The 144,179-nt window shown below is 48.4% G+C and overlaps 1 protein-coding gene across 1 annotated transcript; it reads right to left on the bottom strand.

The window, feature by feature from the left end:
* Positions 1–30,176: 30,176 nt before the first annotated feature.
* hace1 (HECT domain and ankyrin repeat containing E3 ubiquitin protein ligase 1) lies at positions 30,177–137,019 on the bottom strand. Its single transcript, XM_075464650.1, has 24 exons — positions 136,361–137,019; positions 131,362–131,416; positions 131,154–131,243; positions 113,783–113,887; positions 112,678–112,753; positions 112,393–112,524; positions 111,938–112,020; positions 111,582–111,678; positions 111,374–111,475; positions 111,182–111,288; positions 110,175–110,325; positions 102,293–102,597; positions 95,140–95,208; positions 94,922–95,009; positions 89,506–89,617; positions 87,451–87,548; positions 86,259–86,346; positions 86,024–86,173; positions 70,606–70,802; positions 67,509–67,640; positions 66,393–66,491; positions 64,819–64,889; positions 64,611–64,724; positions 30,177–33,766 (listed from the first exon to the last, which is right to left on the bottom strand). The coding sequence occupies exons 1-24, from the start codon at positions 136,470–136,472 to the stop codon at positions 33,664–33,666; spliced, it is 2,736 nt and encodes a 911-aa protein (XP_075320765.1). The 5' UTR covers positions 136,473–137,019; the 3' UTR covers positions 30,177–33,663.
* Positions 137,020–144,179: the final 7,160 nt, after the last annotated feature.

Below are 144,179 nucleotides of genomic sequence, written 5' to 3'. Positions count from 1 at the left end.
TAAGCGACTTAATTTTTCATGGCGATTCATAAATTTGAGGCGTGGCCACGGCCACGCCCTTTGAGCTTTGAAAAAGTTTCTCCATGAATTTTTCCCCCCATGTCTTAAGAGTGACCTGGCCAAGTTTGAAGTGTGTAGCATTAAATCTGTAGGACAAGTTCGATCAAATGCGAGGTGTGGGAAAAAAAAGACGTTTCCGACCACCAGCAGGTAGCGCTGTAGGTTGATGTCACTATGTTATATGTGCGCGTTCAGGCTGGGTCCAGCATTCACCGTATGAAGTTTGGGACAGATTGGATAATGTATGTGGAAGTTATAAGCAAATTCATTTTTTGTGGCGAGTGATGGCGAATCATCGAACTTTGAGAAGTCGCCACGGCCACGCCCTTTAAGTTTTGAAAAAGTTTCTCCATGAATTTTCCCCCCCATGTCTGAAGAGTAACCTGGCCAAGTTTGAAGTCTGTAGCATTAAATCTGTAGGACAAGTTCGATCATAAGCAAGGCTTGGAATCGGTCAAAAATGGCACGAAAACGCACATTCCATCCAAAATGGCCGCCTTCCTGTGTACATGGGACCATGACGGCATGAGACTTTTTTGTGCGTCTGGGCATGATGAATGAGTGTACCGACTTTCGTCGTCCCAAGCGAAACTAATCCTATTAAGGGGATCATTTTTATGCATCGTAGGGGGCGCTACAGAGCCAATGAGCAACTCCCAAAGATATAATGTTTAGATTCTTTCATGTCGTCGACTGGCACGTGGCGCTTGCAAAATTTCCTGAGTTTTCGCATACCTTTTGCAAAGAATAAGAAGAATAATAATAATAATGATAACTAGAAAGCTGCAAGCAGCTGTGAGCGGGACCGAGTGTGCGTACGTTGGGATGTGCGCACGTTGGGCATGCGCTGGACGCCGTAGTCGCGCAGCTCTGCCCACACGCACGATTCCCATTGCGTACGTACGAGCACATAATAACCCCAATGCGGAGGGGTTTTTGGAAGGTTCTAGGGGGCGCCACTGAGCCATTTTGCTCCGCCCACACACGATACCCTTTACATACGTACGAGGTCGTAAGGTTGGACGTGTGTGCCAAGTTTCATGATCTTGCAATGATGATAAGGCTTTCAAATCAGAAACGGCATCACACGATTTTCACCGCCTGGCCACGCCAACACCGTTCAGAATTTTAAAAAGTTTCTCCATGATTCATTTCCTCCATGTCTTAAGAGTAACCTGGCCAAGTTTGAAGCTTGTAGCATTCAATATGTAGGAGGAGTTTGATAAAATACGAGTTTTGGAAAAAAAGAGACGTTTCCAACGACCAGCAGGTGGCGCTATAGGTGGTTGTCACTATTTTATACGAGCGCGTTTAGGCTGGGTCCAGCATTCACCGTATGAAGTTTGGGACAGATTGGATAATGTTTGTGGGAGTTATAAGCGACTTTATTTTTTATGGCGAGTCATAAATTTGAGGCGTCGCCATGGCCACGCCCTTTGAGGTTTGAAAAAGTTGGCCAATGATTTTTTCCCCCCATGTCTTAAGAGTAGCCTGGACAAGTTTGAATCGTTTAGCATTAAATATTTAGGAGGAGTTCGATCAAATGCGAGGTGTGGAAAAAAAAAAAGACATTTCCAACCACCAGCAGGTGGCGCTATAGGTGGATGTCACTATTTTATAGGTGCACGTTCAGTCTTTGTCCAGCAATCACAGTTTGAACTTTGGGAAAGATTGGATTATGTATGTGGAAGTTATAAGCGACTTAAGTTTTTGTGGCGAGTGATGGCGAGTCATCAAACTTTGAGGCGTCGCCACGGCCACGCCCTTTAAGTTTTGAAAAAGTTGGCCAATGAATTTTTCCCCCCATGTCTTAAGACTAACCTGGCCAAGTTTCAAGTCTGTAGCATTAAATCTGTAGGACAAGTTCGATCTTATGCAAGGCGTGGAATCGGTCAAAAATGACACGAAAACGCACTTTCCATCCAAAATGGCCGCCTTCCTATGTACATGGCACATTGGCGGACTGAGACTTTTTTGTGCGTCTTGGCATGATGAATGAGTGTACCGAATTTCGTCGTCCTCCGCGAAACTAACCCCATTGCGGGCACCATTTTTAACCATCGTAGGGGGCGCTACAGAGTCAATGAGCGACTCCCAAAAATATAAAGTTTAGATTCTTTCATGTCGTCGACTGGCAGGTGGCGCTCGCAAAATTTCCTGAGTTTTCGCATACCTTTTGCAAAGAATAAGAAAGAATAATAATAACTAGAAAGCTGCAAGCAGCTGTGAGCGGGACCGAGTGTGCGTACGTTGGGATGTGCGCACGTTGGGCATGCGCTGGACGCCGTAGTCGCGCAGCTCTGCCCACACGCACGATTCCCATTGCGTACGTACGAGCACATAATAACCCCAATGCGGAGGGGTTTTTGGAAGGTTCTAGGGGGCGCCACTGAGCCATTTTGCTCCGCCCACACACGATACCCTTTACATACGTACGAGGTCGTAAGGTTGGACGTGTGTGCCAAGTTTCATGATCTTGCAATGATGATAAGGCTTTCAAATCAGAAACGGCATCACACGATTTTCACCGCCTGGCCACGCCAACACCGTTCAGAATTTTAAAAAGTTTCTCCATGATTCATTTCCTCCATGTCTTAAGAGTAACCTGGCCAAGTTTGAAGCTTGTAGCATTCAATATGTAGGAGGAGTTTGATAAAATACGAGTTTTGGAAAAAAAGAGACGTTTCCAACGACCAGCAGGTGGCGCTATAGGTGGTTGTCACTATTTTATACGAGCGCGTTTAGGCTGGGTCCAGCATTCACCGTATGAAGTTTGGGACAGATTGGATAATGTTTGTGGGAGTTATAAGCGACTTTATTTTTTATGGCGAGTCATAAATTTGAGGCGTCGCCATGGCCACGCCCTTTGAGGTTTGAAAAAGTTGGCCAATGATTTTTTCCCCCCATGTCTTAAGAGTAGCCTGGACAAGTTTGAATCGTTTAGCATTAAATATTTAGGAGGAGTTCGATCAAATGCGAGGTGTGGAAAAAAAAAAAGACATTTCCAACCACCAGCAGGTGGCGCTATAGGTGGATGTCACTATTTTATAGGTGCACGTTCAGTCTTTGTCCAGCAATCACAGTTTGAACTTTGGGAAAGATTGGATTATGTATGTGGAAGTTATAAGCGACTTAAGTTTTTGTGGCGAGTGATGGCGAGTCATCAAACTTTGAGGCGTCGCCACGGCCACGCCCTTTAAGTTTTGAAAAAGTTGGCCAATGAATTTTTCCCCCCATGTCTTAAGACTAACCTGGCCAAGTTTCAAGTCTGTAGCATTAAATCTGTAGGACAAGTTCGATCTTATGCAAGGCGTGGAATCGGTCAAAAATGACACGAAAACGCACTTTCCATCCAAAATGGCCGCCTTCCTATGTACATGGCACATTGGCTGACTGAGACTTTTTTGTGCGTCTTGGCATGATGAATGAGTGTACCGAATTTCGTCGTCCTCCGCGAAACTAACCCCATTGCGGGCACCATTTTTAACCATCGTAGGGGGCGCTACAGAGTCAATGAGCGACTCCCAAAAATATAAAGTTTAGATTCTTTCATGTCGTCGACTGGCAGGTGGCGCTCGCAAAATTTCCTGAGTTTTCGCATACCTTTTGCAAAGAATAAGAAAGAAAGAAAGAATAATAATAAACCTTACAGATACAATAGGGTCCTTGCAGTTTCACTGCTCGGTCCCTAATAAACCTTACAGATACAATAGGGTCCTTGCAGTTTCACTGCTCGGTCCCTAATAATAATAACTAGAAAGCTGCAAGCAGCTGTGAGCGGGACCGAGGTGTGCGTACGTTGGGATGTGCGCACGTGGGGCATGCGCTGGACGCTGGAGCCGCAGCTCTGCCCACACACGCGATACCCTCTGCGTACGTACGAGCACATAATAACTCCAATGCGGAGGGGTTTTTGAAAATTTCTAGGGGGCGCCACTGAGCCATTTTGCTCCGCCCACACACGATACCCTTTACATACGTACGAGGTCATCAGGGTGGACGTGTGTGCCAAGTTTCATTAAGTTGCGATGATGATAAGGCTTTCAAATCACAAACGCCATCACACGATTGTCACCGCCTGGCCACGCCCACACCGTTCAGAGTTTGGAAAAGCTTCTCAAGAGTTTTCTTCCCCCCTAGCTTATGAGTAACCTGGCCAAGTTTGAAGATTTTAGCATGAAATATGTAGGAGGAGTTTGATCAAATGCGAGGTGTGAAAAAAAAAGATGTTTCCAACCACCAGCAGGTGGCGCTATGGGTGGATGTCACTATGATAATATGTACGCGTTCAGGCTGGGTCCAGCATTCACCGTATGAAGTTTGGGACAGATTGGATAATGTGTGTGGGAGTTATAAGCAACTTAATTTATTGTGGCGAGTGATGGCGAGTCATCAAACTTTGAGGCGTCGCCACGCCCACGCCCTTTGAGGTTTGAAAAAGTTTCTCCATGAATTTTTCCCCCCATGTCTTAAGATTAACCTGGCCAAGTTTGAAGTCTGTAGCATTAAATCTGTAGGACAAGTTCGATCTTATACAAGGTGTAGAATCGGTCAAAAATGGCACGAAAACGCACTTTCCATCCAAAATGGCCGACTTCCTGTGGAAGTGGGACCATGGCGGCATGAGACTTTTTTGTGCGTCTGGGCATGATGAAGGAGTGTACCGATTTTCGTTGTCCCACGTGAAAGTAAGCCCAATGCGGGGACCATTTTTATGCATTATAGGGGGCGCTACAGAGTCAATGAGCGACTCCCAAAAATATAACGTTTAGATTCTTTCATGTCGTCGACTGGCAGGTGACGCTCGCAAAATTTCATGAGTTTTCGAGCACCTTTTGCAAAGAATAAGAAAGAATAACGGAGGAGGAGAAAAATAATAATCCTTACAGATACAATAGGGTCCTTGCAGTTTCACTGCTCGGTCCCTAATAAACCTTACAGATACAATAGGGTCCTTGCAGTTTCACTGCTCGGTCCCTAATAAACCTTACAGATACAATAGGGTCCTTGCAGTTTCACTGCTCGGTCCCTAATAATAATAACTAGAAAGCTGCAAGCAGCTGTGAGCGGGACCGAGGTGTGCGTACGTTGGATGTGCGCACGTTGGGCATGCGCTGGACGCCGTAGACGCGCAGCTCTGGCCACACGCACGATACCCTCTGAGTACGGACGAGTACATAATAACCCCAATGCGGAGGGGTTTTTGAAAATTTCTAGGGGGCGCCACTGAGCCATTTTGCTCCACCCACACATGATACCCTTTACATACGTACAAGTTTGTCAGGGTGGACGTGTGTGCCAAGTTTCATGACCTTGCGATGATGATAAGGCTTTCAAATCACAAACGCCATCACACTATATTCACCGCCTGGCCACGCCCACATTGTTCAGAGTTTGGAAAAGTTTCTCCATGAATTTTTGCCCCCATGTCTTAAGAGTAACATGGCCAGTTTTGAAGCTTGTAGCATTAAATCTGTAGGAGGAGTTTGATAAAATGTGAGGTGTGGAAAAAAAAGACGTTTCCGATCACCAGCAGGTGGCGCTGTAGGTGGATATCACTATTTTATATGTGCGCGTTCAGGCTGGATCCAGCAATCACCGTATGAAGTTTGGAACAGATTGGATAATGTATGTGGAAGTTATAAGCGACTTAATTTTTCATGGCGAGTCATAAATTTGAGGTGTCGCCACGGCCACGCCCTTTGAGGTTTGAAAAAGTTTCTCCATGAATTTTTGCCCGCATGTCTTATGAGTAACCTGGCCAGGTTTGAAGCTGGTAGCATTAAATCTGTAGGAGGAGTTCGATCAAATGCGAGGTGTGAAAAAAAAAAGACATTTCCGACCACCAACAGGTGGCGCTATAGGTGGATGTCACTATTTTATATGTGCGCGTTCAGGCTGGGTCCAGCATTCACTGTATGAAGTTTGGGACAGATTGGATAATGTATGTGGGAGTTATAAGCGACTTCATTTTTTGTGGCGAGTGATGGCGAGTCATCAAATTTTGAGGCGTCACCACGCCCACGCCCTTTAAGTTTTGAAAAAGTTTCCCCATGAATTCCCCCCCCCCATGTCTTAAGAGTAACCTGGCCAAGTTTGAAGTCTGTAGCATTAAATCTGTAGGACAAGTTCAATCTTGTGCAAGGCGTGGAATCGGTCAAAAATGGCACGAAAACTCACTTTCCATCCAAAATGGCCGTCTTCCTGTGGACGTGGCACCGTGACGGCATGAGACTTTTTTGTGCGTCTGGGCATGATGAATGAGTGTACCGAATTTCGTCGTACTATGCGAAACTAATCCTATTGCGGGGACTATTTTTAAGCATTATAGGGGGCGCTACAGAGTCAATGAGCGACTCACAAAAATATAAAGTTTAGATTCTTTCATGTCGTCGACTGGCACGTGGCGCTCGCAAAATTTCCTGAGTTTTCGCATACCTTTTGCAAAGAATAAGAAAGAAAGAAAGAACGGAATAATAATAAACCTTACAGATACAATAGGGTCCTTGCAGTTTCACTGCTCGGTCCGTAATAATCCTTACAGATACAATAGGGTCCTTGCAGTTTCACTGCTCGGTCCCTAACTAGAAAGCTGCAAGCAGCTGTGAGCGGGACCGAGGTGTGCGTACGTTGGGATGTGCGTACGTTGGGGCATGCGCTGGACGCTGGAGCCGCAGCTCTGCCCACACGCACGATACCCTCTGCGTACGTACGAGCACATAATAACCCCAATGCGGAGGGGTTTTTGAAAATTTCTAGGGGGCGCCACTGAGCCATTTTGCTCCACCCACACATGATACCCTTTACATACGTACGAGGTTGAGAGACTAGACGTGTGTTTTAAGTTTCATGACTTTGCGATGATGATAAGGCTTTCAAATCACAACCGCCATCACACGATTTTAATCGCCTGACCACGCCCACACCGTTCAGAGTTCGGAAAAGTTTCTCAAGATTATTATTCCCCCATGTCTTAAAAGTAACCTGGCCAAGTTTGAAGCTTGTAGCATTAAATCTGTAGGAGGAGTTCAATCAAATGCGAGGTGTAGAAAAAAAAAGACATTGCTGACCACCATTAGGTGGCGCTGTAGGTGGATGTCACTATTTTATATATGCACGTTCAGTCTGGGTCCAGCAATCACCTTATGAAGTTTTGGACAGATTAGATAATGTATGTGGGAGTTATAAACGACTTCATTTTTTATGGCGAGTCGTAAAATTGAGGCGTCGCCACGGCCACGCCCTTTGAGGTTTGAAAAAGTTTCTCCATGATTTATTCCTCCCATGTCTTAAGAGTAACCTGGCCAAGTTTGCAGATTTTAGCATTAAATAAGTAGGAGGAGTTCGATAAAATGCGAGGTGTGGAAAATAAAAAGACTTTTCCAACCAACAGCAGGTGGCGCTAAAGGTGGATATCACTATTTTATATGTGCGCGTTCAGGCTGGGTCCAGCAATCAACGTATGACGTTTGGGACAAATTGGATAATGTGTGTGGAAGTTATAAGCGACTTAATTCTTCATGTCGAGTCATAACTTTGAGGCGTCGCCACGGCCACGCCCTTTGAGATTTGAAAAAGTTTCTCCATGATTCTTTCCCCCCATGTCTCAAGAGTAACCTGGGCAAGTTTGAAGTCTGTAGCATTAAATCTGTAGGACGAGTTCGATCAAATGCGAGATGTGGAAAAAAAGAGATGTTTCCAACCCCCAGCAGGTGGCGCTATAGGTGGATGTCGTTATGATAATATGTATGCGTTCAAGCTGGGTCCAGCATTCACCGTATGAAGTTTGGGACAGATTGGATAATGCATGTGGGAGTTATAAGCGACTTAATTTTTCATGGCGAGTCATAAATTTGAGGCGTCGCCACGGCCACGCCCTTTGAGGTTTGAAAAAGTTTCTCCATGAATTTTCCCCCCCATGTCTTAAGAGTAACCTGGTCAAGTTGGAAGTCTGTAGCATCAAATCTGTAGGACAAGTTCGATCAAATGCGAGGTGTGGGGAAAAAAAGACGTTTCCGACCACCAGCAGGTGGCGCTGTAGGTTGATGTCACTATGTTATAGGTGAGCGTTCAGGCTGGGTCCAGCATTCACCGTATGAAGTTTGGGACAGATTGGATAATGTATGTGGGAGTTATAAGCGACTTAATTTTTTATGGCGAGTGATGGCGAGTCATCGAACTTTGAGGAGTTGCCACGCCCACGCCCTTTAAGTTTTGAAAAAGTTTCTCCATGAATTTCCCCCCCCCCCATGTCTTAAGAGTAACCTGGCCAAGTTTGAAGTCTGTAGCATTAAATCTGTAGGACATGTTCGATCTTAAGCAAGGCGTGGAATCGGTCAAAAATGGCACGAAAACGCACCTTCCATCCAAAATGGCCACCTTCCTGTGTACGTGGGACCATGGCAGCAAGAGACTTTTTTTTGCGTCTGGGCATGATGAATGAGTGTACCGAATTTCGTCGTCCCACACGAAACTAATCCTATTAAGGGGACCATTTTTATGCATCGTAGGGGGCGCTACAGAGCCAATGAGCGACTCCCAAAAATATAATGTTTAGATTCTTTCATGTCGTCGACTAGCACGTGGCGCTCGCAAAATTTCCTGAGTTTTCGCATACCTTTTGCAAAGAATAAGAAGAAAGAAAGAAAGAAAGAAAGAAAGAAAGAAAGAAAGAAAGAAAGAAAGAAAGAAAGAATAATAATAATAACTAGAAAGCTGCAAGCAGCTGTGAGCGGGACCGAGTGTGCGTACGTTGGGGCATGCGCTGGACGCTGGGGCTGTAGCTCTGCCCACACGCACGATATCCTCTGCGTACCTACGAGCACATAAAAACCCCAATGCGGAGGGGTTTTATGAAAATTTCTAGGGGGCGCCACTGAGCCATTTAGCACCGCCCACACACAATACTCTTTACATACGTACGAGGTCGACAAGGCGGACGTGTGTACCAAGTTTCATGACTTTGCGATGATGATAAGGCTTTCAAATCAATAACGCCATCACACGATTTTCACCACCTGAACACGCCCACACCGTTCAGAGTTTGGAAAAGTTTCTCAAGATTTTTATTCCCCCCTTGCTTAAGAGTAACCTGGCCAAGTTTGAAGATTTTAGCATGAAATATGTAGGAGGAGTTTGATCAAGAGCGAGGTGTGAAAAAAAGAAGATGTTTCCGACCACCTGCAGCTGGCGCTTTAGGTGGATGTCACTATTTTATATGTGCGCGTTCAGGCTGGGTCCAGCATTCACCGTATGACGTTTGGGACAGATTGGATAATGTATGTAGAAGTTATAAGAGACTTAATTCTTCATGACGAGTCATAACTTTGAGGCGTCGCCACGGCCACGCCCTTTGAGGTTTGAAAAGGTTTCTCCATGATTGTTTCCCCCCATGTCTTAAGAGTAAGCTGGCCAAGTTTGAAGTCTATAGCATTAAATCTGTAGGACGAGTTCGATCAAATGCGAGGTGTGGATAGAAAAAGACATTTCCAACCACCAGCAGGTGGCGCTATAGGTGGATGTCACTATGATAATATGTGTGCTTTCAGGCTGGGTCCAGCAATCACCGTATGAAGTTTGGGACAGATTAAATAATGTATCTGGGAGTTATAAGCGACTTAATTTTTTGAGGCCAGTGATGGCGAGTCATCAAACTTTGAAGCGTCGCCACGGCCACGCCCTTTATGTTTTGAAAAAGTTTCCCCATGAATTTTTCCCCTCATGTCTTAAGAGTAACCTGGCCAAGTTTGAAGTCTGTAGCATTAAATCTGTAGGACAAGTTCGATCTTATGCAAGGCATGCAATCGGCTAAAAACTGCACGAAAACTCACTTTCCATCAAAAATGGTCGCCTTCCTGTGGACGTAGGACCATGGCGGCATGAGACTTTTTTGTGCGTCTGGGCATGATGAATGAGTGTACCGAATTTCGTCGTCCCACGCAAAACTAACCAAATGTGTGGACCATTTTTAAGTACCCTAGGGGGCGCCACTGAGCCACTTTGCTCCGCCCACACACGATACCCTTCACATACGTAAGAGGTATTCAGGATGGACGTGTGTGCCAAGTTTCATGACGTTGTGATGATGAAAAGGCTTTAAAATCGCAAACACCATCACACGATTTTCACCGCCTGGCCACGCCCGAATTGTTCAGAGTTTGGAAAAGTTTCTCCATGAATTTTTGCCCCCATGTCTTAAGAGTAACCTGGCTAAGTTTGAAGCTTGTAGCATTAAATCTGTAGGAGGAGTTCAATCAAATGCGAGGTGTGGAAAAAAAAAGAATTTTCCAACCACCAGCAGGTGGCGCTATAGGTGGATGTCACAATGATAATATGTGCGCGTTCAGGCTGGGTCCAGCATTCACCGTATGAAGTTTGGGACAGTATGGATAATGTATGTGGAAGTTATAAGCGACTTCATTTTTTATGGCGAGTCAGAAATTTGAGGCGTCGCCAGACCATGGCCTTTAAGGTTTGAAAAAGTTTCTCCATGAATTTTTCCCCCCATGTCTTAAGAGCTACCTGGCCAAGTTTGAAGGTTTTTGCAGTTAATATGAAGGAGGAGTTTGATCAAATGCGAGTTGTGGAAAAAAAAAGATGTTTCCAACCACCAGCAGGTGGCGCTATAGGTGGATGATACTATGTTAATATGTACGCATTCAGGCTGGGTCCAGCATTCACCGTATGGAGTTTAGGACAGATTGGATAATGTATGTGGAAGTTATAAGCAACTTAATTTTTTGTGGCGAGTGATGGCAAGTCATCAAACTTTGAGGTGTCAACACGCCCACGCCCTTTAAGTTTTGAAAAAGTTACTCCATGAATTTTCCCCCCCATGTCTTAAGAGTAACCTGGCCAAGTTTGAAGTGTGTAGCATTAAATCTGTAGGACAAGTTCGATCTTGTGCAAGGTGTGGAATCGGTCAAAAATGGCACGAAAACGTACTTTCCATCCAAAATGGTCGCCTTCCTGTGGACGTGGCACCGTGATGGCATGAGACTTTTTTGTGTGTCTAGGCATGATGAATGAGTGTACCAAATTTCGTCGTCCCACGCGAAACTAATCCTATTAAGGGGAGAATTTTTAAGCATTATAGGGGGCGCTACAGAGCCAATGAGCGACTCCCAAAAATATAAAGTTTAGATTCTTTCATGTCGTCGACTGGCACGTGGCGCTCGCAAAATTTCCTGAGTTTTCGCATACCTTTTGCAAAGAATAAGAATAACGGAGAAAAATAATAATAATAACTAGAAAGCTGCAAGCAGCTGTGAGCGGAACCGAGGTGTGCGTACGTTGGATGTGCGCACGTTTGGCATCCGCTGGACGCCGTAGACGCACAGCTCTGCCCACACGCACGATGCCCTCTGCGTACTTACAAGCCCAGAGTAACCCCAATGCGGAGGGGTTTTTGGAAAAATTCTAGGGGACGCCACTGAGCCATTGTGCTCCTCCCAAACACGATACCCTTTACATACGTACGAAGTCGTCAGGGTGGACGTGTGTGCCAAGTTTCATGACCTTGAGATGATGATAAGTCTTTCAAATCACAAACACTATCACAAGATTTTCACCGCCTGGCCACGCCCCCACCGTTAAGAGCTTGTAAAAGTTTCTCAAGAGTTTTCTTGCCCCCTAGCTTAAGAGTAATCTGGCCAAGTTTGGAGCTGTTACCATAAAATCTGTAGGAGGAGTTCAATCAAATGCGAGGTGTGGAAAAAAAAAAGACATTGCCGACCACCATTAGGTGGCGCTGTAGGTGGATGTCACTATTTTATATGTAAACGTTCAGTCTGGGTCCAGCAATCACCGTATGAAGTTTGGGACAGATTAGATAATGTATGTGGGAGTTATAAGCGACTTAATTTTTTATGGCGAGTCATAAATTTGAGGTGTCGCCATGGCCACGCCCTTTGAGGTTTGAAAAAGTTTCTCCATGATTTATTCCCCCCCATGTCTTAAGAGTAACCTGGCCAAGTTTGAACTCTGTAGCATTAAATCTGTAGGTCGAGTTCGATCAAATGCGAGATGTGGAAAAAAAGAGATGTTTCCAACCCCCAGCAGGTGGCGATATAGTTGGATGTCGTTATGATAATATGTACGCGTTCAGGCTGGGTCCAGCATTCACCGTATGAAGTTTGGGACAGATTGGATAATGTATGTGGGAGTTATAAGCGACTTAATTTTTTGTGGCGAGTGATGGCGAGTCATCAAACTTTGAGGCGTCGCCACGGCCCCGCCCTTTAAGTTTTGAAAACGTTTCCCCATGAATTTTTCCCCCCATGTCTTAAGAGTAACCTGGCCAAGTTTGAAGTCTGTAGCATTAAATCTGTAGGACGAGTTCGATCTTATGCAAGGCGTGGAATCGGTCAAAGATGGCACGAAAACTCACTTTCCATCCAATATGGCCGCCTTCCTGTGGACATGGGACCATGGAGGCATGAGACTTTTTTGTGCGTGTGGGCATGATGAATGAGTGTACCGAATTTCGTCGTCCCACGCAAAACTAACCCCAATGTGTGGACCATTTTTAAGTACCCTAGGGGGCGCCACTGAGCCACTTTGCTCCGCCCACACACGATACCCTTCACATACGTACGAGGTTGTCAGGATGAATGTGTGTGCCAAGTTTCATGACGTTGTGATGATGATAAGGCTTTCAAATCACAAACACCATCACACGATTTTCACCGCCTGGCCACGCCCACATTGTTCAGAGTTTGGAAAAGTTTCTCCATGAACTTTTGCCCCCATGTCTTAAGAGTAACCTGGCCAAGTTTAAGTCTGTAGCATCAAATCTGTAGGACGAGTTCGATCAAATGGGAGGTGTGGAAAAAAAAAGACGTTTCCGACCACCAGCAGGTGGCGCTATAGGTGGATGATACTATGATAATATGTACGCGTTCAAGCTGGGTCCAGCATTCACCGTATGAAGTTTGAGACAGATTGGATAATGTATGTGGGAGTTATAAGCGACTTAATTTTTTGTGGAGAGTGATGGCGAGTCATCAAACTTTGAAGCGTCGTCACGGCCACGCCCTTTAAGTTTTGAAAAAGTTTCTCCATGAATCTTTCCCCCCATGTCTTAAGAGTAACCTGGCCAAGTTTGAAGTCTGTAGCATTAAATCTGTAGGACAAGTTCGATCTTATGCAAGGAGTGGAATCGGGCAAAAATGGCACGAAAACGCACTTTCCATCCAAAATAGCCGCCTTCCTGTGGACGTGGCACATTGGCGGCAAGAGACTTTTTTGTGCGTCTGGGCATGATGAATGAGTGTACTGAATTTCATTGTCCTACGCGAAACTAACCCCATTGCGGGCACCATTTTTAAGAATCGCAGGGGGCGCTACAGAGCCAATGAGCAACTCCCAAAGATATAATGTTTAGATTCTTTCATGTCGTCGACTAGCACGTGGCGCTCGCAAAATTTCCTGAGTTTTCGCATACCTTTTGCAAAGAATAAGAAGAATAATAATAACTAGAAAGCTGCAAGCAGCTGTGAGCGGGACCGAGGTGTGCGTACGTTGGGATATGCGCACGTTGGGGCATGCGCTGGACGCTGGAGCCGCAGCTCTGCCCACACACACGATACCCTCTGCGTACGTACGAGGACATAATAACTCCAATGCGGAGGGGTTTTTGAAAATTTCTAGGGGGCGCCACTGAGCCATTTTGCTCAGCCCACACACGATACCCTTCACATACGAACGAGGTCATCAGGGTGGACGTGTGTGCCAAGTTTCATTAAGTTGCGATGATGATAAGGCTTTCAAATCACAATCGCCATCACACGATTGTCACCGCCTGGCCACGCCCACACCGTTCAGAGTTTGGAAAAGCTTCTCAAGAGTTTTCTTCCCCCCTAGCTTAAGAGTAACCTGGCCAAGTTTGAAGATTTTACCATTAAATATGTAGGAGGAGTTTGATCAAATGCGAGGTGTGAAAAAAAAAGATGTTTCCAACCACCAGCAGGTGGCGCTATGGGTGGATGTCACTATGATAATATGTACGCGTTCAGGCTGGGTCCAGCATTCACCGTATGAAGTTTGGGACAGATTGGATAATGTATGTGGGAGTTATAAGCAACTTAATTTGTTGTGGCGAGTGATGGCGAGTCATAGAACTTTGAGGCGTCGCCACGCCCACGCCCTTTGAGGTTTGAAAAAGTTTCTCCATGAATTTTTCCCCCCATGTCTCAAGAGTAGCCTGGCCAAGTTTGAAGTCTGTAGCATTAAATCTGTAGGACAAGTTCGATCTTATACAAGGTGTAGAATCGGTCAAAAATGGCACGAAAACGCACTTTCCATCCAATATGGCCGACTTCCTGTGGACGTGGGACCATGGCGGCATGAGACTTTTTTGTGCGTGTGGGCATGATGAATGAGTGTACCGAATTTCGTCGTCCCACGCAAAACTAACCCCAATGTGTGGACCATTTTTAAGTACCCTAGGGGGCGCCACTGAGCCACTTTGCTCCGCCCACACACGATACCCTTCACCTACGTACGAGGTCGTCAGGGTGGACGTGTGTGCCAAGTTTCATGACCTTGCAATGATGATAAGGCTTTCAAATCACAAACGCCATCACATGATTTTCACCGCCTCGTCACGCCCACACCGTTCAGAGTTTGACAAAGTTTCTCCATGATTCTTTCCCCCCATGTCTTAAGAGTAATCTGGCCAAGTTTGGAGCTGTTACCATTAAATCTGTAGGAGAAGTTCAATAAAATGCAAGTTTCGAAAAAAAAAGACGTTTTCGACCACCAGCAGGTGGCGCTGTAGGTGGATATCACTATTTTATATGTGCGCGTTCAGACTGGGTCCAGCAATCACCGTATGAAATTTGGGACAGATTGGATAATGTATGTGGAAGTTATAAGCGATTTAAGTTTTTATGGCGAGTCATAAATTTGAGGCGTCGCCACGGCCAAGCCGTTTGAGGTTTGAAAGAGTTTCTCCATGATGTTATCCCCCCATGTCTTACGAGTAAGCTGGCCATGTTTGAAGTTTGTAGCATTAAATCTGTAGGAGGGGTTTGATCAAATGCGAGTTGTTGAAAAAAAATTACGTTTCCAACCACCAGCAGGTGGCGCTATAGATGGATGTCACTATGATAATATGTACGCGTTCAGACTAGGTCCAGCATTCACCGTATGAAGTTTGGGACAGATTGGATAATGTATGTGGGAGTTATAAGCGACTTAATTTTTCATGGCGAGTGATGGCAAGTCATCAAATTTTGAGGCGTCGCCACGGCCACGCCCTTTAAGTTTTGAAAAAGTTTCTCCATGAATTTTACCCCCCATGTCTTAAGATTAACCTGGCCAAGTTTGAAGCTTGTAGCATTAAATCTGTAGGACAAGTTCGATCTTATGCAAGGCGTGGAATCGGTCAAAAATAGGCACGAAAACGCACTTTCCATCCAAAATGGCCGCTTTCCTGTGGATGTGGGACCATAGCGGCATGAGACTTTTTTGTGCGTGTGGGCATGATGAATAAGTGTACTGAATTTCGTTGTCCTACACGAAACTAATCCTATTAAGGGGACTATTTTTAAGCAATGTAGGGGCGCTACAGAGTCAATGAGCGACTCCCAAAAATATAAAGTTTAGATTCTTTCATGTCGTCGACTGGCAGGTGGCGCTCGCAAAATTTCCTGAGTTTTCGCATACCTTTTGCAAAGAATAAGAAGAAGACGGAAGACGGAAGACGGAATAATAATCCTTACAGATACAATAGGGTCCTTGCAGTTTCATTGCTCGGTCCCTAACTAGAAAGCTGCAAGCAGCTGTAGGTGGGACTGAGATGGCGTACGTTGGGATGTGCGTACGTTGGGGCATGCGCTGAACGCTGGGGCTGTAGCTCTGCCCACACGCACGATTCCCATTGCATACGTACGAGCACATAATAACCCCAATGCTGAGGGTTTTTTGAAAATTTCTAGGGGGCGCCACTGAGCCATTTTGCTCCGCCCACACACGATACCCTTTACATACGTACGAGGTCATCAGGGTGGACGTGTGTGCCAAGTTTCATGACCTTGCAATGATGATAAGGCTTTCAAATCACAAACGCCATCACATGATTTTCACCGCCTGGTCACGCCCACACCGTTCAGAGTTTGACAAAGTTTCTCCATGATTCTTTCCCCCCATGTCTTAAGAGTAATCTGGCCAAGTTTGGAGCTGTTACCATTAAATCTGTAGGAGAAGTTCAATAAAATGCAAGTTTCGAAAAAAAAAGACGTTTTCGACCACCAGCAGGTGGCGCTGTAGGTGGATATCACTATTTTATATGTGCGCGTTCAGACTGGGTCCAGCAATGACCGTATGAAGTTTGGGACAGATTGGATTGTATGTGGAAGTTATAAGCGATTAAATTTTTTATGGCGAGTCATAAATTTGAGGCGTCGCCACGGCCACGCCCTTTGAGGTTTGAAAAAGTTTCTCCATGATTTTTCCCCCCCATGTCTTAAGAGTAACTTGGCAAAGTCTGAAGATTTTAGCATGAATATGTAGGAGGAGTTCGATGAAATGCGAGATGTGGAAAAAAAAAGACGTTTCCAACCACCAGCAGGTGTGCGCCTGGGCATGATGAATGAGTGTACCGAAATTCGTCGTCCCACGCAAAACTAATCCTATTAAGGGGACCGTTTTTATGCTTCATAGGGGGCGCTACAGAGTCAATGAGCGACTCCCAAAAATATAAAGTTTAGATTCTTTCATGTCGTCGACTAGCATGTGGCGCTCGCAAAATTTCATGAGTTTTCGAGCACCTTTTGCAAAGAATAATAATAATAATCCTTACAGATACAATAGCCTTGCAGTTTCACTGCTCGGTCCCTAATAATCAGGGCTGGACTGGCTATCTGGCCGTTCGGGCATATCCCAAACGGCCCTCCCGCGATTTGGGCCCTCTGGGCCCTCCGAGGGCCGTAAATAAAATATACATATATATTATATTTTTTATTGACTGCGACGGTAAAAAAAATGACACGTCGGGGCCCATTGGATGTTTCTCCTGACGCACAGAGCGCTAGTCCAATGAGAATGCCTAACGTTGTCAAAGGCCCGCCCCTCCCTACAGGCCCACTTGACCCAAGTCATCATCATCATTATAACCCCAAGTTTAGCTGACTTCACTTGGCTATATTCGGCTAAAGCTCTGGTGGAAAGGGGACGCGAAATGGAGAAACAAAAGAGTGACCATGACAAACGTAAAGAAAAGAGAAAACAAAAACCAAGAGACGACGCAGTAAAATGCGCTAAAATCACCAATATGTTTTTTATAAGCACAAGCTCGAGCTCAGGTTCGGTTAGTGGGGCCGTGGGAGATGCGGAACCTGGCTGCTCGACCTCAGGTTGGGGCAGCAGTGGGGCCGCCGCCGGTACATCATCAACGAGCGCACAGGTGGTGGAGAATGAACAGGAGGAGGCGGAGGAGATGGTTCCAGCTGGGGAACCAGAGGAGGAGGAGACGGAGATAGGAGACGTGACCCAGCAGGGAGAGATTGAGGTTAGAATTCATCTCAACACACCCGCTAGCCAATGCAGTGTAGCTATTGGGCGCTTCAGCGTTTCGTTTCCATTGCCTGAAAGTTTGAAACCGAGACCAAGTTGTCATCCTGACTTCATCAAATCAGTCACAAAAATACCAATTTGGTATAATTTTTTGGTTTTGCTGTAGTGAAAAAAATGACGTGTCCGAGAAAAAACACACAGACATAAGCACTATCTTAGGCTCTTTTGATCAGTCTCAAGCTGCATTACAGTTTATGCCTGGGGGGCGGGGGTTAACATTCCATTCAGTAAGCTCACTGACAGTATCTGTGGACTGGAGCAATTTTGAGCAATAAATAAAATAATTGAACCCAGGAAATTATTACTACATGTTTAATTTGATTCAGTAAGACTTAGAACATACAACAGTGTGTGTGTGGTGCTGGTGCTCCTTTTCTATACAGTGTTGTGTGTGTTGGTGAAATATTGCTTTGCTTATCCCTGGCTTGGGTCTGTGGGACCCATTTTCAGGTTTTGCTGAAGGAAAATGGTATGAATACTTTTTTCACAATGAGATTCACTGGCCAGGGCTCATCATCTGGAAAATAAAGTTAGTTATCCTCCTCTCTCTATCTCTTATCCTCAAAAACAAAGATACTCAGAACTTCACAAGCAGGATGAAGGGAACATGAGGGTGCACAGCAGCTTTTTTCCCCTCCTTTAGTCCCAGGTTCACTGGGCCAGAATATCTTCTATGTAACAAAAACATGAACACCTTACAAGGATTAAATGGAGGATTAATGATAATTAGACAGAAGTGTGTGTATATATAAATATACATATATGCGCGCTGGGCCCTCAGTGATCAAAAAGTGCCCGGGCCCTTTTCAGATGCCAGTCCAGCCCTGCTAATAATGATAATAATAAATGACTAAATACATAAATGAATAAATTTGAGAAAAACATCAAACTCAGCAGTCCCTGTTAAAAAGCCTTCTGGCTGTGGGAACAAAGGACCTCCTGAAGCTCTCAGTCCTGCAGCCTCTCACTGCATCTGCTCCTCTGTCCTGTCAGGATGCTGTGGAGAGGATGTTTATTGTTCTCCAAAACAGAATCTAACTTCCTCCTCATCCGTTTCTCCACCACAGCACTGAGAGGGTCCAGCCTTCTGCCTACAACAGAACCAGCCTTTTTCACCAGTTTGTCCAGGCACCTACAGTTTGTGTCTGTAGTGCAACTCCCCCAGTAGACAGCAGCGTAGAACAGTGCACTCTCAATGATAGTGTGATAAAACATGCACATCATATCACCGCAGACACTGAAGGACCTGAGCCGTCTCAGGAAGAAGAGACGGCTCTGGCCCCTCCTCTACACTGATTCTATGTTGGCAGACCACTCCAGTTTATTATCCAGCACCACCCCCAGGTATTTGCAGGTCTGAACAGTCTCTATCTCCCCTCCATCAATGCAGACTGACTGGTATGGAGTTTTAGATCTCCTGAAGTCCACCACCAGCTCTTTGGTTTTGGTGGTGTTCAGGAGCAAACAGTTCTTTTTGCTCCAGTCAGTAAAGGCTTCCACAAGGTCCCTGTACTCCTTCTCCTGTCCACCATGCACACATGCCACAACAGCCGTATCATCAGAATACTTCTGTATGTGGCAGGACTATGAGTTGTACCTGAAGTCTGATGTGTACAGGGTGAAAAGAAAAGGAGCCAAAACAGTACCCTGCGGAGCCCCAGTACTGCATTCCAGTGTTCCAGAAACACATTTCCCCATCCTGACATACTGTGGTCTGGCAGACAAATAGTCTATAATCCATGATGTCAGGGAGGGGGCCACACCCATACCGAGCAGCTTGTCTTTCAGTATGGGAGGCCGTATGGTGTTGAAGGCACTGGAGAAGTCAAAGAACATGACTCTCACATATGAACCAGGCACATCCAGATAAGCATGTGCCTGATGCAACATGTACAGAATCGCGTCTTCCACTCCTATGTGTTTCTGGTAGGCAAACTGGAGGGGATCAAGAGCCTCAGCAACCTGCAATCTCATGCGACGAACAAGAAGTCTCTCCAAGGTCTTCATAATATGAGATGTCAGAGCCACCGGTCTGTAGTCATTCAGCTCCACCGGTTGCCCTAATTTGGGCACTGGTATCAGCGCCACATGATGAGAAGTTCTCCTTGAAGTGATTGACTTTAGCTGACCTAATTGCCTGTGTGATTTTATTTCTACATTGCCTGAAGACAAGTCAGTCAACAGGAGACTGAGAGGACCTGGCTCTCCGCCATAATGCGTTTTTATGACGGATCAAATCAGCCAGGTCAGGGGAGAACCAGGGGCTATAGTGATTCTTAGTCCGGAATATTTTCAGTGGGGCATGTTTATCAATAGTAGTGCCGAATGAATAAGACCAGGCATCATCCATCGAGGGGATGAGCTCATTCTCTCCCAGTTCACGGCTGCCACATCATGTACAAAGGCCTGGATATCAAACTTCTTCAGAGAGCGTTTGAATACAATCGTAGGTGGGCGTTTGACTGAGAGGCCAGAGCGAATGCATGCGCAGTGATCGCTCAGGTCTTGACTGAAGTCTCCGGATTGATAATTAGATGGAGTATTAGTTAGAATAAGGTCGATCAGTGTGGCAGCTGTGGGAGACAGGAGGGTTAAACATGTCCCAATTCAAATCACCAAAAAGGGACAAACTCTGAGGAGATATGAGGAGCCAGAAGTGCACTGAGCGATGAAAGTGCACAAGCAGGGGCAGAGGGTGGTCTATAACCACCGGCAACAGAAAGAGAGAAGTTTGTTGATAATTCAGTTTTAAAACTAACTATTCAAATTGTTTCAGGACAGCTTTAGACTAAGATACAGAACATTACAAATGTTCTTTTACAAAGATAACCACTCCCCCACCCTGAGTGGCTCGATCCTGGCAAAAGACATTGTAACCTAGTATTAGGATGTCGGTTTGTAACACTTTTCTTAAGCCATGTTTCAGAGATAGCTAAGACATCAGGATTAGTAGGTTGTACCCAAGATTTTACTTGATCAAATTTAGGCAACAAACTGCGGATGTTAACATGTAAAAAAGCAAATTATTTGCGATCACAAAAAACATTAAATGTTAAAACGGAAGGAATGGGAGTAGCGTCACCAGTAGAAGGTCTAGGGTTTGGGTGAACGTTGCCAGAGGTTAACAACATGAGGGTGATGAACGCATGTCAGGGAACATTGCCAAAATAATATCCATGTTTAACATTCACAGAGGGCTTAATCAAAATTGAAGAGGAAAATATAGTGAGCTGCTGCAATAGCATATAAGAGAACAATGGAATCACATGTGTTAAACAATGTGTAGGGAGGCCAACAGTCGTAATCCAGAAGGGTGAGATGTCATTGGATGTTGGATTGTAGACTGAAGTGCTGCCATAGCAAGTCTGTGGCAAAATTAATGTTTCATGAACAGGAGAGCGCCTGGAGGTAGTGAGAGTTCGAGGATCCAGGGCAGATAAAAGGAAAAGTAAGATAACTAGAAAGCTGCGAGCAGCTGTGAGCGGGACCGAGGTGTGCGTACGTTGGAGGTGCGCACGTTGGGCATGCGCTGGACGCCGTAGTCGCGCAGCTCTGCCCACACGCACGATAGCCTCTGCGTGCGTACGAGCACATAATAACCCCAATGCGAAGGCATTTTTGAAAATTTCTAGGGGGCGCCACTGAGCCATTTTGCTCCGTCCATACACGATACCCTTTACATACGTACGAGGTTGTCAGGGTGGACGTGTGTGCTAAGTTTCATGACTTTGCGATGATGATAAGGCTTTCAAACCACAGACGCCATCACACGATTTTCACCACCTTGCCACGCCCACACCGTTCAGAGTTTGGAAAAGTTTCTCCATGAAGTTTTCCCCCCATGTCTTAAGAGTAACCTGGCCAAGTTTAAAGCTTGTAGCATTAAATCTGAAGGAGGAGTTTGATCAAATGCGAGGTATGGGAAAAAAAAGACGTTTCCGACCACCAGCAGGTGGTGCTGTAGGTTGATGTCACTATTTTATATGTGCGCATTCAGGCTGGGTCCAGATATCACCGTATGAAGTTTGGGACAGATTGGATAATGTATGTGGAAGTTATAAGCGACTTAATTTTTCATGGCGAGTCATAAATTTGAGGCGTTGCCACGGCCACGCCCTTTGAGGTTTGAAAAAGTTTCTCCATGATTTTATACCCCCATGTCTTAAGAGTAACCTGGCCAAGTTTGAAGTCTGTTGCATTAAATCTGTAGGAGGAGTTCGATTAAATGCGAGGTGTGGAAAAAAAAAGACGTTTCCAACCACCAGCAGGTGGCGCTATAGGTGGATATCACTATTTTATATGTGCGCGTTCAAGCTGGGTCCAGCCTTTACCGTATGAAGTTTGGGACAGATTGGATAATGTATGTGGGAGTTGTAAGCGACTTAATTTTTTATGGCGTGTGATGGCGAGTCATCAAACTTTGAGGCGTCGCCACGGCCACGCCCTTTAAGTTTGAAAAAGTTTCTCCATGATTTTATCCCCCCATGTCTTAAGAGTAACCTGGCCAAGTTTGAAGTTGGTAGCATTAAATCTGTGGGACGAGTTCGATCTTATGCAAGGCGTGGAATCGGTCAAAAATGGTACGAAAACTCACTTTCCATCCAAAATGGCCGCCTTCCTGTGGACGTGGGACCATGGCGGCTTAAGACTTTTTCTTTGCGTGTGGGCATGATGAATGAGTGTACCGAATTTCGTCGTCCCGTGCGAAACTAACCCCAATGTGGGGACCAGTTTTTAAGCATTGTATGGGGCGCTACAGAGTCAATGAGCGACTCCCAAAAATTTAAAGTTTAGAGTCTTTCATGACGTCAACTGGCACGTGGCGCTCGCAAAATTTCGAGAGTTTTCGCATACCTTTTGCAAAGAATAATTAGAAGAAAGAAAGTACGGAATAATAATAATCCTTACAGATACAATAGGGTCCTTGCAGTTTCACTGCTCGGTCCCTAAATATGGCAGGTCATCCCGACAGACTCCTGGTTGGGAGGACAGGGAGATGAGTCCCCTGCCGTCGTCATCCCAGGTCTTTATTACCAAGTCCACTTCCAGGTAGCCAATCCTCCACGGACGCTTAGCACTTGCACACTGTAATCTGCAGAAAGCATGTTGCCCTTCGTAAAGCTAGAACTGCTTATTATTCATCATTGATAGAAGAGAATAAGAACAATCCCAGGTTTCTTTTCAGCACTGTAGCCAGTCTGACTAAGAGTCCGAGCTCTGCTGAGCCAGTTATTCCTTTAACTCTCAGCAGTGATGATTTCATGAGCTTCTTTATTAATAAAATTGTTTCTATCAGAGAGAAGATTGATGGAGTCCTTCCCACTATTATCAGTGATGTATCATCAAGTACAGCAGCTTTAGAAGTATCTTTAGAACCTGATTTGTATTTAGACGGCTTCTGCCCAGTTGATCTCTCTGAACTAACAACAGCAATAGTCTCTTCTAAACCATCAACTTGTGTTTTAGACCCAATCCCAACCAGACTGGACCAGAAGGAGGTTTTCCCCTTAATCAATACTTCCATATTGGATTTGATCAATCTGTCTTTGTTGACAGGATATGTCCACAGAAATAATCTGTTTGAAGAGTTTCAATCAGGATTCAGAGTGCATCATAGCACAGAAACTGCAGTGCTGAAAGTTACCAATGATCTCCTCTTAGCCTCTGATAGCGGACTTGTGTCTGTGCTTTTCCTGTTGGATCTCAGTGCTGCATTTGATACGGTCGATCACAGTATCTTATTACAGAGACTTGAACATGTTATTGGGATTAAAGGAACTGCATTAGGCTGGTTTAAGTCATATTTATCTGATAGATTTCAGTTTGTTCTTGTAAATGAAGAATCTTCCTCACACACCAGAGTAAGTCATGGAGTTCCTCAGGGTTCTGTGCTTGGACCGATTCTTTTCACTTTATACATGCTTCCATTAGGTAACATTATTAGACAGCATGGCATAAATTTCCATTGCTATGCTGATGATACTCAGTTGTACTTATCTATAAAACCAGATGAACCCAATAGGTTGGTCAGACTACAAGCATGTCTTAAAGACATAAAGACCTGGATGACTCAGAACTGTCTGCTTCTAAATTCAGACAAACTGAAGTCGTTATCTTTGGACCTGAGCGCTTCAGGGAGAGATTGTCTAGCTATATAGTTACTCTAGATGGTATTTCCTTGGCTTCTAGTTCTACAGTGAGGAACCTTGGAGTTATTTTTGACCAGAATTTATCATTTGACTCTCATATAAATCAGGTTTCTAGGACTGCCTTCTTTCATCTTCGTAATATTATTAAAATCAGGAACATCTTATCTCAGAGGGATGCAGAAAAACTAATTCATGCATTTGTTACTTCAGGATTGGACTACTGTAATTCTTTATTATTGGGCTGTCCCACATATTCTCTGAAAAGCCTTCAGTTGATCCAAAATGCTGCAGCCAGAGTTCTGATGAGAACTAACAGCAGAGATCATATTTCTCCAGTTTTAGCTTCTCTTCATTGGCTCCCTGTTAAATTCAGAATAGAATTTAAGATTCTTCTCCTTACATATAAAGCTCTTAATGACCGAGCTCCATCATATCTTAAAGATCTCATTGTAAGATATTTTCCTAACAGAGCACTTCGTTCCCAAACTGCAGGTTTACTTGAGGTTCCCAGAGTTTCTAAAAGTAGAATGGGAGGCAGAGCCTTCAGTTATCAGGCCCCTCTCTTGTGGAATAAGCTGCCAGTAAATGTCCGGGAAGCAGACACCCTTTCCACTTTTAAGACCAGGCTTAAAACTTTCCTTTTTGATAAAGCTTATAGTTAGGGATGGCTCAGGTGATCCTGAAACATCCCATAGTTAAGCTGCTATAGGCCTAGACTGCTGGGGGGCCTCATCTGTCACACCTTTCCTCACTTTACTCTCTTTATGTATATGTGACATTATTGTGGTCATTAACTCGTGTTTCCCTGTTCCAACAGATATCCTTTGAATGGTGTTACAGTGCCGCCCCCTCCCCCCCTCCCCCCCTCCCCCCCTTTCTGTCTTCTCAAACCCCAGCTGGTGGAGGTGGATGGCCACCCTTCCTGGTTCTGGTTCTGCCAGAGGTTTCTTCCTGTTCAAAGGGAGTCGTTTCTCTCCACAGTCGCCTCAGGCACGCTCAGGCCGGGAGATTGGACCGAAAAAGAAAAAGTTTTCAGTGCAATCTGTTGGTTTCCTTAGCTAGGAAATTGTTTTTGAATTGGCTCTATATGAACGAATTGGATTATTTTATGAATAATTATGATTACAATTAATTGAATTCCAATTGGCTTGAATTGGACTTTATTATCTAAGTGCCTTGAGATGACATTTGTTGTATTTGGTGCTATATAAATAAAAATGAATTGAATTGAATTGAATTGAATGTTGGCAAAAGGTGGATTTGTGGCTTACAAAATGGTCAAGCAACAGCAGAAAGTTGTGTTTGTTCAGTAAGATGATTAATAAAATGCAACCTTATGTGCAATTTGTATTTGAACAGATTCAGTGACTTTAAGTATGAAAATATGAAAGAAGAACGAGCTTTTTGATTATGTCCTTGTATGCTTTGCCGTAACATTTAGAGATACTTTACTATCAGAGTATTAATCATAAGGGAGATCTCTATGGAAATAAAATATTAAATAAAATTGAAATTGAAATTAAAAAGTCATTTTTAACAACTTATGCTATGTCACTGCTGAATGTCGTTATTGTATTTTTGGCTACTGACACAACTAGACACGCTTAACCACACAAGCACACAATTTGTAAGTCGTTTGCCTGTTAGTGTCAGCTGGACTTCCTTTAATGAGTGTTCCCTCATTAATGCAACGCCTCAACCAAGATGTTTGTTTGATCAAATAAATTGGTCTGAACATTTTTTGGTTTTTGTATACTATTGATCAGATAACACCATGTGGACTTAACTAAAATGTATCATGCATTTAAAAGCTCAGCTGGGGGATATTTAGTAAATGATGTTTGGTTTACCAAATGAAATCAATACAGTATTGGATCTCAGAGACATTTAATGTGACAAAATATTGTAAACAGTTTGAGATGTGTGATTTAAGACAAACCTGGTAAAGTATTTGTGGATAGGCCTATTAAATCATCAACGACTGGGGTGCAGAGACGTTCTGTCTCAGTGATATGTCCAGGATTCTCCCTTTGTTACCTCTCCGTCTGCAGTCTTTGTCCATGTAGTCTGAAAGCTGAGTTCCTGCAGGCACGTCTTGGTGAAAATAATAATATTGCCCGCCTGATAATCCTTTGACTTAATATGCCGCTATATACATGTATATATACATATGTATATGAATGTAGATGTATTTGCACTGCAGTATTTACCTCCACATTTGCTGCCCTTCCCTGTAGGTTAGCAAAAGGCTTTATTCTTAGAGCTCTAATATTCTCTTTGTACCTGCTGCCACTTTTTTCCAAAGACGCAGTATTTCCTTCCATCTTTATGCAGACGACTGTCAAGTTTATTTCCCACAGAGGCACATTGGTGCTTGCTCTGTCCAGCCTCTCCTTGACTCCATTATTGACATCAGGATGGCACTCATTTTTTTAAACTCATCAGCACCTCCTACACCAACCTTTCCTCTCTGGTGTGCTCCCCTGTGTGTCAGGGCCAGATTGTCTCGTCTCCTGGAGCAGTTTTCCAGGGTTTTTGTACCAGAGTATTCCCCCATGTCTGATTGTTTTTGTTCCCAGTTTTCTGAGTCCAGCCTTCCGATTTTGTACCTCTGCCTGTTCTGACTGACTGATGGACCGAATAAATAACCCTGAGAACTGAATACCATCTGTCATGATACATTGCCGCAACTTTGGCTTCCCTTTACTGGATTTCAGTTTGCTTTCAGCTCACTTTAAAATTCTTTTCATATTCTAATGGCTCTGCTCTATGTCATCTTTCTGAACTGTTGCACCCATGTGTACCGTCTCACTCTCTCAGGTCAGCAGACCAGAAGCTTTTACTTGTTCCAAAAAGGCGATACACACTCTGAGGTGGTAAAGCTTTGCTGATAGTCAGTTGCAGCTCCAAAAATGTGGAACAATTTGCCGATGGACGTTGGACAGGCTCCTTCACTTGCTGATTTTAAATCTCATTTAAACACACTTTTACTCACTGGCCTTCGACCCAGTCTGAGGTGTTTACTGTGACCTTATTTGACTTTGTATGTACTCTTTGATCATTATTTCTTCAGTTTTTGTTTATTTCTGTACCTTTTACCCTTGGCCCGTGTGTCTTTTGTAGCGTAACGTGTTAGAATATAAAGATTTCCATGTAGTGTTCTCACTACCTAAATAAACCTTCTATAACCTGGGCACCACCTTCAAAAGAAGGAAAAAGACAGAATGTTACGATTCGGGTATGTGAAAATTAATGTTACAATTAATAACCAGCCTTCATGAGTTCTCGTTTGGTTTGACTAAAATTACGAAAAAAATAAAATAAAATACAACACAACCTGTTAATTTTATATATATATAGACCTTACTTGGGTTGGCACTTTTTCCCAGTTAGTCAGCTCTGAACACACCAGGTGACAGCCAGCGGGGTCCACGTGGGTTTCTCTCGGTTCCGCGTCTCAAGGCCTTCCTTAGTTGTGGGGGACTTTTGTGGACTTTCAAGTTGCTGGGACAGGTTGTTCTTCTTCACGGGGGCTTCTCGTTGCCAAGGAGACGGAACTGGCTGATATCGAGACTTCACCGTAAAGGAGTTGGGAGTTGGCTTGTTTGCTGACCAACTCTGATGAGGTGAACTTAAACTTGGTGAACTTTGGGAAGAAAAGCTAACTATGTGACAACGTGTGCAGCAGCGGAGTTAAAAATGGGCGAAAAACACAAAAAACTATATCTTTCTACTACTTCATTCTGTTTCTCGCATGTTCCCGGGGTTTGACCGCGGAGGCGGGGCATGGCGTAGACTTACGCTCCACTTTCAGCCAATGGTATGCCTGAAACTGTGTTTCTGGGAGTGTTTTGTAGGATCTAATTCTAGCGTTAGAGAGTTTGATAAAACAAAGAAACTGTCAGGATCTGGGTTTTTAGTGACGTTTTTTGTACTTAGTTATTGGTGCTATTTTTATTCAGTGCTCTTAGAGTTTTCTGTATTTAGATCAGTTTCTCTCAGTATTCAGTTATGTTTTATTACTCCTTGTGTATTCTTTGTGTTAGATTCATTTTCAGGTTAGTGTGCTCCCCCTCCCCCCGTGTGTTTTGCCATCTCTCCCTCTCTCTCCTCAGTCCATCTCCTGCCCTCTGCTCTCTTCACTCTCACCTGCAACATGTTACTAATCAGCCACCAGGTCCTGCTCCAGTAATCACCTCCCCAGTATATATATGTCTTCTAGTTCCATCACTCCTTGCTGGATCCTCGTCCTATTCCTCGTCTGAGTTCCTCGTCTTATTGGTCTCACTCCTGTCCTATGCCCCTGGTCCACGGTTTTCCTGCAAGTATTCAGTCTGGTTTTGTTATTTTCTTAGTTTTATGTTCAGTTTAGTTTTTCAGTGTTCCAGCTTTGCTGCGTCTTTTGTTTATATGGAAAATCAACCGTTAGCTTCACTTCTGGCTCTTATCGTGTCTGCACCTGGGTCCTCCCTTACCAAACCATGACAGAAACTCGATTTCTCCATTCCTCCTTAGAACACATTCTGAGATTCTGAAAACACCACAACTTGTTCAGAAATGAAGGTTAAAGATATGACATATGCATGATATAAAGCCCTTAAATAATAACATAAGTAACGATTGTGAGTCTCAAAATTCAGATGGATATCTGTAAAGTTATGACATGTGAATGAACCAAACTGTAACGGGAGTGTGAGGACCCCAAAATGCTGCAGAGTCTTGCATGGAGGCTAAGAACAATCTGGCAATGAGTCTGTGAACCAGAGAGGCTTAAATAAAGGCTTGATCACAGATGAGGAGCACCAGAGTGCACAGGTGAACAGAGTAGGCTGATGAGGTGGGAGTGGAAAATTACTGACAGAGCAGCAGAGCAATGGATTGGGACAGGCTGTCAGCTGTAACACCTAGGACAACCACATGCAAACTACCACCCTACAGTTCCATAAATACTTGATCATAAAGATGTGTGTAAATGTTTTCCTTTGCACGCATAGATAACGCTTAGATTTGCACAAAGTATTTCAAACACCCTTTTAAAGTGCCAGGCGTGCCTCACCACCACAAACATTGAGTAACGAAGAGCTCCCTCGTCACATGTCTATTTATTTTTACTTTCTGAAAGAATGAATTGGTTGGAAGGTGGGGCTTTTATGTGTATTAATCTCCCATCTCGAAATCTTTCCTGGTAAAGATTGTCAGGTTTTAAAAATGAGAACCCATATCATAGCTTATAGTTAGGTCTGTTGAATCTGATAGTGTGTCTGCTAGTGTGTCTTGTCCTGCCTCCACCTCTGGCACCCTCTATACTTTCATTACCCCCTACCCAAACCAGGGTTTGAATCCCATTCCCGCTTCTCTTACCTCTTTTATTTCTCCCCCTACCCGAACCAGGGTTTGCATCCCCACCCCGCTGTGACTGCTGTGCAGTTGGTGAGAGGCTGAGGTAGCTTGTGGCTGTAAAAAGATGGTTGTTGTGGTGTGAGGAGCAGATCTATATAGGGAGTATAGGGAATTACTCACTGAGTCTGGTCCTTTATTTTATTATTTATTTTTTCGTTAGCACAAGTTTCTTGTGTTTACCTTGAATAGGGATGGCTCATGTGATCCTGAAACATCCCATAGTTAAGCTGCTATAGGCCCAGACTGCTGGGGGGCCTCATCTGACACACCTTTCCTCACTTTACTCTCTTTATGTATATGTGATATTATTGTGGTCATTAACTCGTGTTTCCCTGTTCCAACAGATATCCTTTGAATGGTGTTACAGTGCCGCCGTCGCGGTGGCCCCCTGCCCCCCTCCCCCCCTTTTTCTGTCTTCTCAAACCCCAGCTGGTCGAGGCGGATGGCCACCCTTCCTGAGTCTGGTTCTGCCAGAGGTTTCTTCCTGTTAAAAGGGAGTCGTTTCTCTCCACAGTCGCCTCAGGCACGCTCAGGCCGGGAGATTGGACCGAAAAACAAAAAGTTTTCAGTGCAATCTGTTGGTTTTCTTAGCTAGGAAATTGTTTTTGAATTGGCTCTATATGAACGAATTGGATTATTTTATGAATTATGATTATTATTAATTAATTGAATTCCAATTGGCTTGAATTGGATTTACTATCTAAGTGCCTTGAGATGACATTTGTTGTATTTGGCGCTATATAAATAAAAATGAATTGAATTGAATTGAATATCTAAACCTGAACTTATCTTACTAAGCTATCAATCCTGCTTTGTACTTTAGCCTCCCGAGTAAGGATGATATGATTTTCTATCATGTGCTGGTACTATAAGCTTAGAAGTGAAAGAGGACATACTCATTTTCTCATGACTGAACCTCTAGTTTTTCAGCCAATTATTGAGATGTTTGACTCAACAAGTTTGCATCTGCAGATCACCAAACCAACTGGATTACGAAAACAAGTTTTTATTGGACAAAAATTTCAAAGCACAACAGGAACTTTTAGATAAAATTCCCCATTTGATGGTGAAGAAATTTACAGTACAAGTATAAAGACTCAATTTACAATAAACAACAACATTTATGTACATAAGCATTTAAGACAGGGAATTCAAAACAATACATCATTTGAAATATCAAATGTATGTCTGAACTCCCTTTATCAATAGAAAGAGGGGAAGCTAAGAGACATCTATGCCATACATTCAGGACATGATCTCTTTCAGCATGCTTTCTCAGAAAAGACAAAAGAATGATTTGAAAAGGATTCCAGCCATTTTTTGGCACTGCGAGACAAACCGTGATAATGCAGACCATTTCTCATCATGACAAATACAAACAAAAAAAACTATAGTTTAAGGATATTGATATTCATTCATGATATAAAAATACAGAACACAGCAAAAGACTTAAAAATGACAACAAATTCTCTATTATAAATCATGAGACTCAGATTTGATTCTGCAGGAAATGGGGCCAGCAGCTGTCTCTACAAATGTGAAACACATAAGTGAAATCTGGTTTTTTATTACCTTTAATGCATGTATTTTGTTGGAAAAAATGATGAAACTATTTATTTGCACTGATATCACCCATTCTGCAGTGTGTTCCTGCAGTGTCATTTTCCTTGTTCAGCTCCCTTATTTCAAATTGTGATTCACTTTCATGGTTTAGAAAAAAGCAGCACTTACATTTTGCTAATCAGTTTGGATTAATCTTTTTTGTGTTCCAATACGAACAAAGCTACCCTAAAAAGCAAAAAACTTTCTAACTACTCCTAATGATCAACAACATTCTGATTATACAGAGCATCCAGAAAGTATTCACAGCTCCACTTTGTCCACAATATCCTGTTACAGCCTTATTCCCAAAGAGATTAAGTGTATCTTTTAACTCAACTTCTACACACAATACCCTATAATGACAAAGTGAAACCAGCTTGTTTGAAACTTTTTAAATTTATTAAGAATAAAAACCAAAAATAAAACATGTACATAAGTATTCACAGCGTTTGCCATGACCCTCCAAAGTGAGCTCAGGTTCATCCTGTTTCCACTGATCATCCTTCAGAAGTTTCTGTGACCTGACTGCAGTCCACCTGGGGTAAATTCAGCTGATTGGTGATGATTTGGAAAAGCACACACTTTTCTATGAAAGGTCCCGTAGTTGACAGTGCATGCCAGAGCACAAACAAGACATGAAGTCTAAGGACTTGCCTGTAGACCTCTGAGACAGGATTGTATGGAGGCACAGATCTGGGGAAGGCTGCAGAAAAAATGCTGCAGCATTGAAGATCCCACTGAGCACAGTGGGCTCCATCATCCATCCATTTGGAACCACCAGGACTCTTCCAAGAGCTGGCCCGACCACTCTGAGCGATCGGGGTGGAAGGGCCTCAGTCAGGGAGGTGACCAAGAACCCGATGGTCACTCTGACAGAGCTCCATCACTGCTCTGTGGAGAGAGGAGAACCTTCCAGAAGGACAACCATTTGCAGCTCTCCAACAATCAGGCCTGTATGGTAGGGTGGCAGGCAGAAGCCACTCCTCAGTGAAAGGCACATGGCAGGCCGCCTGGAGTTTGCTCCTGAAAGACTGTCAGAGGATGAGAAAGGAAGTTCTCTGGTCTGATGAAACAAAGATTGAACTCTTTGGCCTGAATGCCTCCTATATCAGGAGAAAAGCAGGCACTGGTCATCAGCTGGCTAATACCATCCCTACAGTGAAGCATGGTGGTGGCAGAAGCATGTAAATGTTTTATTTTATTAATTTGTTTAAATAAATTTGCAAAGATTTCAAACAAACTTGTTTTACTTTGTCATTATGGGGTATCGTATATAATTTTGAGGTAAAAGATGAATTGAATGTATTTGGGAATAAGGCTGTAACAGGATATTGTGGAAGAAGTGGAGCTGTGAATACTTTCCGGATGTACTGTATACCTTAAAGTGGAGCTGTCACTGATTAAATCCCTAAAGCTCCTTCGGCTCGATGGGAGCAAACTCTGGAGCCGGGTTAAACCCGTAAACAGGCTGAATCCAAAGAAAAGGAGGCTCCTACAGCAACACTGTCTTTATTGGGCTGGAATGTCTGGTGGTTGGTCACAGTAACCACATCTTAGCATTTTAATCACCCAATTTAACCACAATACAACTTAATATTGTGGTTCAATTGATTTGATATCTTTTCAGTGTTTCTTCTGTAAAATGTTTGACCCACAATAGATTTTCATCTAAACTAAAAATCAAGCAGAACTCAACGTGCTGAATTAACTTGATGTACTTTCTCATCTAAAGGAGCAGCCTATGCTAACATTTCAAGTGTGTTGCATTACCATGGAAACCATGCATTCAGTTGATAAAGAATGGGAATATATATTTTTATATCTTGTTACTAACTATATAGTAGACTGCTAATGCATTTCAAACACTAGTTTAACAGCAGCAGTGCTTCATAATAAGGCTTCTTTGCATAAACCAATGCCAGCAGAATATACACTCTGAATCTGAAAAGAAAAATAGCACAAGGTTTCCGTTTGGGACTGAGAACATGATGCAATAAACATCTCTTTACAACACTGACATAAATCTTCATAGAAATCTGTTTGCACCCATAATTTCTTTTTTTTCATTGCACTGTATCCTTATACATGAGCACTGACCGAGGCTGCAACTATTTAATAATCTTCAATAAACTAAGAACAAATTGATATTATCCAGAAAGTCAATATGTCGAAACATGCCAACTGTTTTCAGAGCTCACACAGAAATGTTCAAAGATTGAGCTCCGATAAAACTTGCGTGCACATCTCAGGCCAAAGGAAGAGAGGAACCACTTTCTGAATTTAGAATAAAATCACAGTAATGAGCACACTCCGTCAGCTGTGTGCACCAAACAGCGAATCAGAAGCTTTACTCAAGATTCTACAGAATAGCTGGCGCAGCACACCGTGCACGGCTGTCAGCCAGAAATCTAACAGGGCCTTACCGTTTTATTCTTTTATAATCAAAAAAAGAGAAGAGATCAATACATTTCAAAAGGGTGTTAAAAAAACCACCAAACTAAACATTTTCAAAGCCTTGGCATCATACTGGTAATGGTGTCTTAAAGCTGTGGTCAGAGCGGGGAGCTGGGACCATGCTGAAACATGATACTGTATACCGATGATATGATGCTATTCCATGGACTGCATGTTCAACTGATGCGTTCTCTGAGCCGATCCCAGCAGCCACTGGGCCAGAGGCGGGGCCACACAGACACACAACCACGCACGCTAATAATAATAACCAGAATAATCTGAACATTAGTACAAGTACCATCACGTTGAATGTCCCTTGTTTATCTAGTTAAAGTTGAACCTGAACTCTTTGAGGGGAAAACAGACCAACGATGGGGAAGTGTAAGCCTGGACATCCTCAGCAGCAGGAAGGGAAGGCTGTTTAGGCCATGGTGTATCCATAGCTCCCACAATGCAGCGCCACAAGCAGCCTGTCCCTCAGAACCTCCAGGCTGGGGTATTCTGGGAGTTTAAGCATGTTGATACTGTTGACGGGGGGGAGAAGAGAAGATGTGATTACTGAGAGTGAACACTGTGGTCACAGCAGCCAAAATGTAGCAAAGGAGGAAGCTTTCCATCAGTGTGCCACCAGCCCAGTGCCACCAGTACAGCCCAGTGCCACCAGCCCAGTGCCACCAGCCCAGTGCGGTGCCACCAGTACAGACCGGTGCCACCAGTACAGCCCAGTGGCACCAGTACAGCCCAGTGGCACCATTACAGCTCAGTACAGCCCAGTGCCACCAGTACAGCCCAGTGCCACCAGTACAGGCCAGTGCCACCAGTAGAGCCCAGTGCCACCAGTACAGCCAAGTGGCACCAGTACAGGCCAGTGCCACCAGTACAGCCCAGTACAACCAGTACAGCCCGGTGCCACCAGTACAGCCCAGTGCCACCAGCCCAGTGGCACCAGTACAGCCCAGTGCCACCAGTACAGCCCAGTGCCACCAGTACAGCCCAGTACAGCCTAGTGCCACCAGTACAGCCCAGTGCCACCAGGACAGCCCGGTGCCACCAGTAAAGCCCAGTGCCACCAGCCCAGTGGCACCAGTACAGCCCAGTGCCACCAGGACAGTGCCACCGGTACAGTGGCACCAGTACAGCCCAGTGGTACCAGTACAGCCCAGTGGCACCAGTACAGCCCAGTGCCACCAGTACAGCCCAGTGGCACCAGGACAGTCCAGTACCACCAGTACAGCCCAGTAAAGCCCAGGACAGCCCAGTGCCACCAGTACAGGCCAGTGCCACCAGTACAGCCCAGTGCCACCAGTAAAGGCCAGTGCCACCAGTACAGGCCAGTGCCACCAGTACAGCCCAGTGCCACCAGTACAGGCCAGTACCACCAGTACAGCCCAGTGCCACCAGTACAGGCCAGTGGCACCAGTACAGCCCAGTGCCACCAGCCCAGTGCCACCAGCCCAGTGCCACCAGTACAGTCCGGTGCAGCCCAGTGCCGCCAGGACAGCCCAGGGCCACCAGTACAGCCCAGTGCCACCAGTGCCACCAGTACAGCCCGTTGCCACCAGTACAGCCCGGTGGCACCAGTACAGCCCAGTACAGCCCAGTGGCACCAGTACAGCCCAGTGCCACCGGTACAGCCCAGTGGCACCAGTACAGCCCAGTGCCACCAGTACAGGCCAGTGCCACCAGTAGAGCCCAGTGGCACCAGTACAGCCCAGTGGCACCAGGACAGTCCAGTACCACCAGTACAGCCCAGGACAGCCCAGTCCCACCAGTACAGGCCAGTGCCACCAGTACAGGCCAGTGCCACCAGTACAGCCCAGTGCCACCAGTACAGGCCAGTACCACCAGTACAGCCCAGTGCCACCAGTACAGGCCAGTGGCACCAGTACAGCCCAGTGCCACCAGCCCAGTGCCACCAGTACAGTCCGGTGCAGCCCAGTGCCACCAGGACAGCCCAGGGCCACCAGTACAGCCCAGTGCCACCAGTACAGCCCGTTGCCACCAGTACAGCCCGGTGGCACCAGTACAGCCCAGTACAGCCCAGTGGCACCAGTACAGCCCAGTGCCACCAGTACAGGCCAGTGCCACCAGTAGAGCCCAGTGCCACCAGTACAGCCCGGTGCCACCAGTAAAGCCCAGTGCCACCAGTACAGCCCAGTGGCACCAGTACAGCAAGTGCCACCAGTAAAGCCCAGTGGCACCAGTACAGCCCAGTGCCTCCAGTACAGGCCAGTGCCACCAGTAGAGCCCAGTGCCACCAGTACAGCCCAGTGGCACCAGGACAGTCCAGTACCACCAGTACAGCCCAGTACAGCCCAGGACAGCCAAGTCCCACCAGTACAGGCCAGTGCCACCAGTACAGGCCAGTGCCACCAGTACAGCCCAGTGCCACCAGTACAGGCCAGTACCACCAGTACAGCCCAGTGCCACCAGTACAGGCCAGTGGCACCAGTACAGCCCAGTGCCACCAGCCCAGTGCCACCAGTACAGTCCGGTGAAGCCCAGTGCCACCAGGACAGCCCAGGGCCACCAGTACAGCCCAGTGCCACCAGTACAGCCCGTTGCCACCAGTACAGCCCGGTGGCACCAGTACAGCCTAGTACAGCCCAGTGGCACCAGTACAGCCCAGTGGCACCAGTACAGCACAGTGGCACCAGTACAGCCCAGTGGCACCAGTACAGGCCAGTGCCACCAGTAGAGCACAGTGCCACCAGTACAGCCCAGTGCCACCAGTACAGGCCAGTGCCACCAGTAGAGCCCAGTGCCACCAGTACAGCCCAGTGGCACCAGTACAATCCAGTGCCACCAGTACAGCCCAGTGCCACAAGTACAGCCCAGTACAGCCCAGTGGCACCAGTACAGCCCAGTACAGCCCAGTGGCACCAGGACAGCCCAGTGCCACCAGTACAGCCCAGTACAGCCCAGTGCCACCAGGACAGCCCAGTGCCACCAGTACAGCCCAGTGCCACCAGGACAGCCCGGTGCCACCAGGACAGCCCGGTGCCACCAGTACAGCCCGGTGCCACCAGTACAGCCCGGTGCCACCAGTACAGGCCAGTGCCACCAGTACAGGCCAGTGACACCAGTACAGCCCAGTGCCACCAGTACAGTCCAGTGCCATCAGTACAGGCCAGTGCCACCAGTACAGCCCAATGGGACCAGTGCCACCAGTACAGCCCGGTGCCACCAGTACAGCCCAGTGCCACCAGTACAGCCCAGCGGCACCAGTACAGCCCAGTGCCACCAGCCCAGTGCCACCAGTAAAGCCCAGTGCCACCAGGACAGCCAGGTGCCACCAGTACAGCCCGGTGCCACCAGTACAGCCCGGTGCCACCAGTACAGCCCGGTGCCACCAGTACTGCCCGGTGGCACCAGTACAGCCCGGTGCCACCAGTACAGCCCAGTGGCACCAGTAGAGCCCAGTACAGCCCAGTGCCACCAGTGCAGCCCAGTGCCACCAGTACAGCCCAGTGGCACCAGTACAGCCCAGTGCCACCAGCACAGCCCAGTGCCACCAGTACAGCCCAGTGGCACGAGCACAGCCCAGTGGCACCAGTACAGCCCAGTGCCACCAGCACAGCCCAGTGCCACCAGTACAGCCCAGTGGCAACAGTACATTCCAGTACAGCCCAGTGCCACCAGTACAGCCCAGTGCCACCAGCACAGCCCAGTGCCACCAGTACAGCCCAGTGGCACCAGCGCAGCCCAGTGGCACCAGTGCAGCCCAGTGGCACCAGCACAGCCCAGTGGCACCAGTACAGCCCGGTGCCACCAGTAGAGCCCAGTGCCACCAGTACAGCCCAGTGCCACCAGTACAGGCCAGTGCCACCAGTACAGCCCAGTGCCACCAGTACAGGCCAGTACCACCAGTACAGCCCAGTGCCACCAGGACAGTCCAGTACCACCAGTACAGCCCAGTACAGCCCAGGAAAGCCCAGTGCCACCAGTAAAAGCCAGTGCCACCAGTACAGGCCAGTGCCACCAGTACAGCCCAGTGCCACCAGTACAGGCCAGTACCACCAGTACAGCCCAGTGCCACCAGTACAGGCCAGTGGCACCAGTACAGCCCAGTGCCACCAGCCCAGTGCCACCAGTACAGTCCGGTGCAGCCCAGTGCCGCCAGGACAGCCCAAGGCCACCAGTACAGCCCAGTGCCACCAGTGCCACCAGTACAGCCCGTTGCCACCAGTACAGCCCGGTGGCACCAGTACAGCCCAGTACAGCCCAGTGGCACCAGTACAGCCCAGTGGCACCAGTACAGCCCAGTGCCACCAGTACAGGCCAGTGCCACCAGTAGAGCCCAGTGCCACCAGTACAGCCCAGTGGCACCAGGACAGTCCAGTACCACCAGTACAGCCCAGTACAGCCCAGGACAGCCCAGTCCCAACAGTACAGGCCAGTGCCACCAGTACAGGCCAGTGCCACCAGTACAGCCCAGTGCCACCAGTACAGGCCAGTACCACCAGTACAGCCCAGTGCCACCAGTACAGGCCAGTGGCACCAGTACAGCCCAGTGCCACCAGCCCAGTGCCACCAGTACAGTCCGGTGCAGCCCAGTGCCACCAGGACAGCCCAGGGCCACCAGTAAAGCCCAGTGCCACCAGTACAGCCCGTTGCCACCAGTACAGCCCGGTGGCACCAGTACAGCCCAGTGGCACCAGTACAGGCCAGTGCCACCAGTAGAGCCCAGTGCCACCAGTACAGCCCGGTGCCACCAGTAAAGCCCAGTGCCACCAGTACAGCCCAGTGGCACCAGTACAGCCAAGTGCCACCAGTAAAGCCCAGTGGCACCAGTACAGCCCAGCGCCACCAGTACAGGCCAGTACCACCAGTAGAGCCCAGTGCCACCAGTACAGCCCAGTGGCATCAGGACAGTCCAGTACCACCAGTACAGCCCAGTACAGCCCAGGACAGCCCAGTCCCACCAGTACAGGCCAGTGCCACCAGTACAGGCCAGTGCCACCAGTACAGCCCAGTGCCACCAGTACAGGCCAGTACCACCAGTACAGCCCAGTGCCACCAGTACAGGCCAGTGGCACCAGTACAGCCCAGTGCCACCAGCCCAGTGCCACCAGTACAGTCCGGTGCAGCCCAGTGCCACCAGGACAGCCCAGGGCCACCAGTACAGCCCAGTGCCACCAGTACAGCCCGTTGCCACCAGTACAGCCCGGTGGCACCAGTACAGCCTAGTACAGCCCAGTGGCACCAGTACAGCCCAGTGGCACCAGTACAGCCCAGTGGCACCAGTACAGCCCAGTGCCACCAGTACAGGCCAGTGCCACCAGTAGAGCCCAGTGCCACCAGTAGAGCCCAGTGCCACCAGTACAGCCCAGTGCCACCAGTACAGGCCAGTGCCACCAGTAGAGCCCAGTGCCACCAGTACAGCCCAGTGGCACCAGTACAATCCAGTGCCAACAGTACAGCCCAGTGCCACCAGTACAGCCCAGTGGCACAAGTACAGCCCAGTACAGCCCAGTGGCACAAGTACAGCCCAGTACAGCCCAGTGGCACCAGTACAGCCCAGTACAGCCCAGTGGCACCAGGACAGCCCAGTGCCACCAGTACAGCCCAGTACAGCCCAGTGCCACCAGGACAGCCCGGTGCCACCAGTACAGCCCGGTGCCACCAGGACAGCCCGGTGCCACCAGTACAGCCCGGTGCCACCAGTACAGGCCAGTGCCACCAGTACAGGCCAGTGCCACCAGTACAGCCCAGTGCCACCAGTACAGTCCAGTGCCATCAGTACAGGCCAGTGCCACCAGTACAGCCCAATGGGACCAGTACAGCCCAGTACAGCCCAGTGCCACCAGTACAGCCCAGTGCCACCAGTACAGCCCGGTGCCACCAGTACAGCCCAGTGCCACCAGTACAGCCCAGCGTCACCAGTACAGCCCAATGCAACCAGCCCAGTGCCACCAGTAAAGCCCAGTGCCACCAGGACAGCCCGGTGCCACCAGTACAGCCCAGTGCCACCAGTACAGCCCGGTGCCACCAGTAAAGCCCGGTGCCACCAGTACAGCCCGGTGCCACCAGTACTGCCCGGTGGCACCAGTACAGCCCAGTACAGCCCAGTGCCACCAGTACAGCCCAGTGCGACCAGTACAGCCCAGTGGCACCAGTACAGCCCAGTACAGCCCAGTGCCACCAGTACAGCCCAGTGCCACCAGTACAGCCCAGTACAGCCCAGTGCAACCAGTACAGCCCAGTGGCACCAGTACAGCCCAGTGCCACCAGCACAGCCCAGTGCCACCAGTACAGCCCAGTGGCACCAGCACAGCCCAGTGGCACCAGTACAGCCCAGTGCCACCAGCACAGCCCAGTGCCACCAGTACAGCCCAGTGGCAACAGTACAGCCCAGTACAGCCCAGTGCCACCAGCACAGCCCAGTGCCACCAGTACAGCCCAGTGGCACCAGCGCAGCCCAGTGGCACCAGTGCAGCCCAGTGGCACCAGCACAGCCCAGTGGCACCAGTACAGCCCGGTGCCACCAGTAGAGCCCAGTGCCACCAGTACAGCCCAGTGCCACCAGTACAGGCCAGTGCCACCAGTAGAGCCCAGTGTCACCAGTACAGCCCAGTGGCACCAGTACAATCCAGTGCCACCAGTACAGCCCAGTGCCACCAGTACAGCCCAGTGCCACCAGTACAGCCCAGTGGCACAAGTACAGCCCAGTACAGCCCAGTGGCACAAGTACAGCCCAGTACAGCCCAGTGGCACCAGTACAGCCCAGTACAGCCCAGTGTTACCAGGACAGCCCAGTGCCACCAGTACAGCCCAGTGGCACCAGTACAATCCAGTGCCACCAATACAGCCCAGTGCCACCAGTACAGCCCAGTGGCACAAGTACAGCCCAGTATAGCCCAGTGGCACAAGTACAGCCCAGTACAGCCCAGTGGCACCAGTACAGCCCAGTACAGCCCAGTGGCACCAGGACAGCCCAGTGCCACCAGTACAGCCCAGTACAGCCCAGTGCCACCAGGACAGCCCAGTGCCACCAGTACAGCCCGGTGCCACCAGGACAGCCCGGTGCCACCAGTACAGCCCGGTGCCACCAGTACAGCCCGGTGCCACCAGTACAGCCCGGTGCCACCAGTACAGCCCAGTGCCACCAGTACAGTCCAGTGCCATCAGTACAGGCCAGTGCCACCAGTACAGCCCAATGGGACCAGTACAGCCCAGTACAGCCCAGTACAGCCCAGTGCCACCAGTACAGCCCGGTGCCACCAGTACAGCCCAGTGCCACCAGTACAGCCCAGCGGCACCAGTACAGCCCAGTGCCACCAGCCCAGTGCCACCAGTAAAGCCCAGTGCCACCAGGACAGCCCGGTGCCACCAGTACAATCCGGTGCCACCAGTACAGCCCGGTGCCACCGGCACCAGTACAGCCCAGTACAGCCCAGTGCCACCAGTACAGCCCGGTGCCACCAGTACAGCCCAGTGGCACCAGTACAGCCCAGTACAGCCCAGTGGCACCAGTACAGCCCAGTGCAACCAGTACAGCCCAGTGGCACCAGTACAGCCCAGTGCCACCAGTACAGCCCAGTGCCACCAGCACAGCCCAGTGGCAACAGTACAGCCCAGTGCCACCAGCACAGCCCAGTGCCACCAGTACAGCCCAGTGGCAACAGTACAGCCCAGTACAGCCCAGTGCCACCAGTGCAGCCCGGTGCCACCAGTACAGCCCAGTGCTACCAGTACAGCCCGGTGCCACCAGTACAGCCCGGTGCCACCAGTACAGCCCGGTGCCACCAGTACAGCCCAGTGCCACCAGTACAGCCCAGCGGCACCAGTACAGCCCAGTGCCACCAGCCCAGTGCCACCAGTACAGCCCAGTGCCACCAGCACAGCCCAGTGCCACCAGTACAGCCCAGTGCCACCAGCACAGCCCAGTGCCACCAGTACAGCCCAGTGCCACCAGCACAGCCCAGTGGCACCAGTACAGCCCAGTGCCACCAGCACAGCCCAGTGCCACCAGTACAGCCCAGCGGCACCAGTACAGCCCAGTGCCACCAGCCCAGTGCCACCAGTAAAGCCCAGTGCCACCAGGACAGCCCGGTGCCACCAGTACAGCCCAGTGCCACCAGTACAGCCCAGTGCCACCAGCACAGCCCAGTGCCACCAGTACAGCCCAGTGCCACCAGCACAGCCCAGTGCCACCAGTACAGCCCAGTGCCACCAGCCCAGTGCCACCAGTAAAGCCCGGTGCCACCAGTACAGCCAGGTGCCACCAGTACTGCCCGGTGGCACCAGTACAGCCCAGTACAGCCCAGTGCCACCAGTACAGCCCGGTGCCACCAGTACAGCCCAGTACAGCCCAGTGCCATCAGTACAGCCCAGTGCCACCAGTACAGCCCAGTACAGCCCAGTACAGCCCAGTGGCACCAGTACAGCCCAGTGGCACCAGTACAGCCCAGTGCCACCAGTACAGCCCAGTGGCACCAGTACAGCCCAGTGCCACCAGTACAGCCCAGTGCCACCAGCACAGCCCAGTGGCAACAGTACAGCCCAGTGCCACCAGCACAGCCCAGTGCCACCAGTACAGCCCAGTGCCACCAGCACAGCCCAGTGCCACCAGTACAGCCCAGTGGCACCAGCACAGCCCAGTGGCACCAGTACAGCCCAGTGCCACCAGCACAGCCCAGTGCCACCAGCACATCCCAGTGCCACCAGTACAGCCCAGTGGCAACAGTACAGCCCAGTACAGCCCAGTGCCACCAGCAAAGCCCAGTGCCACCAGTACAGCCCAGTGGCACCAGCGCAGCCCAGTGGCACCAGTGCAGCCCAGTGGCACCAGCACAGCCCGGTGCCACCAGTACAGCCCGGTGCCACCAGTACAGCCCGGTGCCACCAGTACAGCCCAGTGCCACCAGTACAGCCCAGCGGCACCAGTACAGCCCAGTGCCACCAGCCCAGTGCCACCAGTACAGCCCAGTGCCACCAGCACAGCCCAGTGCCACCAGTACAGCCCAGTGCCACCAGCACAGCCCAGTGCCACCAGTACAGCCCAGTGCCACCAGCACAGCCCAGTGGCACCAGTACAGCCCAGTGCCACCAGCACAGCCCAGTGCCACCAGTACAGCCCAGCGGCACCAGTACAGCCCAGTGCCACCAGCCCAGTGCCACCAGTAAAGCCCAGTGCCACCAGGACAGCCCGGTGCCACCAGTACAGCCCAGTGCCACCAGTACAGCCCAGTGCCACCAGCACAGCCCAGTGCCACCAGTACAGCCCAGTGCCACCAGCACAGCCCAGTGCCACCAGTACAGCCCAGTGCCACCAGCACAGCCCAGTGCCACCAGTACAGCCCAGTGCCACCAGCACAGCCCAGTGCCACCAGCCCAGTGCCACCAGTAAAGCCCAGTGCCACCAGGACAGCCCGGTGCCACCAGTACAGCCCGGTGCCACCAGTACAGCCCAGTGCCACCAGTACAGCCCAGTGGCACCAGTACAGCCCAGTGCCACCAGCCCAGTGCCACCAGTAAAGCCCGGTGCCACCAGTACAGCCAGGTGCCACCAGTACTGCCCGGTGGCACCAGTACAGCCCAGTACAGCCCAGTGCCACCAGTACAGCCCGGTGCCACCAGTACAGCCCAGTACAGCCCAGTGCCATCAGTACAGCCCAGTGCCACCAGTACAGCCCAGTACAGCCCAGTACAGCCCAGTGGCACCAGTACAGCCCAGTGGCACCAGTACAGCCCAGTGCCACCAGTACAGCCCAGTGGCACCAGTACAGCCCAGTGCCACCAGTACAGCCCAGTGCCACCAGCACAGCCCAGTGGCAACAGTACAGCCCAGTGCCACCAGCACAGCCCAGTGCCACCAGTACAGCCCAGTGGCAACAGTACAGCCCAGTACAGCCCAGTGCCACCAGCACAGCCCAGTGCCACCAGTACAGCCCAGTGGCACCAGCACAGCCCAGTGGCACCAGTACAGCCCAGTGCCACCAGCACATCCCAGTGCCACCAGTACAGCCCAGTGGCAACAGTACAGCCCAGTACAGCCCAGTGCCACCAGCAAAGCCCAGTGCCACCAGTACAGCCCAGTGGCACCAGCGCAGCCCAGTGGCACCAGTGCAGCCCAGTGGCACCAGCACAGCCCAGTGGCACCAGTACAGCCCAGTACAGCCCAGTGGCACCAGTACAGCCCGGTGCCACCAGTACAGCCAGGTGCCACCAGTACAGCCCGGTGGCACCAGTACAGCCCGGTGCCACCAGTACAGCCAGGTGCCACCAGTACAGCCCGGTGGCACCAGTACAGCCCGGTGCCACCAGTACAGCCCCGTGCCACCAGTACAGCCCAGTACAGCCCAGTACAGCCCAGTGCCACCAGTACAGCCCAGTGGCACCAGTACAGCCCAGTGGCACCAGTACAGCCCAGTGCCACCAGCACAGCCCAGTGCCACCAGTACAGCCCAGTGCCACCAGCACAGCCCAGTGCCACCAGTACAGCCCAGTGCCACCAGCACAGCCCAGTGCCACCAGTACAGCCCAGTGCCACCAGCACAGCCCAGTGGCACCAGTACAGCCCAGTGCCACCAGCACAGCCCAGTGCCACCAGTACAGCCCAGCGGCACCAGTACAGCCCAGTGCCACCAGCCCAGTGCCACCAGTAAAGCCCAGTGCCACCAGGACAGCCCGGTGCCACCAGTACAGCCCGGTGCCACCAGTACAGCCCAGTGCCACCAGTACAGCCCAGTGGCACCAGTACAGCACAGTGCCACCAGCCCAGTGCCACCAGTGAAGCCCGGTGCCACCAGTACAGCCCGGTGCCACCAGTACTGCCCGGTGGCACCAGTACAGCCCAGTACAGCCCAGTGCCACCAGTACAGCCCGGTGCCACCAGTACAGCCCAGTGCCACCAGTACAGCCCAGTGGCACCAGTACAGCCCAGTGGCACCAGTACAGCCCAGTGCCACCAGTACAGCCCAGTGGCACCAGTACAGCCCAGTGCCACCAGTACAGCCCAGTGCCACCAGTACAGCCCAGTGGCAACAGTACAGCCCAGTACAGCCCAGTGCCACCAGTGCAGCCCAGTGCCACCAGTGCAGCCCAGTGCCACCAGTGCAGCCCAGTGGCACCAGTGCAGCCCAGTGGCACCAGTACAGCCCAGTGGCACCAGTACAGCCCAGTGGCACCAGTACAGCCCGGTGCCACCAGTACAGCCAGGTGCCACCAGTACAGCCCGGTGGCACCAGTACAGCCCAGTGCCACCAGTACAGCCCGGTGGCACCAGTACAGCCCAGTGCCACCAGTACAGCCCGGTGCCACCAGTACAGCCCAGTGGCACCAGTACAGCCCAGTATCACCAGCCCAGTGCCACCAGCACAGCCCAGTGCCACCAGCACAGCCCAGTGCCACCAGCACAGCCCAGTGGCACCAGCACAGCCCAGTGCCACCAGTACAGCCCAGTGCCACCAGTACAGCCCAGCGGCAACAGTACAGCCCAGTGCCACCAGTAAAGCCCAGTGCCACCAGGACAGCCCGGTGCCACCAGTACAGCCCGGTGCCACCAGTACAGCCCGGTGCCACCAGTACAGCCCAGTGGCACCAGTACAGCCCGGTGCCACCAGCCCAGTGCCACCAGTAAAGCCCGGTGCCACCAGTACAGCCCGGTGCCACCAGTACTGCCCGGTGGCACCAGTACAGCCCAGTAAAGCCCAGTGCCACCAGGACAGCCCGGTGCCACCAGTACAGCCCGGTGCCACCAGTACAGCCCAGTGCCACCAGTACAGCCCAGTGCCACCAGCCCAGTGCCACCAGTAAAGCCCGGTGCCACCAGTACAGCCCGGTGCCACCAGTACTGCCCGGTGGCACCAGTACAGCCCAGTACAGCCCAGTACAGCCCAGTGGCACCAGTACAGCCCAGTGGCACCAGCACAGCCCAGTGCCACCAGCACAGCCCAGTGCCACCAGCACAGCCCAGTGCCACCAGCACAGCCCAGTGCCACCAGTACAGCCCAGTGCCACCAGCACAGCCCAGTGGCACCAGTACAGCCCAGTACCACCAGCACAGCCCAGTGCCACCAGTACAGCCCAGCGGCACCAGTACAGCCCAGTGCCACCAGCCCAGTGCCACCAGTAAAGCCCAGTGCCACCAGGACAGCCCGGTGCCACCAGTACAGCCCAGTGCCACCAGTACAGCCCAGTGCCACCAGCACAGCCCAGTGCCACCAGTACAGCCCAGTGCCACCAGCACAGCCCAGTGCCACCAGCACAGCCCAGTGCCACCAGCACAGCCCAGTGCCACCAGCACAGCCCAGTGCCACCAGTACAGCCCAGTGCCACCAGCACAGCCCAGTGCCACCAGTAAAGCCCAGTGCCACCAGGACAGCCCGGTGCCACCAGTACAGCCCGGTGCCACCAGTACAGCCCAGTGCCACCAGTACAGCCCAGTGGCACCAGTACAGCCCAGTGCCACCAGCCCAGTGCCACCAGTAAAGCCCGGTGCCACCAGTACAGCCCGGTGCCACCAGTACTGCCCGGTGGCACCAGTACAGCCCAGTACAGCCCAGTGCCACCAGTACAGCCCGGTGCCACCAGTACAGCCCAGTACAGCCCAGTGCCATCAGTACAGCCCAGTGCCACCAGTACAGCCCAGTACAGCCCAGTACAGCCCAGTGGCACCAGTACAGCCCAGTGCCACCAGTACAGCCCAGTGGCACCAGTACAGCCCAGTGCCACCAGCACAGCCCAGTGGCAACAGTACAGCCCAGTGCCACCAGCACAGCCCAGTGCCACCAGTACAGCCCAGTGGCAACAGTACAGCCCAGTACAGCCCAGTGCCACCAGTGCAGCCCAGTGGCACCAGTGCAGCCCAGTGGCACCAGTACAGCCCAGTGGCACCAGTACAGCCCAGTACAGCCCAGTGGCACCAGTACAGCCCGGTGCCACCAGTACAGCCAGGTGCCACCAGTACAGCCCGGTGGCACCAGTACAGCCCAGTGCCACCAGTACAGCCCGGTGCCACCAGTACAGCCCAGTACAGCCTAGTGCCACCAGTACAGCCCAGTGGCACCAGTACAGCCCAGTGCCACCAGCCCAGTGCCACCAGCACAGCCCAGTGCCACCAGCACAGCCCAGTGGCACCAGCACAGCCCAGTGCCACCAGTACAGCCCAGTGCCACCAGTACAGCCCAGCGGCAACAGTACAGCCCAGTGCCACCAGTAAAGCCCAGTGCCACCAGGACAGCCCGGTGCCACCAGTACAGCCCGGTGCCACCAGTACAGCCCAGTGCCACCAGTAAAGCCCGGTGCCACCAGTACAGCCCGGTGCCACCAGTACTGCCCGGTGGCACCAGTACAGCCCAGTAAAGCCCAGTGCCACCAGGACAGCCCGGTGCCACCAGTACAGCCCGGTGCCACCAGTACAGCCCAGTGCCACCAGTACAGCCCAGTGCCACCAGTACAGCCCAGTGGCACCAGTACAGTCCAGTGCCACCAGCCCAGTGCCACCAGTAAAGCCCGGTGCCACCAGTACAGCCCGGTGCCACCAGTACAGCCCAGTGCCACCAGTACAGCCCAGTGCCACCAGCACAGCCCAGTGCCACCAGTACAGCCCAGTGCCACCAGCACAGCCCAGTGGCACCAGTACAGCCCAGTGCCACCAGCACAGCCCAGTGCCACCAGTACAGCCCAGCGGCACCAGTACAGCCCAGTGCCACCAGCCCAGTGCCACCAGTAAAGCCCAGTGCCACCAGGACAGCCCGGTGCCACCAGTACAGCCCGGTGCCACCAGTACAGCCCAGTGCCACCAGTACAGCCCAGTGGCACCAGTACAGCACAGTGCCACCAGCCCAGTGCCACCAGTGAAGCCCGGTGCCACCAGTACAGCCCGGTGCCACCAGTACTGCCCGGTGGCACCAGTACAGCCCAGTACAGCCCAGTGCCACCAGTACAGCCCGGTGCCACCAGTACAGCCCAGTGCCACCAGTACAGCCCAGTGGCACCAGTACAGCCCAGTGGCACCAGTACAGCCCAGTGCCACCAGTACAGCCCAGTGGCACCAGTACAGCCCAGTGCCACCAGTACAGCCCAGTGCCACCAGTACAGCCCAGTGGCAACAGTACAGCCCAGTACAGCCCAGTGCCACCAGTGCAGCCCAGTGCCACCAGTGCAGCCCAGTGCCACCAGTGCAGCCCAGTGGCACCAGTGCAGCCCAGTGGCACCAGTACAGCCCAGTGGCACCAGTACAGCCCAGTGGCACCAGTACAGCCCGGTGCCACCAGTACAGCCAGGTGCCACCAGTACAGCCCGGTGGCACCAGTACAGCCCAGTGCCACCAGTACAGCCCGGTGGCACCAGTACAGCCCAGTGCCACCAGTACAGCCCGGTGCCACCAGTACAGCCCAGTGGCACCAGTACAGCCCAGTATCACCAGCCCAGTGCCACCAGCACAGCCCAGTGCCACCAGCACAGCCCAGTGCCACCAGCACAGCCCAGTGGCACCAGCACAGCCCAGTGCCACCAGTACAGCCCAGTGCCACCAGTACAGCCCAGCGGCAACAGTACAGCCCAGTGCCACCAGTAAAGCCCAGTGCCACCAGGACAGCCCGGTGCCACCAGTACAGCCCGGTGCCACCAGTACAGCCCGGTGCCACCAGTACAGCCCAGTGGCACCAGTACAGCCCGGTGCCACCAGCCCAGTGCCACCAGTAAAGCCCGGTGCCACCAGTACAGCCCGGTGCCACCAGTACTGCCCGGTGGCACCAGTACAGCCCAGTAAAGCCCAGTGCCACCAGGACAGCCCGGTGCCACCAGTACAGCCCGGTGCCACCAGTACAGCCCAGTGCCACCAGTACAGCCCAGTGCCACCAGCCCAGTGCCACCAGTAAAGCCCGGTGCCACCAGTACAGCCCGGTGCCACCAGTACTGCCCGGTGGCACCAGTACAGCCCAGTACAGCCCAGTACAGCCCAGTGGCACCAGTACAGCCCAGTGGCACCAGCACAGCCCAGTGCCACCAGCACAGCCCAGTGCCACCAGCACAGCCCAGTGCCACCAGCACAGCCCAGTGCCACCAGTACAGCCCAGTGCCACCAGCACAGCCCAGTGGCACCAGTACAGCCCAGTACCACCAGCACAGCCCAGTGCCACCAGTACAGCCCAGCGGCACCAGTACAGCCCAGTGCCACCAGCCCAGTGCCACCAGTAAAGCCCAGTGCCACCAGGACAGCCCGGTGCCACCAGTACAGCCCAGTGCCACCAGTACAGCCCAGTGCCACCAGCACAGCCCAGTGCCACCAGTACAGCCCAGTGCCACCAGCACAGCCCAGTGCCACCAGCACAGCCCAGTGCCACCAGCACAGCCCAGTGCCACCAGCACAGCCCAGTGCCACCAGTACAGCCCAGTGCCACCAGCACAGCCCAGTGCCACCAGTAAAGCCCAGTGCCACCAGGACAGCCCGGTGCCACCAGTACAGCCCGGTGCCACCAGTACAGCCCAGTGCCACCAGTACAGCCCAGTGGCACCAGTACAGCCCAGTGCCACCAGCCCAGTGCCACCAGTAAAGCCCGGTGCCACCAGTACAGCCCGGTGCCACCAGTACTGCCCGGTGGCACCAGTACAGCCCAGTACAGCCCAGTGCCACCAGTACAGCCCGGTGCCACCAGTACAGCCCAGTACAGCCCAGTGCCATCAGTACAGCCCAGTGCCACCAGTACAGCCCAGTACAGCCCAGTACAGCCCAGTGGCACCAGTACAGCCCAGTGCCACCAGTACAGCCCAGTGGCACCAGTACAGCCCAGTGCCACCAGTACAGCCCAGTGCCACCAGCACAGCCCAGTGGCAACAGTACAGCCCAGTGCCACCAGCACAGCCCAGTGCCACCAGTACAGCCCAGTGGCAACAGTACAGCCCAGTACAGCCCAGTGCCACCAGTGCAGCCCAGTGGCACCAGTGCAGCCCAGTGGCACCAGTACAGCCCAGTGGCACCAGTACAGCCCAGTACAGCCCAGTGGCACCAGTACAGCCCGGTGCCACCAGTACAGCCAGGTGCCACCAGTACAGCCCGGTGGCACCAGTACAGCCCAGTGCCACCAGTACAGCCCGGTGCCACCAGTACAGCCCAGTACAGCCTAGTGCCACCAGTACAGCCCAGTGGCACCAGTACAGCCCAGTGCCACCAGCCCAGTGCCACCAGCACAGCCCAGTGCCACCAGCACAGCCCAGTGGCACCAGCACAGCCCAGTGCCACCAGTACAGCCCAGTGCCACCAGTACAGCCCAGCGGCAACAGTACAGCCCAGTGCCACCAGTAAAGCCCAGTGCCACCAGGACAGCCCGGTGCCACCAGTACAGCCCGGTGCCACCAGTACAGCCCAGTGCCACCAGTAAAGCCCGGTGCCACCAGTACAGCCCGGTGCCACCAGTACTGCCCGGTGGCACCAGTACAGCCCAGTAAAGCCCAGTGCCACCAGGACAGCCCGGTGCCACCAGTACAGCCCGGTGCCACCAGTACAGCCCAGTGCCACCAGTACAGCCCAGTGCCACCAGTACAGCCCAGTGGCACCAGTACAGTCCAGTGCCACCAGCCCAGTGCCACCAGTAAAGCCCGGTGCCACCAGTACAGCCCGGTGCCACCAGTACAGCCCAGTGGCACCAGTACAGCCCAGTGCCACCAGCCCAGTGCCACCAGCACAGCCCAGTGCCACCAGCACAGCCCAGTGGCACCAGCACAGCCCAGTGCCACCAGTACAGCCCAGTGCCACCAGTACAGCCCAGCGGCAACAGTACAGCCCAGTGCCACCAGTAAAGCCCAGTGCCACCAGGACAGCCCGGTGCCACCAGTACAGCCCGGTGCCACCAGTACAGCCCAGTGCCACCAGTAAAGCCCGGTGCCACCAGTACAGCCCGGTGCCACCAGTACTGCCCGGTGGCACCAGTACAGCCCAGTAAAGCCCAGTGCCACCAGGACAGCCCGGTGCCACCAGTACAGCCCGGTGCCACCAGTACAGCCCAGTGCCACCAGTACAGCCCAGTGCCACCAGTACAGCCCGGTGCCACCAGTACAGCCCAGTGCCACCAGTACAGCCCAGTGCCACCAGTACAGCCCAGTGGCACCAGTACAGCCCAGTACAGCCCAGTGCCACCAGTACAGCCCAGTGCCACCAGTACAGCCCAGTACAGCCCAGTGGCACCAGTACAGCCCAGTGGCACCAGTACAGCCCAGTGCCACCAGTACAGCCCAGTGCCACCAGCACAGCCCAGTGCCACCAGTACAGCCCAGTGCCACCAGCACAGCCCAGTGGCAACAGTACAGCCCAGTGCCACCAGCACAGCCCAGTGCCACCAGTACAGCCCAGTGGCAACAGTACAGCCCAGTGCCACCAGTGCAGCCCAGTGCCACCAGTGCAGCCCAGTGCCACCAGTGCAGCCCAGTGGCACCAGTGCAGCCCAGTGGCACCAGTACAGCCCAGTGGCACCAGTACAGCCCAGTGGCACCAGTACAGCCCGGTGCCACCAGTACAGCCAGGTGCCACCAGTACAGCCCGGTGGCACCAGTACAGCCCAGTGCCACCAGTACAGCCCGGTGGCACCAGTACAGCCCAGTGCCACCAGTACAGCCCGGTGCCACCAGTACAGCCCAGTGGCACCAGTACAGCCCAGTATCACCAGCCCAGTGCCACCAGCACAGCCCAGTGCCACCAGCACAGCCCAGTGGCACCAGCACAGCCCAGTGCCACCAGTACAGCCCAGTGCCACCAGTACAGCCCAGCGGCAACAGTACAGCCCAGCGGCAACAGTAAAGCCCAGTGCCACCAGGACAGCCCGGTGCCACCAGTACAGCCCGGTGCCACCAGTACAGCCCGGTGCCACCAGTACAGCCCAGTGGCACCAGTACAGCCCGGTGCCACCAGCCCAGTGCCACCAGTAAAGCCCGGTGCCACCAGTACAGCCCGGTGCCACCAGTACTGCCCGGTGGCACCAGTACAGCCCAGTAAAGCCCAGTGCCACCAGGACAGCCCGGTGCCACCAGTACAGCCCGGTGCCACCAGTACAGCCCAGTGCCACCAGTACAGCCCAGTGCCACCAGCCCAGTGCCACCAGTAAAGCCCGGTGCCACCAGTACAGCCCGGTGCCACCAGTACTGCCCGGTGGCACCAGTACAGCCCAGTACAGCCCAGTACAGCCCAGTGGCACCAGTACAGCCCAGTGGCACCAGCACAGCCCAGTGCCACCAGCACAGCCCAGTGCCACCAGCACAGCCCAGTGCCACCAGCACAGCCCAGTGCCACCAGTACAGCCCAGTGCCACCAGCACAGCCCAGTGGCACCAGTACAGCCCAGTACCACCAGCACAGCCCAGTGCCACCAGTACAGCCCAGCGGCACCAGTACAGCCCAGTGCCACCAGCCCAGTGCCACCAGTAAAGCCCAGTGCCACCAGGACAGCCCGGTGCCACCAGTACAGCCCAGTGCCACCAGTACAGCCCAGTGCCACCAGCACAGCCCAGTGCCACCAGTACAGCCCAGTGCCACCAGCACAGCCCAGTGCCACCAGCACAGCCCAGTGCCACCAGTACAGCCCAGTGCCACCAGCACAGCCCAGTGCCACCAGTACAGCCCAGTGCCACCAGCACAGCCCAGTGCCACCAGTAAAGCCCAGTGCCACCAGGACAGCCCGGTGCCACCAGTACAGCCCGGTGCCACCAGTACAGCCCAGTGCCACCAGTACAGCCCAGTGGCACCAGTACAGCCCAGTGCCACCAGCCCAGTGCCACCAGTAAAGCCCGGTGCCACCAGTACAGCCCGGTGCCACCAGTACTGCCCGGTGGCACCAGTACAGCCCAGTACAGCCCAGTGCCACCAGTACAGCCCGGTGCCACCAGTACAGCCCAGTACAGCCCAGTGCCATCAGTACAGCCCAGTGCCACCAGTACAGCCCAGTACAGCCCAGTACAGCCCAGTGGCACCAGTACAGCCCAGTGCCACCAGTACAGCCCAGTGGCACCAGTACAGCCCAGTGCCACCAGTACAGCCCAGTGCCACCAGCACAGCCCAGTGGCAACAGTACAGCCCAGTGCCACCAGCACAGCCCAGTGCCACCAGTACAGCCCAGTGGCAACAGTACAGCCCAGTACAGCCCAGTGCCACCAGTGCAGCCCAGTGGCACCAGTGCAGCCCAGTGGCACCAGTACAGCCCAGTGGCACCAGTACAGCCCAGTACAGCCCAGTGGCACCAGTACAGCCCGGTGCCACCAGTACAGCCAGGTGCCACCAGTACAGCCCGGTGGCACCAGTACAGCCCAGTGCCACCAGTACAGCCCGGTGCCACCAGTACAGCCCAGTACAGCCTAGTGCCACCAGTACAGCCCAGTGGCACCAGTACAGCCCAGTGCCACCAGCCCAGTGCCACCAGCACAGCCCAGTGCCACCAGCACAGCCCAGTGGCACCAGCACAGCCCAGTGCCACCAGTACAGCCCAGTGCCACCAGTACAGCCCAGCGGCAACAGTACAGCCCAGTGCCACCAGTAAAGCCCAGTGCCACCAGGACAGCCCGGTGCCACCAGTACAGCCCGGTGCCACCAGTACAGCCCAGTGCCACCAGTAAAGCCCGGTGCCACCAGTACAGCCCGGTGCCACCAGTACTGCCCGGTGGCACCAGTACAGCCCAGTAAAGCCCAGTGCCACCAGGACAGCCCGGTGCCACCAGTACAGCCCGGTGCCACCAGTACAGCCCAGTGCCACCAGTACAGCCCAGTGCCACCAGTACAGCCCAGTGGCACCAGTACAGTCCAGTGCCACCAGCCCAGTGCCACCAGTAAAGCCCGGTGCCACCAGTACAGCCCGGTGCCACCAGTACAGCCCAGTGGCACCAGTACAGCCCAGTGCCACCAGCCCAGTGCCACCAGCACAGCCCAGTGCCACCAGCACAGCCCAGTGGCACCAGCACAGCCCAGTGCCACCAGTACAGCCCAGTGCCACCAGTACAGCCCAGCGGCAACAGTACAGCCCAGTGCCACCAGTAAAGCCCAGTGCCACCAGGACAGCCCGGTGCCACCAGTACAGCCCGGTGCCACCAGTACAGCCCAGTGCCACCAGTAAAGCCCGGTGCCACCAGTACAGCCCGGTGCCACCAGTACTGCCCGGTGGCACCAGTACAGCCCAGTAAAGCCCAGTGCCACCAGGACAGCCCGGTGCCACCAGTACAGCCCGGTGCCACCAGTACAGCCCAGTGCCACCAGTACAGCCCAGTGCCACCAGTACAGCCCAGTGGCACCAGTACAGTCCAGTGCCACCAGCCCAGTGCCACCAGTAAAGCCCGGTGCCACCAGTACAGCCCGGTGCCACCAGTACAGCCCAGTGGCACCAGTACAGCCCAGTACAGCCCAGTGCCACCAGTACAGCCCAGTGCCACCAGTACAGCCCAGTACAGCCCAGTGGCACCAGTACAGCCCAGTGGCACCAGTACAGCCCAGTGCCACCAGTACAGCCCAGTGCCACCAGCACAGCCCAGTGCCACCAGTACAGCCCAGTGGCACCAGCACAGCCCAGTGGCACCAGTACAGCCCAGTGCCACCAGCACAGCCCAGTGCCACCAGTACAGCCCAGTGGCAACAGTACAGCCCAGTACAGCCCAGTGCCACCAGTACAGCCCAGTGGCACCAGTGCAGCCCAGTGGCACCAGTACAGCCCAGTGGCACCAGTACAGCCCAGTACAGCCCAGTGGCACCAGTACAGCCCGGTGCCACCAGTACAGCCAGGTGCCACCAGTACAGCCCGGTGGCACCAGTACAGCCCAGTGCCACCAGTACAGCCCGGTGGCACAAGTACAGCCCAGTGCCACCAGTACAGCCCGGTGCCACCAGTACAGCCCAGAGCCACCAGTACAGCCCAGTGGCACCAGTACAGCCCAGTGCCACCAGCCCAGTGCCACCAGTAAAGCCCGGTGCCACCAGTACAGCCCGGTGCCACCAGTACTGCCCGGTGGCACCAGTACAGCCCAGTACAGCCCAGTGCCACCAGTACAGCCCGGTGCCACCAATACAGCCCAGTGGCACCAGTACAGCCCAGTACAGCCCAGTGCCACCAGTACAGCCCAGTGGCACCAATACAGCCCAGTGCCACCAGTACAGCCCAGTGCCACCAGTACAGCCCGGTGGCACCAGTACAGCCCAGTGCCACCAGTACAGCCCGGTGCCACCAGTACAGCCCAGAACCACCAGTACAGCCCAGTGCCACCAGTACAGCCCAGTACAGCCCAGTACAGCCTAGTGCCACCAGTACAGCCCAGTGGCACCAGTACAGCCCAGTGGCACCAGTACAGCCCAGTGCCACCAGTACAGCCCAGTGCCACCAGCCCAGTGCCACCAGTACAGCCCAGTGCCACCAGCACAGCCCAGTGCCACCAGTACAGCCCAGTGGCAACAGTACAGCCCAGTACAGCCCAGTGGCACCAGTACAGCCCAGTGCCACCAGTACAGCCCAGTGCCACCAGCCCAGCCCAGTGCCACCAGCACAGCCCAGTGCCACCAGCACAGCCCAATGCCACCAGTACAGCCCAGTGGCAACAGTACAGCCCAGTACAGCCCAGTGGCACCAGTACAGCCCAGTGCCACCAGTACAGCCCAGTGCCACCAGCACAGCCCAGTGCCACCAGTACAGCCCAGTGCCACCAGCATAGCCCAGTGGCAACAGTACAGCCCAGTGCCACCAGCACAGCCCAGTGGCACCAGGACAGCCCAGTACCACCAGCACAGCCCAGTGCCACCAGTACAGCCCAGTGCCACCAGCACAGCCCAGTGGCACCAGTACAGCCCAGTGCCACCAGCACAGCCCAGTGGCACCAGTACAGCCCAGTGGCACCAGTACAGCCCAGTGCCACCAGTACAGCCCAGTAGCACCAGTACAGCCCAGTGAGACCAGTACAGCCCAGTGGCACCAGTACAGCCCAGTGCCACCAGTACAGCCCAGTGGCACCAGTACAGCCCAGTGGCACCAGTACAGCCCAGTGGCACCAGTACAGCCCAGTGCCACCAGCACAGCCCAGTGCCACCAGTACAGCCAAGTGCCACCAGCACAGCCCAGTGCCACCAGTACAGCCCAGTGCCACCAGCACAGCCCAGTGCCACCAGTACAGCCCAGTGCCACCAGCACAGCCCAGTGGCACCAGTACAGCCCAGTGCCACCAGCACAGCCCAGTGCCACCAGTACAGCCCAGCGGCACCAGTACAGCCCAGTGCCACCAGCCCAGTGCCACCAGTAAAGCCCAGTGCCACCAGGACAGCCCGGTGCCACCAGTACAGCCCGGTGCCACCAGTACAGCCCAGTGCCACCAGTACAGCCCAGTGGCACCAGTAAAGCCCAGTGCCACCAGCCCAGTGCCACCAGTAAAGCCCGGTGCCACCAGTACAGCCCGGTGCCACCAGTACTGCCCGGTGGCACCAGTACAGCCCAGTACAGCCCAGTGCCACCAGTACAGCCAGGTGCCACCAGTACAGCCCAGTTTCACCAGTACAGCCCAGTGGCACCAGTACAGCCCAGTGCCACCAGTACAGCCCAGTGCCACCAGCACAGCCCAGTGGCAACAGTACAGCCCAGTGCCACCAGCACAGCCCAGTGCCACCAGTACAGCCCAGTGGCAACAGTACAGCCCAGTACAGCCCAGTGCCACCAGTGCAGCCCAGTGCCACCAGTGCAGCCCAGTGCCACCAGTGCAGCCCAGTGCCACCAGTGCAGCCCAGTGGCACCAGTACAGCCCAGTGGCACCAGTACAGCCCAGTGGCACCAGTACAGCCCGGTGCCACCAGTACAGCCAGGTGCCACCAGTACAGCCCGGTGGCACCAGTACAGCCCAGTGCCACCAGTACAGCCCGGTGGCACCAGTACAGCCCAGTGCCACCAGTACAGCCCGGTGCCACCAGTACAGCCCAGTGGCACCAGTACAGCCCGGTGCCACCAGCCCAGTGCCACCAGCACAGCCCAGTGCCACCAGCACAGCCCAGTGCCACCAGCACAGCCCAGTGGCACCAGCACAGCCCAGTGCCACCAGCACAGCCCAGTGCCACCAGTACAGCCCAGTGCCACCAGCACAGCCCAGTGGCACCAGTACAGCCCAGTGCCACCAGCACAGCCCAGTGCCACCAGTACAGCCCAGCGGCACCAGTACAGCCCAGTGCCACCAGCCCAGTGCCACCAGTAAAGCCCAGTGCCACCAGGACAGCCCGGTGCCACCAGTACAGCCCGGTGCCACCAGTACAGCCCAGTGCCACCAGTACAGCCCAGTGGCACCAGTAAAGCCCAGTGCCACCAGCCCAGTGCCACCAGTAAAGCCCGGTGCCACCAGTACAGCCCGGTGCCACCAGTACTGCCCGGTGGCACCAGTACAGCCCAGTACAGCCCAGTGCCACCAGTACAGCCCGGTGCCACCAGTACAGCCCAGTGGCACCAGTACAGCCCAGTGGCACCAGTACAGCCCAGTGCCACCAGTACAGCCCAGTGGCACCAGTACAGCCCAGTGCCACCAGTACAGCCCAGTGCCACCAGCACAGCCCAGTGGCAACAGTACAGCCCAGTGCCACCAGCACAGCCCAGTGCCACCAGTACAGCCCAGTGGCAACAGTACAGCCCAGTACAGCCCAGTGCCACCAGTGCAGCCCAGTGCCACCAGTGCAGCCCAGTGCCACCAGTGCAGCCCAGTGGCACCAGTGCAGCCCAGTGGCACCAGTACAGCCCAGTGGCACCAGTACAGCCCAGTGGCACCAGTACAGCCCGGTGCCACCAGTACAGCCAGGTGCCACCAGTACAGCCCGGTGGCACCAGTACAGCCCAGTGCCACCAGTACAGCCCGGTGCCACCAGTACAGCCCAGTGGCACCAGTACAGCCCGGTGCCACCAGCCCAGTGCCACCAGCACAGCCCAGTGCCACCAGCACAGCCCAGTGCCACCAGCACAGCCCAGTGGCACCAGCACAGCCCAGTGCCACCAGTACAGCCCAGTGCCACCAGTACAGCCCAGCGGCAACAGTACAGCCCAGTGCCACCAGTAAAGCCCGGTGCCACCAGGACAGCCCGGTGCCACCAGTACAGCCCGGTGCCACCAGTACAGCCCGGTGCCACCAGTACAGCCCAGTGGCACCAGTACAGCCCGGTGCCACCAGCCCAGTGCCACCAGTAAAGCCCGGTGCCACCAGTACAGCCCGGTGCCACCAGTACTGCCCGGTGGCACCAGTACAGCCCAGTAAAGCCCAGTGCCACCAGGACAGCCCGGTGCCACCAGTACAGCCCGGTGCCACCAGTACAGCCCAGTGCCACCAGTACAGCCCAGTGCCACCAGCCCAGTGCCACCAGTAAAGCCCGGTGCCACCAGTACAGCCCGGTGCCACCAGTACTGCCCGGTGGCACCAGTACAGCCCAGTACAGCCCAGTACAGCCCAGTGGCACCAGTACAGCCCAGTGGCACCAGCACAGCCCAGTGCCACCAGTACAGCCCAGTGCCACCAGCACAGCCCAGTGCCACCAGTACAGCCCAGTGCCACCAGCACAGCCCAGTGCCACCAGTACAGCCCAGTGCCACCAGCACAGCCCAGTGCCACCAGTACAGCCCAGTGCCACCAGCACAGCCCAGTGGCACCAGTACAGCCCAGCGGCACCAGTACAGCCCAGTGCCACCAGCCCAGTGCCACCAGTAAAGCCCAGTGCCACCAGGACAGCCCGGTGCCACCAGTACAGCCCAGTGCCACCAGTACAGCCCAGTGCCACCAGCACAGCCCAGTGCCACCAGTACAGCCCAGTGCCACCAGCACAGCCCAGTGCCACCAGCACAGCCCAGTGCCACCAGTACAGCCCAGTGCCACCAGCACAGCCCAGTGCCACCAGTACAGCCCAGTGCCACCAGCACAGCCCAGTGCCACCAGCCCAGTGCCACCAGTAAAGCCCAGTGCCACCAGGACAGCCCGGTGCCACCAGTACAGCCCGGTGCCACCAGTACAGCCCAGTGCCACCAGTACAGCCCAGTGGCACCAGTACAGCCCAGTGCCACCAGCCCAGTGCCACCAGTAAAGCCCGGTGCCACCAGTACAGCCCGGTGCCACCAGTACTGCCCGGTGGCACCAGTACAGCCCAGTACAGCCCAGTGCCACCAGTACAGCCCGGTGCCACCAGTACAGCCCAGTGCCATCAGTACAGCCCAGTGCCACCAGTACAGCCCAGTACAGCCCAGTACAGCCCAGTGGCACCAGTACAGCCCAGTGGCACCAGTACAGCCCAGTGCCACCAGTACAGCCCAGTGGCACCAGTACAGCCCAGTGCCACCAGTACAGCCCAGTGCCACCAGCACAGCCCAGTGGCAACAGTACAGCCCAGTGCCACCAGCACAGCCCAGTGCCACCAGTACAGCCCAGTGGCAACAGTACAGCCCAGTACAGCCCAGTGCCACCAGTGCAGCCCAGTGGCACCAGTGCAGCCCAGTGGCACCAGTACAGCCCAGTGGCACCAGTACAGCCCAGTACAGCCCAGTGGCACCAGTACAGCCCGGTGCCACCAGTACAGCCAGGTGCCACCAGTACAGCCCGGTGGCACCAGTACAGCCCAGTGCCACCAGTACAGCCCGGTGCCACCAGTACAGCCCAGTACAGCCTAGTGCCACCAGTACAGCCCAGTGGCACCAGTACAGCCCAGTGCCACCAGCCCAGTGCCACCAGCACAGCCCAGTGCCACCAGCACAGCCCAGTGCCACCAGTACAGCCCAGTGCCACCAGTACAGCCCAGCGGCAACAGTACAGCCCAGTGCCACCAGTAAAGCCCAGTGCCACCAGGACAGCCCGGTGCCACCAGTACAGCCCGGTGCCACCAGTACAGCCCATGCCACCAGTAAAGCCCGGTGCCACCAGTACAGCCCGGTGCCACCAGTACTGCCCGGTGGCACCAGTACAGCCCAGTAAAGCCCAGTGCCACCAGGACAGCCCGGTGCCACCAGTACAGCCCGGTGCCACCAGTACAGCCCAGTGCCACCAGTACAGCCCAGTGGCACCAGTACAGCCCAGTGCCACCAGCCCAGTGCCACCAGTAAAGCCCGGTGCCACCAGTACAGCCCGGTGCCACCAGTACAGCCCAGTGGCACCAGTACAGCCCAGTGCCACCAGTACAGCCCAGTGCCACCAGTACAGCCCAGTACAGCCCAGTGGCACCAGTACAGCCCAGTGGCACCAGTACAGCCCAGTGCCACCAGTACAGCCCAGTGCCACCAGCACAGCCCAGTGCCACCAGTACAGCCCAGTGGCACCAGCACAGCCCAGTGGCACCAGTACAGCCCAGTGCCACCAGCACAGCCCAGTGCCACCAGTACAGCCCAGTGGCAACAGTACAGCCCAGTACAGCCCAGTGCCACCAGTACAGCCCAGTGGCACCAGTGCAGCCCAGTGGCACCAGTACAGCCCAGTGGCACCAGTACAGCCCAGTACAGCCCAGTGGCACCAGTACAGCCCGGTGCCACCAGTACAGCCAGGTGCCACCAGTACAGCCCGGTGGCACCAGTACAGCCCAGTGCCACCAGTACAGCCCGGTGGCACCAGTACAGCCCAGTGCCACCAGTACAGCCCGGTGCCACCAGTACAGCCCAGAGCCACCAGTACAGCCCAGTGGCACCAGTACAGCCCAGTGCCACCAGCCCAGTGCCACCAGTAAAGCCCGGTGCCACCAGTACAGCCCGGTGCCACCAGTACTGCCCGGTGGCACCAGTACAGCCCAGTACAGCCCAGTGCCACCAGTACAGCCCGGTGCCACCAATACAGCCCAGTGGCACCAGTACAGCCCAGTACAGCCCAGTGCCACCAGTACAGCCCAGTGGCACCAGTACAGCCCAGTGCCACCAGTACAGCCCAGTGCCACCAGTACAGCCCAGTGGCACCAGCACAGCCCAGTGGCACCAGTACAGCCCAGTGCCACCAGCACAGCCCAGTGCCACCAGTACAGCCCAGTGGCAACAGTACAGCCCAGTACAGCCCAGTGCCACCAGTACAGCCCAGTGGCACCAGTGCAGCCCAGTGGCACCAGTACAGCCCAGTGGCACCAGTACAGCCCAGTACAGCCCAGTGGCACCAGTACAGCCCGGTGCCACCAGTACAGCCAGGTGCCACCAGTACAGCCCGGTGGCACCAGTACAGCCCAGAGCCACCAGTACAGCCCAGTGGCACCAGTACAGCCCAGTGCCACCAGCCCAGTGCCACCAGTAAAGCCCGGTGCCACCAGTACAACCCGGTGCCACCAGTACTGCCCGGTGGCACCAGTACAGCCCAGTACAGCCCAGTGCCACCAGTACAGCCCGGTGCCACCAATACAGCCCAGTGGCACCAGTACAGCCCAGTACAGCCCAGTGCCACCAGTACAGCCCAGTGGCACCAGTACAGCCCAGTGCCACCAGTACAGCCCAGTGCCACCAGTACAGCCCGGTGGCACCAGTACAGCCCGGTGCCACCAGTACAGCCCAGTGCCACCAGTACAGCCCAGTGCCACCAGCCCAGTGCCACCAGTAAAGCCCGGTGCCACCAGTACAGCCCGGTGCCACCAGTACTGCCCGGTGGCACCAGTACAGCCCAGTACAGCCCAGTACAGCCCAGTGGCACCAGTACAGCCCAGTGCCACCAGCACAGCCCAGTGCCACCAGTACAGCCCAGTGCCACCAGCACAGCCCAGTGCCACCAGCACAGCCCAGTGCCACCAGTACAGCCCAGTGCCACCAGCACAGCCCAGTGCCACCAGTACAGCCCAGTGCCACCAGCACAGCCCAGTGGCACCAGTACAGCCCAGTGCCACCAGCACAGCCCAGTGGCACCAGCACAGCCCAGTGCCACCAGCACAGCCCAGTGCCACCAGCACAGCCCAGTGCCACCAGTACAGCCCAGCGGCACCAGTACAGCCCAGTGCCACCAGCCCAGTGCCACCAGTAAAGCCCAGTGCCACCAGGACAGCCCGGTGCCACCAGTACAGCCCAGTGCCACCAGCACAGCCCAGTGCCACCAGTACAGCCCAGTGCCACCAGCACAGCCCAGTGCCACCAGCACAGCCCAGTGCCACCAGCACAGCCCAGTGCCACCAGTACAGCCCAGTGCCACCAGCACAGCCCAGTGCCACCAGTACAGCCCAGTGCCACCAGCACAGCCCAGTGCCACCAGCCCAGTGCCACCAGTAAAGCCCAGTGCCACCAGGACAGCCCGGTGCCACCAGTACAGCCCGGTGCCACCAGTACAGCCCAGTGCCACCAGTACAGCCCAGTGGCACCAGTACAGCCCAGTGCCACCAGCCCAGTGCCACCAGTAAAGCCCGGTGCCACCAGTACAGCCCGGTGCCACCAGTACTGCCCGGTGGCACCAGTACAGCCCAGTACAGCCCAGTGCCACCAGTACAGCCCGGTGCCACCAGTACAGCCCAGTACAGCCCAGTGCCATCAGTACAGCCCAGTGCCACCAGTACAGCCCAGTACAGCCCAGTACAGCCCAGTGGCACCAGTACAGCCCAGTGGCACCAGTACAGCCCAGTGCCACCAGTACAGCCCAGTGGCACCAGTACAGCCCAGTGCCACCAGTACAGCCCAGTGCCACCAGCACAGCCCAGTGGCAACAGTACAGCCCAGTGCCACCAGCACAGCCCAGTGCCACCAGTGCAGCCCAGTGGCACCAGTGCAGCCCAGTGGCACCAGTACAGCCCAGTGGCACCAGTACAGCCCAGTACAGCCCAGTGGCACCAGTACAGCCCGGTGCCACCAGTACAGCCAGGTGCCACCAGTACAGCCCGGTGGCACCAGTACAGCCCAGTGCCACCAGTACAGCCCGGTGCCACCAGTACAGCCCAGTACAGCCTAGTGCCACCAGTACAGCCCAGTGGCACCAGTACAGCCCAGTGCCACCAGCCCAGTGCCACCAGCACAGCCCAGTGCCACCAGCACAGCCCAGTGGCACCAGCACAGCCCAGTGCCACCAGTACAGCCCAGTGCCACCAGTACAGCCCAGCGGCAACAGTACAGCCCAGTGCCACCAGTAAAGCCCAGTGCCACCAGGACAGCCCGGTGCCACCAGTACAGCCCGGTGCCACCAGTACAGCCCAGTGCCACCAGTAAAGCCCGGTGCCACCAGTACAGCCCGGTGCCACCAGTACTGCCCGGTGGCACCAGTACAGCCCAGTAAAGCCCAGTGCCACCAGGACAGCCCGGTGCCACCAGTACAGCCCGGTGCCACCAGTACAGCCCAGTGCCACCAGTACAGCCCAGTGCCACCAGTACAGCCCAGTGGCACCAGTACAGCCCAGTGCCACCAGCCCAGTGCCACCAGTAAAGCCCGGTGCCACCAGTACAGCCCGGTGCCACCAGTACAGCCCAGTGGCACCAGTACAGCCCAGTACAGCCCAGTGCCACCAGTACAGCCCAGTGTCACCAGTACAGCCCAGTACAGCCCAGTGGCACCAGTACAGCCCAGTGGCACCAGTACAGCCCAGTGCCACCAGTACAGCCCAGTGCCACCAGCACAGCCCAGTGCCACCAGTACAGCCCAGTGGCACCAGCACAGCCCAGTGGCACCAGTACAGCCCGGTGCCACCAGTACAGCCAGGTGCCACCAGTACAGCCCGGTGGCACCAGTACAGCCCAGTGCCACCAGTACAGCCCGGTGGCACCAGTACAGCCCAGTGCCACCAGTACAGCCCGGTGCCACCAGTACAGCCCAGAGCCACCAGTACAGCCCAGTGGCACCAGTACAGCCCAGTGCCACCAGCCCAGTGCCACCAGTAAAGCCCGGTGCCACCAGTACAGCCCGGTGCCACCAGTACTGCCCGGTGGCACCAGTACAGCCCAGTACAGCCCAGTGCCACCAGTACAGCCCGGTGCCACCAATACAGCCCAGTGGCACCAGTACAGCCCAGTACAGCCCAGTGCCACCAGTACAGCCCAGTGGCACCAGTACAGCCCAGTGCCACCAGTACAGCCCAGTGCCACCAGTACAGCCCGGTGGCACCAGTACAGCCCGGTGGCACCAGTACAGCCCGGTGCCACCAGTACAGCCCAGTGCCACCAGTACAGCCCAGTGCCACCAGCCCAGTGCCACCAGTAAAGCCCGGTGCCACCAGTACAGCCCGGTGCCACCAGTACTGCCCGGTGGCACCAGTACAGCCCAGTACAGCCCAGTACAGCCCAGTGGCACCAGTACAGCCCAGTGCCACCAGCCCAGTGCCACCAGTACAGCCCAGTGCCACCAGCACAGCCCAGTGCCACCAGTACAGCCCAGTGGCAACAGTACAGCCCAGTACAGCCCAGTGGCACCAGTACAGCCCAGTGCCACCAGTACAGCCCAGTGCCACCAGCCCAGCCCAGTGCCACCAGCACAGCCCAGTGCCACCAGCACAGCCCAATGCCACCAGTACAGCCCAGTGGCAACAGTACAGCCCAGTACAGCCCAGTGGCACCAGTACAGCCCAGTGCCACCAGTACAGCCCAGTGCCACCAGCACAGCCCAGTGCCACCAGTACAGCCCAGTGCCACCAGCACAGCCCAGTGGCAACAGTACAGCCCAGTGCCACCAGCACAGCCCAGTGGCACCAGGACAGCCCAGTACCACCAGCACAGCCCAGTGCCACCAGTACAGCCCAGTGCCACCAGTACAGCCCAGTAGCACCAGTACAGCCCAGTGCCACCAGTACAGCCCAGTGGCACCAGTACAGCCCAGTGGCACCAGTACAGCCCAGTGCCACCAGTACAGCCCAGTAGCACCAGTACAGCCCAGTGAGACCAGTACAGCCCAGTGGCACCAGTACAGCCCAGTGCCACCAGTACAGCCCAGTGGCACCAGTACAGCCCAGTGGCACCAGTACCTGATGGACATAAGGACCTGGAGCTGAGCTCCATGATCTGGGTGCTTCTACTGGGTCTGTGTGTCCATGAATCCATTCTGAACTCTTTAGAACAGTTGGCAGGATGAAAGGAGTCTGCTTAGAAAACAGTAAGCATGGCACCAAATCAGACCTGAAAGAAAAAATGTTGATTTAAACAAGTGTGTTCAACTCATACCTTTTAAAGGGTTCAGCGGTGTAAACCAGAAAAGCGTGAACATTACAGGGGGCTCATGCTGTAATTAAAAGGATCAAGTTCAGTGTGTGAGGCCACAGCAGGGAAAGCCCATCTGTCAATCCAGCAGATTTCTGCAGAGAAACACGTCCCGTACCTGAGCTCCCTCTCTGTTCAGTGTCTGTGCCACTTTATTTCCCTTAAACCAAGACTTGTTTTCAGTGTTTTCCACAGTATGAAGAAGAGACCAGTAAGAGGTCTTAAAGCCTTTAAGAAGAAAAAAACAGCATCTTTTCTCTGGGACACAAACCCGAGTAAAAACAACCGTGAGACATCTTAAAAAGAAGAAAACTTGAAGACAAATAGGTGAAAAGAAGGCGAGGGATTACCAGGTACTGGAGGTAGGCAGCAGGTTGGAGGTGAATGGCACTGCAGCAATAGTGAACTTCTGTAAACCACTGCCACCAATCAGATAAGCAAAGCCCCCGTGAGGAACCCTGGAGCTGAGACAGACATCACACATACACATTAGGTACAACACACCTCCATCCATGGGAGATTTCCATTAGACATTCATATGTTGGCTTCAAAACACACCTTCCAGTGACAAACTGGAGCAGAAGAATTCGCTCCCCTTGAGTCAGTCTCCTCACCACCTCCCAGAACCACTGCAAAGCAGGAAGAGAGCACCGGCCACGTCACCTCTACAGTCTGAGCATCAAACAAGTTACCCCGGAATGTGCACCGCCCAGGGATCCCAGGCGAGCTGCCACGCAGGAGAGGGTCCGGCTAACGGTGGGTCATAGGTGGGTCATAGGTGGGTCACAGGTGGCTCACAGGTGGGTCACAGGTGGGTCATAGGTGGGCTATAGGTGGGTCATAGGTGGGTCATAGGTGGGCTATAGGTGGGTCACAGGTGGGTCACAGGTGGGTCATAGGTGGGCTATAGGTGGTTCACAGGTGGGTCACAGGTGGGTCATAGGTGGGCTATAGGTGGGTCATAGGTGGCTCACAGGTGGGTCACAGGTGGGTCATAGGTGGGCTATAGGTGGGTCATAGGTGGGTCATAGGTGGGCTATAGGTGGGTCACAGGTGGGTCACAGGTGGGTCATAGGTGGGCTATAGGTGGTTCACAGGTGGGTCACAGGTGGGCTATAGGTGGGTCACAGGTGGGTCATAGGTGGGCTATAGGTGGGCCATAGGTGGGTCATAGGTGGGTCACAGGTGGGTCATAGGTGGGCTATAGGTGGTTCACAGGTGGGTCACAGGTGGGTCATAGGTGGGTTTATAGGTGGGTCATAGGTGGGTCACAGGTGGGTCACAGGTGGGCTATAGGTGGGTCACAGGTGGGTCACAGGTGGGTTATAGGTGGGCTATAGGTGGGTCATAGGTGGGTCACAGGTGGGTCACAGGTGGGTCACAGGTGGGCTATAGGTGGGTCACAGGTGGGTTATAGGTGGGCTATAGGTGGGTTATAGGTGGGTCATAGCTGGGTTACAGGTGGGTTATAAGTGGGTTATAGGTGGGTTATAGGTGGGCTATAAGTGGGTCATAGGTGGGTTATAGGTGGGTTATAGGTGGGCTATAAGTGGGTCATAGGTGGGTCATAGGTGGGTCACAGGTGGGTTATAGGTGGGTTATAGGTGGGTCATAGGTGAGTTATAAGTGGGTCATAGCTGGGTTACAGGTGGGTTATAAGTGGGTTATAGGTGGGTTATAGGTGGGCTATAAGTGGGTCATAGGTGGGTCATAGGTGGGTCATAGGTGGGTTATAGGTGGGTTATAAGTGGGTTATAGCCTCAGACTGGATCAACTGCGTGGAACCACATTAAAGGTGTGCCAGGCAGGTTGCAGATGGACAGAACGGGGAAGGGGACAGCATGTCGTCTGTCTCTGGTAACAAAACCTCAACAGAACAGATGTTTCAAGCGCTGCGACTCATTCTGTGACAGAACAGAATGTGCAGAACTATCCAGCAGATGGTAACTCATCTCTTTATTATAGTCATTGCTTTTTCCAGGAATACCGTTTGATAAATCCATGTAATCATTATGCAATTATCAATTTTTAATAATATTGTAATAAGGTAACTATCGTAAACATCAGTTTCACTAGAAACATGTTTAATTCATTTAATGAAAATGAATGAATTCAGCAGAAAAGGGGCCCACCTGGATGATGGGCTCCTGAGGGTCATAGCCACTGGTGTACTCAGTGTTCCTGCACCAATCCTCCACATCGATCTCTGGCATCCCTGACAGCAGGAGCTCCTGGAAGCACACACACACACACACACACACACACACACACACACAGCAACATGAAACACTGAACCCACGACACAAAGACCACCCACAGCATCCATTTCCACTACTGAGACTGTTTGAGCCTAATCTCGATGATTTCATGCCACAGAGCCTCAGAGCAGGAAGTGTTGGAACTATTAAACACTGCATATCAAACTGAAATATCTGTCAGAGCAATCAGAATTACTACCAGCAGTTATTAAAGACATACAGTAGTGTGTTAATGAATGACATCATTTCTACCTAAATGCCTACCTTTTCTTTCAAATAAAACGAGTCCCATTAAAGTTTATAATAATAATAATAATAAAGTCCTTTGTCAATATTATATCTGAGTTGAAAATGGAATCACATATCATCAGCCTTTGATGGTTATCATGTTATGCCAATGGTTTGATCTACCCAGGAACAGAGCGCCATGTTAAAGGTCTCCTGGCAGCGATGGGAAAGCTTGTAGTGGAACAGGGAGGATGGAACCAGGGATTCTCTTTTAAAAAGGATTTAGAATGAAATGAATCAGGCATCATTTGAAAACAACGTAGAAGTTCTACAATAAATACAGAGTTCTGAACTCTGTATTTATTGCATATGTTTGATACAGAAAGCTGAGATCACTAAAGGAAAGAAAGAGATGGTTCATTTTCTTTGTTTTAATCAAGCTTTTCCCAGGAACTCCTTTATGCATTCCACCTTCACACACAGACTCTGGAAAAACCAGCAGCAGCTATGCTGTCTGAGACATGAAACAGTGTCAGTGTTCCACTTTAAATTCCACACACCTCGCCTCCGCTCAAAGGAAAAGCTGTTGTGAGCTGGCATCCAATCATTGTGCTGCTCTATCGTTCAAAGCATTAAGATAAACATCTGCCAACACAGTGAGTAAAGAAAATGTCAATCTGTATTTCAGCGTTAAAGAGCGGGAGCACAGATCTGAGAGGTGTCAGAGGGCAGCACAGTGAGAGGAGAAGAGCTCAGACATACCAACTCATATTCATCAAAAAGCTGAATGAGCGAGGGGAGGATGAAAGTGTGGAATCCTCGCAAAAATGCATTTATCTGAGGCTGGATGGCTCTGGTCATCCTCAGTTCCGTCACCAGCTGGACATACTCCGCCTGAGGAGAGACAAACACAAAAACATCAAAGTCCTCGCACCAGGAGCTCTTCACTGTTCACTGCCCTGTCAGACAGCGCCACCTGCAGGAACAAGGCAGCACTGCATGTAGTGAGGAAAGCTTTTCGCTGACAGGACACCAAGCATCCAAGAATCAACACCAGGGGTCCGTTTCACAAAGCAGGTTCAACAAACTGAGTGTTCCTGAACTCTGAGCTGATCTACTCTGAGATAGAAAACCCAAAAAGTTTTTGGTTCCAGAAACGCTGATTTGAGTGAGTTTAATCAACTCTGAGTAGGTTCATCTTGAGTTTAGCGTGTGCACCACAACTTTAAAAAGCCAGCATCAATGGAGCCCCGATTCGGCGAGTCACCATGGCAACGGGGAAGAGGAGGGGCTACGTTTTTCACCAACCTCGAATTGGAAATCTTAATGCGCTCATACGGCGAGTTTCAATACGTTTTTAGAAATAAGTGCAACACCGTTGCAGCAGCAAAAGTGTAAGTTTAAATGTAGTCCTTTACAATCACAATAATATTACAGGGAAACTGCATGAATGGTAGCCCATTCATTTATTTCATTTAGGTGCAATCCCGCAGGGGAGAAGCGCACTTGGCAGCAGCTTAAGATGAAATATAAAAACATTGTTCAAACAGGTGAGACCTCGGCATGGAGGTACCTCATTTTGATCATGTTTTACACTGTAAAGCAAATATTAAAGGGATAGTTCACTGTGCAGTTGTTTTATCCCCAACATAATGCTGTTCTCACACACATAAATGTCTTCTCATCTATATCATGTTCTGTTAAATAATTAAGCCTATTTAAACTAACACAGACTTCTACTGAGCCAACAGAAAGAAGGCAGATGCCCGTAAAACGGGTGCTGCCCAGCACCGCCACCTCTAACGGGAGGGCAGTGGCTGAGGGAATCCACCCCCAAGACACGAGTACCTTTATAAAATATAATAGGCCTATTATGGCCTATGTCTTTTTTAAGCCTATTCATACAAATATTTATTTGTCTTTTATGTCTTTTTTTCTTTTGTCCCAACAAAATTCTGATGGTGCCGCTCAAAAAGATAATTGTCTGGAAATGCTAAAACATCTATGATAACCATCTCCTGATGAATATTTAATTCTCTGCGCAGTAATGCTGCACCTTCATCCACGGGATCGTTGTCTAAAGGACATGTTGGTGGAAACAGTCGCCTCCTGCTGTGCCTGATGGACTTCTGGAAGTAGAAGAACTCGCTCTGCTGACTGAATGAATGAGGAAATCAAATGGCTGAAAGAGGGCGGAGACAGAGAGAAACTCCAGGTTCACTGAGTAAAACCTGGTCCCGACCAGGTTAGGTTCAGAGAGTCTGTTACTACGGTAACTGACCGAGAGGTTAAGTTACCTCTCTCTGTGAAACAGGCTAGAGTTACCCCTCTTTCTCTGGTTTGAGATACCTCCCTTTGTGAAACGGAAAACTCAGAGTTTCCCTCATTTCAGGGTTAATAAACTCAGAGTTTTCACTAAACCTGCTTTGTTAAACGGACCTCAGGTTCAGTTCCACTTCTGACACCACCAAACAAACTTTAAAGTCCAGAAAAAAAGATTTCACCAGTTCTAACAGATTAAAGCCATTTCAGGGAGCAAATGAGGGCAGCGGGTAGAATTATCTGGCTTCCGTCAGTGGAAGAGTTATCCGGGGCAGGAATTTTTGGATTATTGTTGTTTTTGTTGATAATTGGTTAAATAGTTCAATTACAAGTCTTAACTTAATGAAACCCACAAACATCTCAAAGCCCAGACTGAATTTACAAACATTTACAAACTAGAAAAAGGACTATAAAGCAAAAATGGAAATCAAAGGCTCAAAATCTTTTAGATCCAAAACAACCCAGTGTAACTAAGTAACTAAGTAACTAAGCTGTTCACAGAAATCTGTCGTGATGCTTGACATGCAGCATGTACGAGTGATTTGCAAAAAAAGATTTGAAACGGATTAGAAATGTTTACATTTTTGGAAGCTTCATTTTTAAGAGAATATCAGATGTGTAGAAAGTAAAGATGAAGCTGGAGCCGGCAGGCTTTATTCATTTTTTAATAATTATTAATTATTCAATCAATAATTGAATTAAGGTTTTATCTTGTTTATTATTCACAAATATTAAAGTATAAGATCATTTAAGTTGTACTTGTAAAGGGGATTTCCAGACAACTAATAAATAAACGTAGTCTTTTATTCATTCTGGGCAGTCTGTGAGCTTACATTGGATCCAAGGGGCGTCACGGAGAAGGGAACAAGAATAGAATTAACATTAAAATGTGAAGCATGAGGGTGGGACGAAGCGCTAACCCAATTCAGATTAGTCAAAAAGCTGTATGAACATGGAGGGAATTAAGGTGTGGAGCGTGGTATATGGTAGAGAGAATATGGTCCCTGAAGAAGGATGAAGGTCATAGATATCACTGAGCAACAAGCAGCCGAGGAAGCTTTTAGAAAAGTGTTCAGGTTCCCAGACAGTGGCAGAAAACCCTTCCTTCATTTCTAGCCATTTTTCTCAAAACAGAATCTTAAGTATGTTTTCATGTGGTCAAGAATCAGTAGGTCAACCGATCTCCTGACACCGTGGATCATCCAAAAACTACAAAAAACAGAGTAGTTGGTATCTATGAGACAACACACTGGGAGGAAGAAGGAAAACAAAACCTGAACCAGTGGTCCATATGAGAGAAGATGGGTAGCATGTAATGATTCTTCAGATGATCACTCAGAAGGCCTTTTTTTTCTTAGTCAGGTTTTGTTTTATTAAGGTTTTTTAATAGTTAGTTTTTTTTGTTCTTGGAAATAAATCAAGTCTTTTGTTTGGAAATATCTGCATCCTTGTCCTACCTTCTCCACGACACGCACCAATCGTGACATTCTAAAACATTTCTGGAAACTTGTGCCTTAAACTGTTTGTAGTGACTGACCTTGTTCTCCTGTGTCACCAGGAGGCTCGTCCCTCCGGGTTTAAGTGGAACTTCCTCCATTGCCCCAAACACATCTGTCTCTACAGAAAAGGTGAGCTCCAGACCCAGATCACTGATGTCATTATCCAAGATCCACTGCAAATTCTTAGCATACTCTGGATCAATGGACGACACATCTTGGTAGTTCACTGGGATACCTGCCAAACAACAAATGTAGTACTGAGGGACAAAAGGATTCACCTGGATTCAACATGACATTAAATTTAAAGGGAATCAGTGTCTTTATATAGCAAAAATAAAAATATCAGTCAATTTTTTTAAATCTTTGTATACATCCTTGATATAACAACAAAGGTATAAAATCGTGCAATTCTATACATTTCTTATGATCAACAGCTTCTCCCACAGTTTATAGCATCAATGTGACTGATGTGGCTCACGGGCACCATTACCTTCCACAGAGGAAGAGAGAAGCGCTTCTGCTGCAGGGCAGACATTTTGCTCTGGTTTGGGAAGACTGGTGATGTTTGTCTCATTATACATTTTTATTAAGTTATTCACTGTGTGACATAAAGAAATCTGTGGAATGACAGTGTGTACAGGTGTAAATTGTGAACCTCGCATTCAAAGCAGACTGGAGAGCCTCTAAAAAAAAAAAACTCAGTGAACTATTATTTTTCCGCGTTTTTTTTCTTCTCCACGCGGTATCGCGAATGGGGACGCCTGAACGTATTCGAAAACTCACCAAACTTCACCCAAAATTGTCCCCCGCGTGAAATTAAATGTTTTTAATGGAGTCGAAAGTGGGCGTGGCCAAACTGCTCTACAGCGCCACCTAACGTGAGATAGCCCGAACTGTACATCGTAGAGATCTGAAACTCGGTATGTATGTAGATCGCCTCAAATCAAGAACAAAAGTCTCTTGGAGGTATGCTCTAAAACGTACAAGGAGGCAGCCATTTTGGGTCAAAGGGCAAATTTTGGCCATTTTTCATATTTACACACCTCGCAGGAAAATTTTCACGCCCCAGGGATTTTGAGCTACGGACTTCATCTTTGGTCGGTATGCAGTTAAGGGATGGGGGAACAAAAGTTATCAGAAATCTTGAGTTTTTGAGCATGTTTAGGGGGCTTGGCCAAGCGGCGAACTTGGCGTACTCGCCAGTGTAAACGAAACGCTATAACTTTCACGTAAAAAGTTCAACCTGCACCAAACTTGGTATGAGTCATCCATGTTGGATGCATGACGATGCTATGTGGTCATATGCTGACGTCATATAAGCTCCGCCCCCTCAGAACAGGAAGTCACTTTTTTTACTTGGAAAGCTCCATCTCTGGCCCCCTTCACCTAATCAACATGATCTTGTGTCAGAATACAGATAACAAGTTGGTCTAACTTGCTTTAAAGCGCCAACAGTTTTCAGTTGAAGGCGTGGCCATGGCTGCTTGGTGAAGTCAGACATCACGCCGTTACCATACGTTTGGCTCTAAATTCTACAGTTTTAAGCCGAGATGCACCAAACTCACTGGGATCCATCCTAATCCGCCCCCCAACAGGTGTGCGGTCCAATATTTGATGGGCGTGGCCTAATGCCTCCACAGCGCCCCCTAGAACATCTAAAAACATCAGATCCAAGCCATGCTTTCACCGACAATCATGAAACTCAGCACACCTGTGCGTCTTGTCAGGACCTACAAAATAGTGTGGGCGTGGCAGAATGGCACATTCCAATCCCTCGCCGTTTGCATACGTTCGGCTCTAAATCTCACATGCATCATCCGATTTGCACCAAACTAGATAAGAGTGACCTTTGTTCACATCTAAAGACCCCAATAGGATTATATTGGAGTGTGACTCCAGTGCGCCCCCTAGATCATTTAAACAGCTATATCTCCTTGAGACATCATCCGATCTGCACCATATTTTTTGTGCATCATTACGGAGCAGCGCTTCACACGTTGGCGTGGTACATTTCTGACGTCGCTAAGCCCCGCCCCCACAAAACAGGAAGTGACGGTAACTCCTGTCTGGAAGGTGAGATATCGCTCCAACTTTGAACACGTGCCACTGGTGTCGTACTGTCGTGGACTGAAGGCGATTTGGGAGATTCGTCGCACGCTCCGCCCAGTGGACGGGCGCGGGAGACGCGTGACGGCGTTGATGACCAATTCGGGGCGGCGGTGCCGGCGATCAGGCGGTCGCAAGGCCGGAGCTGCGCTTGGCTGCGAGGGCCGATATCACTGCTCGCAGTTTTAATTCATTCAGGAAGAGCATACCTGGCTGCTTTTGAGGACCTTTGGGTCTACAGGTACGTGAGTTTCTCTGCTGTCCTGAGTCCTGAGACTATTCCAGGCGTTCGGCTAGCTTTAGTCCGCCAGCTTCAGCCTGGGCCTGCATCTGTTACAGCCTAGATCTCAGCCGGCTCTGGCCTGGGTCTACAGCTGCTACAGTCTGGATCTCAGCCGGCTCCTGCCTGGGTCTACACCTGCTACAGTCTGGATCTCAGCCGGCTCTGGCCTGGGTCTACATCTGCTACAGTCTGGATCTCAGCCGGCTCCTGCCTGGGTCTACACCTGCTACAGTCTGGATCTCAGCCGGCTCTGGCCTGGGTCTACATCTGCTACAGTCTGGATCTCAGCCGGCTCTGGCCTGGGTCTACATCTGCTACAGTCTGGATCTCAGCCGGCTCCGGCCTGGGTCTACATCTGCTACAGTCTGGATCTCAGCCGGCTCTGGCCTGGGTCTACACCTGCTACAGTCTGGATCTCAGCCGGCTCTGGCCTGGGTCTACACCTGCTACAGTCTGGATCTCAGCCGGCTCCGGCCTGGGTCTACACCTGCTACAGTCTGGATCTCAGCCGGCTCCGGCCTGGGTCTACACCTGCTACAGTCTGGATCTCAGCCGGCTCCGGCCTGGGTCTACACCTGCTACAGTCTGGATCTCAGCCGGCTCCGGCCTGGGTCTACACCTGCTACAGTCTGGATCTCAGCCGGCTCCGGCCTGGGTCTACATCTGCTACAGTCTGGATCTCAGCCGGCTTCGGCCTGGGTCTACACCTGCTACAGTCTGGATCTCAGCTAGCTTTGGCCTGGGCCTGTGCCTACTGCAGCCCGGATCTCGCCTGGCTATGGCCTAGGTCTACACCTGCTATAGCCCGGATCTCGGCTAGCTTCAGCCTGGGCCAACACCTGCTATAGCCGGGATCTCAACTAATATCAGCCTAATGGTTAGCCTCTTATCTGCCGTCTATGTCATGCTTTTCTATTAGTCACTAATGATGGCTCTTTTTATTAGGGACCGAGCAGTGAAACTGCAAGGACCCTATTGTATCTGTAAGGTTTATTTATTTATTTATTTATTAAAATTTTTTTTCTCCTCCGTTATTCTTATTCTTTGCAAAAGGTATGCAAAAACTCAGGAAATTTTGCGAGCGCCACCTGCCAGTCGACGACATGAAAGAATCTAAACTTCATATTTTTGGGAGTCGCTCATTGACTCTGTAGCGCCCCCTACGATGGTTAAAAATGGTGCCCGCAATGGGGTTAGTTTCGCGGAGGACGACGAAATTCGGTACACTCATTCATCATGCCCAGACGCACAAAAAAGTCTCAGGCCGCCAATGTGCCACGTCCACAGGAAGGCGGCCATTTTGGATGGAAAGTGCGTTTTCGTGCCATTTTTGACCGATTCCACGCCTTGCATTAGATCGAACTTGTCCTACAGATTTAATGCTACAGACTTCAAACTTGGCCAGGTTACTCTTAAGACATGGAGGGAAAAATTCATCGGCCAACTTTTTCAAAACTTAAAGGGCGTGGCCGTGGCGACGCCTCAAAGTTTGATGACTCGCCATCACTCGCCACAAAAAATTAAGTCGCTTATAACTTCCACATACATAATCCAATCTTTCCCAAAGTTCAAACTGTGATTGCTGGACCCAGCCTGAACGCGCACCTATAAAATAGTGACATCCACCTATAGCGCCACCTGCTGGTGGTTGGAAATGTCTTTTTTTCTTCCACACCTCGCATTTGATCGAACTCCTCCTACATATTTAATGCTAAACGATTCAAACTTGGCCAGGCTACTCTTAGGACATGGGCCGAAAAAATCATTGGCCAACTTTTTCAAAACTTAAAGGGCGTGGCCGTGGCGACGCCTCAAATTTATGACTCGCCATAAAAAATTAAGTCGCTTATAACTCCCACATGCATTATCCAATCTGTCCCAAACTTCATACGGTGAATGCTGGACCCAGCCTGAACGTGCAGATATAAAAAAGTGATATCCACCTACAGCGCCACCTAATGGTGGTCGGAAACTTCATTTTTTTCCACACCTCTTATTTGATCAAACTCCTCCTACATATTTCATGCTAAAATCTTCAAACTTGGCCAGGTTACTCTTAAGACATGAGGGCAAAACTTCATGGAGAAACATTTCCAAACTCTGAACGGTGTGGGCGTGGCCAGAGGTGAAAATCGTGTGATGGCGTTTGTAATATGAAAGCCTTATCATCATCTTAAAGTCATGAAACTTGGTACACACGTCCACCCTGACGACCTCGTACGTATGTAAAGGGTATTGTATGGGGGAGCGAGTTTAAACATTGTTTAACGGAGCGTTGTGACGCCTAAAATAAAGTAATACAGATTACTTATTGAAAGTTAAAGCTGCTGAGCTTAACTGAATGAGTCAGAGCCGTCGCTCCTGATAAAATAAATGAATAAAATAAATAAATAAAATACACACGGTCACAAAACGTGATCGCATGAATGACTTAAACAGTCAATTGTTTTTGTATTATTAAATAAACGACCGGAACGCCGTGTCTGTTGAACCCAGTTGAAAGAAAAAACTGAGGGTGTGTTTATTTTTAAAATGCTTACAAGTCCTAACTAAAATAATATACGGCAGTAGTGGACAGACCAATTTTGCTGCAGACAAATTGAGTTGGTGACTCTATTTGTTGTTATTATCAAAGTTGGTGACTTTTAGAAGCATTCTGAACTGAGACCGCCGTGTCTCAAGCATTGTGAGTTTTGCAAAGCTGTGTTTAAAAATTTGTGAGCAAACTGGAACATCGCTTGTGCACTGTCTGTGAGAGACGTTTGACCCCTCACTCCCCAAGGGAAATGAGGCGAATTCACTGAATCCTTGAAGGACTATTGGTGGGCGGTGCTAGAAATCGTCACCAGTGACGTCAACTCCTTACTCCCTTCTCTCAAACCCGCCCACTTGAAGCTTTTGACATGTGAGCCGCTTCGGATCACAGCAGTAAATAGGATCACAAAGAAAGCTGATCATTTTGCTTGGTACTAACGAATACCAGCTTTATTTGAATACTCTTTAATGCATTTGAATCAATTGTTTGACATAAACAATACCAACTTTGTTATTTGGAAACATTAATTGAAGCTAATTTATCTCAAATGTGTGTCTTTCACCAAATCAGATTACCTTAACAGGAACTGATTATAAGACACTAAGGCTTAAAGAAAACAACAGCCAAGAGCTTGTATGTTCCCTTTTGTGTTAGCATTAATGTTTTCCCTCTTTTTACCATAACGGTTAATGATAAGCTTCTAAATTAAATGCATTTCTTCCATTTTTGAGTAAAATAACACAGTCGTGTTTATTTTAACATCCTTCCTTATTTGTTTCTCAAGTAAACAAATTCAAAAGGAAGAAATTAATTTCAGGAGAACAATCCTTATTCCCAACTACCTTCACATTAACCCAACTATTTTTCCCTTGTTCCAAACTCAAACTTATTTTCAGAAAGAACCCTTTCTGAGACAAGTGAAAAACCAAGATGATGGACTTAACAAAAAAGTTGATACTGGGTTATGCTTTAAAGAAAAGATGCATTAAAACACCTGAAACAGAGCAAATCAGTTTAAAACCATCGGCTGAGACAAAAGCTAAAAAGCCCAAAGAAGAATCTCTGACCAAAATGTTAAGTAGTCTAGCTGTGGTGTTCGTTAAACATGCACACCAAGTGATGGAACAAGCCGCTGACAAACTTAAAACTCGGTCACAGAAAAAGCCACAGTTTCAGGAGGAAACCAAATACCTCCAACACCAACTTAAAGCCACTGAGAGGGCATCCAGCCAAGCTAATGCCCAAGTAACCGAGTTAACAACACAGGTTGAGAACTCAAACCAACAAATTATTCAACTCAATGAAAACAACAAAAAGCTTGAACAGCTACTTCAAAACTGCCAACAAGAGTTGATTTCAACCCAAGTCCAACTGAAGAAGGTGGACCAAGCACAAAAACAGTCCCAGCAATCTCTACACGTGGTTCTGCAGAAAATGCAGGATTTAACAGTCAAAGTGCCAACTGATGACAAGCATCTTAATGTTGAGCAGGAACAAATGCAGCTGTTGAAAGAACAGCTAAGCAAAGCTAAGGATGAGCAAAACGCCGCTCATCCACAGCAGGAACACCTATCAGATAAACCAGAAGGTGTTGAGATAGACCTACGTCAGTCTTTGGAGACGGGACATGAACAGGAAACACATGGCTTCCCCCAGAAAGACAAAGGGGACCCTTTTCCTGAAGTGAAACCAGCCTACAAGAGCCCAATTGTTTCACCCCCGTCTTCAACGACAACAAATTCTTTCAGATCTGAAAAGATCGTTTATGATCCAGGTAAACCGGGTCAATCATTTCCTACTCTAGGACCCCAAGTTCCACAAGCTCCTTCTGACGAAGAGCTTGACAAAATTGCTCGCCATGTGCCCAGATTCGAACCGACTCTTGGGACGCCACATGACACCCGAGCATATTTGGACGACATTGATTTCTTCCTGCGAAGGTTTCCAAACGCATCAGTTAACAACAAATTCTACTTGATTAAGGTTACATCTAGCCGCGAAGTCAGTAGATTCATTGAACGCCAACCCGATTACATCCGGAACGACTATACACTCCTCTGCCAAACACTCGAACGCGAGTTTTCAGACGAGCTGACCCCATCTGGCTTAACCGCTGCCATGATGGTTAAACAGGGACGGAATGAGCTGCCTCAGCAGTATTATTACCGTCTCCTCAAAGCTTATTTTGGTTTCAGCAACAAGGTCGGAATGGAAGAAGACATGAGTTTCAAAACTCTTTTCCTTCAAAACCTCCATCCGACTACCAGCTATCACTTAGGAGTTATAGCTAACCCTCACACTGCTACCGTTCAGCAGCTACGTGAATGGGCCTGTCTAGGTTTCCAAAAACATAGACAAGCTAAACAGCCAGAACCCATCACCACACAGACCCAGAACCCTCGTTCTTGGTCCCCAGAGTTAGAAGTGGGACAAAGTGGCAGACCTCCAGCAGAGGTCCCCCACTGGCCACATTCTCAACGGCCTAAGAAAGGCTCCAAACACAACTATTCCAAATCCTCATGGCCCAGCCATGAACCAACTCACTGCCACAGTGAAAACCACAGTGTTCATTCAAACCCGCAAAAAGACATGTCTTTTCAAAATCGACATGACCAGCAATCCGCTCGAAACCGCAACTGCAATTATAGACTTCGGTCTCGCTATAAACCATCACACACTGCATGGTCACAACCATCACCAGATCAGAAAACAACTGAGATGAGCAGAGTCATCGACAAAGACCACATCAAATCTCAGCAATGGTCTAGTGAAATAAGTGCCATCAGTCAAGATGATATTGATAGCCTGAAAAGTCTGCTACTAAAAGAAAAGAAAAAGTTCAGAACCCTGCAATGACCAACCGTGCTAACAGAGACTTAGAAATGCTAGCCTGTTCCTGGAGGTAGGACCATACACTCCAACAAACATTCTAGTAACCCCGAATATCAAACCTTTAACCATAGCTAATTCTTAAAGGAAGCAAAGAAGCTTACCCTCAAAATATCACTTACCTAATCACGATAAAACTACTCCTTAGTATCATGATGCCTCAAGATTGAATCCAGGACACCTCAGTGTTCAAAACTTCAATGTTCAAGTCTATCATCATCTGGTAACACACTCAACTTACCTTATTTCACCCATGTGACATCTACAAATGGGGGAAAACTGGTCTATAACTGAATTAAAAGCAAAATTAGCAGTGAAATACTGACAACAGCTTTCACCATGGATCCTTTAGTTAGAATATCACTCGTTACTGCTGTACAGTGAAGCCCTGTCCAGGACCGCCGCCGCGACAAACATGTTACACATTACTGATCGTATAAAGTCCTGCGAATATGCTCACACTCAGGTAGTAAACGTGCTCATTTCCTAACTATTAAGAAATACCACATCCTAGATCATGACTCTAACAATGAGTAAAATTCTCCCCTAACATTGATCTTTTTTTTTTAAAAAGAAATCTGCATGCTTTTTACTAGGATTTTCCATTTGAAATTATATAGGCTTAGAAACCTTTACTTATGAACATTATCTTTAGCTATTAGACATTTACTACGTAGGTTAAAGGATAAGACCGGTTTTTTGACATTGGGCCCTTGATTTCACATTATAACATGATGTTCTACTCACCCCTGCTTGTTGTTGAACATTTGGAGCTGTTCCGAAGATATTCGAGAGGCGTCTGGCTGCTCTCTTGCGATATTCGGCCATGAAACGGTTTCCTATGGGCAAGCTTATACAGGCACAAACTATGCTGTTTATAATTTATTAATTACTGTACATTAGCACTGATAACGTGGAGGTGCGTCGCTTACTTAAAAAAATCCGGGTTATTGTAATTTTGATTTTTTTTGTCATAAAGTGGGTGTTACTGACGTCCTCGTCGTGCTACTGCCACAGACAGCCCACAGACCTGCTGCCTATTTATTCATTCGGCTAAAATTCAAAATTAGTAACCCGGATTTTTTTAAGTAAGCGACGCACCTCCACGTTATCAGTGCTAATGTACAGTAATTAATAAATTATAAACAGCATAGTTTGTGCCTGTATAAGCTTGCCCATAGGAAACCGTTTCATGGCCGAATATCGCAAGAGAGCAGCCAGACGCCTCGCGAATATCTTCGGAACAGCTCCAAATGACCAACAACAAGCAGGGGTGAGTAGAACATCATGTTATAATGTGAAATCAAGGGCCCAATGTCAAAAAACCGGTCTTATCCTTTAAGTAAGCTTAACAAAATTATGTTTATAACCATTGTAGTTTTATAGCCATTGTTGTGTCAGAATTGTATTAGGCTGTCTCGAGACACCCACCATAACCCTCTTGAGAGTCCTAGCAACCACCAGACTCGGACCCACTGGACTTCTTCACCTGCGATTCGGATCAGCCACGAGTTCAGATCCGATTCGAATGGGGGAATGTAGCAGTCACAGTGCCGTGTGGATTAAGAGTTTTCAAACTTTGACAAAACCAACATTCCTGTGGGGGATGTTTACGTATGTGGATACAAACCAGATCTTCATTTTCTTTCCACAAAGGAAAAAGAGACAGAAACTGCCTAATTTACGTTAACCTTCTACCCTCTTAAGAGCTTTTGGGGAGTCGAACTCGCAACAGACGCTTGCAATAAAAATTGGGATAAACTCTAACGAACAAAGAACTCACTCTTGGAAAAGTGGGACACTTACTATCTTATCTGGACCATAACTCGAAAGTTGACACTTTAACACCCCTTTTCACCAGCAAACCGACCAGATGGCTACATACGAACTGAGAAGACTTCATAAGACTCACTTTTAGTCGAATCTTAAAACTATATTAAATGTGTTTGATAACCGTATACAATTTCTTTCAGGTTTCCAGCTTGATCACAAGACGCATATAGAGACAATTTGTACGATTCTGGCTTAAATATTGACGAAGAAACAAACTTGTTGGAAAATGCCCAACCTGCCTGATGGAACCACATTGCCCCCTAGTGGTCTGCAGTGTTGATTAGTTGAACATTTAAATCCCCGAGGACTCAGTAAAATGGACAAGATATATGCAACTATTAACTTCTAACGATGTCCCTTCGGTATCTATTTGGTATTTGTTTGGTATCCCCATTGTTAACACAGAAAATTAATATTGTGTGGTTGCCTATTCATATGTCACAATTTTATAGATATCCATCTGAATTTTGAAGTCATAATTGTCTTTATCATGTGTGTTATTTTGATGTCTTTATATCACAAGTCTATGTTATATCTTTAATCTGCATATCTTAACAAGTTGTGGTGTTTTCAGAATCACAGAGACAAATGTTCTATGAGACGGAGTAGAATTTCTTTGTCTCATCCAGAAATCCCCACATAAAGGCTGATCGCCTTACACAGACACACAGGCAGACGTAACCACAGTTCAGGCATTTCATTGGCTAAAGAGTAGTCATTCTAAGTCGTCATGCTCCGCCTCCGAGAATCAAAACCCAGAGCCCGCGAAAAACTCTCTCTTGTTGTTTTCCAGAAGCACGCTCAGATTTTGACACAGAGAGCAGAGGAGAGAACAGGTCAGAGAAGAACAATGGAGAATTGATCAGATGAGTTGCTCAATTTGAAGAGCACGGAAAGATGAGAGTATGAGCCGTGGAGAAGACGACGGAGGGGAGGAAGGAGAAGGACGGAGCAGGACCCAAAGAAAGACGAGGAAGACCCGAACAAAGAAACAGATTGAAATACTCTGAAGATGCACGTTTTACGTGTTTTTGTTTGTCCCTCGCCATCCACGTCCTTCTATGTCGCACGTCCTAACCTCCGCTGTTTCACGCCATCATCACCTTTTCCTACCAAGAAGCCAACTCCAAGCAACCTTTTATTAATCTTCTGTGAACTTAAGTTCACTTCATCAGAGAAGCAACGGACCCACTGACACTCAGAAGATTCGATCATCTAACCACAGCCCTCGGCACCATCGTTCCCGTTTCCCAGTGAAAGAACCAACTGAGAAGCTAAAAGGTCAGCCACCACAGCCAGGAAGGCCCAGAGAGCGGAAGAGAAGTCCCCTGGGACCCCGCGTGGCCGCTGCCGTGTTCCGAGCTGACTAAGCAGAACTTCAGCACAGTAAGACCGACCCGTTTTCACCTTAAAGTGGGTTTGATGGATGTCTCGAGGCTTTCACAGAATGATAAATTAATCCGAAATGTCAGTATTTAGCGTCAAATAGTCAGCCAACCCAAACTATTTGAATAAATCCAGTATCTCTCCATTCCCATATTTTATTTTATATTCACTAAGTGTTTTATATAATCACCCATATTCCATGCATCTCCTGTTTGTTTAAAGGTTCATGTCTAAGATCATATCATTGTAATAAACAGTTCATATATCTATATATATGTTATAATCACAGATTGTGTCGTATGCTTTCTTTACGTAATGTCTGTCCAACCAAACGAGAACTTCACGAAAGTAGCGAGATATGAGACTGATTATTAATTGAAAGATTAATTTAACATACCAGGATCGTAAGATTTTGAACAGTTTTCCTCCCTGACTGTGACTTAAATTAAGTTAAAACCTAGGTAGGTGGTGCCCTGAATTCGAGGTAAGGTTTATTTGAGACTGTAAGAACATCTCATAAATCCTTATATTTAATACGTATATAAATACCCAATAACGCTACAGTATTGTGTGTGGGCGGAGCAAAATGGCTCAGTGGCGCCCCCTAGAAATTTTCAAAAACCCCTATGCATTGGGGTTATTGTGTGCTCGTACGTACGCAATGGGAATCGTGCGTGTGGGCAGAGCTGCGCGACTACGGCGTCCAGCGCATGCCCAACGTGCGCACCTCCAACGTACGCACACCTCGGTCCCGCTCACAGCTGCTCGCAGCTTTCTAGTTATCTTACTTTTCCTTTTATCTGCCCTGGATCCTCGAACTCTCACTACCTCCAGGCGCTCTCCTGTTCATGAAACATTAATTTTGCCACAGACTTGCTATGGCAGCACTTCAGTCTACAATCCAACATCCAATGACATCTCACCCTTCTGGATTACGACTGTTGGCCTCCCTACACATTGTTTAACACATGTGATTCCATTGTTCTCTTATATGCTATTGCAGCAGCTCACTATATTTTCCTCTTCAATTTTGATTAAGCCCTCTGTGAATGTTAAACATGGATATTATTTTGGCAATGTTCCCTGACATGCGTTCATCACCCTCATGTTGTTAACCTCTGGCAACGTTCACCCAAACCCTAGACCTTCTACTGGTGACGCTACTCCCATTCCTTCCGTTTTAACATTTAATGTTTTTTGTGATCGCAAATAATTTGGATTTTTACATGTTAACATCCGCAGTTTGTTGCCTAAATTTGATCAAGTAAAATCTTGGGTACAACCTACTAATCCTGATGTCTTAGCTATCTCTGAAACATGGCTTAAGAAAAGTGTTACAAACCGACATCCTAATACTAGGTTACAATGTCTTTTGCCAGGATCGAGCCACTCAGGGTGGGGGAGTGGTTATCTTTGTAAAAGAACATTTGTAATGTTCTGTATCTTAGTCTAAAGCTGTCCTGAAACAATTTGAATAGTTAGTTTTAAAACTGAATTATCAACAAACTTCTCTCTTTCTGTTGCCGGTGGTTATAGACCACCCTCTGCCCCTGCTTGTGCACTTTCATCGCTCAGTGCACTTCTGGCTCCTCATATCTCCTCAGAGTTTGTCCCTTTTTGGTGATTTGAATTGGGACATGTTTAACCCTCCTGTCTCCCACAGCTGCCACACTGATCGACCTTATTCTAACTAATACTCCATCTAATTATCAATCCGGAGACTTCAGTCAAGACCTGAGCGATCACTGCGCATGCATTCGCTCTGGCCTCTCAGTCAAACGCCCACCTACGATTGTATTCAAACGCTCTCTGAAGAAGTTTGATATCCAGGCCTTTGTACATGATGTGGCAGCCGTGAACTGGGAGAGAATGAGCTCATCCCCTCGATGGATGATGCCTGGTCTTATTCATTCGGCACTACTATTGATAAACATGCCCCACTGAAAATATTCCGGACTAAGAATCACTATAGCCCCTGGTTCTCCCCTGACCTGGCTGATTTGATCCGTCATAAAAACGCATTATGGCGGAGAGCCAGGTCCTCTCAGTCTCCTGTTGACTGACTTGTCTTCAGGCAATGTAGAAATAAAATCACACAGGCAATTAGGTCAGCTAAAGTCAATCACTTCAAGGAGAACTTCTCATCATGTGGCGCTGATACCAGTGCCCAAATTAGGGCAACCGGTGGAGCTGAATGACTACAGACCGGTGGCTCTGACATCTCATATTATGAAGACCTTGGAGAGACTTCTTGTTCGTCGCATGAGATTGCAGGTTGCTGAGGCTCTTGATCCCCTCCAGTTTGCCTACCAGAAACACATAGGAGTGGAAGACGCGATTCTGTACATGTTGCATCGGGCACATGCTTATCTGGATGTGCCTGGTTCATATGTGAGAGTCATGTTCTTTGACTTCTCCAGTGCCTTCAACACCATACGGCCTCCCATACTGAAAGACAAGCTGCTCGGTATGGGTGTGGCCCCCTCCCTGACATCATGGATTATAGACTATTTGTCTGCCAGACCACAGTATGTCAGGATGGGGAAATGTGTTTCTGGAACACTGGAATGCAGTACTGGGGCTCCGCAGGGTACTGTTTTGGCTCCTTTTCTTTTCACCCTGTACACATCAGACTTCAGGTACAACTCAGAGTCCTGCCACATACAGAAGTATTCTGATGATACGGCTGTTGTGGCATGTGTGCATGGTGGACAGGAGAAGGAGTACAGGGACCTTGTGGAAGCCTTTACTGACTGGAGCAAAAAGAACTGTTTGCTCCTGAACACCACCAAAACCAAAGAGCTGGTGGTGGACTTCAGGAGATCTAAAACTCCATACCAGTCAGTCTGCATTGATGGAGGGGAGATAGAGACTGTTCAGACCTGCAAATACCTGGGGGTGGTGCTGGATAATAAACTGGAGTGGTCTGCCAACATAGAATCAGTGTACAGGAGGGGCCAGAGCCGTCTCTTCTTCCTGAGACGGCTCAGGTCCTTCAGTGTCTGCGGTGATATGATGTGCATGTTTTATCACACTATCATTGAGAGTGCACTGTTCTATGATGCTGTCTGCTGGGGGAGACAAACTGTAGGCGCCTGGACAAACTGGTGAAAAAGGCTGGTTCTGTTGTAGGCAGAAGGCTGGACCCTCTCAGTGCTGTGGTGGAGAAACGGATGAGGAGGAAGTTAGATTCTGTTTTGGAGAACAATAAACATCCTCTCCACAGCATCCTGCAGGACAGAGGAGCAGCTGCAGTGAGAGGCTGCAGGACTGAGAGCTTCAGGAGGTCCTTTGTTCCCACAGCCAGAAGGCTTTTTAACAGGGACTGCTGAGTTTGATGTTTTTCTCAAATTTATTCATTTATGTATTTAGTCATTTATTATTATCATTATTAGGGACCGAGCAGTGAAACTGCAAGGCTATTGTATCTGTAAGGATTATTATTATTATTCTTTGCAAAAGGTGCTCGAAAACTCATGAAATTTTGCGAGCACCACGTGCCAGTCGACGACATGAAAGAATCTAAATTTTATATTTTTGGGAGTCGCTCATTGACTCTGTAGCGCCCCCTACGAAGCATAAAAATGGTCCCCTTAATAGGATTAGTTTTGCGTGGGACGACGAATTTCGGTACACTCATTCATCATGCCCAGGCGCACACCTGCTGGTGGTTGGAAACGTCTTTTTTTTTCCACATCTCGCATTTCATCGAACTCCTCCTACATATTTCATGCTAAAATCTTCAAACTTTGCCAAGTTACTCTTAAGACATGGGGGGGGGAAATCATGGAGAAACTTTTTCAAACCTCAAAGGGCGTGGCCGTGGCGACGCCTCAAATTTATGACTCGCCATAAAAAATTTAATCGCTTATAACTTCCACATACAATTCAATCTGTCCCAAACTTCATACGGTCATTGCTGGACCCAGTCTGAACGCGCACATATAAAATAGTGATATCCACCTACAGCGCCACCTGCTGGTGGTCGAAAACGTCTTTTTTTTTCGAAACTTGCATTTTATTGAACTTCTCCTACAGATTTAATGGTAACAGCTCCAAACTTGGCCAGATTACTCTTAAGACATGGGGGGAAAGAATCATGGAGAAACTTTGTCAAACTCTGAACGGTGTGGGCGTGACCAGGCGGTGAAAATCATGTGATGGCGTTTGTGATTTGAAAGCCTTATCATCATCGCAAGGTCATGAAACTTGGCACACACGTCCACCCTGATGACCTCGTACGTATGTAAAGGGTATCGTGTGTGGCCGGAGCAAAATGGCTCAGTGGCGCCCCCTAGAAATTTTCAAAAACTCCTCCGCATTGGGGTTACTATGCCAGTTTTCTCCAGTTTTTGGTTGAAAAGCAAATAATTGCAGACATCGTGAAAGTCACAGCGCTTACAAACATTCCTGTGTTCTTTACCCAGTATGTGTTTGTAGAAAGATCGGGTGAAGTAGATGTTGACCAGCTGTCGGTGATACAGAGCCAGACCTAAAATCTGACCTGCAAACTGGAAGTAGTTCAAATGGTCTGGGTTCACTGAAGAGTTGCTGTTGGGCTGAAAAGTCGTACCTATGGAGGAAAAATACAAACTACCATTTAACATGGTAAAGCTCAGTTTTTCATGATGAATGTTATTACTGTTAAAGCCATGTACCATCAGCTGACTGAGTAAAAAGAGCATAGTCTGGGTTGATGATCTCATTTGACAGGATGTCAAACCACTCCCGAACCACACCCTGACCCTGAAACACAACAACAACTCCATTTTTGCATAGGATCACATGATAAATGGGAACTTGAAAACTATTAATATTGAAACAATTATTTGTTTAGTCAATTTAATTCAGTCTATTCAGGGCTCTACAGTGCGACTTAATTTCTCAATGGTCAGAGGTCGCACCGGTGCGAGGGGAAAAACAATTCTCTGCAACTCTGTGAGCCTCCCTTTGGTTCAACAACAGACACACATTAGGCCCATATCGTGGTCTAAATCAATCAGAGATAGTTAAGGGGGGGACTCTCCTCTGATTGGCTGTGGTCCAGATAGTCCTGTACGTGTGAAAATGCGTGTGAGAGAGGTGGCCTCGGCCCATCTGATCTAGAGTTATCGAATGATAAGAAGAAAAGAACGATTGACAACTTCTTTGTGAAGAATGTTAAATTAAGGCCCGACTCGTCCAAAAGTCAGAACCAGGGCTCTCAAGTCTCACGCATTGAGCGTGACAGTCAGGCTTTAAGGTCTTTTGTCCCGCAGTCCCGCCACGCATTATATTTCTCACGCTGAAAAAAATTATAATATATATTTCTCTGGCGTGCCGCGATCGCTATGGAAATGGCAGGAAACAAGCACGTTTCCCATGAGTCAGAGCAGAGCAGTTATTCATAACAACATCACTAATAATAATATTATCAATGAAAGACCCCCATTCCTGCAACCCGTCCAACCCAACGGGGGGGTTAAAAAGTAGATAGCATTATAAACTCTTGATTGGGGAAGTAAATGGTATTATCTTTTTATTTATTTTAGGAATTTATGCTGCCTCAAAGAAAGCATTTGCTGCTCTTGGTGACCAGTGTAGGAACTGGCTGGAGTCCTTAAAACCCTTATTTAATTAATCTTGAGATGTTTTAAGTTTAAATTTCAGTCAATATTGCCTAAAAAGACAGGCAGCTATTTTTGAAAAAAGAGTGAACCTGTAAAACTGCGGTGTTGAATGTGATGCGGTCGAAAATTTGGGTGCACCTAACTTTTGTGCTGGTGCAACCACGAAAAAGAGTTGGGCGGACCAGTGCAAAAAGTTAGTCTTGAGCCCTGCTATTAGTGCAACATGAAAGTAGAAACTCACCATGCCCTCCTCACCATGGAAGCGAACAGCAATGCCCTGTTTGAGTTTCTCATTGGTGGACTTGGAAACCATCTCACAGCTACTTCGAAATATGGAGTCTGTGTGTAGAAGCAGAACACTAGGATTAGTATATCCTATATTTACTTATGAATATACACATACACATCTATGAAATAATTGGAAATTACTTTTATTGCTTCTGTGTTGATAACACAAACCTCCACAAAAAGCTTGGCAATTATTGAGCTGGCAATCAGAACTTCAGAAAATAACATTTCACTAAATCTTGCACCATCCAGAGGAGTCAGATGAGGTGGCTGGGGCATCTGGCTAGGATGCCTCCTGGACGCCTCCCTGGTGAGGTGTTCCGGGCCCGTCCCACTGGGAGGAGGCCACGGGGAAGACCCAGGACACATTGAAGAGACTATGTTTCTCGACTGGCCTGGGAACTCCTCGGGGTCCCCCCAGAAGAGCTGGAGGAAGTGGCCGGGGACAGGGACGCCTGGGTTTCTCTGCTCAAGCTGCTGCCCCCGCGACCCGACCCCCGGAGAAGCGGAAGATGATGGATGGATGGATCTTGCACCATCGAGTATCATTACTTTACAACGACAAGCTAACTTTAGCTTGTTAAAATAGTGCTTTTGGCTTATCCCCAATAAACAATTAAACCTAACACATTTGTTAGGGATGTCACCAACTGAGGTCATTCATCTGTAGAGTCATTTGGACTTTGCTCTGAAAGTCCATAGCTTCCTTCCCAGGTAGCCACACCTGAACCACTCAGTAGAACTGGGACTGGTTGCCCACGCTCTCTTTGTCCCAGAACTCTGCTGAGAGCAGAGGTCACACAGCTCCACAAAATGCTAATTCCAACAGGACCAGAAGAAGAGACCTAAATTCTTATTCTTGAGAGCAAAAGGAATTTACACCAAAGACGCCTGGACACAGCTGGACACAGAACCGTTTCCAGGCCTTTTCTGAGACTGAGCAAAGACTGAGCATTAGCATCAGTGCCACACAGCTAAGCATAGAAGATTCTTGTTCTGAAAGTGAACTGTATTGACTTAATAATGAATAATGGAAAAGGAAAATAAGGGAAACCCTAACCCTAACAATGTTGAATACATTTTTCCAGGGAGGTGTTCCAGTGATGTCTGCTTTTATACCCCTACCTTCCACATACCCTTTCCTTAAGGATCACAGCACCAGCCCCTAACCATAAGTCTGGATGTCCATGTCACAATTTGGAAAACTAAGTATAAGAGTTTTTAATAAACGTTTAATCATTTTTCTTCTTCTCTCACTCCTTTTGCAGCACATAACACACACCTGTATGGACCCTGTGTCTGTTACAGACTTCAAATACAACTCAAACCACAGTTTCCCACGGCTTCCTGAGTTACTCCAGGACCACTCCAGGACCACTCCAGGACCACGTCAGCACACGCAGCAGCTACCAGCCGGGGCCTGAGGTGTAGCGTGCAACCCCCCTGGCTCCTACACCAAACTCCATGGCGACTGTTCAGACGCATAGGAGGGGAGGCGCTGAGTAAAAACTCACACCCTAACCTCTGAAGTAAAGGTGTGTGTTCTGAGCACAGAGCTGATGCAATGCAGAAGACAAAGGTCAGTGCAACTGTGCATGTTACATGCTACATTACTGTAGTTTCTGTAGGAATGTTTCATTCCTTAAAGGGTGTACCCATCATCCTTTTCAGATTCAAAGCACTGTTGGCATTATGGGATGTACTGGTGGCTCTTGATGTCATACCAGCTGAACTTGCTTGAACATGAGTGATACAGCAGAAAATCACATTTTTATGATGTTCATGAAATGTTTTTAGCATTAGTGTGATCCTAGAAAGACGAGAATATTTATACAGAACACAAATCAGCACATGTTCAACTTCAGAACAAGTTCTTTTAACATGTTCTGTATGTTTCAAGCAGCTACGCTCAGGAATAATGAAGCAGAAAGTCTATTTGTGCCCAGACTTGATGAAATGAATTGTTTTATGTTAATAGTGAAAGTGTGCTGTTGAGGACAACGGGTACCTCTGTGAATGAGCAGGATGTCGCTCTCATTGACTGGACGATGAACCATGTCTGAGTCTGGCTGACCGGCCAGCAGATGCTCGTAGAACCACTCCGAACGATCTTTGAATGGCTGAAGGGAAAACAAATACTTCATACAACAGTGCACAACACCAAACTAAATGAATTACCACTTTAATATGCTCTCAACTCAGATAGTTTTCAGTGCTGAGACACTCATCTTTAAAACAGGGATGAGGATCGACTCTATTTGCATTACATGTGCTTATTTTCCCTGAGTGCTGCAGATAGACTAAAGGAACAGCACGTAAGGCTTTTCCCTTGGGGTTGCAGGGTGTACAAGAAATGAATCAGAGATTTAAACTAAATTCATCAGGTTAAAGTCTGTAATCAGAACCGGGGCCCACTTCCAGGTGAGCTATAATACATGGGGAATGAGGCATGAATGCAGCAGCTCAATTAGAAACGCTGAAGAGTGAGTGAACAGCAGCATTTCCATTTATGAAGCCATAGAAGTGGAATTTTAGTGTTAAAGTGTTATTGCAATGGATGGAAAGCTGTGACATGTTCCATAAAATCTCTCAGAAAACAAAGATAGATGCCTTTTGAAGCCAGAGAACACACATCAGCAGGGTTCTGAGATGATAAAGTAGTAATGTACAGTATTTTATTCACTATATAAGCTGACTTCCAACCCACACATGTTCCTGAACACCAGTCCTGCCACATGGTTCTGGCATTCCATGTATGCCGTACCGGCCTGCATCTTCCACCCTGCTGCTGTGCTGGACTGTCTCTGCACAGCCTGCACCCGGGGTCCTGTCTGGTGGGCTAGATCCTGGCCTCTATTGCTCTTGTGCTCAGGGCCTTTTCTTGAGCTGCCTTGATTAGGGCCTTTGTACTGTCTTTCAGACCAGCCTTTTCTAGTCACTGATAGGATATCAGCCACTTCTTTAGTTGGCCTGCGCTACACGCCGAGCAGAGGCTTATCCTCCATGATGGTTCCTCTTCCTCCGCCTCTGGGTTTCAGAAGCCCGAGACACTCACTTAGCAGTTCACTGGGGGCCATCACTGGGAGCCATCACTGGAGGCCATCACTGGGAGCCATCACTGGGGGCCATCACTGGGAGCCATCACTGGGGGCCATCACTGGGAGCCATCACTGGGAGCCATCACTGGGGGCCATCACTGGGGGCCATCACTGGGGGCCATCACTGGGAGCCATCACTGGGGGCCATCACTGGGGGCCATCTTCGTGAAGAATTCCCGGATATTTGTTGTTTCGTTCCAGACCAGGGGTCGGCAACCCGCGGCTCCGGAGCTGTATGTGGCTCTTTGATCCATCTGCGGCTCCCTGTGGCTTTGGAAAATAAATAAGTTTCTACTTTAAATTGATTTTATTTTTGTTCGTTAGTTTTTAAATGTAATTCTAAATTTGATGATTATGGTGATTTTGTAACATTGAAATAAAACGTGTTTCATTTTTCCTCCATTGTGCAACACCCACCGCCACGCAATTCATTGAGCTTTAAAATGTTGTTTTCTCTGAAGCAGTTCATTGATTTCAGAAATGCAACACCCTAGGTTTTTTTAAACATAGAATAGAGGTAAAAAAAAAAAATCTTCATTTTAGATGTTTCGAAGGGTTTTGTGCCTCTGGTGTTTGCTTTTCTGTGGGAAACTCGTACAAATGGCTCTTTGAGTGTTTCAGTTTGCCAACCCCTGGCCCAGACAGTGGCTCTGACGTTCACTAGCCTTCCGCTTAGTGTACAATCTCAGTGTGTTGGACTGCACCGTGAGGAGCTTTCTTGCGTTTACACCAGTGACACCATCTCCTCCTCTGGCCAGGTCATTATGCCAGCGAGGTATCTGATGACTGGCATGGCGGGGGACTTTGTTCTTCCCATTCAGCTGACTCTGCAGGACCTGCCTCACTCTTTGCAGGTACTTGGTTGTGGATGACTTCCTTGCGGCCTCCTCATGGTTGCCATTAGCCTGTGGGATCCCAAGGTATTTGTAGCTGTCCGGATTACCTGCTATGACGCCCTCTGGTAGTGGGTTAGGGTTCAAATCATTCGGCTGCATTTATCTAGTCTGAATGACATCCCAATGGCCTTGCAAAATATCAGTATCAGTGAGTTGATGTCTTGGATATAGTATGATGTTGTCCATGTAGAAGAGGTGGCAGGTGGTTGCTCCACTTCAGAGCCGGTATCCATAGCCCCTCCTTGTGATGATGTGGCTGAGAGGGATCTGAGGGGGATCTGAGGGTAACAGCATGGTGGACAAAGCATCTCCTTCATAGATACCACACTTGATGTTAGCTTGTGCAATAGGCTTGGAATTGGTCTCCAGCCTTGTCTTCCACAGTCCCATTGAGTTTTTGATGAAGGCTCTTAGTGTCCTGTTGATGTTATAGAGCTCCAAGCATCTCATGATCCATGTGTGCGGCATGGAGTCAGAGGCTTTCTTGTAGTCAGTCCAGCCAGTGTCCAGATGTGTATGTTTGATCTTATAGCGTTGTTAGAGTGACAGTTTATCTTGAAGCAAAGCATCTCTAGGATCACTACAGCTGTGGTGTACATCACCTAGATGAAATTACATGGCTGCAGTATTAATCATCATCATCGTTGTATACTATTGCTATAGATGGATAACAAAACTAAATATTATCAGCTGACAAACATGTTGGAAGTTGCAGTGCAGCAGAGAGGAACATTTCTAAGGTCACCATCAGTGGGTTGGAGTGCTGGTTTTTTAGCTTGGCAACATCTTAGCTGATGAGTGCACATGCACTCAGGGGCAGGTAACCCCAGGAATTCACTTATAGACAACATGGACAGGAACTCGCAGCCAGCAGTTCAACATCTGGGGTGCAGAGACACTCCTTCTAAGTGACATGTCCAGGATTACACCATCTGTTGTTAACCAGCTCCATTGCTGTCCATTTAGTCGTAAAGCTAAGGAGAGAAGTGTTAGAGTTGTTCCTGCAGTCATTTTTGGGTGAAAAAAATGATCGTACCTTCCTAATATTCCTGCTGTATCCTCATCAGGGGTCCAAGCTTGTCTATTTTATCTGCCAGTGATCTAACACTTCCCATGATTACCAAGGGAAGAACCCTAACCCTCTTTCACCTTTTTCTCCATTTTGTTCCTGCTTAGCACCCTAGACCTTTATATATTTATTTATTATTGTTCTAATATGCAATCATTGCAAACATTTTAATTGAGCTACATGACAATTTGAATTTCCCCACAGGGGATGGATAAAGTATTTTTCTATTCTATTCTAGACATCTCCCCTTCAACTCATCTTGATTTGAGATCTAATTCCGGGCATTACTGGGGCTTTGGAAAGCTCAGTTCCAGCAGGTTAACAACTTTCCTGTTGCCATGATTATGCTCCATAACAGATGTTAAAAAGTTATCAGCAGAAATCCCTCCAGCAGCACAGCATCAAAACCAGCACAGAAAAGAGTTTCAGAAATATAACCTTTCACAGAAAAAATTTTTTTGGTGACATTTATGCAGAGCCAGGGCTCTAAAGTGCGACCTATTTTCTCAATGGTGCGACTAAAAGAAAATCTGAGGTTGCACCGGTGCAACCACCCGTTCGAGGAAAAAAAAAAAAAAAAGTCTACGCGACTCTGAAAGTCTCCCTGTGGTTCAACAACAGACACATGTTAGACCCATATCGTGGTCTAAACCAATCAGAGATAGTGAAGGGCGGGACCCTCCTCTGATTGGCCCGTGTACGTGTGTGTACGTTTGAACACGTGCATCCTGTAGTCAGACAGAGAGGTGATGAACTGAAATTAAAAGGGGTAAAGTGTATACATTTACAAGAGAGTGGCTTGAGCAGCCAGGGTGTTGAGGGGGTCCGTTTTGGCGACCTCAGAACCGGGTCTCTGCTCTTTGTGGATGATGTGGTTCTGTTGGCGTCGTCGGGCCATGACCTTCAGCTCTCACTGGAGCGGTTTGCAGCCGAGTGTGAAGCGGCTGGGATGAGAATCAGCACCTCCAAATCCGAGACCATGGTCCTCAGCTGGAAAAGGGTGGAATGCCCTCTCCGGGTCGGGAATGATATCCTTCCCCAAGTGGAGGAGTTCAAGTATCTCGGGGTCTTGTTCACGAGTGAGAGACGAATGGAGCAGGAGATTGACAGGCGGATCGGTGCGGTGTCTGCAGTGATGCGGGCTCTGCACCGGCCCGTCGTGGTGAAGAAGGAGCTGAGCCAGAAGGCGAAGCTCTCGATTTACCGGTCAATCTATGTTCCTACCCTCACCTATGGTCATGAGCTGTGGGTAGGGACCGAAAGAACGAGATTGCGAATACAAGCGGCCGAAATGAGTTTCCTCCGCAGGGTGTCTGGGCTCTCCCTTAGAGATAGGGTGAGAAGCTCGGTCATCCGGGAGGGGCTCGGAGTAGAACCGCTGCTCCTCCGCATCCAGAGGAGTCAGATGAGGTGGCTCGGGCATCTGGTTAGGATGCCTCCTGGACGCCTCCCTGGTGAGGTGTTCCGGGCCCGTCCGACTGGGAGGAGGCCCCGGGGAAGACCCAGGACACGTTGGAGAGACTATGTTTCTCGGCTGGCCTGGGAACGCCTCGGGGTCCCCCCAGAAGAGCTGGAGGAAGTGGCCGGGGACAGGGACGTCTGGGTTTCTCTGCTCAAGCTGCTGCCCCCGCGACCCGACCCCCGGAGAAGATGATGGATGGATGGATATATACAGTATATATATATGTATATACTGTATATATATGTATATATTTAACCCAACTACAGGAGTTGGCCATCCGAGGGGCATGTGACTGCAATGGAGGATAGTCCATAAGACATTGAGCCATGAAAACACTTGCAATTTTAATTTAGATTTTCTTTTTATTTTATTTATCTTGAGATGTTTTAAGTTTAAATTTCAGGTCAGTGAAGCACTTTAAGCACCAACACTTTTTCAGTAAGTAGTTAGTAAGTTAAGTTCAGTAAGTTTGTAGAATTGTGCTTCAAATAAAGAACTTTATTTTGACCAGATTGCTAGTTAATAGACATATATGGACAGCGATTTTAAAATAAATAAATAAAGTGAACCTGTAAAACTGCAGTGTTAAATGCAATGCAACCAGTGTAAAAAGTGAGTCTAGAGCCCTGTGCAGAGCTGGTCTGACTTGAATCACTTTTGTTTCTCCACTCCACATGGCCATTTTGTTGTGAAAACTGTTTTAGAGAAATGAAGATGACAAATGTGAAATAACTGTGTGTGTCATCACTTCTGCCTCCTTTTCGTGCACTCATTCATTACAATTAAGCTAATGAGAGTGAGTTATTTCACTGACAGACACAGAGTCAATACAAGAGAGAAATACCTTCACCGGTGCTCTAGACCGGCCAATTGCTGGTGTATAAGGTATCATGTCTTACCTGGCCCTTAATAATATGCATGAACCGTGACATCAACTCTGGACACTCCAGCAGGAAGTGGAAATGGTTAAAGATTATCTTTGGATTCCTGGAAGAGAAGGTAAAGAGATGGGAAAATGGGAGAGCAAAACAAAAGTAAAAGAAATTAAGAGAAACATTAGCGGCTTGATCAATATACAATCTCTAATGTATCAGGGGGCAGATGTATACTGACTCACCTGGTTACAAAACACTTGAGCACCTCGTCATGCTTGCAGACAAACTCTATAAAGTGGGGCGATGTCATTCTGAGTGAGAAAAGAATGGGAAGTGAGAAGAAAAAGACATGGACATTCGGAAATTCACTGAATATAATATTAGTTCACAACATAGGATATTAATTATCCAATAATCTGACAGGGAACAAGGTAAAAAGGGTTCATTCTAAGCAGCAATCAAATAACAGCTCCTCTATTGCTTGTACATTCAGTATCTTCAGTGTTCTAACTGCATGAATATGGACTTGGACAAAGTTTCACACAACAACATAAGTGGGAACAAACAGGAGGCAGACGAGACATGGCTGATCACAGGGCCTCAAATGAAAAGATTACTCTGGATGAAATTTTTTACTATATGAACGTGACTGTGACATTGGGCCAGAGTACACAGTTTGTCTATGGATAAAGCAGACATTGTATCACAAGAAACAAAAGTACTGGTGGTGGTATTGGTGGAGCTGCGTCCAACTGAAGCATACAGTTATTAGTCCCTGTCACTCCACAGTGACTACCAAAGAATGCTTGACACATTAACATGAATCAGAATGGTGATATGAAATATTGCTTAGAAAAAAGTGACTCAACTTTGGTGTCGTACCTCACTTGATGTACAGTTCAGTCTCCCCCAATGACAAACCATGGCCCTCTAGGTCATCATCATGTATCAATGGAAGCATGCAGAACATTTACATAGATGTCTGAATTACAAAGAGCTATCTCTTTAACAGCTAAAGAAGCAATTAATGTTACATAACTTAAGTCTGAAAACTGCTTTATTCACAAATAATGAGCATGATAATGCTGTTGGTTAGAGCAGGGTATTATCAACATTTAACTGAAGCATTTCTTTTATAGATGGTGGGGGATATTGGTTAGGCAGTGCATTAAACACCACAGTACGTCAGTGGCAGCAGGACTTGAGTAAACAGAACAATAACATCCCATCACAATTGTTATTCTACGAGTTGCTGATAGAAGCTTCCATTAATAATATCCGGGTTTTTTTACGACATTTTCATTGTGAATAATGAAATTCTTCCTTCTACGGAGGCACTATAGAATGTGTGCTGACCAGCTGCATCCCTCGGGCAGCTGCAGTGCCTCGGACTTCAAGTCTCTGCACAGTGGTGACCACAGCGGGAAAGATTTTCAGGACATCACCCCACCCCCATCCAGGATGTTGCACAGAAACTCTGCTTGACTAGAGCTCACAGGATCCTCAGGGACCCCACAAATCCTCACCATGAACTGTTCTTCTTGCTGCCCTCAGAAAAAAGCTCCCGCAACAGCTGTGCAACAGCCAGACTCCAGGCTGCTGAACTTTCAATTTCTGTTTTCAATTCAACTGGCAAAGTGTAAGCTGCTATATTAACACTTAATTTATATTTTATAATCAATCCTATCTCTATACATTTTCAGTTTTATTGTACTCTCTTGTACAATTCCACTGTTTCTGGAGCTACTGAAACATAACTTTCATTAACAATCTGTTGTACAGTGGCCAATCCTGAATGACAAATAAAGTCGAGTCTAAGTCTATATTACAGTTATTTTCAGCACTATTCAATTGCAACATCCCCACTTTAAAAGAGTAACAATAATAATAAGTAGCAGTAGCAGTAGCAGTAACAGTAACAGTACTAGCAGTTAGTGCTGGGCGGTATGACCAAAAATACATATCACGTATTTTTTCACGGTATCACGGTTTCACGGTATATCACGGTATTCAGCGGGACCATGTCTTTGGCTATGTGGACAGTGATCGAATTTGTAATCTCGTTCCACCATTTGCTTTTCCTGTCGTAGGCAGTCCCTCTAGCAAACGTGTCTTGAAGTGACATTTGGCTGCATTCCCCCCGTTGTGTAATCAAATACACCGGTATGGCGGTATATTAAAAATTCATATCATAACGAAATTATAAACCGGTATTCGGTGTGAACCGGTATACCGCCCAGCACTACTAGCAGTAGTAGTAAAAATAATAATAGTAGTAGTAGTAGTAGCAGCAATAGCAGTAGAAGTAGTAGTAGTAATAATAATAGTAGCAATAGCAGTAGAAGTAGCAGTAGTAATGATAATAGTAGTAGTGGCAGTAGGAGTAGTAGTAGCAATAGCAATAGCAATATCAGTAGTAGTAGTAATAATAATAGTAGCAATAGCAGTAGAAGTAGCAGTAGTAATAATAATAGTAGTTGTAGCAGTAGGAGTAGTAGTAGCAATAGCAATAGCAATAGCCATAGCATTAGCAATAGCGGTAGCAGTAGCAGTAGTAGTAGTAATAATAATAGTAGTAGTAGCAGTAGGAGTAGTAGTAGCAATACCAGTAGCAGTAGTAGTAGTAGTAATAATAATAGTAGTAGTAGTAGCAGTAGTAGTAGTAGTAGTAATAATAATAGTAGCGATAGTAGTATAAGTAGCAGTAGCAGAAGAAATAGTAGTAGTAGTAGTAGCAGTAGTAATAGCACTAGCAGCAGTAGTAGTTGTAGCAGTAGGAGTAGCAATGGTAATAGTAATAGTAGAAGTAGCAATAGCAGTAGCAGTAGTAGTAATAGAAGTAGTTGTAGCAGTAGGAGTAGCAGTCGTAGTAGTAGTAGTAGTAGCAATAGTACTAGCAGTAGTAGTTGTAGTAGTAGGAGTAGGAGTAGCAGTAGCAGTAGTAGTAATAGAAGTAGTTGTACCAGTAGGAGTAGCAGTCGTAGTAGTAGCAATAGTACTAGCAGTAGTAGTTGTAGTAGTAGGAGTAGCAGTAGCAGTACTAGTAACAGTAAAAAAAACAAAACACGATGGCGGCGCATGTAGACACAGTGGCTTTGTGCTCTCACTTCCACTGCTTTGTTTTGATATTCGTTATGTACGTCCTGTTCGTTTTAACTGCTTTTTGTCGAGCTAACTTCACCTACAGAAGAGGGCTTCCTGCTTCTGAAGAGTGCAGACGTGTCTCTGCTTCCTCCTGCTGCTTACTGGTTTATTTACTTTTAAATCATTCTACTTCTTTCCACAAGTCTTGGGTATAATTTTATTCTTTTATTCTTTTTCTTTTAAAGGTGGGGTAGGGGATCTTTTTCTGGAACATTTTTTTACATATTGCTTGAAATACTCTTCACACCCTCATTGCAACCAATTAATTAAAAGTTTTGACACAAATACGAAATTTTTTAGTGGCCTCTAGAACGTACAATCTAGGAAAAACAGTATCCAATCATTGTGAACGGACCGTTCACAATGATTGGATTCTGATGCCGTCTATCAAACTGCAATCTGCTCCTCCCTCCCCCTCCTTCCCCCTGTGCGCGTACCCTGCTCCGTGAACGAATTACGCGTCCAGAAGCTTGGCAGGAAGCTAAACTAGAGCCAGCTTGGCTAGTACCTAGCATTATTAAACGTATAGTTAGCATATACTAAATGCTAAATACTAAATACGGCAACGATCGATGCTTGCTGTTAGAACAGCGCTCGTGCACCTTCGTGCTCGTGCGCGTTCATGTACTCTAGAGGCGTGCCTTCGGGGGGAAAGTGAAGAAAAGGGTTGGGACTTTTTACCTGTGTATTTTCAAAATGCAGCTTCGCTGGACTCAAAATCCAGGATCTCCTACCCTACCTTTAATTGTATATTTGTAAACGATATTAGCCCTCCTGTTTACAAAGAGAATCGGACAGAAAAAATGTCTCCTAACCCTGCAGTATCAGTGAGCTGCACACAGTGTGAGCGACTCTCTGTGAGGATAACACAGCTCGAGAAGAGGATTGAAACGCTGCAAGACATTCGTAACAACGAGGAATTTATTGACTCTATTATAGCTCCTGTGCAGGCTGTGGAGCCTTCATGTGTCAAAGGACTAACTCAGATCTTTCTACACGGGATCACAGCTGATGTGGAATCTCACACTGCAGATGGGATTAAGTTCATTGATAACTTTAATATCTTTTGGAACTGTAAGGAGCGTTTCAGACCTGATGGCGTGCATCCCAATCGAGCTGGATGCAGATTACTTGGTGCACACTTACGTCATGCTGTTGGGACGGCAAACCCAAACATGACTGTACCGATTAGAGTGAAGGGCACAGCAGCGAGGCAAACAACCCCCAGCTCTCCCCCCTCACCAGACCCTTTACTCCACATCACCCAAGGTCTCCAAAGGATGTCTCTATCCCAGCCAGGACTCCAGCGACCACCATCTACACCATCTACGACCATCAAACTCTTGAACATGCTGTCTTTAAACAACTGTCCTCTTACCTCCACCAGAACGACCTCTTGTACCCCCACCAGTCCGGGTTCAAGGTGGGCCACTCAACTGAGACGGCCCTCCCAGCAGTAACTGAGTCCCTCCAAACTGCTCAGCTAACTCTCTCTCCTCTGTCCTGGTTCTCCTGGACCTGTCTGCAGCATTTGACACAGTGAACCACCACATCCTTCTCTCTACCCTGGAGGGAATGGGTGTCTCTGGCTCTGAACTCTCCATGTTCTCATCCTACCTGACAGGTCGCTCCTACCAGGTAACACTGAGAGGGTCTGTGTCGAAGCCACGTAGGCTCACCACTGGGGTTCCCCAAGGTTCGGTCTTGGGTCCTCTTCTTTTCTCCCTCTACACAACTCTTGGTTCTGTCATCCACTCCCATAACTTTTCCTACCACTGCTATGCAGATGACACCCAGCTGATTCTGTCTTTTCCCCCCTTCTGACACCCAAGTGGAAGCACGCATTGCTGCGTGCCTGGCAGACATCTGAGGGTGGATGTCGATGCACCACCTTATGCTCAACCTGGACCAGACTGAGCTGGTGTTTCTCCCGGGGAAGGGCTGCCCGTTCAGAGACCTGGCCATCACCATGGATGACTCCGTGGTGACGCCAACTCGGACTGCGAGGAATCTGGGTGTGACCCTGGACAACCAACTGTCGTTCTCGCCAAACATGGCATCAGTGACCCGTTCCTGCCGATTCCTCCTCTACAACATCCAGAGGATTCGCCCCTTCCTCACCGACAAGGCAGCACAGGTGCTCATCCAGGCTCTTGTCATCTCCCGCCTGGACTATTGCAACTCCCTCCTTGCTGGCGCCCCGGCTTCTGCCATCAGACCTCTGGAGCTGGTTCAGAAAGCTGCTGCTCATCTGGTGTTCAACCTCCCCAAGTTCTCCCACACCACTCCCCTTCTCCGCTCTCTACACTGGCTCCCTGTAGCTGCAGCATCCAGTTTCAGACTCTGGTGCTGGCCTACAGGGCAGTGGAAGGAACAGCTCCTTCATACCTCCAGGCTATGGTCCAGCCCTACACCCCCGCCCGACCACTTCGCTCTGCGACATCACCTGTTTCGTTCCAGCTTCTTACGCACTTATTTGTTTTCTAAATTGTCTTCCCATTTGTCTCGGTACCTAACTTATTGCCCTTACTCTAGCACTAGTTATGCTCTTAGCTGTTTGGTTTGGGAAGGAAATGCACTTATGACTTCTTGTGACCTGAAGTTCTTTTGCCTACCGATGTTGAACACACTTATTGTAAGTCGTTTTGGATAAAAGCGTCTGCAAAATGAACGTAATGTAATGTAATGTAATGGACAGTAACAACACCAGGCAGGCATGGATGGAGGTCCAGCACCTCACCAACTACAAACCCGGCATTAGAGCTGCTGAGGGCGACGTTGTGCTGGCAGAAGAACTCAACCTCTTTTTCGCCCGCTTCGAGACTGAACCACCAGGAACAGCTATGTCGCCACCAGCGGCCGGGAATGGCCCCACCCACACGGTGGGGGTGCACGAAGTGAGGCGCACGCTGAGAGAGGTCAACCCACGGAAAGCAACGGGCCCTGACGGGGTCTCAGGACGGGTGCTGAAAGACTGTGCGGAGCTACAAGGCAAACAGGTCGACAGAGGACGCCGTGAAAGCAGCGCTACACACAGCGCTCACCCACCTGGAGAAACAAGTAAATTACACCCGTCTTCTCTTTATGGATTATAGTTCAGCATTCAACACCATCCTTTCCCACGGTCTCGTGAGGAAATTGCTGAACCTCGGACTGCCTCATTCCACATGCCTCTGGATTTAGGACCGTCTGTCAGAGCGCCCACAGAGGGTCAGGATTGGCCCCCACACCTCCCCACGCCTCACACTCAGCACCGGTTCCCGTCAAGGCTGCGTGCTAAGCCCCCTGCTTTTCACCCTCTACACCTCAGACTGCACCCCCATCCACACCAGCAACACCTTCATTAAGTATGCGGACGACACCACAGTGGTAGCTTGCCTCACTGGAGGTGATGAATCCGCTTACCGGGATGAGGTGCAACGGCTGACAGCGTGGTATAGAGACAATAACCTGCTACTGAACACATCCAAGACAAAGGAGCTAATCATTGACTTCCGAAGAAACAAAACAGACATTCAGCCCATTTTTATTGGTGGGACCTGTGTGGAAAGGGTCAGTGATTTCCGCTTCCTGGGAGTCCACATAGAGGAGAAACTGACCTGGGACAAGAACACCACACAGGTGGTGAAGAAGGCACACTACACTTTCTGAGAATCCCCAGGAAGAACAATATCAGCCAGAGACTGCTTGTGTCTTTTTACCGCTCCACCATGGAGAGCATACAGGGCCATCAAAATCAGGACAAATAGATTCAAAAATAGCTTCTTTCCAACTGCAGCCTGCACCTTACTTTTCGTTGTACACGTTACAATGACAATAAAGAAAATCTGAATCTGAATCTGAGAAGTGGTAGTAGTAGTAGTAGCAGTAGTAATAGTAGGAGTAGGATTAGAGTAGCAGTAGTAGTAGCAGTAGTAGTAGGAATATCAGTAGCAGTAGCAGTAGCAGTAGCAGTAGCAGTAGTAGTAGCAGTAGTAGTAGCAGTAGCAGTAGCAGTAGCAGTAGAAGTGGCAGTAGCAGTAGGAGTAGGAATAGCAGTAGTAGTAGTAGTGGTAGTTTGTTGTAGTGGTGGTATAATAAATAGAACAACATTAGAGCCCCTGAAAAATATAAATGCACTTTTGACACAAGATAAAGATAGAAGTTCTGGGGCTTTATCAGATTATATCACATTCGAAGCTTAACAATGTCTTTGTTACGTTACAATTTTACACTGAACAAACGGTTGAGGCTGGAATGCTGAGTACTGACCCTTGTGGCATCTGACACGAGCAGCACAGATAGAAGGCCTGAATAACAGCACTGAGTCGACTGGCAGTCATGGAGATCACATCTTCCCCATCGGTGTAGGCATCTGCTTCCATAACAAGCTGACGGTCCAGCAAGGTGGGAAGTTTTGGTGTCGTGTCGGAGTGGTCAGACTCACACTTTTTAAGAAGCAAAGAAGCTATCTCATTGCTGGAGGAGATAGAAGATGGGTTTTTTCTGTTCCTTTCCAGTTCTGTGGATATGAGCACCAGCCACTCATCCAGTGAGTGCCAGAGTAACTCCAAGGGCTGTAGAGACAAAAACAGAAAAAAGTTATCCAGAGTTATCCATGGTGAGATTACACATGAGATCATTTCAGTTTCTTTGAAAGACTTTGATAACTTCTCAATATTATCTGGGACTGAGCTTGTCTTTCAAGACACAAAAAGCTACATCAATTTTGAAAATGTACAAAAAATTTTATTTTTGGCTGATCTAGAAAAATCGTTTTGTTTTAATTGTACTTTGAAACAGGAATATCTCCCTTTGAGACAGAATATCTCCCTTTGAGACAGAATATCTCCCTTTGTGACAGAATATCTCCCTTTGTGACAGGAATATCTCCCTTTGTGACAGGAATATCTCCCTTTGTGACAGAATATCTCCCTTTGTGACAGAATATCTCCCTTTGTGACAGAATATCTCCCTTTGTGAAAATATCTCCCTTTGTGACAGAATATCTCCCTTGGTGACAGAATTGTGACTATGGAGCAAGGAAAACTATGACAGGTTAATACTGAGTGCTTGTAGGACCTAAAACATGGACAGTGCAAAATGTTTAAGTATCCAAGTGTTTTGTTATCCAAGTACATAAACTTAATGTGAAACTCAAAGAGTTACAATGGCAGATTTTTTTCTTAACTAACAATATTGACAGGCAGCTTTCTAGGACTGCCTTCTATCCCCTTTGTTATATTGCCCAAATCAAAAACACCCTGTCCCAGAGTGATGCACTTTAAGATTGAACTACAGCAAATCCTCATTAATGGGGTATCCCAAAAAGCCCCCCAAAAACCTCCAGTTGATGAAAAATGCTGCAGCACAGGTTATAATGAAAATTTGCAGAAGAGATCATAGTTCTCCAATGTTCACTTTTCTTTATTGGCTCTATTTTCAATCTAAAATAGAATTAAAAAAAAATCACCAAGATCATAGTGATTAAGCTCTATAATTTCTTAAAGTATAGTATATAGTCGTCTCATAGTGCGATATTTTCCCAACAGAGCCCTTTGCTCTCAGACTGCAGGTTTACTTGTGGTTCCCAGAGTTTCTAAAAGTAGAATGGGAGGCAGAGCCTTCAGTTATCAGGCCCCTTTTTTTGTAGAATCAGATCCCAGTTTGGGTTCAGGAAGTAGACACTGATGGCCTTAATATAGCACGAGGTATGAATGAGTATTTGTGTGAATGGGTGATAAAAGCATGTAAAGAGTGCATGTAAAGCATTTTGTGGACCCTTGACAAGATCAGCCTTACACAATAGTGAAGTAGATCAGGCCAAATAATATGATTAAAGAAATAAACACAATAGTGACAGAACAAAAATTGGCTTCTTTGCTGATGATGCAGTGGTCTTTCTCTCTTGCCCAACAGACTCCCTTCCTGTCTTTACTTGATACGCAAACTATTCTGAGTAGTTACATAAACTAAAAACTCATATCCTAAATTTCCATTATAACACCCTCCATATCTCTCTTATAGACACCAAAGTGACTGGAACAACAGCCCATACATAACCAAAATGGACAAAATCAATTACAGAGACTTCAATGAAAGAAGTTTTAGCAGACATCAACAGATGGACCTTGAAACCTTACTTAATCATATCTTGATTAATGGATCAAATAAAAACAAACATTTTACCGAAAACTTCGTATTCATTTCAGTCAGTGCCAGTTGAGAAATCTGCGCTTTTTTTCCTTGAGTGGGATAAAATGTTCTAAATATACAGTATATGGGCAGAGAAAAAAAACAAGGATAAATTAAAAAAATAACATCAGTAGTCTAAGAAAAAGGGAAGACTTGCTCTTCCATGTCTTAAGGAATACTATGAGGCAGCTCAGGTTAGATATCTAAATGAGTTTAACTTCAGTGGGGAGGGTAGTACCAGTCAGAACCAAGAACCTTCATTATTAGCACCCTTTGGACCACAACAACCTCTGGATAACTGTATACCTAAAGGTGTGGACTTGAGTAATTAAAAGACATATGAACCTGACACTATGATACTAGATATGAACAAAGAGCAGAGACCCGATTCTGAGGTCGCCAAAAGGGACCCCCTCAACGCCCTGGCTGCACCTAGAAATTCTGTCCATAAAAATCATGAACAGAATCGGTGACAAAGGGCAGCCCTGACAGAGTCCAACCCTCACCGGAAACATGTCCGACTTACTGCTGGCAATGCGGACCAAACTCTGACACCAGTCGTACAGCGGTGTCTCATAAACGTGTTGACGGTGCACCACTTCCCCTTCTTGAGCCGGCGGATTGTTGTCCAGAACCTCTTCGAGGCCGTCTGGAAGTTATTCTCCATGCCCTCACCAAACTCCTCCCAAGCCCGAGTTTTTGCCTCAGCAACTTCAAAGGCTGCATTCCGCTTGGCCTGTCGGTACCATCAGCTGCTTCCAGAGTCCCACTGGCCAAAAAGGCCTGATAGGACTCCTTCTTCAGCTTGACGGCTTCCCTCACCGCTATTCATAATATGAACAAAAAATGTACTCTGAATTTTAAAGCAACATGGGAAACAGATGGCAGAATTAAAAGAATGTTACAAGATCTGCACACAGATCAATTTAACAGCTTCAACTTTTTTGGACAAGCTTTCCACAAGGTTTAGGAGTGTTTATGGGAATTTTTTACCATTCTTCCAGAAGCGCATTTGTGAGGTAAGACACTGATGTTGGACAGAAGGCCTGGCTCACAGTTTCTGCTCTGATTCATCTCAAAGGTGTTCTATCGGATGGAGGTCAGGACTCTGTACAGGCCAGTCAGGTTCTTCCACAGCAAACTGGCTCCTCCATGTCTTTATGGAGCTTGCTTTGTGCACTGGTGTGCAGTCATGTTGGAACAGGAAGGGGCCATCCCCAAACTGTTTCCACAGAGCTGGGAGCATGAAATGGTCCAAAATCTCTTGGTATGAAGCATTCAGAGTTCCTTTCACTGGAACTAAGGGGCCAAGCCCAGCTCCTGAACAACAACCCCATACCATAATCCCCCCTCCACCAAAATTTACACTTGGCACAATGCAGTCAGACAAGTACCGTTCCCCTGGCAACCGCCAAACCCAGACTCCTCCATCAGATTGCCAGATGGAGAAGATTAAGATAAACCTTTATTGCCCCAAAGGGAATTTGTCTTGTACTTGGAAGCAACATACAGTATAGCACAAACAGCACATACAGAAAACACACAAGACGTACATATGCAGACAAGACAGAATAACAGACTAATAAATAAATATACAAAGAGCAAGAATTGGGCATTTCAGGTGCCTAGTACATATCTTCGGGTGGCTCTCTACTTGAATTTAGCCTGTTAAGCAACTGAATGCTCCTGGGCACAAAAGATGTCAGTGCTCTATTTGTTTTCACCTGAGGCATTCTATAACGAAGACCAGAGGGGAGAAGGGAGTACTCAGGGAAGAGGGGGTGAAACGGGTCATCTAATATCCTCAAGGCCAAATTAGTTGTGTTTTTGTCTGTAATGTGACTAATGCTTTTCACCTCAGTACCTGTGATTTTCCTGCCCAATTTTGTGACCTTGTCCAGCATATTCCTGTTCGGGACAGACAGACCTCCCCCCAACACTGCAAAGGTCACAACACTTTGAATAAAAGTTAAATAGAATAATCTTAAAATTGCTGTATCAGCCTTAAAACTACGCAGCTTTCTCAGGAAATAAAATCTTTGTTGTGCCTTTGAATATCTTGCCAGAGTGTTAGCCTTCCATGTTAATTTGTTGTCAATGATGGTACCTAGGTACTTATATTCTTCCACCATACCTATATCATTCCCTTGTAAGGTGACAGGTATAAGAGGGGGCCTTTTCCTAAAATTGATGACCATTTCTTTGGTTTTCAGAATATTTAAAATCAAGGAATTAGCATTGCACCATTCAAAAAACTGTTCAATTTCTTGCCTGTAGCTTGACTCGTCACCTGTTAAGAAACCAACTAAGGCAGTATCGTCAGCAAACTTAATAAGGGAACATTCAGGGGTGTGGCTCACACAGTCATTTGTGTACAGTATGTATAAAATTGGAGAAAGGACACACCCCTGGGGTACGCCCCTGTTTGTGTTGATGGAGGATGACTGGTAGTTGCCTGCCTTAACATACTGTATTCTATTAGTTAAAAAGTCATAAATCCATTTAAGAAGTGAGAGGCTAACTCCCATATTCAGCAGCTTTTCAATAAGGATATGTGACTGAAGCGTATTGAACGCTGATGAAAAGTCAACAAACAGAATACGTACATATGATGAGGGTAATTCCAGATGTTTGTATATTCCATTTAGGAGGGTGGTGATTGCATCTTCCACTCCTCTCTTCTGCCTATATGCAAATTGAAATTTGTCCATTTGAGCAACTGTTTGTTTTTTTAAGTGGGTTAGCACAATCCGCTCCAGACACTTCATTGCTGCAGAAGTAAGTGCCACTGGCCTAAAATCATTTAAAACGGACGGTTTAGGTTTTTTAGGCAGAGGCAGAATTTCTGCTGTTTTCCAAATTTTGGGTACCATATGCGTGTCCAAGGACTTTTGGAACAGTTTGCTGAAAACAAAGCTGAGTTGTTCGTGGCATGAGCTCAGTACCATACTCTGTAGCTTGTCAGGGCCGGCCGCTTTACGGGGTTTCACGAGAGAGAATACCCGCCCCACTTCACTGCAGGCTGACGCTGATTGGTGCGCATTCTATTGCATTATCCAGACAGCTTAGCTCAGTCCTCTCACCGCTCTCCCATCTAGAAAAATGTTCATTCATTGCATTCGCCTCTTCAACAGTGTGTGCCGCGATTTTTTTGCTGATTATTTTGTCCAATCATAGTTTTAATTCCTTTCCATGCCATCCGCGAATTATTGTCCAGTAACAGTTGTTCCACGTTTGAGTTATATATTCCTTTGTTATGATTGATTTTCGCCTGTTTTCCCTTTGAATCAACTTCCCCCGCGTCTATCATTTGCTTTAAACGCTCGTTCCTTTTCCACCAACAGTTTTTTAATATCCATTGTGATCCATGGTTTTGTGTTGCCAAACATTTTTACGCTTTTTGTAGGGATCAGACTATCCACGCAAAAGTTGTAAAGAACCACGATACTCTACGGCAAAAGTAAGGTGCATAAAGTCTGATATCTTTGGAGCAGTGGAACTCTGCTGAACTCGGAGTGCTGAATCCTTCCTCTGGAGGTGATGGTTGTGCAGAGATCCGTAGGAAATAACCGGTCGAAGTGATTAGCCATAGCAGCTCCGTGTGAAGGCCCAGACTGTATTAACGTTTTAACCCCAGGTCACTAGTCCTCCCGTTTAGCTAAGTTATCTCTCCCTTTCAACCGTGTTTCCTTATAACTATTGCAAAATACCCATATTCTGTCTCTTATCAATTGTTTATACACCTATATACCTGTGCAATGTTGAATAAATGTTTGTATTAATCCATTTAAGAGCGTCACGGACAGTTACTAAGTCGGTTGTCACTTCAAACAGAACGTACGAATCAGAATGAGACTACCCATTTTAAGATGTTAACAGTTTTCCTACCTGACTGTAAGTTAAAGTTAAGATAATGGTAGGTGGTGCCCCGAATTCCAGGTTTTAAGGCTTATTTGAGACAGTGAGAACCCTCATAAATCCTTATATTTGGTAACCAATAACGCTACAAAGCTCTCTACGCACTGTTCCTGAGCTAATCTGAAGGCCACATGAAGGTTGGAGGTCTGCAGCGACTGACTCTGCAGAAAGTTGGCGACCTCTGAGCACTATGAGCCTCAGCATCCTCTGACCCCGCTCTGTCATTTTACCTGGCCCACCACTTCCTGGCTGAGCTGCTGTCGCTCCCAATGGCTTCCACTGTGTTATAACACCACTGACAGCTGACTGTGGGATATTTAGCAGAGAGGAAGTTTCACCACTGGACTTGTTGCACAGGTGGCATCCTATCATGGTACCATGCTGGAGTTCACTGAGCTGCTGAGAGCGAAACATTCTTTTTGTAGAAGCAGTCTGCATGCTGAGCTGCTTGAATTTACATAGAAGTGATTGGATCAACTGAATTTAATTATTTGGATGGGTGAGTGAATACTTTTGGCAATATAGTGTATATACATCTATATATCTATAGATAGATATATAGAGATATTTAGATTTGGGATTCAACAATTGTAAAATTGTGAGCCAAAAATAATAACAATAATTGGCCGTTAGCCAATACCTAATACCTGATTTTTTTTTCCCCATTAATATCAGTGAAATAATAAAATATGCAATATAAAAAAATTTAAAAAATGGAACAGTAAGTATTTCAACCTTTCATCAGATTACTCTTGAATTAGCACAAATTCTTTCATACAAACGTATTAACCAATTTACCCACTTAATCCAATTAAAGGGATAGTTCGCCTCTTTTGACATGAAGCTGTATGACATCCCATATCAGCAGCATCATTTATGAACATCTTCTTACCCCCTGCTGCGTCCTGTGAGCAGAGTTCCAGCTGAGTTTTGGTGTTGATGAAGGATGTCCGGCTAGTTGGCTGGGGACACAAAAATAAAGCGTTTTGCTTCTCAAAACAATATGCGTTCAAAAGAGTAATACATTTGCATCACAAAATCGTTGTCCAGGAAAAAGTCAGACCTCACATCGCTTGGCGCTATTTTTGCCTCCCTTCATATCAATGCATTCAGCCACCTAGCGATAGCCGCGCCTGTTACGGTGTTTGCTGCTCGGAAGCAGGGGAGTGCTCGGTCTGCTCTTCGGTCTGCACAGTTTACATTGGACGCATTGATATCAAGGGAGGCAAAAATAGCGCCAAGCAATTGTGAGGTCTGACTTTTTCCTGGACAACGATTTTGTGATGCAAATGTATTACTCTTTTGAACGCATATTGTTTTGAGAAGCAAGACGCTTTATTTTTGTGTCCCCAGCCAACTAGCCGGACTACCTTCGTCAACTCCAAAACGAGGCTGGAACTCTGCTCACAGGACGCAGCAGGGGGTAAGAAGATGTTCATAAATGATGTTGCTAATATGGGATGTCATACAGCTTCATGTCAAAAGAGGCGAACTATCCCTTTAAGGGTCGAGGCGAGGTTGTGGGGGCTGGAGCTTATTCCAGGTGCTATTGTGCGAGAGGCAAGGTACACCAAGGACAGGTCGCCAGTCCATCACAAGAGCACACAGAGACAAACAAGACAAACAGCCATGCACCCTTTCACTCATTCCCAGGGTCAATTCAGAGTCACCAATTAACCTGTGGGAATAAGAAGGAGTACCCAGAGAGAACCCATGCATGCATTGGGAGAACATGCAAACTCCATACAGAAAGGCCCCAGCCGGGATTCAAACCAGGAACCCTCTTGCTAAGAGGCAATGGTGCTAACCCCAGATAAAATGTTCTTGTGAAAAATAAACTGCCTGCTATGGATATAGGCTGCCACTTATTGGATATTTGACTGACACACAGGACAACCCTAGAGGTGTCTATGACCCAACAGGCAAGAGGCACAAGTGGAACCTTCGAGGTTATTTTAAAGTTGTGTCTGATCAGTGTATTATTTTGTGTTAGTGGCATGTCAACGGATCACAGTATACTGTATGTGCACTTTCTACTTACCTTAAAGACCTGGCTACGAGGTGTCTTGTTACCATTATAGCCCATGTCATTGCCATTGTTAGGTGAGGAAGGCCCAAGGTGGAAGACATGGCAAAAAATCCGCACAATTCTCAAGAGACTCTTCATCTGAGCTTCATAACTACTGGAAAGACTGTGAGAGACAAAGACAAAAGACAACAATAATAAACAATATTTTTAACTTTAAAATTGAGCCCCTTATACAACTGGTAAAAATAAATAAATAAAAACGGCTACTGGCTTTTGAGTTCAATGGGGAAGTGTTTATTCGCAATAAACATAATTCGGTCCCACATAAAATGACTGCAGTATTTGCAGATTTTTCATTGGCTCCAGCTCGCCACAGGACATGCATTAGCTCATTTTAAATAAGTGAGCGTAGCTGGTTGTTTGTCTCATTTGTCTCAATGTAGCTATATAAAGAGCTGGTAGCTAATTTTCTGTATCACTGTATGACGTTGACATGAATGGTCCATTAATAAATAATAAATAAATAATAAATTAATTAATTAATTAAAATAATAACTTATTATCTTGGGCTTATAAGGAACTATTACCACAAGGTAGTGGTAGGTATTCCAGTTATGAAAATGTGGTAGCATTGCATGCAATGGGAAAAAGTTTACTTGGCTGGTTTTAGCAGTACCTGTGCCTGCTTTTAAAAAGAAGTTTAAACATGCTGCTCTTGGTATAACTTAAGAATTAGATAAAGTATTAGATGATTTTAAAAAAGGCACACAATTAAAATGTGTTTGTGTTGGTTTTCATTCATCTTGTCCTCTCAGGATTCCCCAAAATCTTCTAAAGAAACAGCCTTTGATTTCTCAGAAAAGACTTCAATGCTGAGCTAGGCTAACCACATCCCAACCCCAAATGTACATGAGACTGTGTCTAAATACTCTGCAGCAACTGTATATTATACTGTTTGCTTCGTATAAAAAGTAAACTGAAAGAAGTAGAACTCAATTACTGTATGTATGTAATTATACCTGAGAAGCTTGTGTCCATTGGTGGTAGCAACTTCAGCAAGACTAGTCATGATCCTCTGGTGATAACTGTCACTGTGCTGAGAGACATGCTCCAGAACCTGCCTGAGCTACACACACAAGATATTCACACACCAATTTCAGTTTGAAATTCATACAATGGGTCTTTGAGAGACTTTGCAGACAATAAATTACCATTATCTCTTTAATATCATCATTCTGTGTCATCTGGATGAGGGTTTGGAACAGTTTGCTATGGTGCTGGATGAGTATCTCACAGGTCTCACCATACCCACCCTGAAAATATTACAGGAGGTATAGTAACAGTAACTGAAAAGCACAAACCATCAAGAAAAAGAAGAGGTAAAACACACGTAAGCTTAAACAGTGCTGAAATGCCCACCTGCACACAGAGATCCAGAGGTGTGACTCCATTCTTGTCAGCAAGGTATTTAGCACCTCGAGAAAGCAGGATCTGTGCTGTGTCTCTTTGGCCATGGCTGAGGAATACACAAGATCAGCTTTATCACAACTGTAGTAACAGGCAAAGCTGAACATAGGTATTTTTTTTTAATATTGTAATCCTTAATATTTCAAATTGGCGGGAAAGCAGGGAGAGAAAGAGAGAGAGAAACATGAGGCAATTGACTGGCTGCATGAGATGTAGCAAGGACTTCAGCCTCTTTGATTAAAGAACACACACCTAAGTGCGCTATAGAGGCAGAGCAATCCCAAATCCTTTTCTTCTTCTTACACTACCTGCAGGCGAAGTAAAGAGGTGTGGCTCCGGAGACATTTGGCCTGTTGATGTCAGCTCCACTGTCCAGAAGACACAACACCGTCTGTGCAGACATGGTACATTTCCACATCACATACAGTCAAATGTCCCAAAACCCCAGAAAGAAATACCATGGCAAAAGTACAAGTTTTGCAACAGGACTGGGTGCACCCTCTACTTCACCACAGCACCTAAACTAACCACAAAGCAGCAACATCACCATACTATGACACGTTTTAAATGATTGTAAAACCAACTACATGCAGATTATCTGCAGGTGCTTTGAGCTGACATGTCATGGCTGTGTCAAGCCTAAGAACAACATCTGTTTCCGGACTTTGAGTCTCGTAACCTACTCTTGGAAATAAAAATGCAAATCATTTGTATAATGTATGTGATGTTTTACCAATTAAAGAGATGTTTGCAGTTGTCTTACTGTTTTGTGCCCGTTCTGACAGGCTACATGAAGTGCAGTCTGCCCCATGGCATCCTCCACGTCCACATTGGACACATGCTGGACCAGGTCATGCAGAAGCTCTGTTCGCCCATTTACTGCCAACCAGTGGATCTGCAGCAAAGGTTCACATGGACAGTCTTTATCCTGATTACAGGAGGAAGTTTAAAAGTAGCCACAAACCTCAATAATGTGATAAGAAATGGTGATAACACTTTAAGGTCAAATGCCACCCTAACCACCAGCAGAGGACGATCGTTCACTCACAGCAGTCAGTCCCTCGTTGTTGCAGATATTGACATCAGCATTATATTCCAATAATTTGCCCATGCACTTCTTCTGTCTGAGAGAAAAATGGAAAGAAATGATTGGTTAAGTGTCAGCGTTAATGAACATGTAATTACTGTCTAACGCTTTTCATATAAAGACTCATCAGAGACTTTCTTGAAAGTCCATCCAAGGTTGGGTCACCTGGACAAATAACTACATGTGAGAAACGAGTCTAATAAGCAGGGATTTAAAGGAAACTTTACAGTTGTGCATTCCCACTAGCAGTATAATAAATCCTATTTCGCTCCAGATGTACGTTTCAGTTTACATGGTCTCAAGTAGAGACAATCAAAAAATCTGCCACTAACATAAAATGGAGGAGACCCAGCATCATGTTATGCCACAACAGCTCTTAAACAAGCTGATGAGGATTCTGACTGCTTGTATACAAGCAGTCAGCACTCGCTCAAATTCTAAAGAAGGAGCCAGTCATGCGCGGCGTACGTGGAGCAGGTTTGTTGCGTGACACGACGAAGGATTTTTGTTGGTGTTGTTGTGTTCATTGTATAAGGCACAGGTGAACTCTGGGTGGACTGGTGGTGTGAGCGGTATCAGAGCCGTTTGATAAAAACTCGCTCCACGCTCCGCTCACATGCTCACATGCACATGCTCTGCTGACAGGGTGACAGCAGAATAAAGAGACACTTGTCATGTGAACAGTTAGAATGTCTCCTGTATCATAATGTGCAGCCAGGGAGCTCTTGGATTAGACTACGTATCATCAACTTTCATGTACAAATCAAGCCCATGAAGACCAGAGCTAGCTTGGAAAAGTAAGACACAAAGAGATGACGTATCTGTAGGCATTTTCAACTAACCTTGAAGAATGGAAATAGTTATTATCGTTATTATAAATATTATTATCATAATTATCATTTGCTTTTTGTACAAGCGATACACCAACAAAAGGAAGATAAATCTTGGAAATAGCTAAATATGTTAGATTTGTATATATATATTATGAGGTGACCCAAAGTAAACTCAGGAGATGAGCCAAAGCTTTGATTGAAATGGTTGTTATACGCTGGATGTCTGCTCATACCCATTCCTAGCAGCCAGATGAAGAGGGGTACAGCCTGAGATGTCCTGGTAGTTTGGGTTGGCTCCTCTCTTCAACAGCAGAACCAGGCATTCCACTGACCCACAGCTGTACAAAGGGAACAAAGTCAAACATTTTTATGTTTACAAAATCCTCCCCATTGAGTATGTGAGATAGTACTACTGTCAGTAACCAAATGTCTGAGGCTAGACCACAGAGGCATCAGGCTAAGATCCTCTTCAGGGATACTTTCCAATGAATTCAAAGCGTTTCCAAGTTGTTCCAGTCCAGATGGGCTTTATCATCCTTCAAAAAAACAAAATTATTTACCGTAGGGTCTTCAAAGGAAACCTTCAAATGAGCTGACCTTTAGGGATCCTTCTGACATTCTAAGCCACCTCAGCAGTCTGCTTTTGATGTAAAGGGGCAGTGGCTCTACACCAAGCTCCCCAGAATGTCTGAGTTCCTAATCCTATCTCTAAGAACAAACTCATTTCAGCAAGCTTATTCTTTAGTTCACAACACAAATCTTGTACTCATATGCATGGATTGGAATGTAAAAATATGAATAAGAATCATTCCAGTTGTTTGGGTCAACATTTAATGAGGTCTTTTTCCAATTTTTGTCCCCTTTAATATGGTTTAAATGGTTTGCGAGTCATCGGACTGTGTTTCTGCTTACATTTTACACAATCATTGTCAAAACAGTGTGACTGAAAAGATGTGCAAACTTGATTAGTTTATTGGTTACTTTAACCTTCTAAATAGTACATTCACAATGCTGATCAGCCATTCGCAGAAACCTCTCACTGCCTGATCAAATCGAATCAAAATCAAATCAAATCAAATTTATTTGTAGCACATTTTATGTACAAACAATTCAAAGTGCTTCACATAAAATAAAAACATTACAGCAGGGAGTGGAAGAAGCATTAAAAATACATAAAAGAAAATAAAGAGAAACAAATAAAATAATTTAAATGAATTTAATAACAAGCAACAGTCCAGATAAATTAAAAGATATCGTGCAGATTTCATGCATAGACACATGAGAACAGAAATGTCTTTAACCTGGATTTAAAAATGTCTCCATTTGGTGAGAGTTTAATCTCCACTGGCAGTTTGTTCCACTTGTTTGCAGCATAACAGCTAAATGCTGCTTCTCCATGTTTAGTCTGGACTCTGGACTGGACCAGCTGACCTGAGTCCTTGGATCTAAGAGCTCTGCTGGGTTTATATTCTCTGAACAGATCACAGATGTATTTTGGGCCTAAACCGTTCTGGGATTTGTAAACCATCAGCATGGCAATTTATCATGACAAAGTGGCTGAAAAAAAGCCCTGACAGCGATTACAAACCAAAAGGACAAGAAAGACAGACGGTCACAGGTAATAACGACGCTACAGACGTTCCAGATGGCACATAATGCGGGACTGAGTTTCTTCTGAGTGGTATGTGTGAACTACCAAAAGAAGCACAGCAGTGGTTTAATAATGATGTACTTTTGCATGGCTAAGATGAAACCCATATGGGAAAAGGACTACAGAGTTAATGTGTATAAACCACCGGAAGTTAACCCCTTAACAGGCGGGCAATTTTTGCCTGCAACTCCTAAAAAAAGCCTACCCAAAGTAAATTGAAAGCTGTACTTGAACCACTTGGAGTAGAGGGCTGGTTGAGGTCTCTTTTAAAGAGAACACTCTGAATTTTCACCTACAACAGTCAGAATCTCTGTAAGTGCTTCTGTCACAGAGCAATATGAGCTTGAATACAGTGAAAGAGATGGATTTTTATGTCTGCCGAATTTTTCTTCCTAAATATGTGTCTTAAAAGTGACTTTAGCATAGGGCTGCGGACTGAAAAACACAATGGGACTACAGCCTGAAGTCTTATCTAGTCCCACTTCACATTTCGACTGTAATACAACAAAAACTGAGTATTTTGTACAGGTTTTTCTAAGGATAGGACCAGGCGTGCCAAAGCTGTGCCAAAGCTGTGCCATTTGGAGAGCCTCGGGGAAAAATGGCTGCCATTCCTGAACGCTTCAACATACAGTCATGATCTGGGGCTCTAATGAAAGGTTACACTTGGGACTGTCTTATTCCACATCCAGATCCTCTGTCAGTATCACTGACAAAGAGTAACAGAAGCACAAACACATTTTGTCTACAACCAGAGCTTTGTGCAGACAATAAAAGTCCAAACAAATATTATGGTCTAAATGCAATTAGTTTATATACATAAATAATGACATAGCAAACCACACTGAACAGTATTTACAATTTGTGTTCACATTTTTTGCTGTTGGCAACATGCTAATCATTGTAGCGGTCTCTGCCTGGCACAAAGCAGAGAGGCACATCACATGTGGCACACGTCACAGGAGTCTTGGTCTGGCAGTGTCTGCACCTCAAGCATCCAGCTGTCCTGCGTCCTGATGTGTGCACAGGTTTGTGATGACCGGCAAGAAATGGTCCAGATTCAGCTGAGGTGGTAGACCCCGTCTCTGCCAACTCCAAGGCTAAGGTCTCCCTGAATGCCTTCTGGTGCAAAGGAACCTCACCTCTGCTTCCGCAATGTTCTTTCTGCAAGATGCATTCACAAAAGCAATGTCCATGAAGTGGAACAAGAAAGTCTACTTCTGTGTTTTGTGCAAGACCTTCAAGTATCTTATCAGGCCATCTGATAGGTCAACCCCCCCCCATGTACCTAAAAGTGCAGTTGGAAAAAAAAGGAGGAAAAATCGTATCAAAATATGTCCTGCACACAAATTATTACATTTCAAAAGGCAGACCCCCCCCCCCCCCCCCCCCCCCCCCCATCTCTCTCTCGACCTCATGCTTTTTACATTTTCCAGTAGAGGGGTGATGGGGCTCCTCTAAACTTTTGTTTTGTTCCACTATGTTTTTAGAGAAAGTAGCACGTGGGACCCCCTCCTCTGAATTATCTTCAGACGTTCTATTATGTACAACAAATAAAAAACAAAGAAAAGTGTTTTATGATACAAGAAAGACTGAGTTGTGTATATAATAATTGACACTACTTTTAGCTCTTTTTCAATGTTTGCTGTATTGAAGAGAACGCTGCTGAGTGATAACGCTGAGCCCACATTTTCCTTCGGAAACAATAAAGTATGTAACTATAAAGTATCTATCTATCCATCTATCTATAACTAGAATAATATGAAGTAAAATATGAATAATACTCACTCGTCGAAAGCACGTTTCCCTCTTCAGATGCTACGTGCACTCATTATTACTGTCCCCGTCTGACGTCAGAAGCATCACTGTCCCGGTGTAAACAAACCCCCGAGGCTTCCTGCTTACTGTATTTTGTTTTTACGTCCGTTTAGCCATGTTTTAGAAAAATAAACCAATAAACTGCAGAATCTGAAATTACGCACGACGATGCGTAATTTTCACGTCAAAAAGCTAGACTATTTCTCTGTGACGCTTTTTACGGGTTACATTTTCCATATATGGAAGAAGAGACCACCCCTCAACCTGATACCGATTTGTTTAGAATTTCATGAGCTATTCAATACGCCACTTCAAAGTAAAATCCGCCGAAACTAGTTCAAGCCGCACACATAAGACTAGGGGCAGATACTTTTGACGCATCAGTGAGTAACTGACTATTGTGCCCCAGCAGACGGGGTAAACAGGCATCTATTGGAGTAAGTAAGATGTCATTCAAAAGCTAAAAGACCAGAGCTGTTTCGGTATCACGTCGGGGCTAATACATGCATGCTAACTGAAGTTATGATCAAGAATGTGCGGAAAAATATGCTTCTGACAGAAATTCTGAAAGTTTGCCGCCGCAGACTTTGTGTCTTTGTGGGTGAAAGACTTGTTGTAAAATAACTATTTTACTTGAGCACATTTACTGGACCCTTGCCAACATATCAGGACCATTTTTGTTGGAGTTGTATCTTTTCTTAGAATACTGTAAGGCTTTATAGGTAACTTTGACACTTTTTTGTATTTGCGACTGGTTTTACATAAGTGTTTATTGTGTCCACAGTTCAGAATCAGAATCAGAATCAGAATCGCTTTTTATTGCCAGGTATGTGGACACACACGAGGAATTTGACTCCGGTTACACCTCACTCTCTTTAGTGCAACAAGTACAAAAAATAGACAAAAAAATAAACATAGAACAAGATTAAATCAGAAGTGCAAATTGGTGCATGGTGCAAGGATGATACACTGAAGTCCGGTTTTAGCTGTTTAACACAGAGACAGCCTGAGGGAAGAAACTGTTCCTGTGTCTTGTTGTTTTGGCGTACAGAGTTCTGTAGCGCCTTGCAGAAGGGAGGAGATTAAACAGTTTGTGTCCAGGGTGTGATGTGTTTGCAGAGATGTTACCTGCCCGTTTCCTGACTCTGGACAGGTACAGATCCTGGATGGAGGGCAGGCTGACACCATTCTGGTGTTCTGATTGTATCTTGGATTGCCATACATCATTGGAATCGCAAGACCCTTAGCTTTCCAACGGTATATTTAGGGACATATAAAGGGGGGCTGAGGAAAACCCCAGATTTGCCCTGAAGTATGCAACGTCCCGCCGGCGGGACATAAAAACGTTAAGGGGTTAATTGTATATTTCATTAAGTCAGTGTCCATGTCTGGCAAACACTTAAGCCAGTGTTTTGCACTTAAGACGTTTTGCTGTCTGATCAGCCTACTTTATTCCTCAGTACCAACAACAGCAGAGAATTCCTCATGCAACATTCATCCAGCAGAACCGATCTTCTCGTCCAATAGCTGTCTTTGCTGATTGGTCCCACATACTGTTCTTTCAATTTGTTGGAGTCCAGCTGAATCATAAAATAATCTGATAGCTAAATAAATCAAATCAAATCAAATCAAATTTATTTGTATAGCACATTTCATGTACAAACAGTTCAAAGTGCTTTACATAAAATAAAAGCATTGCAGCAGGGAGTGCAAGAAGCATTAAAAATACATAAAAGAATATAAAGAGAAACAAATAAAATCATTTAAATGAATTTAAAATCAGGCAACAGTCTAGATAAGTTAAAAGATATTTCATGCATAGACACATGAGAAAAGAAATGTTTTTAACCTGGATTTAAAAATGTCTCCATTTGGTGAAAGTTTAATCTCCACTGGCAGTTTGTTCCACTTGTTTGCAGCATAACAGCTAAATGCTGCTTCTCCATGTTTAGTCTGGACTCTGGACTGGACCAGCTGACCTGAGTCCTTGGATCTAAGAGCTCTGCTGGCTTTATATTCTCTGAACAGATCACAGATGTATTTTGGGCCTAAACTGTTCTGGGATTTGTAAACCATCAGCAGGCTTTTAAAATCTATTCTGTGACTGACTGGAAGCCAGTGTAAAGATTTTAAAACTGCTGTGATGTGTTCAGATCCCTTAGTCCGGGTTAAAACTCTAGCAGCAGCGTTCTGGATGAGCTGCAGATGTTTAATGCTCTTTTTGGGAAGTCCAGTTAAAAGAGCATTACAGTAATGGAGTCTACTGGAGATTAATGCATGGAGGAGTTTCTCCTGGTCTGTTTGGGAGAGGAAACCTTTAATTCTGTTGATATTTCTGAGATGGTAAAAAGCTGCCTTGGTGACAGCTTTGATGTGGCTGCTGAAAGTCAGATCTGAGTCTATCAACACTCCGAGGTTACCAACTTGGTCAGTGATTGTAAGGTCCCGAGTCTCAAGATATTTACCAACGCTGACCCTCTTCTCTTTGCTCCCAAACAGAATGATCTCAGTTTTGTCTTCATTTAATTGTAGAAAATTCTCTCTCATCCAGGTGTTTACTTCCTCCAGACACTGACACAGTACGTCTGCTGGGCTGCAGTCGTCCGGTGACAGAGACACATAAAGTTGTGTATCGTCTGCATAACTGTGATAATTGATGTTAAAATTTTGCAATATCTGACCCAAAGGGAGCATATACAAGTTAAATAGAAGAGGTCCAAGAATTGACCCCTGGGGGACTCCACAAGTCATGGCCACTCGCTCAGATTCATAGCTGCCAATTGTAACAAAATAACTCCGGCCTTCTAAGTAGGCCCTGAACCAGTTAAGGACCGCTCCAGAAAGTCCAACCCAGTTTTCCAGCCTGTGCAACAGGATTCTGTGATCTACAGTATCAAACGCAGCGCTGAGGTCCAACAGAACCAGGACTGAAACATTACCAGAATCAGTATTCAACCTGATGTCGTTTAACACTTTGACCAGAGCTGTTTCAGTGCTGTGATGACGTCTGAAGCCTGATTGAAACTTATCAAGACTTCCACTTTCATTCAGAAAGTCGTTGAGCTGGTTAAATACAACTTTCTCAATAATCTTAGATATAAAAGAGAGGTTAGAGACAGGTCTGTAGTTGTTCATCATAGAGGCATCTAGAGTTCTCTTCTTTAGGAGAGGCTCAATGGCAGCTGTCTTTAGTGACTTGGGAAAAATGCCTGATGCCAGTGAGCTGTTAACTATTTGTAGGAGATCACTTTCTACTGAGGTAAAAACAGTTTTTAAAAAGTCAGATGGTATTATGTCCAGAGTGCAAGTTGTTGATTTCAGCTGCCGAACTGTTTCCTCTAGGATTTTTAAATCAACAATATTAAATTGTGACATAACGTCAGAGTTATTTCAGGTTTTAGACACAGATTAGTTTTCTTGTTTGTCTGTGTTGCGTTAATATTTTGTCTAATTGTTTTGATTTTTTGGCAAAAAAAGTTGGCAAATTCGTTGCATTTCTCAGTGGAGAGGAGGTCTGGGTTTGACTGTTTAGGAGGATTTGTGAGTTTTTCAACCATAGCAAACAGAGTTCGAGACTTGTTGACATTCTTATTAATCATTTCAGATAAATGCAGCTGTCTGGCCTTGCACAGCTCATTGTTATAACTACGCAGGCTTTCTTTGTACAGCTCATAGTGAATCTGAAGCTTTGTTTTCCTCCATTTACGTTCAGCTTTCATGCATTCTCTTTTCAGGTTTTTGACCGTAGTGGTGTTTCTCCATGGGGTTTTCTGTTTGATCAAGGTGCTCTTGATTCTTATCGGTGCAACAGCTTCCATTACATTCAAAATTTTCAAGTTAAAATGATCCAGCATTCCTTCAACCGACTCTGCGCTCATTGTTGGTAACATAACTATGGCCTCCCTAAACTGAGCACTTGTTTTCTCATTGATGTACCTCTTCTTAACTGAGAAGCTGGTTGTTTGAACATTCTGAGTAATATGTAAATCAAATAAAATACAAAAATGGTCAGACAAGGCCAAATCAGTAACAACAACAGAAGAAATATCAACACCTTTAGAAATGAGCAGGTCCAGAATGTGACCTCGAAGGTGGGTAGGTTCTGTTACATGCTGCCACAAACCAAACATGTCCAGCACAGAAGAAAATTCTTTGGCAGTACCATCCGTCATATTATCCATGTGAATGTTAAAATCCCCGGTCAAGATAAAATGGTTAAAATCAGTCGAAATAACAGACAATAATTCAGAAAATTCATCAATAAAACTTGCACAGTATCCTGGAGCTCTGTAAATGATTAAGAACAGGATTTTAGGAACACCCTTTAAAATAAAACTCAGATATTCAAAAGAAGTGAATTCACCAAATGAGATCTCTTTACACTGGAATGTATCTTTAAATAAGGCAGCTTCTCCACCACCTTTCCTCCCATTTCGGCATTTATCCATAAAACTAAAGTTTGGGGGAGCTGCTTCATTAAGAACAGTAGCACTTGTGCTCTCTATTAACCATGTTTCTGTCAGAAAAAGAAAATCTAAATTGTGTGAAATTATGAAGTCATTAACTAACAGTGACTTATTGGACAGAGATCTAATATTAAGTAAGGCTAGTTTTGTGGAGTTTACACTGGTCTCTGTTGTATTCTGAGTTGTACGTGGTACCGATAACAGATTAGATAAATTCACCCAGCAGGTTGACTGTTTTCGATTCCTTCTTTTACTAACTAATACAGGAATCCTATTGGGCCCCAGCTTGTTCTCAGAACAGCTGTCAGAAGTCGGACTTCTATAGCAGGGACCCTGAACACATCATGGCATGGTATCTTTGGTTTGAACAGTGCTATCTTTAAATAGCAAAGGAAATCACTCATACATGGACAAAGATGGACTGTGTCCTCATGTTTGACCGGCTCGGTCCCTCACACATGGTGGCAGTGGTGGGATCTGCCAGTTGAGGACACAGTTTTATTTTGGTAGTTTTTTTCTTTAGCTCGGTTTTTTTCTTTTCGGACTCTCCATGTTTTCCCCCTTTTGATCATGCACCGTGGAGCCAGGAAAAATACACCAGAGACCCAACCAGCACATGAACCATGGGCTGGAGAAGAGGAAATGGAGGCTGGAGCTTCTACAATGGCAGCAGACACTGGGGGTGAAGATGTCAGAGAACCAACACTGAGAGACCTGACTGGGATCTTACAGGCTTTCATGAACCAGCAGGAGGCACGGGAGGTCAAATTAAACCAAGAACGTGAAAAACAGGAACAAGGGTTTAAAGCTTTAAAACATCAGTTTCAGCTTCTACAAATGGAAGTGCAGGCCCGCACCTCTCCACTCCCTGAGTCCTCTTCAACTAATCCAGAAACCCAGGAGGATGACAATGAAGACGACCAGCAGGCCCAGGCTATTTCTGCACCAGTCAATAGATCTTCAGGTCAGTCACAGTTCTCTCTTGAGCCAAAGTTGCAGCAATTGACAAGTGAAGATGATATTGAACATTTCTTTGTTACATTTAAGAGAATTGCAGCTGCCTGTAGATGGCCAAAAGCAGACTGGGTTTTCCGCCTCATTCCTCTCCTAACTGGTAAGGCAAGGAGTGCCTATTAGGGATGTTAACTGATGACCGTGTGACCGATGGTTGACCGAATCAACGTCGTCCGGTTAGAATTTTTCTGCCGTCGGTTTAAAAAAAAAAAAAAAAACTCACTATATCTTTAGAAATGTTATGTGAGCATGAGCCATCCCACGATGGAAGAACAACCGCAGCAGAGCTCACGTAGAGCCCTCCTCAGAGGTCCTCTCTTGCACCGATTGCAACTTGTACGCCGTACATGACGGGTCCTGTCTGCGCAGTTAAAAAAAATAAAAAAATAAAAATAAAAAAAAAATCGCCACTATTAACCTAAATAAAGCCAATGTGGCTGCGTGTGGACTACGACATAATGATAATTGTAACACTGTAATGGCAAAAGACACAAGACTAACTTAGCCTACTTGTTGTGATATATTCATCTGTACTTAAATGGCATGACGACAGGAACTTATTGCAAAGGATTTTGTGCAGCATAGGCTACGCCACAGAGGCTGTTGGCATTTGGTAAGTTTTTTTTTTTTAACAAAGTCATTGGTTAACCTACTTTCCTGTAACACCGCCAAATGCACCGTTCTCTATTTGTGACTTTGTAACGTGGGCTTTTAACAGCCCGAGTTCGGTGTTGCGTTTGATTCGTGTTTAAAAAGTACCGTGACTGGAAGGGCGCCGTTGCGCGTAATGTGTGGCTGTGCGTGTCTGCGCAGGCACAGCAATTATTTTTCTACCCAAAACCCTTATTCCTCCACAAGTACGCTAAGAACTAGTGGTCAATGATTGGGGAAAATGTATAATACCAAGGGCACGAACTAACATTGATTGTGTGATGGGAGCCTAACCATTCTAAAATGGGGGCATAACTTGTTCCACGAGGCAGAGAAAGACGCGCGACAGGACACAGATATCATAAATGGCACTTATAGAATTTTCGGTGACCGACTTTAATTGACTAATGAGGTTCAGTGGTCGGTCAAGACTTTTTTTAAATTTCAACATCCCTAGTGCCTATGTTCATATGGATCAGGGCTCTCAAGTTTTCAAGTTTGCTTGGAGTGAGATTCGGGCGGGGCAGGGGCCAGGCCGTGTGCGGAGGTTTCTTTCGGGGTTTTTTTTGGGGGGGGCGGGGGCTGGTCCCTTGCAGTATCCCATCGCCATAAACTAGCTACTTAAAGAACAAAGAAATTGTTTTATTAATATCAAAATCACAAATCTTCACTTTTACACTAAATTCTGCTATATTTTAAAAATAAATTGTTTTAGGTATGCAAAGTCTTATGCAAAGTGTTGTTGTAAGTGTTTGTGGCAGATTTTGATGCTTGATGACTGATATTGGGGGCTCCCATTTAAAGCACTGTGGCTCAATGTCAGCCATTTTCACAGTCATGATGGATGACAGAGTTCCATTCAGAAACAAAGTGTTCCTGGTCTTGGTTTTATTGAGCCCCACCATGCATCAGCATTTCAGTGTGGCAGAACTAATACCAGTTGGGCAATTGTAGATAGCCTTATTGGGAATCTGCTCATACCAGTCACCTTTGAAAAAAATGAACCACGGAAGCCTAATTACACTCCTACATATTTTTCATTTTTCATTAAGTTGCTCATGTCAAGGGTGTGTGCTGAATATTTAGGTCTACTACTCCAACGAACACTTTAATCGGCAGGTATTGGTCTTTTACAAAGAGTAGGAAAACTATAGTAACTAATAAAAGATTCAAATAAATGAAGATATGACCTGCTGATGATCCTGACGGTTCTCTTCCACCTCCAGCTCGTCTACAACTTCTGCACGCGTGCTTGCAGCTGAAAGCTATTTCAGACCTCACCCGGCAACAAGAAATTCTGTTTTCTGATTGGCTGAGAAATTCTATTTTGTGATTGGCCGATGGGTTGCTAACTCAAGACAGCTGTACCAGAGCTATTCTGAGCTGTACGAGCGCACAGTAACCTGCCATTGACTCGTTTATAGTATCGGCCATTAGAATTTCTGTGCGACGAAGTTGATCATTTCTCAGCGTGAGAAATGGCATGTGTGGCGTGTGAGCGTGTGAACTTGTTGAAATGCGTGTGTCTCACGCTCATTGCGTGAGACTTGAGAGCCCTGATATGGATGTTGATGAGACGCTGAATTATGATAATGTGAAAGCAGCCATATTGAAGAAGTATGATATTAATCCAGAAACTTATAGACAAAGGTTTCGTTCCCTGTATGTTCATCCTGAAGAGAGCCCCAAAGAACTTTATGTGCGGCTGAAAGAGCTGTATGGGAAATGGATTCTACCCAGAGGTAAAACTGTGCAAGAAATTGGTGAAATATTGATCCTGGAACAGTATTTAAGGATGTTGTCCCCTGAGCTCCAGGTGTGGATAAAAGAGCATGATACCAAATCTGCTGCAGAAGCCTCCACCCTCGCTGATGTGTTTGTAGCTGCTCGGAGGAAGGGCCAGCTATGGCGTAATACTTCCTTTAAAGATAAGGACACCTGCAGTACCACCTCGGCACCACCAGGGTTCAGCAACAGGTGTGAGTAAAATCTCAGCAAGAAATGAACTCTCTGCGAATACTCATAACAAACTTAATAAAAGAATTCCAGTTTGCTACCGTTGGGGGCTGGAAGGACACACTAAACCTATGTGTCCACAAAACCGTTTAAAACTGACCCAGATGTGCTTTGTACCACGCCAAGACTTGGATGTAGAACAAGAAAAGGCATTTTCAATGAGAATGACCACAGTAAAAATCAATGGGAGAAGACTTAAAGCCTTGATAGATACTGGCAGTACTAGCAGCCGTAGCACACAGTGCAGCAGCCGTAGCACACAGTGCAGCAGCTGTACCAGCAGCCGTACCACAAAGTGCAGCAGCCGTACCACACAGTGCAACAGCCGTACCACAAAGTGCAGCAGCCGTACCACACAGTGCAGCAGCCGTACCACACAGTGCAGCAGCCGTACCACACAGTGATGCAGCCGTACCACACAGTGCAGCAGCCGTACCACACAGTGCAGCAGCCGTACCACACAGTGCAGCAGCCGTACCACAAAGTGCAGCAGCCGTACCACACAGTGATGCAGCCGTACCACACAGTGATGCAGCCGTACCACACAGTGCAGCAGCCGTACCACACAGTGCAGCAGCCATACCACACAGTGATGCAGCCGTACCACACAGTGCAGCAGCCGTACCACACAGTGCAGCAGCCGTACCACACAGTGCAGCAGCCGTACCACACAGTGCAGCAGCCGTACCACAAAGTGCAGCAGCCGTACCACACACAGGGTTTCTGCAGGGTTTAGTCAGTCAAATTTAAGACAATTTAAGACCTTTTTATGACCATGATAATTTAAATTTATGACCTACACGAATTACGAGAAATAACTTTAGTCGATTCCTTTAAAAAATCTTTTTTTTATTCACTTAACAACTGTAAACAACTGTACCATGTGCAGTTGTATTAACTGTTACAACTGTACACAACAGTAGCCTATTAAACCAATCAACAAAATAAAATGTTAAGAAGAGCTCTTTTATTTAATTGAGTTAAATTGAAAAAAATGTCTACGTGTACGTCCAGCTGTTTTTTCTTGCTTGTCTGATTCAAGCTCTCAACAAACATGAGAACGTAAGGCCCCGTGATTTTGGAGACGAGGTCTTTTTTAATGTACTCTGCCAAGCCAAAGCGTGTGATGTACGAGGTCTTATCTTTCCCACACGTAAAGGTCTTGGCTATTTCTGAGTCCGGGAACATTGTTCGGAAAAGTTCGGCAATGTCTTCGTTCCCGCTGTACGACTGGTGTTTCGTAACGGTGTTCAACACCCACAGGACCTCCGCTTTCGACGTGGATGTTGATCCGAAAGCACTGTGTGTGGCGGCTGGAGCGACGGAATGCTGTGCTGAGCTTGGACCGGGTAGTGACGGAGAACAAAACTGAGTGATGGCCTGCACCCGATGCAAACCTTGTACACAGACTTTATGCCTCTCTGATTTTGCATGTGAATTCAAGGCTTTAATGCCTAAACTGGAGAGCTCCAGTGTCTTTTTGCACAGAGTGCAATAGACTTGGTATCTACAAGCTAAGACACAATACGAGCTAGGCTAAGTAGACCTTACGACCATGGACCAAGGCTACATGATCAGAACACCGGCAGTGAAGCTCTGAAGTTCGCGCGGGTTTCTATGGAAGTGCTACACTGGCGCATGGATCTTGAAGTTCACGCGATACCACCCAGATTCCTCAGGCAGAACTGCAACAGTAGCCTAGCTTGCTAGCTTGCTAGGCTACTGCAACAGGCGAAACGAATGAATTCTGCCACCAGCGTATGGGCTCGAGGTGGAGAGGCGATGGTAGAACTAATGAATGAACGAGCATATAAATTTAAGACGTGGCGAAATGTAATTCAATTCAATTCAATTCAATTCAATTCAAAAATACTTTATTTATCCCAGAGGGAAATTAAATGTTGATGTAGCTCAATTAAATCAAGGAGTTATTATAGATGCTGATGGCTGTGGACAGGAAAGATTTCCTGTAGCGGTCCGTTTTGCATCCAAACTGAAGAAGCCTTTGACTGAAGAGACTCTGTTTTCCGATAACAGTCTCATTGAGAGGATGTTCAGGGTTGTCCATAATTCTCTTGATTTTATGCAAAATCCTTCTTTGCATTATTGTCTCCAGAGGTTCCACAGCCGTCCCCAGAACAGAACCAGCCTTCTTTATCAGGTTGTTGAGTCTTTTTAGGTCCCTGGTTCTGATGCTGCTGCCCCAACAGATGACGCAAGAGGAAATGACGCTCTCAACAACAGACTTGTAGAAGATCTGCAACATCTTGTTGCAAACCTTGAAGGACCTTAGCTTCCTCAAGAAGTACAGTCTGCTCTGTCCTTTCTTGTAGATGGCTTCACTGTTGTGTCTCCAGTCCAGTCTGTTGTCCAGATGAACACCAAGGTATTTATATTCCTCAACCACCTCCACTTCTTCTCCCATGATGGAAACAGGGTTTGATCTGACCCTGTTTCTCCTGAAATCTACAATCATCTCCTTTGTTTTGTTAACATTCAAGATGAGATGATTGTTCCCACACCATGCCACAAAGCGGTCCACCAGCTCTCTGTACTCAGCTTCTTGTCCATCTCTGATACACCCGACCACTGCAGAGTCATCTGAATATTTCTGTAGATGACAGGAGTCTGACTTGTACTGGAAGTCTGAAGTGTACAGAGTGAAAAGGAATGGTGAGAGTACAGTCCCCTGTGGTGCTCCTGTGCTGCTGATCACCTGGTTAGACACACAATTCTTCAGTCTGACAAACTGTGGTCTGTTTGTCAGGTAGTCATTAATCCAGGTGATTGTTGAGGCCTCCACCTGAGTCTTCTGGAGTTTCAGACGAAGCAGATCAGGCTGAATTGTGTTAAATGCACTGGAGAAATCAAAGAACATGATCCTCACAGTGCTGCCTGCTTTGTCCAGATGACAGTGGGTTTGTTGAAGCAGGTGTATGATAGCGTCTTCAACTCCAACTCCATGGCGATAAGCAAACTGCAGGGGGTCCTGATATGTGCTGGTTTGCTTACACAGGTGGGTCAACAGGAGTCTCTCCAGGACCTTCATGATGTGGGATGTCAGGGCAACAGGTCTGTAGTCATTGATGTCTGAAGGGTGAGTTTTCTTTGGTACCGGAACCAGACAGGATGTCTTCCACAACAGTGGTACCTTCTCTTGGGTCAAGCTAAGGTTGAAAAGGTGTTGCAGAATCCCACAGAGCTGCTCTGCACAGGCCTTCAGGACTCGGGGGCTGACACCATCTGGACCTGCAGCCTTGTTCCGGTTCAGTCTCTCCAACTGCCTCTTCACCTGACTTCTAGAAACAGAAAAGTGGGAGGGGGAGGCAAAGGGGACAGCAGCATCTCCTGATTGGGTTGAAGACAAACTAGTGGAAGCAGAAGAATCCATGACTGAGGTGGAGGTGGAGATGTTACAGGAAAGCTGTGGGTCAGAGGAGGGTGGGATGTCTCTTTGGCTGGGAACAGGAGGGGAGGATGGTGAGCTTGTTCCTGAACTGAACCTGTTGAAGAATGTGTTCAGCTCATTTGCTCTGTCCAGACTTCCATCCATCCGATCCTCCCTCTGCTTGAGGCCTGTGGTCTTCTTCATTCCTGACCACACATCTCTGATATTGTTCCTCTGCAGTTTACTCTCAAGCTTCTTTCTATACACCTCCTTGCTCTCTCTGATCTTGACTTTGAGCTGCTTCTGTATACTCCTCAGTAACTCCCTGTCTCGCTCCCTAAAGGCTCTTTTTTTCCTGTTCAATAGTTCCTTTAGCTCACTGGTGATCCAGGGTTTGTTATTAGGGAAGCATCTCACTGTTCTGGTGGGGATGGTGTTGTCCACACAGAAGTTTATATAGTCAGTCACACACTCAGTCATGGCATTAATGTCCTCTCCATGTGGCTTACAAAGAGAAATCCAATCGGTTGCATCAAAACAACCCTGTAAGGCTTCTTCAGCATCATGTGACCACTTTCTAACAGTCCTTTTTGTGACAGGTAGTCTCTGGACAAGGGGTTTATATGCTGAACAGAGAAAAACAAGGTTGTGATCTGATTTACCCAGGGGAGGTCTTGATTTGGAAATGTATGAATCCTTGACATTTGTGTAAAACAAATCCAATGTCTTGTTTTCTCTGGTAGAGCAGCTGACAAACTGTTGAAAAGTTGGCAGTGTAGCAGAGAGTGAGGCATGATTAAAATCACCAGATATTGCCACAAAAGAATTGGGGTGTTGTGTCTGTATCTTAGCAACAACGGAACTGATGACATCACATGCAGTGTCGGCAACAGCTGAGGGTGGAATGTAAACAGCCACCAAAACAACACTGGTGAACTCTCTTGGCAAATAATATGGACGAAAACTTACTGTCAATAGTTCAATGTCAGGACTGCAGAGACGACTCTTCACAGTAACATGTCCTGGGTGACACCATCTGTTGTTGACAAGCACTGCCAATCCACCCCCTTTCCTTTTCCTGCTACTCTTTAAATCTCGATCTGCTCGTACAGTCAGGAAGCCCGGCAGAGAGACGCTGGAGTCAGGTATATGATCCTGTAGCCATGTCTCAGTAAAACACATAATGCTACATTCCCGATATTCTTGCTGAGTCCTTGTCAATGCTAGAAGTTCATCCAACTTGTTAGCTAACGATCTTACATTTCCCATGATGACGGATGGCAGAGATGGTTTGAACTTCTTCTTTCTTTCTCTCCTCTTTGCTCCTGCCCTGCATCCACGATGCCTCCTTTTCAATTCCAGTGGGATTTCTGGCTTCAGTTGTCGAATTATTTCTGCTTTTCCAATGTTAATCAGCTGCTCCCTGTTGTAAACCACCTTGTTGCTATGGTTATGCATCATGACAAAAGAGTAAAATATACAAAAGTATTGGGAAAAATTAATCCAGCTGCACAGCATCCAAGGCAGGAAGGAACAGTTGTCCAAAAAATGCAATTTCTTCCAAGAAATAACAGGAATGAAATTTTGAAAAAAGAAAAATCTCAATGTGAGGTTCAGAGCTACTCCAACGTGCTGCCACCCTCAGCAGCGCATTCTAGAACATGATCAAACATGATCAATTTATGACCTTGTATGGAAAATCTGGATGTTTTTATGACTTTTTATGGCCTAAAATTCTTATTATTAAATTTATGACGTTTTATGACTTTTTATGACTCCGCGGAAACCCTGCACACAGTGCAGCAGCCGTACCACACAGTGATGCAGCCGTACCACACAGTGATGCAGCCGTACCACACAGTGATGCAGCCGTAGCACACAGTGATGCAGCAGCCGTACCACACAGTGCAGCAGCCGTACCACACAGTGCAGCAGCCGTACCACACAGTGCAGCAGCCGTACCACACAGTGCAGCAGCCGTACCACACAGTGCAGCAGCCGTACCACACAGTGACGCAGCCGTACCACACAATGCAGCAGCCGTACCACACAGTGCAGCAGCCGTACCACACAGTGCAGCAGCCGTACCACAAAGTGCAGCAGCCGTACCACACAGTGCAGCAGCCGTACCACACAGTGATGCAGCCGTACCACACAGTGATGCAGCCGTACCACACAGTGATGCAGCCGTACCACACAATGCAGCAGCCGTACCACACAGTGCAGCAGCCGTAGCACACAGTGCAGCAGCCGTACCACAAAGTGATGCAGCCGTACCACACAGTGATGCAGCCGTACCACACAATGCAGCAGCCGTAGCACACAGTGCAGCAGCCGTACCACAAAGTGATGCAGCCGTACCACACATTTTGTACATTTTTACATTTGAAAATGGGATCAAATATTTCCCTTGGTATTGAGTTTGAAATGATGATATCATGACAACCCTCGCGCCTACATGTTTCTTATCTGCTGTGGTCACATTTCAAAATCTACATTTAGTGGGATAATTGTGATACTAAGCTACAGTGGTAACACATATATTTAGTGTTTACTCGGATGGAAGAAAAAGAAAAAGAGGAAGCAGTACTGTGTCTTACTTGGCTGCAATGTGTAGCAAACTTCTCTTTACTCGTCCGAAGGCATAGTTCACATCAAACTTGGAGTTGAGAAGCAATTCTGACACTGACCTTTTAAAGAAAGCACAAAAAAATATAGAATGTATTAAAAAGAAAAATTTACAATCTTAAGAGGAGACAAACAACACCATTTCAATACTGAAGTTGTGTAATCAGGCTGAGCACTTACCTGTGCTGGTCAGCCATAACCATTGGCATAAGTGTGTACACTGCAGTCTCATTGTCTATGGACGCAAAAAACAGAAGAAGAAGAATAAAAAAACAGAAAAGACTAATGGCACCTGAATTGAGAAAAAAAAGGTTTTAAATTCCCATTCCAGGAGCTCCTGGTCCCTTATCAACTTCTCTGTTTTCCTGAAAATTGTACAATTTGAAGTTTATTTTAAGTTTTTGCTATAAAAAAAAAACTCACGGAGCATAAATCTCCAACTTCATCCTCATTTAATGAGTGGGGGGTCTATGCTCATCAGCTCTACACAAAACTCAGCTTCCCAGCTTTTCCTTAAAAATCCAAAAGTCTAAAGAACACACTCTGTTATGTTCCTGTTGGCAAGAACAAATGGCAGTAAACTAAAGATCAGGGAGTCAGGCTTACTGTCAAAGTGGGAGCAAATATTTGCCATAGTAATGAGCTTGAATTTCAAGTATGAAGAATCCCACCGCGCTTCATGATGGGCCCCCACCATCACCGCACGGGACCTGATCTCACCACAACACATTGAGAAGGTGACAATGGCAGCTGCACTGCTATCAAAACTAAAGGTTACTTCGCCCCTTTGGGAGCATTTCAACTTTCAGCCGGATGAAAAGGGGGAACCAGCCAATTTAAATGAGGCAATCTGTAAAATCTGCAGCAAAACGGTTCCAGTGAAACGAGGAAACAACTAATTTAAGGGCTCACCGAGCGAGCTACCATCCAGCTATGGAGGCGCGGTTACCGCCGCCTGCTGCCAGAGTGGCGGAACAGCTCATGTCGGGGCGAAGCCTTTGCTCGAGTCGCCACGTACAGCAGAGACAGACGGACATAAAGGCCTAACAGGCGCTGTTCCACGGCATCCGGGTGAGGAGATGGTGCCGTTTTCCACTGTGGACAAACCTGCATTCAAGTCACTGCTCCAGAAATTTGACAAGCAAAATGAGTTGCCAGGTTGCGCCATGTTTCAGAGGAAACATTGCAACCAATTTGCTAGATAGATAGATAAAAAATTAAAAAAGATGGTGCAATAATATGGCATACATATTGAGCCGCCCTGACTCACCACAGGGGGGATTCCTCAACCGCGGCAGCCCTGCACCGACACAGTGAGGCATTTATCAGGACCCTATGCACTCTGGTGGGCTGAAACAAAGTGTTACGCTACTACAGTGGGGAAAAAAAGTATTTAGTCAGTCACCAATTGTGCAAGTTCTCCCACTTAAAAAGATGAGAGAGGCCTGTAATTGACATCATAGGTAGACCTCAACTATGAGAGACATAATGAGAAAAAAAAATTCCGAAAATCACATTGTCTGATTTTTAAAGAATTTATTTGCTAATAAGGGTGGAAAATAAGTATTTGGTCACCTACAAACAAGCAAGATTTCTGGCTGTCACAGACCTGTAACTTCTTCCTTAAGAGGCTCCTCTGTCCTCCACTCATAACCTGTATCAATGGCACCTGTTTGAACTCGTTAACAGTATAAAAGACACCTGCCCACAACCTCAAACAGTCACACTCCAAGTTCCACTATGGTGAAGACCAAAGAGCTGTTGAAGGACACCAGAAACAGAATTATAGACCTGCACCAGGCTGGGAAGACTGAATCTGCAATAGGCAAGCAGCTTGGTGTGAAGAAATCTACAGTGGGAGCGATAATCAGAAAATGGAAGACCTACAAGACCACTGCTAATCTCCCTCGATCAGGGGCTCCACGCAAGATCTCAGCCCGTGGGGTCAGAATGATCACAAGAATGGTGAGCAAAAATCCCAGAACCACACGGGGGGACCTAGTGAATGACCTGCAGAAAGCTGGGATCAAAGTTACAAAGGCTACCGTCAGTAACACACTACGCCGCCAGGGACTCAGATCCTGCAGTGCCAGACGTGTCCCCCTGCTTAAGCCAGTACATATCCGGGCGCGTCTGAAGTTTGCTAGAGAGCATTTGGATGTTCCAGAGGAGTATTGGGAGAATGTCATATGGTCAGATGAAACCAAAGTAGAACTGTTTGGTATAAACACAACTCGTCGTGTTTGGAGGAGAGTGAATGCTGAGTTGCATCCAAAGAACACCATACCAACTGAGAAGCATGGGGGTGGCAACATCATGCTTTGGGGCTGTTTCTCTGCAAAGGGACGAGGACGACTGGTCCGTGTACATGGAAAAATGAATGGGGCCATGTATTGTGAGATTTTGAGTGCAAACCTCCTTCCATCAGCAAGGGCATTGAAGATGAAACGTGACAGGGTCTTTCAGCATGACAATGATCCCAAGCACACTGCCAGGGCAACAAAGACGTGGCTTCGTAAGAAGCATTTCAAGGTCCTGGAGTGGCCTAGCCAGTCTCCAGATCTCAACCCCATCGAAAACCTTTGGAGGGAGTTGAAAGTCTGTGTTGCCCGCCGCCAGCCCCAGAACATCACTGCTTTAGAGGAGATCTGCTTGGAAGAATGGGCCAACATTCCTGCAATGGTGTGTGCCAACCTTGTGAAGACTTACAGAAACCGTTTGACCTCTGTCATTGCCAACAAAGGATATAGTACAAAGTATTGAGATTAACTTTTGTAGGTGACCAAATACTTATTTTCCACCCTTATTTGCAAATAAATTCTTTAAAAATCAGACAATGTGATTTTCTGAATTTTTTTTTTTTCTCATTATGTCTCTCATAGTTGAGGTCTACCTATGATGTCAATTACAGGCCTCTCTCATCTTTTTAAGTGGGAGAACTTGCACAATTGGTGACTGACTAAATACTTTTTTTCCCCACTGCACATGACCACAGGCTCCAACCTGCTGCAGCAGGGGAGTTAGTACCCACTGCACTGCTAACAAGGAAGGTGGGGGGGCGCTTTCTAGGGTTGGACACATATTTGTCCAAGTTTATTCCAAACCTGAGTCGGATGCATCTATGAAGCAGCTACTCAAAAATGATGTGAACTTCGCATGGCAGCCATCTCATCAAAAGGACTTTAACAAGCTGAAGGATTTGTGCTCACAGCCTTAGTGCTAAAGTCCTATGGCACAGCTCCGCCTGTGGAGACATTTTGGAATGCAAGCAGTAGGGGACCATCTGCAGTGATCCTGCAGGACAACCGTCCTGTTGGCTTTTCTTAGGTCCCTGACGGATGTAGAAACTCGCTATACACAAATTAGAAAAAGAAATGCTGTCTATTGTCAAGGCTCGCACAAAGTTTCATCTTTACATTTTTGGAAAGCATGTCACAGTCTACAATGACAACAAACCACTTGAGGACATTTTTAAGAAATCATTGCTCTCAACTCCCATGTGCATACAAAGAATGTGCAGTACATGCATCTGTAGTGGTACCATCTGGGTGTCAAGAACCAGCTGCCAGAGCCTTCAGTTATCAGGCCCCTCTCTGTGGAACCAGCTGCCAGTTTGGGAGGCAGAGCCTTCAGTTATCAGGCCCCTCTCTGTGGAACCAGCTGCCAGTTTGGGAGGCAGAGCCTTCAGTTATCAGGCTCCTCTCTGTGGAACCAGCTGCCAGTTTGGCTTCAGGAAGCAGACACCCTTTCCACTTTTAAGACCAGGCTTAAAACTTTCCTTTCTGATAAAGCTTATAGTTAGGGATGGCTCAGGTGATCCTGAAACATCCCATAGTTAAGCTGCTATAGGCCCAGCCTGCTGGGGGGCCTCATCTGTCACACCTTTCCTCACTTTACTCTCTTTATGTATATGTGATATTATTGTGGTCATTAACTCGTGTTTCCCTGTTCCAACAGGTATCCTTTGAATGGTGTTACAGTGTTTGTTGTCCCCTCTTTTCTGTCCTCTCAAACCCCTGCTCGTCGTATCACTTCGTTTCACTGCGCGCTGCCGCCTGCCGCGCCTGTTACGGTGTTTGCTGCTCGGAAGCAGGGGAGTGCTCGGTCTGCACTTCGGTCTGCACGCTCTACACAGCAGGCAGTGATACGAAGGGAGAGAAAATAGGGCCGAGCGATTGTGAGGTCTGACTTTTTCCTGGAGAACGATTTTGTGATGCAAATGTATTACTCTGTTGAACGCATATTGTTTTGAGAAGCTTTATTTTTTAAACCCCAGCCAACTAGCCGGACTACCTTCATCAACACCAAAACAAGGCTGGAACTCTGCTCACAGGACGCAGCAGGGGGTAAGAAGATGTTCATAAATGATGTTGCTGATATGGGATGTCATACAGCTTCATGTCAAAAGAGGCGAACTTTCCTTTTAAGTAGATGATCAAGCAAAACACTAGTCAAGCTCAGGCTGCAGTGCCGAACACAGCCAAGGGCGGCAGAGTTGTAAAGCCACCTGAAAGACTGAACTTGTGATTGATCACACAGATCATGTGATGTGGTACTAAGGGCAAGCTCCATCTGGGACAGTTGTTGTAACAGCTGAAGAGTGATAGCACAGCCTGTGTGTGGAAAGTTAGAGTTTAACTAGCTTAGTAGTATTCTGGCTACCTCCCTTTGAAGAAAGGGGGATGCAATACTTTGTAGCACTGGGAAGGCTGTTTTGTTTAGTGTGCTCCTCCTCAACCACCGTAGTGCCAGTAGCTGTTGTTGTGGTCTCAGTGTTCGGTCATGGACATGGTCCCTGCTAAGGCTCCCATCTTTGGCTTTCAGCAGCCTGTATGAATGTATCACCGACACTGAGAGCTCAGGAGACACCATGCTGCAGGTCCACAGCAGAGAGGACCTGCTTCATTTATTACCAAATAACATCTGGCACTGTCACACAAAACAAGCCTTTTTAATTCTTTGGGATTATTTTACAGGCGGAGGCAGTCCGACAGGCTTCAGAGAACAGAGAATCTCTCTCATATGGCTACAGGTTTCCGTTTAGTGGCTTAAACATAAAGGTTTGGGCCTGTGTAAGATCATATAAGTTACTGCATGTTAGCATTATTAAAACACCAAGCAGTGACAGAGCTTCCGGTGCCTGTACACAGAGTCCTAAGTCCGTGATATGTAACGTTACCTTCAGGAAGTTCCACGGTCCTGGCCCGGCGGAGGGAACGGGTCAGCCGGCTGAGCTGCACATTGAGCTGCTCCATCGCCCGTTCCATCATAGGTGAGCGCTCCACGGGCATTAATCCGGAAACAGAGCCGTGACCCTGGCGGTAACTTCTGTGTGCCGGGGGGGAGCAGTTCCTGGGTGTTGTCCATCTACGCTGACATCACTGGAAACATTTCCTCGGCAGACACGCTGATTTACTGTACTATGGATTTTTCTGCCAGGGTTACTTCCCTGCTTCACACGCTTCCTGTTGTGATGACGTTCAAACGCTGTGCATTGTGGAACTTGTAGTTTTGATGACCATTATTCTTAAAGAAGAATTGCTGTGTTTCCGTCTGGTTTTATCCAGGCTCCATACTACCGATGAGGAGCAGGGGGGCTCACAGCTGGTGGGCGGTGTGGGGGGCTCACAGCTGGTGGGCGGTGTGGTGAGCTCACAGCTGGTGGGCGGTGTGGTGGGCTCACATTGTCAGTGCTTGTAACTCGTCCTAACCGGATGCAGGAGTCAGATGTTGTGCCGCAGCGGAAATGAGCCCCACTTCCTGAAAGCACGCGGTCACGAGAGCGCGCAGAGGAGGCAGCTGCTGACATGTGACTCAGACCTGGTATTCATGACTAAATGGAATAAAAGTTTAAAAAACCAGTAACGGACTCATGACCTTAAGAACACAACTTTCTACCGCTACAGTTGTGCTAATCATTTCAGAAATAATTAGAAATAATGTTTTTAAACTTTGAACTTACATGTTCAAGGCCTGGCTGAGCATGGTTTCATGTGTGTGTGTGTGCGCGCGCGCGCGCGTGTGTGTGTGTGTGTGTGTGTGCTTGTGTGTGTGTGCGCGCGTGCGTGAGAGTGTGTGTGTGCGTGTGCGCGCATGCATGTGCGTGAGTGTGTGTGTGTGCGCGCGTGCATGTGCGTGAGAGTGTGTGTGTGTGTGCGTGAGAGTGTGAGTGTGTGTGTGAGTCCTGAGAACGCTCTTTATCTATTCTTTTATTCAAGTGTAAACAGACAGAATGATCTGGTTTTGCATAGAGGCCCTCAGGACCATGGTCCCCAGCAGGGGCGGAGCTATAGGCGGGGCGGGCGGGGCAACTGCCCCTGGGCCCAGGGCCCTCACCCACGTTGGGGAAAAAAAACAAAAAACACGTGTATATAGTTCCCAGTTTGTTTGCATCGCAATGTTCTATGTTTAAACATTCCGAAATGTTTTGTTGCAGTCTTTGCAAATAATGTATATAGTTTAGCCTAACCCAGCCACTTGGATGCAGTCAGCTCAAACAGGTGCCGGTCCCAAGCCCGGATTAATGGGGAGGGTTGGCGTCAAAAAATAGCCTTCTTTTCTCGTCACTCGATGGATGAGATGGACATGCTTTAATGACCGCGCGTGCGTGTGGGTGTATGTGTGGGTGTACGTGTGGGTGTACGTGCGCGCGCACCGGAACGAGGGGGCCCGGTCGGGATGTTTTGCCCCTGGGCCCTGTCCACAATTGTTCCGCCACTGGTCCCCAGTATCACTTCCACCAAACTATCTCCACCCTGACCCGAAGAGGAGGGTAGGATGGTGTGTGCATGTTTCATGTTAGGTCAAGAGTTCATGAGAAGTATGTCCGATGAAGTGTGGATTGTGGAGACTTAAAGGTCCCATGGCATGAAATTTTCACTTTTTAAGGTTGTTTAACATTAATATGAGTTCCTCTAGCCTGCCTGCGGTCCCCCAGTGGCTAAAAATGACGATAGACCTAAACCATGCACTAGAAATTATTCTCCGCCTTTGGTAATGTGACCATGCAGATGGCCTGATCGAGAAAGCCGCCGCTTATGACGTGGAGGTTGTTTCCACCCAGAGCCCATAGCCAAAACTGCCTTTCCCCGCCCACAGCTCTTTGGCCAGCTCATTGCGCTGTATATCGATGTAAAAAATCTGTTTAGAGCTCCTGCATCAGAACCTCTAAAGAGCCAGTGGACAGATTTAGTTTTTTTTCTGGGAAAGTGACGACAGAACCGAAGAGATTTGTGTGTGCGCCAAACATTTCACAGACGAATGTTTCCAGAACTTGGGCTAATACCGAGCCCAAGGGAGAGCCCAGACACCCTGCGGAGGAATCTCATTTCAGCCGCTTGTATTCGCGATCTCGTTCTCTCGGTCACTACCCACAGCTCGTGACCATAGGTGAGGGTAGGAACATAGATTGACCGGTAAATGAGAGCTTCGCCTTCTGGCTCAGCTAATTTTTCACTACGACGGGCCGGTGCAGAGACCACTGCAGACACCGCACCGATCCGCCTGTCAATCTCCTGCTCCATTCGTCTCTCACTTGGGGAAGGATCTCATTCCCGAGTAAGTAATTTAACGCTCTATTATTGTGTTGCTTTCCTGTATGTACAGTATAGTTACATAGCTTGTTACCACAGGAAAGGGTTTGTATCGTTAGCAGCTAACCTTAGCTAACGGTTAGCTATGCAGCTAATAGCATCTGCAAGCTCTTATCTCTGCCAACTGGGCTGTTGGAGGTGTTTGCATGCCCATGAGATGGTTAGCTCGCTCATTTTAGACCAAAACCCCCGACTTCAAGCTTCCTGAAGAAGAATGAATCCGCAAATTCAGTGCATTTCATCAGGATAATGATTCATTCATGGTTCCAGAGTCAAAACGGTCAGTCTGTCTGTGTCGTCAGCTCTGCAGCTAATAGCTCGGTCACTGTCGCTAATGTAACAGTAAATAGCATGAGGTATGCAAGTGGACACCTCATTTACTGTAACGCCAGTGTTGTGTACTTATTTGTTGTTTTGATAGCCGTCCTGCTGTTGGTGTTACGGCGCGCACGATATCTGCCTTTCCCCTGATTGAAATGACTCGCGCTACGTGCATCTTTGCAAACCAGAGCAATCAGCTGAGAATGTCAAAATCCTCACTCCTGCTTTCCCCTTCACGCACGCCTTTTTTGCTGTGTCTTGTGTAGCACTTGCTTGATGTTTGACTGTGTTAGGAGAGTTGTTCAGTAACTAGTTCGTCATATTGTCAAAGTAAGCTCATTTCAACAGGTTTCGCTAGTTTTACGGCATAGGGCTGCCGTGCCATCTACGTGCCATAGCGATTCACAAAACATTTGCGCAAGGTACCACGGGCGTAAGTAAGGCCACACCCCCACTAAACAGCTCATTCTGAGGATCCTAAGGAAAGCTCATTTTTGGGACTGGCTGTAATTCTGCACCAAGGCAGAGTTTTGGGGAAAAAAACTCAGATACAGTATTAGGGGACCACTAAAGCCTATAAAAATACATAAAAGCCTCCATTTATTTTCATGCCATAGGATCTTTAAAGTAAATGGGAACATGGTCAGGGTGGGACAGGTGTTACCTGGGAGACAGCAGTCAGGTCAGAGGACAGGAACCATACAACTTGGACCAATTTACCGTCGGAGAGTTGATTTTATCCTGTTATCAGCTGTTATTTCTTCTCCACCAGTCACCAACTAACACATCCTTTCACTTACCTTTATAAACCTCTGCTCAGCACAGAGAAAGTCAGCAGAAATGTGTCAAACTGCACGGGATATAAAACAAACAGAAGTTTGGCTTGAAAATTTCTCAAAAGTTAAAAGTATCCATCCATTTTCTATACCCCGCTCAATCCGTTGGTCGGGTCGCGGGGGGGCTGGAGCCTATCCCAGCGGTCATTGGGTGAGAGGCGGGGTACACCCTGGACAGGCTGCCAGTCCATCACAGGGCCACATAGAGACAAACCAGACAAACAACCACACACACTCACACTCACTCCTAAGGTCAATTTTAGAGACACCAATGAACCTAACATGCATGTTTTTGGACAGTGGGAGGAAGCCGGAGTACCCAGAGAGAACCCACGCATACACAGGGAGAACATGCAAACTCCACACAGAAAGAACCAGCTGGGAGTTGAACCTGGAACCCTCTGCTGTGAGGTGACGGTGCTTTCATGTGACACCACGGAATATCTCCTCTGGATTCACATCTACTGGGATTTTCCCTTCCAACAGAGATGTCTTCTCCGATGCAAAGTTTGAGCCATCCATGGTGTCAGACAGGCCCAACCTGGAGCAGCAGCCTGCAGCTGAAGGTGTTGCACCCTCCCTGTCTGCTGAGCTACGTTCACCAGGCTCTGCACATGCATGGGCTTCACACAGTGACACAGCTTCACACCCCAGCAATGCCTATGTGTCTCCTACTGAGATTCTACCCTTACCCAACAGTCAGCAGCCCAGGAAACAAACAAACCAAAAGCTTGTGAAGACAGGAATCCTGACTGATACACCTGAAAAGCAGCCAATCCAACATGCCCATGAAGAGAGGAAAAATAAACAGAAGGGTAAAACGGAAAGAACCATCAAAGAGCAAGGAAAGCTGAAGAGGAAACAAACCCAAACGAAAACCGCAGTGGAAGCAGCTCTGAGGAGAGTGATGTCATCCCGTTTGGTGACACTTCTGAGCATGAGAGCTCCAGCAATGAAAGAAGTGGCGGCACTGTAACACCATTCAAAGGATATCTGTTGGAACAGGGAAACACGAGTTAATGACCACAATAATGTCACATATACATAAAGAGAGTAAAGTGAGGAAAGGTGTGACAGATGAGGCCCCCCCGCAGTCTGGGCCTATAGCAGCTTAACTATGGGATGTTTCAGGATCACCTGAGCCATCCCTAACTATAAGCTTTATCAAAAAGGAAAGTTTTAAGCCTGGTCTTAAAGGTAGAGAGGGTGTCTGCTTCCTGAACCCAAACTGGCAGCTGGTTCCACAGAGAGGGGCCTGATAACTGAAGGCTCTGCCTCCCATTCTACTTTTAGAAACTCTGGGAACCTCAAGTAAACCTGCAGTTTGGGAACGAAGTGCTCTGTTAGGAAAATATCTTACAATGAGATCTTTAAGATATGATGGAGCTCGGTCATTAAGAGCTTTATATGTGAGGAGAAGAATCTTAAATTCTATTCTGAATTTAACAGGGAGCCAATGAAGAGAAGCTAAAACTGGAGAAATATGATCTCTGCTGTTAGTTCTCATCAGAACTCTGGCTGCAGCATTTTGGATCAGCTGGAGGCTTTTCAGAGAATATGTGGGACAGCCCAATAATAAAGAATTACAGCAGTCCAATCCTGAAGTAACAAATGCATGGACTAGTTTTTCTGCATCACTCTGAGACAAGATGTTCCTGATTTTAACAATATTTCGAAGAAGGCAGTCCTAGAAATCTGTTTTATATGCGAGTCAAATGACAAATTCTGGTCAAAAATAACTCCAAGGTACCTCACTGTAGAACTAGAAGCCAATGACACCATCTAGAGTAACTATATAGCTAGACAATCTCTCCCTGAAGCGCTCAGGTCCAAAGATAACAACTTCAGTTTTGTCTGAATTTAGAAGCAGACAGTTCTGAGTCATCCAGGTCTTTATGTCTTTAAGACATGCTTGTAATCTGACCAACCTATTGGGTTCATCTGGTTTTATAGATAAGTACAACTGGGTATCATCAGTATAGCAATGGAAATTTATGCCATGCTGTCTAATATTACCTAATGGAAGAATGTATAAAGTGAAAAGAATCGGTCCAAGCACAGAACCCTGAGGAACTCCATGATTTACTCTGGTGTGTGAGGAAGATTCTTCATTTACAAGAATAAACTGAAATCTATCAGATAAATATGACTTAAACCAGCCTAATGCAGTTCCTTTAATCCCAATAACATGTTCAAGTCTCTGTAAAGAGATACTGTGATCGACCGTATCAAATGCAGCACTGAGATCCAACAGGACAAGCACAGACACAAGTCCGCTATCAGAGGCTAAGAGGAGATCATTGGTAACTTTCAGCAGTGCAGATTCTGTGCCATGATGCACTCTGAATCCTGACTGAAACTCTTCAAACAGATTATTTCTGTGTAAGTGATCACAAAGCTGAGCTGCAACTATTTTTTCAAGAACTTTAGACATAAAAGGGAGATTGGATATAGGTCTATAATGAGCTAACACTTCTGAGTCAAGAGTAGGTTTTTTAAGTAAAGGTTTAATTACAGCAACCTTAAAAGTCTGAGGTACATATCCTGTCAACAAAGACAGATTGATCAAATCCAATATGTAAGTGTCTATTAATGGGAAAACCTCCTTGAACAGTATGGTTGGGATTGGGTCTAAAACACAAGTTGATGGTTTAGAAGAGACTATTGCTGTTGCGGTTTCCTGCCCATCTCCTCCTCACCTGCAGTCTATTTGCTCATTAGTTCCTCAGTGTATATATACTATTCACTTTCACTTGTTTCCTGCCAGATTGTCTTGTGTTTGTACTTTGCCAAGATCTCCAGCATTTCCAGTCCACGGGCCAGCCACAGGCCACGGGCCAGCCACAGGCCACGGGCCAGCCACAGGCCACGGGCCAGCCACAGGCCACGGGCCAGCCACAGGCCACGAACCATTCAATTCAATTCAATTCAATTCAATTCAATTCAATTCAATTCAATTCAATTCAAAAATACTTTATTTATCCCAGAGGGAAATTAAATGTTGATGTAGCTCAATTAAATCAAGGAGTTATTATAGATGCTGATGGCTGTGGGCAGGAAAGATTTCCTGTAGCGGTCCGTTTTGCATCCAAACTGAAGAAGCCTTTGACTGAAGAGACTCTGTTTTCTGATAACAGTCTCATGGAGAGGATGTTCAGGGTTGTCCATAATTCTCTTGATTTTATGCAAAATCCTTCTTTGCATTATTGTCTCCAGAGGTTCCACAGTCGTCCCCAGAACAGAACCAGCCTTCTTTATCAGGTTGTTGAGGCAGCCACAGGCCACAGGCCAGCCACAGGGCAGCCACAGGCCACAGGGCAGCCATAGGCCACGGGCCATTCACAGGCCACGGGCCAGCCACAGGCCAGCCACAGGCCACGGGCCAGCCACAGGCCACGGGCCAGCCACAGGCCACGGGCCAGCCACAGGCCACGGGCCATTCACAGGCCACGGGCCAGCCACAGGCCACGGGCCAGCCACAGGCCACGGGCCAGCCACAGGCCACGGGCCAGCCACAGGCCAAAGGCCAGCCACAGGCCACAGGCCAGCCACAGGGCAACCACAGGCCACAGGGCAGCCACAGGCCACGGGCCAGTCACAGGCCACGGGCCAGTCACAGGCCACGGGCCAGCCACGGGCCAGCCACGGGCCAGCCACAGGCTAGCCACGGGCCACAGGCCACAGACCACTGGCCACTGGCCAGCCACGGGCCACAGGCCACAGGCCAGCCACAGGGCAGCCACAGGCCACGGGCCAGCCACAGGCCACAGGCCAGCCACAAGCCAGCCACAGGCCAGCCACGGGCCACAGGCCAGTCACAGGGCAGCCACAGGCCACAGGCCAGCCACAGGGCAGCCACAGGCCACAGGGCAGCCACAGGCCACGGGCCAGCCACAGGCTAGCCACAGGCCACTGACCAGCCACGGGCCACAGGCCACGGGCCAGCCACAGGGCAGCCACAGGCCACTGGCAAGCCACGGGCCACAGGCGACAGGCCAGCCACAGGGCAGCCACAGGCCACTGGCCAGCCACGGGCCAGCCACAGGCCACGGGCCAGCCACAGGTCACAGGCCACAGGCCAGCCACGGGCCAGCCACAGGCCACAGGCCAGTCACAGGCCACAGGCCAGCCACAGGCCAGCCATGGGCCAGCCACGGGCCAGCCACGGGCCAGCCACGGGCCAGCCACGGGCCACGGGCCAGCCAAGGGCCAGCCACGGGCCAGCCACAGGTCAGCCACAGGCCAGCCA

This window comes from Odontesthes bonariensis, chromosome 5, assembly GCF_027942865.1.
Source record: "Odontesthes bonariensis isolate fOdoBon6 chromosome 5, fOdoBon6.hap1, whole genome shotgun sequence".
Classification (NCBI taxonomy): Eukaryota; Metazoa; Chordata; class Actinopteri; order Atheriniformes; family Atherinopsidae; genus Odontesthes; species Odontesthes bonariensis.
Note: the sequence above shows the minus strand (reverse complement) of the source record. Positions and strands in the feature narration are given on the sequence as shown.

Bases quoted from the DNA above. Each gene is read 5' to 3' on its own strand.
- hace1 (XM_075464650.1), bottom strand. From the start codon at position 136,472: ATGCCCGTGGAGCGCTCACCTATGATGGAACGGGCGATGGAGCAGCTC. The intron at 113,888-131,153 runs GTAAGACACAGT...CCCTTTGTACAG, and splicing joins TTGCTACACATTGCAGCCAA to CTGTGGGTCAGTGGAATGCC. The intron at 33,767-64,610 runs GTAATCCCTCGC...CCCCGTCAACAG, and splicing joins CTGCCTACCTCCAGTACCTG to TATCAACATGCTTAAACTCC.